The sequence below is a fragment of the Molossus molossus genome, unplaced genomic scaffold (genome assembly GCF_014108415.1).
Source record: "Molossus molossus isolate mMolMol1 unplaced genomic scaffold, mMolMol1.p scaffold_m16_p_4, whole genome shotgun sequence".
Taxonomy (NCBI): domain Eukaryota; kingdom Metazoa; phylum Chordata; class Mammalia; order Chiroptera; family Molossidae; genus Molossus; species Molossus molossus.
The window spans coordinates 16,795,220-16,939,398 of NW_023425377.1; the positions used below are offsets into that span (position 1 = coordinate 16,795,220).

Below are 144,179 nucleotides of genomic sequence, written 5' to 3' on the forward strand. Positions count from 1 at the left end.
GCCCTTCTGGCTTTAAGGGTCTCAGACTACAGCGCTTCCTTCTGACCACTGCCTGATTGCAGAGAGGTTCCCCCAGGGCACCGTACTTAGTGCTACATCTTCTGTGTTCCCTTCCCAAAGCCAGCTGCGCCAGGCTGCGCTCAGGATTTGTGACAGCAGAGGGGGCTGCTGAGCCAAACCAGACTTTCCCAAATAAGGAAGAGAAGGGTGCCTGCCTGCGGAGCCGCAGCCTGGGTTCCTCATTCCGTGCCGAGTTCCGCTAGGGCTCTTAGGTCGCAGTGATACACAGCACTCTAAGGGTCTGTAGCACAAAATACAATCGATGAGGAACATGTGCTCTGGTCCCAGCTCTGCCTGTAACAACTTGTCACCCCAGGAAAGTCCCTTCATCGAAATGTAAAAAAGTCCTAGCTCAGGGGTCCTCAAACCTGGATCTCTCAGGCTGCTTGGAAAACACACAACCCGGGCCCATCCCAAACCTACTGAATCAGAATCTCCAGGGATGGAACCTGGAAATCTATCATTTAACAATTTGGGGTCCAGGGCTTTCTAAATGCACAGACATGTTTGGGAACCACTGAACTAGATAGAGTGGAAGGTCCTTCTCTTTCATTGTAAGATTGAAAACTCAAAATGTGTCAGCCTCTCTCCCACTCACGTTAAATCCCACTCTTTTATTTCTGGTTTGATCGTTTGCCTAGAGAACTGTCTTAAGGACCACTTGAAGGCAGCACTGGAGAGTAAAAATAGCACACGAGCCACAAATGTGAGACACACAAGAGTTTTACATGTTCTAGTAGCCACTTAAAAAAAGTTAAAAGAAGCAGGTGAATTGAATTTTAATAGCATATGTAATGTAACCCAATATATGCAAAATATTATCATTTCAACTTGCAATCAATATTAAAAAGATTGAGATCTTTTACTTTTCTTTTCTTTTGCGAGGTCATCCTGAGAGCCACGTTTCACATGCTTTCTGACCACATGTGGCCAGTAGTTACCCACAGTCGACAGAGGTGTGAAGCCACATCAATGAGCAATCGTGCAGTGATCAGCGGTGTCCACACTGAGCAGGGAGTGGGAGGGCAGGCACATATGTTACACGGCTGGCATCAGTGGGTAGTCGATGGCAAATGACCTCATTTGTAGTTCTTTGGAGATCAAACAAAAGAACAGAAAACAGAGGTGGAGGAAACAGGAAACCCACTCTACTTAGTGGTTAGAAGTCCTGCAACCACGTGGAGCAAAAGTTAAAATAAGTAAAAAATAAACAAGATGAGGCCACAAGTGGGTAGAATAGGCCAAGACCCAACACTTGAGAATATTCTTGTATTCATTCTATAAAAATAATCTTCTTGACTCGGGGCCAGTATAATAGGCCTATCAAAGGACTTCACTTTTTCAAAGGCCTATTGATTAGTCTATAAAGCTCATTCACAGTGTGGCTGACTCTCCACTATGAGACAGGCAGCTGATACACAGCGGAGAAGTGGGGAAGGTGGAGGGGTTGAGAAGTACGGATTGGTAGTTAACAACAGTCACGAGGACTTAGAGTGCAGCACAAGAAATGCAGTCAATAATCTGTAATAATCACCCATGGTGCCAGGTGGGTACTGGAAATACCGCGGAAACACCTTGTAAAGTATGATTGTCTCGCCCACTATGCTGTACACCTGAAACTAACACAAAATAATATTAAGTGTAAACTATAATTTTAAATTTAAATTTAAATTAAAAAAACTAAAAGCAGCCAGGCCGGTGTGGCTCATTTGGTTGGGTGTCCCATGCACCAAGAGGTCGCTCGCTGGATTCCCAGTCAGGGCACATTGATCTTTCTAACTCTCCCTCTCCCTTCCACTCTCTCTAAAAGCAATAAAAATATTTTTTTTTAATTAGCCCAGCCCGTGTGGCTCAGTGGTTGAGCATCAACCCATGCACCAAGAGGTTGCCGGTTCGATTCCCGGTCAGGGCACATGCCCAGGTTGTGGGCCAAATCCCCAGTGGGGGGCATGCAGGAGGCAACCATTTTAAAATAAAAATAAAATAAAGAAAAGTAGGGGAGGGGTACCTGGGCCATTAAAAGAATAAAGTAAGCAGTAACAACAAGAGATCATATTTAAATTTTTATTTTATTATTGTTGAAAATATTACAGATGTCCCCCCTTTTCCCCCATTGACTCCCTTCCTCCCCGCTCCCACCCTCCTCCTGCTTTTAACATTTGATTTTAAAAAGCACTTTATTTTCAGGTATTACTTATGACATGTGGGTCAGGAAGGTGGGATGTGTGTCCCTGTTTCAGACTGGGGAACTGAGGTTCAGAGACGGAGGTGTCTACGTCTCAGAGCCAGGGAGAGGACAGCAGAGTTTCTCCGTGCAGCACTCTGGTCCACGCGGGAATTCAACCTTGGCCTCATTATCAGCGAGCTCTCCCAGCTACTTACCTGATGCAGCTATAAATATCGTTAATTCACTTTTCAAAGGCCTTTCCTCTTCTAATAGATTAAGTTGCAGTTAGCTCCCTCCTCACCCCCCCTTCTGGGTCTGCATCTGCACCTCCGGGCTGTCTCTAATCATGTGTCTCCCTGGAAGGTGTAAATGCCTTTGCCTGGGGCAAGGATGCCTTCTGCAGGGCTCCGTGGCCGCCAGCCGCTAACAGGAGCAGCCCTCCCCTCTGCCTCTGAGCCCAGACAACAACCTGCAGAGTCACCCGGGGAGCACAGAAGGGTTTCCAGCAGGAAGGTGACGTGAGGACCAAACCTAGAAACCACAGGACTTCTTATTAAAGCCACGTGAACAAACACAGCTATTTAGCTGGTGTTGTTGTGGTAGGACAGGCCTGAACGGGCCGGGCTGCTCATCCAGCCTGTGGCCTTGGCAAAGTCTGCGGCAGTCTAGCCCAGCTCAGAAGCCTTAGTTGGTAGAGCCGAACATTTGTCCGTATGTCTTCTGTGACTTAAGTTCTTCCAAATGGTGGTTCTCAAATTTTAATACACTTAGGAATTATCTAAGTATTTGTTAAACATGCAAATGCATCTGTCCCATCACTGGGGAGGCTGACTCAGTGTTGGGGGAGGGCCCTGGAAACAGGTTTTACAAGCACTCAGATGCTTTACCCGCATTTGGAGATTCTCTTCTGTGGCTCCTGTGGCCAGGGCGGGAGCAGGACTGGAACTCGAGTGTGTTCCTGGCCACTGCTCTCCATCAGGCGTGTCCAATAAACCTTCGTTTTGTCATCTGTGAAATATAGGGGATTACCCTATCTGTGTGCCTTCTTCATTTCTGCTTTTGTATAATGTGTCTATAAATAATATTAAATGAAAGAACAATAAAAGAAAAGAGAGTTATGTGATGAGATGGAGTAGTACGTAAGGCAGGTGAACAGTTGAAGTGGAAAGAAGGAGAACTGGAAAGAAAAAGGAAAAAAGGAAATAATAACAACAATAACAATAATGGTCAATATTGGCTGTTCTTGTCATTCAGCTCTTAGCTTATATCACTTGCTCAGGGAGGCCTTTCCTATGCAACCTACCTAAAGTAGCCATCCCATTACTCTCCCTCGGGTCATCATTTAATTTCTGTGAAGTATCTGTCACTCTCAAATGGTTGTATTACCTGTCCCTAGCCCAGGTTGACTACGAGGTCTGTGAAAGTCCAAACCCTATCTGTTTCATTCACTGTTCTATGTGTAAATATTATAACCACACCTGGCCCATAATAAACACTCATTAAATATTAATTTAATGGCCCTGGCCGGTTTGGCTCAGCGGTTGGAGCGTCGGCCTGTGGACCAGAGACCTGGGTTTGGTTCTGCTAGGGGCACGTACCAAAAAAATATATATATATGTAATATATATATATTAATTTAATGAATGAATGAGGCCTGGGCTAAGTATTCAACTGCTGTTTACAGATTACACCACTGAACCCTCATTTTATCATCTGTACTTTATCATCTGCATTTTACAGGTTCCCATAATCTAAGTGTGAGATGATACAAGTTTGTAATCTGTACACTGTAAGTCACAAGTGATTTCCAAACTCTCAAATCCAAAACATTTTTCTCAATGAAACTTTTCCTCATTCGTTGCAGCCTTGCTTCAACGTTTATGTGTCTCCTAGAAAATTTCCTTTGGATTCCACTTATTGCAGCATTATTTACAATAGCCAAGATATGGAAGCAACCGAAATGTCCACTGATAGACAAATGGAAACAGTACATATGTACAATGGAATATTACCTGGCCATAAAAAAGAATGAAATCTTACTGTTAGCTCTTAACTTCCATATGACTGCCCCAAGCCTCTTAAGTCTTTTACTTTCATGTTGATGCCCCAAGCCTCTGATCCTTTAACCTTGCCCTGAGCCTCTCATTCCAGGAAACCAAAACCCATCACTTCAGAATGAGGGAACCACCCTAACCCACCCAAAACGCAACCGGTCGCTGGACAAGAAAAACAAGTTTCAGGAGACCCCAGCCTGGACCAATCAAGGACGACCACGACTCCTCAGCTGAACCATCCACCCACCCCAGCCCTAAGTTTAAAAATCCTTAGTCTGGAGGAGCCGGTTGCTATGTTCTCCTTAGAGGCAGCCCAGCAGGTCTTTCCCTCAATAAACCTGCAGTCTTCTGGTTATTCAGCACCGCCTCGCTCTCACACTCACCATTTGCAACAATATGGATGGACATAAAGGATATTATGCTAAGTGAAATAAGTCAGACGGAAAAAAGAAAAATAACACAAGATTTAACTTATATGTGAAATCTAAAAAACAAAATAAACTCATAGATACAGAGAACAAACTGATGGTTGCTAGATGGGAAGGAGGTTGTGAGGCTGTGTGAAAAAGATGAAGGGATAGAAAAGTACAGATTGCCAGTTATAAAAATAGTCACTCGAATATAAAGTACAGCACAGGGAATATAGTCAATATATTGTAATGACTATGTATAGTGCCAACTGGGTACTAGATTTATGAGGGGGGGATCACTTCATAAATTATATGAATGTCTAATCACTATGTTGTAAATTAATATAATATTAAATATCAACTGTAATTGGACATTTTAAAAACTATTTACATTATATTTTACTAAAAGAGACAGATAACATACACATTTCCTTTACCCAAGGATATTTCCAGAATTGTGATATTTATTACTTTTGAAGTATTTTTATTTTTTCTCAAATATACATTTATATTTGCTCATTTAAACAAAGTTATATAATAAAGAAGTTTAAAAGGCAAAACCCACCCTGGCCAGTTTGGCTCAGCAATTAGAGCTTTGGCCCTTGGACCAAAGGGTTTCGGGTTCGCCTTGGCCGGTTTGGCTCAGCGGTTAGAGCGTCGGCCTGCGGTCCGGAGACACCCGGGTTCGGTTCCCGCTAAGGGCACGTACCTCAGTTGCAGTTTGTCCCCGACCCTGGTTGGGTCGTGTGGGTGGCAACCACTCGATGTGTCCCTTTCATGTCGATGTTTCTCTCTCTCTCTCTCCCCCTCCCACTCTATCTGAACAAAATATGGAAAAATGTCCTCAGGTGAGGATTAAAAAAAAAAAAAAGGGTTTCGGGTTCAATTCTGTCAAGGGCATATACCTGGGTTGCAGGTTTGATCTCTGGCCCCGGTTGGGATAATAAAGGAGGCAACCAATCCACGTGCCTCTCTCCCATCGATGTCTCTCTCTCTCCCCAACCCCTTCCTCCCTTCTACTCTATGTAAAAACCAATGGAAAAATATCCTTGGGTGAGGATTAACATACATACATACATACATAAATGGCAAAATTCTGCCCAGCTGGAGTGGCTCAGTTAGTTGAACACTGTCCCATGCACCAAAAGGTTGCCGGTGCCATTCTTCATCAGAGCACATACCTGGGTTACCTGGGTTGGGGGTTTGATCACAGGTTGGGGCACATACCTAAAGGCAACTGATTGATGTTTCTCTTTCACTCTCTCTCTCTCCCCCCTTCCTCTCTCTAAGCATGTCCTGTGGTGAGGAATTAAAAAATAATTTTTTTAAAATTATTTATTTATTTTCTTTATTGATTTTTAGAGAGAGAGAGAGGAAGGGAGAGGGAGAGAGAGATGGAAACATCGATGAGAGAGAACATTGATTGGATGCCTCCAGCGTGCCCCCCACTGAGGATCAGGCCTACAACCTGGGCATGTGCCCTGACCGGAAATCGAACAGGTGACCTCTTGGTGCATGGGTCGATGCTCAGCCACTGAGCCACACCAACCAGGCTAATTTTTTTCTTTTTATTGATTTTTGAGAGAGAGGAAGGGCGAGAGAGGGAGAGAGAGAGAAACATCGATGAGCGAGAACATCAATTAGCAGCCTTCTGCATGCCCCCCCCTCCCCCACTGGGGATCTGGCCCACAACCTGGACATGTGCCCTGACCGGGAATCTATCTAAAGATAAATGCGAAAACAAACAAACAAAGCATATTGTTTTGGAGATCACCCTGGAAATGCATGACACCACTGTGCTCCACCACTTAGAAAAGTGACTGACGTACGACTTAGGTCCATCTCGCAGCCGGTCCAGTAGTTCCGTGATTCCACCCCACATTAGATGCAGGAGTTCTGCCTTGTGACCCAAACCAATCAATTTGGCTGAATCTGCAGTAAATGTCCTTGAGTGCAAATATATACATATATTTGCACCAGTATTTTTTTAAAATAAATTCTTAGAAGTGAAATTGTTAGGTCAAAGGATATATGCATTTCAAGTGTTTATAGAAGAATCCAAACTGCTCTCTAAGAGTTGTGCCAACTGACACTTTTTTCTGTCTCGCTTCCTTATCAACACTGAATAATATTTACCAATATGATAAAGGGATATAGTACCCTGCTTCATTTTGCATATCTTTGATTATTAAAAGGATTGAATTTTTCACATTTTTTATACGTCTAATGGGGTTACATGTCTTCTCTGAGTTTCCTGTTTACATAGTCTTTGTCCTTTTACTGTAGAGTTGGTTGTCTTTTTCCTGTTAATTGTAGGAGCTCTTTATCTTTTAGGTGTACTTTAAGTAAATATTTGCAAATATTTTCACTCAGCCTATAGTTTGCCTTTTAATTAGGTTTGTAGTGCTTGGCTTCTGCTTTATTTTATCTTGGTGAAGGCCATAGCAACTTATTTTATAAGAGAATATTTCAATGTGTGCTGGTGGACACAGCAAGAGTGACTCTCAGTGTAAGCATTTCCCACTTCTGTGTCGACCCTATTGACGGCAGGTCAGACGCAAAGTTATTCTAAATGAAGCAAAGAATTATAGCTGTTCTTCTGCTGTGAACAACCCCACTCTCTCTCTCTTTTTAGAAAACACACAGAATCCTAATTCTACATACACAAACTCTCTTTGAACATTTAACCAATATTCCCATTGTCTCAGACTCCGATTGGAATTTCTTAGCGCCTGTTCAAACAAGGGATTCTAAAAACGGGGCACACGTGCTATCATCACACCACCACCCCCGTGTGCCCGTGGTAGACGACTTGAGCACTTTTCCTCCAGAGCCCAGATGTGGTCTAAAAAGCTTTCTCAAGTCCAGCAGGTGTGGCTCAGTGGTTGAGTGTTGACCAAGGGATCACTGGTTTGATTCCTGGTCAGGGCACATGCCCAGGTTGTGGCCCAATCCCCAGTGGGGGGCATTCAGGAGGCGGCCAATCGATGTTCTCTCTCATTGATGTTTATATCTCTCTCTCCCTCTCCCTTCCTCTCACTCTAACATCAATAAAGAAAAACAAAATTAAAAATAAATAAATAAAGGACCACCATATTACTACTGTCTGCTTTGGGCACCACCAAACCATTGATCCTCAGGATGCAATCACATGTCTCCAACTAGCTTCCTTTACCCCACGCAGAACTACCATCCTTCATCTCACCTCCTCTACAAAGGCTCCCTTGACTCCTACCTGCTCACAGTTACCTTTCTCCTCTTGCTCATTATCATCTGCATCTTGATTAGGCCCTGGGAATGTACCAGCTGTGATCAGCAAGTACCTCTCTGTGGAAGGACAGCCTGCTTCTTCGCCACCAAGCACAGATTGTGCCTTTTCCTTATCCGTGTGCCATCCAGCACCTGGTTGATACATCATTGCTCACAAAATATCCCTAGATTAAATGGCAAAATGAAAACTCACGGTACCTTCTGGGCTTGACGTTCAAAGGGTCCGTGGAGTTGTTGGAAGCACACGGAGTTTCTTTTCCTCAAAGGCCTGAGTGGGTGCTTTACTGTCCAAGGAAGGGCTCTGCTTGGAGAGGCTTTTGCATGACCTGCACTGCTTTTGTTATTGGACTGAATCCCATTTTATCATAGTAGCAATTTGTTTCTATTTGCCCTCATGCCTAAGGCTAGGGACAATCCATGCTGATGCCCACAATGTAATTTATTTTCTCTTCTATCATGAAGGCTGGAATTAGGGAAAGAGATGGGGGAAAAAAGAAAAGAGGGAGGAGTAAGAGAAGGCGGTCGAGGTGGGTGATAATGTGAGTTCTCTGATAAAAGCAAATCTTTATCTAAAAGAGGGATTCTTAACTAGGGGGGATTCCGTAGTTAAGGTAGGTTGCCACATTAAATATAGTATACCCGGTTAAATTTACACATTCTAAAATGTATTCATTATTTCTCTGAAATTCTAACTTAAATAGGCATCCTGTATTTTTATCTACTAAATACGGCAATCCTATCCCAGGGTGCATGTGGCAATGTCTGGAGGCATTTTTAAAAATATGTTTTTATTGATTTTGAGAGAGTGAGGGAGAGGGGAGAAAGAGAGAGAGAGAGAGAGAGAGAGAGAGAGACATTAATGTGAGAGAGAAACATTGATTGACTGTGTCCCGTACCCATACCAACCTGACCTGGAGTCTAATGAGCAAAAATCTATTCAAACTGGGCAGCACCGAACAGAAAGTGTTTAGGAGAACTCCTCCCACCAGAGCTGGGACAAGACTTGTATCGGGAAGACACAGAACAATGCAAGGAAGTTCCTTGATTGGCTATAGCATAAGCAGTTGTCTTATCTGGAAAAGCCTAATTAGTTGTTTGTGATCAGTTATTCTTCGGGTTTTTTTGTTTGTTTGTTTGTTTTAATATGTTTTTTATTGATTTTTTTTTTTTTATAGAGAAAAGAAGGGAGAGAGAGAAACATCGATGAGAGGAACATCAACTGGCTGCCTCCTGCACAGCCCCCACTGAGGATCGAGCCTACAACCTGGCACGTGCCCTGACCAGGAATGGAACCGGTGACTCCTCCGTGCTTGGAGTGACACTCAAGCAACTGAGCCACACTGACCAGGGCGGTGGCCCTTTGGTTTGGATTTCTTAACCTTGAGGCATTTACAGGCTTAGGTTTGGTTTACTTATACCGGTTGCTAAGACACTAGAACCACCTTAGTCCACTGACCTCCTTCTTGAATTAATTTAATAGGGTGCTACTGGCATCTGGTAGGCAGAGGTCAGGGATGCTGCTAAACACTCTTCAATGCTCAGGATCATCCTCCCGCAGCAAAGAATGATCTGGCCCAAACGTTGACAACGCCACCGCTGAGAAGCCCTGAGGTGGAAGAAGAATTTCTCTCCCTGAAAGTACCTAGTATGGCTAAAATCACACAGTAGGAAGATAGTACACGTGTCTATGTGTAAGCATGTATATTTCCCCCAGAAAACTTGTTTACAAAGTTCCTTTCTTTTAAATCTACAAGTTATAATGGTCTACAGTTCCATAAGGGTAATTTCTCCCTGGGGAGATAGGACAAAATTCAAATCGCATTTTGGGGGGAAATACTCAGAAGTATTAAGTGATTTTCTGCAGTCTCACAGAGCCCTACGGAAAATAGAATTAAAACGCTCAACTGCTGAACACTGCTCATTCCAATAAAGCCAGCCTGTCTGCACCGCCCAGCTCAGCTCCCACCGTGCTCAGAGGGGGCGATTGCAGTGGGTTTTAGTTTTCCGAGATCAAAAGTTTTTGCAACTGATTAGCACCCAGAAAGCAACAGCCTCCTTTAACCTTGAGATGCAAATAGCCAAAGACTGTCAAGAGATCTGAAGGACTGAAGGATTTGATGGAAGATCAAATTCCTGACATTTCCAGGGCAATTAGCTTCCCATTCAAAGTCACTGGAAGGTCCTGCCTGCTCGCCACAGCAGAAAGGCTGAACCGGACCGTGAGCTTTATAAACCGCGACTAATTGACGGGCACCCACCCGGCTGAGTTCATGATAGTTATCCCCATTTCACAGAACACAGGTGGTGGGTAGAAACCTTTTTACTCCACCACCACGAGGCACAAGCTTCTTTAATATTTCCCACTTTGGATCACCACATGTAAACTCCGGCGCGGCGCCGAAGGTTGGGATTGCTCTGCTGATTATTCATCCTCGCAGGAAGGAAAGATCTGGAATTAAGTCAAATCTCTATGCAAGCGCCTCTTAAAATTCCCCTTGGAGGTGAGTGCTGGCCTCAGATGGACTTAAAATAGTTCAATACTTTTATCTGATAGCTAAGGAAAGCAGGGAGGAAGTTGCTGTCAATTACAGCAAGGACTTTGGAACATGAGCTAAATTGATTTTGAAAGATCTGATTGTGGAACCGCTTCCCTCCCGGCTGTGGCCAGGACGGGAGCCAAGGCTGACTTCTCCGGAAGTGCTGTGCAGGTCTCGATCCAACCGTGGCCGTGGCCAGTGGCGATTCTGAGGCAGCCTGGTGTCACAATGGATTTTCTGCTCACAGATGTGCAGTTATGTCTGCGTGTCTTCTGTCACAGCCTCGACTCTGAAGGGCGGCAGGCACACAGCTTCCCTCAGGGCCCTGTGAGGCGGGGGAGGGCTGGGAGATGCTGCCTGCCGGGTGCGGTGTGTGACAAGCCCAGACCCTCTCGGGCTTTCACCTGCATGTTTTCCTTCCTCTGGACTGATGAGGGCTTTATGTCATGCAAGCTGGCAGCCTGCTTTCTCAAATCAGCAAAGGACACTGGTCGAAGAGACTTGCCCAGAGAGAGTGTGGCCAGCCAGCCAAAGATGCTGGTGGAAGGAACCCTTGCTGGCGGGATGGACTCCCAACTGAGCAGCTCAGGGTGGCTTCCGTGCCCTTTTGGCTTTCCACTGGCCTTTCATGAAAAAGGCAGGGTTAACATCAGGAGGTCCAGGTCCTACAAAGGTTTCTGCCCTGCCCTTTATCTCTCTGGGGTGCTTGTAACAATAAGTGTGATGGTTAAGAACAGGGCTCAAGCCTCTGCCATTTTATTAGGTTTGTAACCTTACACAAAGTCTTTCTTCCTTTTCTCTTCTCTTCTCTTCTCTTCTCTTCTCTTCTCTTCTCTTCTCTTCTCTTCTCTTCTCTTCTCTTCTCTTCTCTTCTCTTCTCTTCTCCTTCCTTCCTTCCTTCCTTCCTTCCTTCCTTCCTTCCTTCCTTCCTTCCTTCCTTCCTCCCTCCCTCCCTCCCTCCCTCCCTCTCTCCCTCCCTCCTCCCTTCCTTCTTTCCTTTAAACGTTTTTTCTTTCTTGATTTTAGAGAGAGAGGAAGGGAGAGGGAGAGAGAGAAACATCGATGCGAGAGAACATCGACTGGCTGCCTCCTGCATGCCCCCTCTGGAGATTGGGCCCACAACCTGGGCATGTGCCCTGACCAGGAATTGAACCGGCAACCTCTTGGTGCATGGGTCCATGCTCAACCACTGAGCCACACTGGCCGGGCACACAAGTTATTTCTTAACTGCAGTTTCCTCATCTATAAATGTGAGATAATGATACCGAGACCGAAAACCACTGGCACAAGGTGGGGGCTCAATAATTATGACCGTGTATGATGGTGGTGCTGGTCATGTGGGCTTCCCCTGTCAATCAACGTCATGAGCAAATTCAAGCTTTCAGGTTCACTCTGTAGCGCCCACAAAAATAAAGAAAGAAAAAATAAACATCATGAAAAAAACACAGACTCCAAGTTGCCTCCTTCTCTTGTTTGCCCTCTGTTGCATTCTGAAACCTCCCTCGATCTCCACCCAGGGCCCTCCTCCTGCCCTGTATTTGCCAGAAATCTACACTACCCCACTGACCTTCACTCGGGCAGCTCTCCCACGTGTACCTGGCACACATTAAAACCCTGTTGCCCACTGCATCGAAATGCCCACTATCTCTGTTGCTTCATCACAGCACACACCCTGGACCAGCCCTGGGCCCTGGCAGGTCACACAGCTACCTTCAAAGGGTGATCTGAGGGCTGCCCGGAAACCAGGCTTGTCCGAGAACCTCCCCACACCAGTCTGCCATGGAGCCTTCCCTTTATCCTTACGGCCTACAGTGTTCAGTGTGAAACCCAGTTTCGACAACATCGTCCCCACATGGGCTACTACACAGATGCTCATTTATTATATGAGAGGTGAAGGAACACCTCTTCCCTTACCAGGTGCCCAATGAGTCATTAGTTCACAAAACTGATCAGATTTGTGTGTTGAAAAGAGAGCCAGCCGAGAGAGCGGGGCCGTAGGATGGGGAGGTTTTGAGGGGTCCTGGGAGAAAGCAGTGTTCTGCAGGAAAAGCAGGCAGCTCTGTGTAACACAATTATTGGCGGAAGAATGAGGGCTTGATGTCTGGAACTTAGAAGGGAAGATGCCCAAGACGGTCGGGCCGAGATCTATAGGAAAGGTCAGCTTCTCCCACTTCCCTTCTGGCAGCCCAAGTCCTGCCTCCCGGAACCAGAAGGCGACAGCTGTCTGGCTGGACGTGCATATTCATGCACCTGTACTGCTGCAGACAGAAAGGCATGAATACTTTAAATCTAAGTTTTCTCTTGCTGGAACGAGCTTGGAAACTCTTGCAATCAAATGATGGAAGGCAGGAAGTTTGAGGGGAGAAATCATCACCTTCTTAGGCTTATAGCACAATAAACCTTCGTTTGCAGGGTCTATTAGGTAACCGATATCAAAAGGGGGGCAAGGGGGCTGCTCCATGTGGGGCTTCTATTATGTCCCTGTGATGGGCCACTTTGTGTGGGGGAAGAACCGAAGGGTAGAAAGAGCAATAATACATGCAGACTGCCAACTGTATCTCAGTTTATACAGTCATCACTTTAGGTTACCTGAGAACTTGAAGTATCAGGTATAATTTTTGTTGACTTCTGTAGATGCCATTAACGTTTGGCAACTAACTCGCCCATGACTGCACACCTGAAAGTAAAAAGAAGGAGAAAGGATAGGCACATAAACTAGGATAACAACCCTCTCCCACCAAATGTCCATGATTTGAGAGAGAAAGTTTTATTTCTCATCCCATCACAGTCCAATGTAGGATGAAGTCACTCAGGTATCAAGGTCCTTCCAGTGGATTCTCTCTTTGGTCAAGATAGGAAAAGGAAGGAGGCAAAGAAGGCTCTCCTGGGCTTCAGCCCAGAGACGACTCCTCTCACCCCGAGCTACAGTACACGGTGGGAGCGAGTCACTGGCCCAGGCTTACTGCACGGAGCCAGAGAAGCGCAGTCCAGTGTGTGCTGAAGAGAAAATGGACTGGCACGCAGCCAGTTTCCACCGTAGCAAGTGACTTTAAGTTTAGCATTTAGCCAGTTTCACATTTAGTTTTCCCTTCATTCTTATGGAAAAATAATATAATAATAAGTAATAATACAAGAGTGAACTCTGTGTCCCACGTACTCTCAACTGCAAACCTACCTATGCCCAGCCTGTATGTAATGCAGATATGACTGGGTTGAGCAAGACTGAAATTCATATGTGTCAGCCTGGCCGGTGTGGTTCAGTGGTTGAGCGTCGACCCATGCACCAAGAGGTCACCGGTTCGGTTCCCGGTCAGGGCACATGCCCAGGTTGTAGGCCAAATCCCCAGTCAGGGGCATGCAGGAGGCAGCCAATCGATGTTCTCTATCATTGATATTTTTTTTCCTTTTTATTTTTTCTTTATTGATTTTAAAGAGAGGAAAGGAGAGGGAGAGAGAGATGGAAACATCCATGAGAGAGAACATCAATTGGCCGCCTCCTGCATGCCCCACAATGGGGATCGGGCCCACAACCTAGGTATGTGTCCTGACCAGGAACCAAACCTGTGACCTCTTGGTTCATGGGTCGATGCTCAACCACTGAGCCACACCGGCCAGATTCATCGATGTTTCTATCTCTCTCTCCCTCTCCCTTTCTCTCCCTAAAAAAATCAATTAAAAAAAATTCATACGCGCCAGAAACACCATCTTTCCCTAGCTGGCACTTCTTTGGCGGGTTTGCTGTCACTTGTTATTTCCCGACCATGGCAGATGTGGCTAATGAATCATGACATTCTTCCCCATAACTCCAGTCAGAGCCTCACAATCCTTCTCGGTCTAGACTGCAGGCAATCAGGACCAATGGATCAGAGTCAGCACAGAAAACAAAACCGATTTTCACCCATAATCCCCCCCACCCCTCACATTTCATAGACAAGGAAACAAAGTTAGGGAAACAGAATAACTTCATTCATTCATTGACAAAGTTATATTTTTTCCCTACTGTATACTAGATACTATGTTACACTCAGACAATGTTACTCCAAACAAGACACAGGCCTGCCTTCAGGAACTTAGGGGGAGAGGGGAGTCAGATGAGAAGGCAGGTGACTATGATACAGTGTGACAAGTGCTATGAAAGACGCAGGCACAGGATGCTGCAGAAGAACATGGCATAGACAGCTAACCTAGTCTTGACGAGGGTTAGGCAAATCTTGCTGGAGGAAGAACCATCTATGCCAGTCATGAAACAAGAACAGACTTTAGTCCAGCAAAGAAGGAAGCTGGAAGATAAGAACATTTCAGGCAGAAGACCCAGCCTGTGCAAAGACCAAAAGGTAAAAATGAGGATGACGTACAGAAAACTGCAAGAAATTTAGCCTGGCTGGAGCCTACAGTGCAGAGAGACGGAATTGAGGGTGTATCAATTAGCGATTGCTATGTAACAAACTACTCCAAAACTCAGTGTGGTATTAAGGTTTTACTATTGCTCATGAGTCTGTGGGTCAGCTGGGCAGTTGTGGTCTCTGCTGGGCAGGGCGCTCTCTCTCTTGCATGTCTGGGCGGTAGCTAGCTGCAGACTGGTTCAGGACAGCCCCGGCTGTGGCGGCTGGGCTGTCCTCCAAACAGTCTCTCGTCCTCCAGCAGGCTAGCTGGCCTTACCCATGGCGGTGGCAGGTTCCAACAGACAGAGGAGAAGCACCCCGGGCCTCAGCACTGATACAGGGCCACTTCCAGTGCCTTCGGTAAGCCAAAGCCAGTGACAAGGACAGCCCAGAGTCAAGAAGTGAGGAAATGTACTCCACCTCTGGATGGGAGAAGCTACACAATCCTTTTTTTTTTTTTTAAATCTTTATTGTTGGATGTAAAATGTATTACAGATGTTCCACATTTTTCCCCCATTGACCCCCTCCTCCCCACTCCCGCCCCCCTCCCGCCTTTTCCCACACTATTGTCTGTGTCCATTGGTTATGCACATAAGTTCTTTGGTTTATTTCCTCCCACCCCCCCAACCCCTTTCCCTTTGAGGTTTGCCAGTCTAGCAATGAATTTGTACTTCTTAATCCCTTCACCTTTTGCGAAGCACGTGGATACAGGGAAGAAGAATTTAGACTCTTTTTTTTATCCTCACCTGAGGACACTTTTTCGTTTTTTGTTCAGATAGAGTGGGAGGGAGAGAGAGGAAGAGAGAGAGAGAGAGAAACATCGATGTAAGAGGGACACATCGAGTGGCTGCCACCCGCACGACCCAACCAGGGCCAGAGACAAACTGCAACCGAGGCACGTGCCCTTAGCGGGAACCAAACCCGGGTCTCTCCGGACCGCAGACCAACGCTCCAACCGCTGAGTCAAACCGGCCAGGGCGACTTTTTTTAAAAAATCAACTTGCCACTGAGGGAGAGCAGTGGCAAGAAGTAAACCTGCAAAGATAAATAGGTCCCAAACATAGTCTCGTTTTCCAAACCAGGGCCCGGAGAGGCCACGGAGAGCCACGGAAGAGCGACATGGTCAGACATGAACTCTAGGAAGGTGTGCCTTCAACCCAAAACGTTTGACAAGGCTGAGATGAGGGCAGGAGAGATGGACTGCACAAGAGATAACTACTACCTACTGGGGTGAAAAAGAGGGAAGCATCTCACATCTAGGTTACATCGCTGGTGAGCATCGGCGCTAAGATTAAAGCCAGGTCTTCCACATCCCAATCTGAGGTTATTCCCACTCTTCCCCCAGGTACAGTATTTCCAGATTAGGGATTTTCCACCCCTCCCCTGCCAAGTTTCAGTGTTTCCTTGGCTGCTTTCTGAGTCCATCACCATTAAACGGGGGCACCAAGGCCATTCTAAGAAGTCAACCTCATTGAGGTAGGAAGCCTTGCTTCTCACAGCTGTCAGCAACAGAAAGCCCTTAGAGATAAGGAAGTAACAATGGACCCCTAAAGACTAGTACATCTACCTGGCGAGGCTTGGAGAATCATTAACGACGGTGAGATACAGAAATCAAGGCTGCTGCTTATCAGCTGCAAATCAGCACCTGCTGTTAGGAGCATCCACCCTTTTGACTTTCGAGGTAGGACTCATATTTGAAACCAGTTTGTTGTCTCTGCCCACAGCACCTTAATCCTGTTAGGACTCATACAGCAATATAATTCCTAACGGCCATTTCGCAAACTTTCCACCACAGGAGAACAAAGACCAGGAGGAACTGGCTGGACAAGAAATGCTGGACACCAGGAATCAAACCGTATAAGGAACTAAAACTGCCAAAGCAGCACCCAACAGCACATCCACATTCCTGCAGACCCAACCCCCTGCCCAAACCCACTGACAAAAGCTGCCCGCCAGTGGGTGCATTTAAGGATGAAACTCCAGCCCCCAGGGGCTGCCATCATCGACCCAATACTCCATGGCTCGGTGCTGTGTAGCCCTTCCCTTTCGATATTCCCCCACCCCCTTCTCTTTAAATAAATCCAATTTTTCTTAACATTTTTTTAAAAATACGTTTTTATTGATTTTTTTACGGAGAGAGGAAGAGAGAGAGAGAGAAACATTGATGGGTTGCCTCCTGCATGCCCCTGACTAGGGGGCGAGCCCTCAACCTGTGCATGTGCCCTGCCTGGAAATCGAACTGGGACCTCTCATTCCATGGATCGGACAGTGCTCAGTCCACTGCACCACACTGGCCTGGCAATCCAATGTTTCTTTATTCACCGTCTGAGATTGCTACTTGGCATGCCCAGCTCAGCACAACACTGCCCCGGAGCCTCGCAAACCCTTTGGCAGGCCTCTGGCACACGGCAGTCTGCAGGCCTCGGCTCTATTCAAATGTCCTGGCGCATGACTTCTCCAGAGCTCCTCACAAGTGAATCACACATATGCCTATATTTTGTCTGATCACGGCAAACACACCCTCCAGGTCTGGTTACATCTACCCAGTGGATTTTGCGGGTCACTCACAGTGATGAATGGAAACTACTTCTGTTTGTTTACGGTGGATACTGTCTCCCAAACTTTGTACACTGCGCTCTTCTACCAAGGGGTTCAAAACACTTGGTGGATGTTGCTCCATTTAATATTACACCTTCGGAGCTAGGTGCAAGTCACCTTCATTACTCCTTTTTTTCCTTCGGGCCCAGGGTGGTAGCTGATCTGTGGTTTTGGCCTCCATAATTCCATAGCCTTTTACAGCAATTCCCACCAAGAGGTGGAGTCGGCTTCCTCACCTCTTGAGTTTGGTTTAGCCTTATCACTTGCTTGAACGAACAGATTAAATGATCCTAGGCAACTCAATAGGCCTTGCAGCTTCTGGTGTGGCTCTCCTGGACCTGCTGCCATGGTAACTGATGACTGACAGCCTGCCACACTAGCCTGCTGGAGGATTAAACAAGAAGACGTGCACTGAGTCTCCGGCACATAGTAGGTGTTACGGTAGATGTTAGTTTCCTGCCTCACTTCCTAGGGTAATCAGTTTCTATCTGGGTAAGGCTTGAATTAAATTAGTAATTTTTGCACATTTCTTGTTAAGAATAGCAGACTAGATTTTCCCTCTTCCTCGGTCAGAAATGTACTAGAAGCCTGGTGAGGTGGCGGCCAGTTGAAGTGTCTCGAATGTAATTATCATCTGGAGGACAGCCGCAGGGCTCCTCAAAAACCCTGTGCCCCTCACCGAGAAAGGGTTCACTTTGTAATACATTCTCAGGCAATGAGCACACAGAGTACTTTGAGTTCTGAATACTAAGTATAGTTCAAAAATCCAAGTCATTGGAGAGCGGAAAGGAAAAATCACAGGTTTCACAACAAAGTCCCTCTTCAGGTCCTCGGAACCACTCTAAAAGACTAATTTCTCTGTCTACCTCTCGAAGCTGAGTTTGTTGCCCCATGGCTGCTAACCACATAGGTCCTCTTGGGTGGCCAAGGCCTCAGAAGCAGAGAGATTGGGCTGCTGTAGCAGGAAAAACCAGTTCAACTGGGGGAAAGGCAGCGCAGCAGGTGGCAACTTGCTCCTTCCTTGGAGTCCTTTGAGGTTTTCAAGGAGAAAGAGGTGTGGCCAGTGAATGAGGGTGTAGAAAGGGTGGTGTGACCTTCTCTTGCCAAGACTTGGTGTGTGACTGCAGCAGCAATAGCAGCAGCAGAGATGACAGCAGTCCAAAATCTAGTTGGCCATTAATAGAAAAAGACAGAGTGCCTGCTAAAACATCCTCACCACCCTCAGGAAATACACTAAACCAGCGTCACCCTCTTTCCAAAGCACCCACCCACCCAAGACTGATGCCTGCTCTTCTATTCCTGGGAACTATGCCAGCATTTTGGGTTCTGTGGGTACTAGAGGCTGAGAGTAGAGGAGGAAGGGAGACGTCAATGCCCCTGAAATCAGATGTTTTAGCTGGGGCAGTAGGGTGGGGAAGGTTATTCCTGAGCCAGATGAGTTGACGCTTGCCAATACTTGCAATGAATTGAAGCCTGTTTGAAAGTTATTTTAATGAGTAGAAATTGTGACTCAATACTCCAGATTTGAGCAGGGTCACATGTTTTTATATTTCTAAACCATGCAATGAGGTCAGTGAGAAGACCAACATCTGTCACTCATATGGCATCCTCTCTCTGTCTTGCTTTGCAGAAGGTTGTCATTCCGGTGGTGGAGCAGGGGAAAGAACCCAAAACTCAAGGTTGCATGTCCTTCTTTGGCTATGAATAGAAATTTTACCTACGCCCTCTTTGGCTCTGAGTCTACCACCTGAATGCAACAAAGCATAAGCTAGATAATTATTAATGACAGCCTGCTTGATTCTAAACTGTGGTCATTTTCTCTGCCCTCCCACTTTTGGTAAATAAAAATGAACTTTCATGGGTAGGCATAAAAATGCAACGTCGCTTATACAACTTGTTCGTGCTTTCTTTGTCCAAGAGAGTGTGGTTCCCTAAGACAGTAAATTCCCAGGGAATCATCACCAAATGCTTATTTTTCAATGTAATTACCATGTGATGCACACGAGGCAGTTATTTATGATGAGCTCTTCTAACAGTAATTATTGTCATCATCATTATCTTATATCACCGTTTATTGAGAGCTTATTTTGTAATAAGCATAAGTCAAGAGCTGTACATGCATGACCTCACTTTATCCTCAGAACAATGCACAGAAGTAGCATCATTATCCCCATTTTCTGTGAAGATTAAAGCTCAGAAACATTAAAATGTCCATCACCAGCTAATATGTATAAGAACTAGAGTCAAGAACACATTATCTGGACTTGAAAGCCCAAACTTTGAACCCTTATATGTAATCTTTCTACCACTTACAGGAAATGTCCAAGTCTGGCTTACTAAGGCCTCCATGATCTAGCCCTTACCAATCCCTCCAGACTTATGTACTGCTGTACATTACATTTCAGGTCCATCAAAGAACTTAAATTCCCTGAACACACCTTGCTGTTTTACACCTCAGAGCCTTAGTTCATAGGGGTCCCTCTGCTAGGATGACCTGCTCCCCACTCCATTTGTTCATCCATCTCATACAAATCAGCTGAGATGTGAGCTTTCTAAGGAACCTTTCCCAGTCCTCTCCCTGGGCTGCGTTTGTGTCCTTACTCTGTTGTCCACTAGCACCTAGGTACTGTCCAGCATTGTGCTTACCATATTGTATTGTAGTACTGTATTTCCTGTTTATTTAGCTTCCTACTAGGCTTCGGGCCCCTTCAAAAACAGGAGCTGTTTTAGGAAGGAAGGAAGGAAGGAAGGAAGGAAGGAAGGAAGGAAGGAAGGAAGGAAGGAAGGAAGGAAGGAAGGAAGGAGCCTGGCTGGCCTGCGATGCTATAGGCATTACTCAAGCTCCGGAAATGTCCGCCTCTCTGTCCGCCCAGATTTTCACCTCCCTTGTGAATATCAGGGAAAGCGTTGAGGTGGAGGTGGGCATTCATGACATGTTCCCTCCAGAATCAGACTCTTCACACGGCCCCTGCAAGCTGCTGTTTGCTGACCACTCCCCTCTCTGCAAGGGTCCAAAGAATTCTGGGTAGAGGGGTGCAAAAGGGCCTTTTGGTCTGGCCTCTCATTCATGAAAAGACTAAAGTTTGTCTTTAAAGTGATTTGCAAATGAATTTATATAGAAAGATAGGAAGACTGCCCAGTCAGTATTGCTCAGTGGATTGAGCATCGTCCCATGGACTGAGAGGTCCTGGTTCTATTCCCAGTCAGGGCACCTGCCCCGGTTGTGGGTTCGATTCCCAGTGGGGGGCATGCAGGAGGCGGCCAATTGATGTCTCTCTCTCACATCGATGTTTCTATCTCTCCCCCTTCCTCTGTCTTTCAAAAGTCAATGAAAACATATTCTAAAAAAGGAAAAAGAAAGATAGGAAGTCAGACTGACAGGACTGGAAGACAGTGGGGTCTGCCTTGCAGCTCAGGCCTGTGTCCTGTCCCTGAGCTAGTGTCTGTCGTGCGCACTTTGTGGACTGTGGAATTATGCTGTGAAGAGCATACTCTTATTGCTTGTGTTTCTGTGTGGTTACAAAGCATCAGTTTGCTATATGCAAATGTTTAAAGCATATTACAACAAATGTTTAAAGCATATACTTTGTGATCATATTTTGTAATTTCCTTTTTTTTTTTTATATGCTGGTAGCCTTAAAAAATGGAAGTGGCCCCGGCCTCTCTCACTGTCTGAAAGACCTTGGGAAGAGGAAGAGGAGGAGGTGTGGTAACAAAGTCACAGCAACAGACAGCATACACTGAGCACTTTTTTTTATGCTAGACACTGCCAAGTGTCCTAATTTAATTCACATTAATTAGCACATTAATTAACATGTACTAATTCATTTAATTCTCACCTGTGTTGGAAAGTGAGGTAGAGCTGATAAGTAACTGTGTGTCAAATTTTACTGAAGGGTTGGAAGAAACAGAAGGGAATCAGAGTATGAGGGAAATAGTAGAAAACTATTTGAAATCTTTGTGGTTAAAGGGAAAAGCACCTAAGAGGTTAAACCCTCCTAAAGTGGGCTTCCTTGCTTCCTAACCTGGTTTCTGGACCCTCGTATTGTCATGGGAGAGTACCACCTTCCTCTCTACCACGCTCTGGAAAATTCCACCCTTCCAAGGGCTGCTCTTGTGCCAGGCAACCTTCTCCCTGAACCAGGGGACGTGTTCACTACAGGTGAAAAATCTCACGGTCCGAGGTACTTAGTCTAGAACAACACTCAGAAACTCTGGAGAGGGTGGGTAGTAGGGGAAGGGGCTGTTGGCATTCCAGGTGTCTGGTCCTCTTCTGTGTCTCTCTGACGCGGTTGGTGAAAGGTAAGATCTTTATTCCATCTCGGCCTGTCAGTGACTGTTGGATCTACTTGTATCGTCCAAAGATTAATGTTGTCAGAGGAAGTGAAGTCTAGACCAACTCATAGGAATGTAGAGAATCATCCCTTAATGCTTCGTGATTTGCAAATGTATCTTTCTCAACAATGAATTTAGTGCTTTGGATTACTATGGTTTGTTTATTTGGCCCACTGTCTCCCTCCCCTCAAATTGGTTCCTTTTGGCAGACCACCGTCCTCCCAGTAACTGCCTACCGTGAGCAGGAGGTGGGTAAGGGTCTGAAGGCTTAGATCTTCCAGCTTTCAACAATGTAAAGAAGGTTGTCGGAGACTATTTTTGAAAACACACTTCCTCTACATTCTAAGTGAGCAGTAAAGGACTGTGGTTGATATTCTTTGGTCACATCTTACCACAGCACCAAACGTACTTATTGAGAGTTTCCAGAGGGACTGGTTGTCGTTAAACACTGTATAACTACTTTCCTTGAGCCAAGTAAGATGGCCTAGCCCTTACCCAGCTAAGTGATGGGAAATCTTATGTTAATGTTTTATTATGGTAAACATTACTTGGGGCTGGCCTCAAGCAGAGGGATAGACGGGTACTATAAACAATTCAAAGGCAGTTTTCAGAATGAAAGTTCTAGGAATTGCTAGTAATGCCCAGAATAACAAGTTAAGTTTTCCAAAGTACTTTTATACATATCACATTGTTTCAATCTCACTATAACACAGAAAGGTCATTAGACTTGGCATTGTTACCTGCATTCAATAGGCCAGGAAACTGAGACTTGGAGAGTTTAAGTGATCGGTCAAGGTCACCAGGCTAGCTAATTAATCACAGAGTAAAGCATGCTTTTTGACATCCTACTCCAACTCCTGCCAAAGCACTGAAGTTTGACTTCTTTATATCTGTAAAGTATTTCACAATTATTTCCCCTAATGTGCAGTTCTATAGTTTAATCACTGTGGTGGTTAATTTTATGTGTCAACATGACTGGGCTAACTGATGCCCAGATAGCTGGTAAAACTCTGTTTTGGGGTGTGTCTGTGAGGGTGCTTTCTGAAGAAACTATAATTTGCAGTCAAATGCTCTACCACTGAGCTATACCCCCAGAAATTATAATTTGAATTGGTGAACTGGATAAAGCAGATGGCTCTCCCCAATATAAGTGGGCATCATCCAATCAGTTGAGGGCCTGAATCGAACAGAAGAATAGAAAAGGTGAATTCACTCTCTCTCCCTGTGAGCTGGGACATCCATCTTCTGCTCTACGACATCAGCAGTCTTGATTCTCCAGCCTTTGGATTTGGACTGGGACTTCTGCCATGTCCTCTGCCACCTCCTTCGGTGGTTTCAGTGCTGTATTAAGGATACAAATTTGAAGTCCTGGAATGACCTCTGAAACAAAAGTGCTTAAATGGGAGGAGACCAAGGTTCTTCATGTACAGCAGGTGCCCGCAATAGTTCTAATCATCATTATTGACATTAGAAATAACTTCTGAGAGCTATCATCAACTGATTTTCAACAAGGTACCAAAGCAGTTCACTGGAGGAAAGAATAGTCTTTTCAACAAATGGTGCTGGGACAACTGAATATCCACATGGAAAGAATAGAGCTGGGCCTCTACCTAACACCACATACAAAACTTAACTCCCAGTGGACCAAAGACCTGAATGTAAGAGTTGAAATTACAAAACTACCAGAAGAAAATATAGAGATAAATCTTTGTGATTTTAGGTTAGGCAATAGTTTCTTAGATAAAACCCCAAAAGCACAAGTAACCAAAGAAAAAAAAGATACACTTCATCTAAAAAAAATTTTTAATTGTGCTTCAAAGGATATCACATCAAGAAAGTGAAAAGACAACACATAGAATGAGAGAAAATACTTGCAAATCATATATCTGATAGAAGACTTTTATCTAGAATATACAAAGAACTCTTACAACTCAACAATAAAGAGATAAATAATTCAATTAAAATATGGGCAAAGGACTTGAACAGACAAACAATTCTCCAAAAACAAAGTACACAAAGGCCAAACACTTTAAGCACATAAAAAGAGCTCACCATTAACCACCAGAGAAATACAAATCAAAACCACAATGAGGTGCCACTTCATACCGACACAGCTGGCTCTGATCAAGTGCTAACAAGGATGTGGAGAAATTGGAACCTTCGTACACTGCTGGTAGAAATGTGGAATGGCGCAGCCACCTTGGAACACAGTCTGGCAGTTCCTCTGAAAGTTAACCACAGAATTACCATATGACCCAGTAATTCCATTCCTGGACATACACTCAAGAGAATTGAAAATGTTTGTCCACACAAAAGTTAGTACACAAGTGTTCATGGCAGCATTATTCTAAGTTGCCGAAAAGTAGAAGGAATGTACATCATTGAAATGTACATCAACTGATGCATGGAGAAACAAAATATGGTAAATCCATACAATGGAATAATAGCCATAAAAGAGAAATGAATTACTGATATGTGCTACAAATAGATGAACCTTGAAACATCATGCTAACTATAAGAAGCCAGACACAAAAGGCCCCATATTGTAGGATTTCATTTATATGAAATGTCCGCAATAAGCAAATCCATAGAGACAGAAAGTACATTAGATGTTGCCAGAGGATGGGAGGAGAGGGGAAAGGAAAGTAACTGCTAATGAATTTGGGTTTGGGGGGAGATGATAATATCCTGGAATTAGTGGGATGGTTGTATACCCTGTGAATATACTAAACATCACTGAATTCACACTTTAAAAGAGAAAATATTACGGTGTGTGTATTAAATCTCTTAAGAATAAATAAATAACCCCCAGCGTCTCACAGGTGCTACGTTAAGGAAAACAAATGACTCGCTTAATTCAGTGCCCTAGGCCCACCCTCGGGAGCCAAGTTAGAGAAGAACAGTGCTCAGAGCACCAGGGAGCTCCGCTTGGTTGTTATGACTCTGAAGAACCCTAGTAGTGCCCCATGAAGTCTCCACAGAAGATGCACTCATGCTTTATACCACGACCAGCCCAAAGTGAAACTGCCCTCGGGACCAGCTGGTCTTGTTCTCGCTACCCTCCACCTTGCCGTCTTTCAGGTGCTTCCTCTGTGGTATCAGAAAGAACGAAAGTCAAGCTTACAACTGGTTCTCAGGGAATTAAACTCAGTTCAATTCAACACGTTTTAATGAGCACTTGGGATAGGCCAGGCACTTGCCAGACCCGGGAACCAGCTGTGATTAGGACGGACGCTCCCCTGCCTGGATGAAACGTATCATCTGACATGACCAATACAAACTATGCTGGTTCTTCTTCAATGGCCAATCCACCCGAAGTCAGACTTTTCTGACGGCTTTGCATTCTGGAGAGGTGGGGTTAACCTCCGTGAATTGTGTCACCCAGGCACTCTTGTAACGGCAGGAAATTAGGCAGCAGGAAAAGAGAAATCAGGGTATTTCTTCTGCTGTTCTCTCCCTGCCTCAGCACCACAGTTCTGGAAGTGGATTTCAATTACTACACCTCCTGTCGGACAGACCTTCCTCCATTGCACCAGATCTTGTTGGAAATTCTATTTCCTCCCACTGTCTTTTGATACTGAGGCATGCGGGGTAGATTATCTGCCCGGACTGCTACAAATGATTCATCTCAACTCTATTTGCACATGCTGCTCCTCCCCGTGAAAGGTAGTATCTATTTCAATTCCCCCGGAAGCTGGACTTGCCTTGGTCCTTGCTTTTACCAGCAGACTATGGCGATTGTGATGTGCTACCAGTTCTGTGACAAGTCCTTAAGAGATCCAGCAGCTTCTGCGTTGACTTTCTTGGGGTCTAGACACCTATAAAGTGCTCAAGTTAAATTATTAAATAATGACAGACCACCTGGAGAGAAAGAGAAAGAAGTCTACCCTGCCCCTCACCCTATCAGCCACCCCAGCAGGGCACCAGATGTGTGAGTGACCCCATTCTGGGTCCTCATCCAGCTCCCGCTGAGCTGCCGCAGCCCACTCCTCCAAGGAGAGTGGAAATGAGCCGTTTCCACCCAGCCCTGATCAAACTGAAGAACTGTGCGCAAATAAATGGGAGCTGTTTTTCTAAGTCACTAAGTTTTGGGGCCGTTTGTTACACAGCCACAGACCACGGAAACTGATATTCCTCATCACCACTGGTCCCAGTTGCCTCGACGGCCTTATTAACCCTTACCTTCATTTAAACCCTTTTGAGTGCTGTCTTCTGAGTTCTGCTCAAAATAGCAAGTAAATAAATAAGCCACGCACAGATTCTTGTCGGTACCATGATGAAAACGAGCAGGCTGCTATAATAGGGAATGACAGAATAAGGAATTCTTCCAATCGAGGCTGAATATTTGAAGTCAAAGGAAAACAATGAGAATCGCTCCCTCCCTGCCGTGCCTGCTTTGCATCTCCTGATATAGTACTTGAAAGTGCAATTCTGAGCGGGGCGACCGTGCTGGCCAACCGTGCTGGCCAAGAAGAAACAGGACTGAAAGATAGGACAGATGTTAGAAGAGACTTTGGTGGAAGGTATGAAAGCACAGGCTTACCTTAGAAGTACTTGGAGATTAAGGAATCACATTTTTTTTTTCCAATCCAGTCAGCAAAAATTCAAAAGAGCACCAGCTTCCAGTGCTGGTGAGGATGTGACAAAACGGGCTTTTCGGTGAGCTGCTTGGTGAGAGTGAGAACTGCTATAATCTCGTTGGTATGCAATCCGCCAATGTCCAGTTACATAAAAAACACGTATCCTTCCCTGTTTTCACTTTCGAGAATCTAAACACCATATGTCAAGATAGATGCATGGAGATCAATTTTATTGCAACACGCTTTGCAGGAGTGAAAGCAAAAAGTAGAAACCACCTGACTACGCATCAATGGAAAAGTGATTCCATAAATGATGGTGCATGTTAAGGAATGACACCAATATTAAAAAGAATGGATTAGATCTGTATTTACTGAACTGGAGGGCTATCCATGATATATTATTACAGAGATGTTTTAAAAAGCAACCATCATGTACAGCATGATCCTAAAGCAAAACCTACAAAAGTGCACGTGTTTTTTTATATTTGTGTGAGCATGGAGAGAGTGTGGAAAAGTACATATGAAGCTTTTAACGGGATTACCATAGTGGGGTGGAAATAAATTAAGAAGGATTCACTTTTTAAAATGTATTGTTTGGATTGTTTACTTGTTAAAATGAATGTATAGTACTTTAATTTTTAATTCTCTGGTTCCCACCCCTCCTTCCACCTCAGGCAACAACGGTTCTAATTTATTTCACCTTAATTAATTTTTCCTGTTGTAGAATGATATATAAATGGGGTCATAACTTTTTGTGTCTGGCTTCTTTTGTTCACTATTATGTCTATGGGAGTCACTCAGGTTGTTGCTTACATTGCTACTTCATTCCTTTTTATTTCTGAGACGTATTTCATTCAAATGATGTGCCACAATTTGCTTGATCACACCCTGTTGATGGACATTTGGGTTATTTCTAGATTTGGACTATTATTGTCAGTACAGGTGCTGTGAACATTCTTACACAAGGATTTTGACACCGATTTCCAAATGCATTTAGATATGTGAGGATATATGTGTATATTTTACTTTTGTAATAAAACACTAACAAACACATTCCAAAAATTACTTTTGAAGAAAGAGAATGAATCTATTTCAGAAGATAGTAATATTTGCTTTCTTTTTCTGCAGTCCTTCCTCTCTCGGTAGGTATTTGGGTCTGTCAGATCTTGGGTTTCCCAGGCCAAGGCCGCGGCCCACTCCTTTTCAGGGTGAGTCATCGAAGATGGGGAAATTCTAACGTTACACCTTCCCAAGAGGAACTAGATTTAGATAACACCCACCAGAAACTGTAGACTCGAGTGATAATTTAAGAGAACTGCTAACACACAGGAAAACCTTCCACAGACAGAAACTACTTGCAAACAAAACTCATGACGCTCCTTTTCTATAATAACAAGCTGTCACCAGAGTAGATATTTAGCATTAAGAAGAAAAGAGTAGGTTCTAAAAGTAGTCAAATCAACAAGTCAAGAAAGAGAGTAGCAAAAGTAACCTCACCACAATGGAAGGTTTATAAATAAACTGTGAAGCAAACTTTGGTAAATTCTAAATATAAACTGAAAGTCCAAGATGCTATGAAAATCCAATCAATAACATAAAGCCCTATTCTTAGCAAAGACCAGCTGGAGTATACATATATTTTTATTTTATTTATTTATTTACTTATTTATCTTAATCCTCAACCGAGGATATGTTTTTATTGATTTTAGAGAGAAAGGAAGGGAGAGGGAGAGAGAGAGAAACATCAATCGGTTGCCTCTTATATGTGCCCTGACCAGGAATCAAACCCATGGCCCTTCAGTGCACAGGACAATGCTTCAACCAACTGAGCCACACTGGCCAGGGTGGAAATATACATATATTTTTAATTGTTAAAAAAAATATATTGCCAGGCTGTCAATAAGAGATGTCAGGACTACCTTCTGGGCTCATGGCCCACCGCCACCCTTTTCTCTCAGAGCCGGCCTTGCGTCCTAACCCACAGGACAACAGGGTTAGTATTACTTCTAGCACACAACTCGTTGGGCCAGGGATGGAGCCTGATAGGTCAAGTCTGGGTTCTCAGTGCTGTGGGAAGCCATGAAGTGCTTTGTACAACCAGTAATATGGTCCCATTTATGATTCACAAGGATCTGGGAGGAAGCAATTAGGAAGCATCTGCAGTACTTCAGATGAGAGATGATTATGGTTGACGATGAAGGAGAGAACTCAGTCCCCTCAACATCTACAAGCCGCACAGGTTTCTGAAGATTGGGGGGGGGGGGGGCAGGTCATGAAAGCAAAGAGAGCAGGGAGTTTTGAGAAGGAAGGAGTAATCAACTGTGCTCAAGAAGTAGTGAAGAGGGGCCTATTGGTGAAGAAGATCGTCTTCCGCAAGGACAGCAGAGAAACGGGGCTCAGCTGGAAGAACATGAGGGACAAGGAAGTGACCACAGCATGCTTGTGGCTTCTTCTTGCACTTTCGGTAAAAACCTAAAGGCCAGTCCTTAACTTGACATCCAGTCGCCCAGGTTGTGGGGCTCCTGGTCTCAGTCAGGGTCCCAGCAGCAAACACTGGCACACTCAGAGTTCAGAGCGTGACAAAGGGACAAAATACAGCAGGGCAGGCAGGGTGAGGAAACTAACCACGTTTGGGGAAGTGTCAGTTTCCCCAGGGGTTAGCATCAGGGTGAGGAGAGCTGGAGTAATGGAAGGCAGACCCCTTGATACCAGCAGTGGCCACAGAGGGATTCGGCTGCTGGCAGAACCATGTTCTTTTTTTTTTTTTTTTTTAATCCTCACCCGAGGATATTTTTTCCATTTTTTTGTACAGATAGAGTGGGAGGGAGGGAGAGGAAGGGGGAGAGAGAGAGAGAAACATCGACGTGAAGGGACACATCGAGTGGCTGCCACCGGCACGACCAACCAAGGCCGGGGACAAACTGCAACCAAAGTACGTGCCCTTAGCGGGAACCGAACCCGGGTCTCTCCGGACCGCAGGCTGATGCTCTAACCGCTGAGCCAAACTGGCCAGGGCCAGAACCATGTTCTTAAAGCAGGGAGGCAGGGGAAAGAAATATCAGATTTGTCTCTCCTCCACCTTCTGACCCCACCTCACAACATTGACTGAACCCAACAGGAAGCCAGAAGCCATGAGAATGCTGGTAATGGAGTCCATAGAGGGGGTGGGAGTGCAGGGAGAACAGAGCAAGGCTCACCTCCCCCCTCCCTCCAGCCTCACTGGGCCTCCTTTCATATCCTGGAACATGCTGAGCTATATCCTATCTCAGGCCTTGGGACAGACTGTCCTCTCTATCTGGAATGCGCTTTCTCTACCTCATTAACTCAAAATGCCTTTACCTTAAATGTCACTTTCCCAGAGAGGCCTGTCCTGGCCCTTGCTCCGACCTAACTGGAATGAAACACCTCTGTTCTATTCTCTCATAGCACCCTGTTCTTTCCTTCCACTGCATTCACTGTATTTGCAGGGATGGAGTTATCAGGGTGTTACTCGTTGAAAATCCATCTCCTCCCTCAGGCTGTAAACTTCATGAGAACAGGAATGGTGTCTGTTTTTCACAGTATACTTTTTGGCAATAGGGCAAGTGCCCAAATATATATTTATTGAAAGATTTTCTTTTTTTATCCTCACCCGAGGACATTTTTCCGCTTTTTGTTCAGATAGAGTGGGAGGGTCTCTCTGGACCGCAGGCCGACGCTCTAACTGCTGAGCCAAACCAGCCAGGGCTATTTATTGAAAGATTTGATGGAGCTGATCTAACACCCTCTCCCACGTTGCCCACGATCTCTGGATATGATAGTTGATCTTATTTAATCAGTCCTTGCTACATGTCAAGCACTCTGCTAGACATTTAATGCACATCATCTCATTTACTCCTCACGACAACCCTGAGCCAGGGACTCTCATTACCCTCCTTTTCTCAAAAAGGGTGCAAAGGCCTGGGAGATCAAGGCCCCACAGCTGTATGGTGTGAACCAGGTCCTGATGATAAGACAGCCAATGCTCTGACCTCTCCCCCATGCTATACTGCCTCCTTAAATATCTTGCTGTGGATTTTGTTTGCCTATTTATATGTCTATCTTCCATAGCAGACTGTAAGCTTCTTGGGTAACAATGGGTTTTAGTCACTTACTTAACTCCACTGCACATTGCAAAGGCCAGCAAACATTGAATGTTGACTCCTTCCCACCAGGAAATCATTCCTTGTGCTGACTGATCTCCCACATCTTTAGCCACATTCATAGTGTTTATTAAAGAGCAGAGGTCTGGCCATGGCCGGTTTGGCTCAGCGGTTGGAACGTCGGCCTGAGGACCAGAGAGTCCCAGGTTCGGTTCCCGCTAGGGGCACGTACAAAAAAAAATATATATATATATATATAAAAAATAAAAAATAAAGAGCAGAGGTCTGTCCATCAGAATCTTCTGATGCTCACTGCACTGAACTTTCCCTCTAGAGCACAATTCTTTCAGTGAACTGACAGAATTCAAAGACCAGCAGAGCCATTTGAAGTCTGGACACCTGGGGGCTTTCCCAGGGCACTTGACCTTATCTAGAAAGACTGCCCCAGACACCAGGGCACTTGACCTTATCTAGAAAGACTGCCCCAGACACCAGGCAGCTCATCCTTTCTGACATCCACCCATCCACTCCTGACTCTGAGTTGACAATACAGGACCAATTCCCGCAGTAGCACACTGCCTAGTTGCTTCATTGATGGCACCTTGGCTTTGTGTGAACCGAGTTTTCAGAGGCCTAGACACTAGGAGCAGCGCATCCACCCTGGACTCGCCTGTGGCCGGGAGACAGGAGAGAGCATCCAGGATGCAGGGAAATGATTCCAAGAGCACTCTGCCTCCATCTCACCTCCTGCCAGCACCTGCACATTCTTGCAGGACTGCAAATGTGTTAGCCCTTTAGAGCACCTACCAGGCTTTCGGAATAGGTCCACCTGGGCCCCGCTGCCAGCCCCGACAGCAGAACGAAGTGCAGCAGAGCAGTCAGCGAGGGCAGGCCCTGCTGCCGGCCTGCCTGCTGCGCACGCTGCAACGCCGTTCAGTGCCTTTCTTCTTGGTTGCTGCCTTTTCTCTTCTGTTATCCCCATGGTAATCTTCTCTTTTGCTCTCTCCAACCCAACTTTTGTGGAATTTGGACCTTAAAAATAAAAAGTATAGTGTTAGAGCGAAAAGGACCTTGTGTCATCTAATCCAGAGCACCCCAAACCCTGGCAAAATCACTTAAGAAGTTTTTTAAAAAATACAGATTCCTGCCCAGGCCAATTTGGCTCAGCGGTTAGAGCATCAGCCTGAGGGCCAAGGGTCATGGGTTTGATTCCCGGTCAAGGCCACGTACCTGGGATGCAGGTTCAACCCCTCTCACCCCCTCTGGGTTGGAGTCATGCGGGAGGCAACCTATCGATGTGTCTCTCTTACATTAATGTTTCTCTCTCTCCCTTGCTCCCTTCTACTCTATCTAAAAAAAAAAAAAAAAAAAAATCAATGGAAAAATATCCTCAGGTGAGGATTAACAAGAAAAAAACACACACCAAATTCCTAGCCCTGACCTGGGACCTACAGTAGCAACAACTGTTGCCTTTTCTGCCAGGGTGTGGCTTTCTTCAGAGAACCAGTCTTTCCCCACTCCGTGGGGTTCTCCTAAAGCTACCAAATCTGTAATGCATCCCTCCCTAGAGGTGCCTGGCTGGTAGGTAGGCACGTGACGGAAACTAGGCCAATCAGAGTCTTTCCCTGTGATAATCAACTCAGTGGATGAAAGACAAAGTACCTCTTCCCACATGGTTGCCTAAATGGAAAACCGGTAACTATTTCCCACAAGGTGGTGTCCTTATCACCTGCCAACTGAGAGAAACCAATCTGCAATAAGGAAAAATGAGAACTAGAGAGTTCAGACATTTGCTGACTTCCCAAGGCAAATTCTTTGTCGGAACTCTCTCCATTCCCCTTTACCAATAAACTCCTTTGCTCTGCTTAAAACTAGTTTTCATTTCAGTCACTTGTGACCAAAAGTGTAGGAGATAATACACCTATTGAATCAAGAATTCAGGGGTTAGGACATGACCATCTGAAATTGTATATTTTTATTTTTTATCTTCTCTCGAGGACAGTTTTCCATTTTTTGTTCAGACAGAGTGGGAGGGAGAGAGAGGAAGAGAGAGAGAGGAGAGAGAGAGAGAGAGAGAGAGAGAGACATCGACGTGAAAGGGACACAGCGAGTGGCTCCTGCACGATCCAACCAGGGCCGGGGACAAACTGCAACTGAGGTACATGCCCTTAGCGGGAACTGAACCCGGGTCTCTCTGGACCGCAGGCCGACGCTCCTTCCGCTGAGGCAAACCGGCCAGGGCCAATCTGAAAGTTTTAAGGGTGCCCAGGAACTTCTGTTGTATGGCGGGGTCTAGGATACTCTGAAAGACCAAACCTCTCAGTTTATAAGGAAAAAAGCTAAAATCCACATAAGATAAGAGGTTTGATATTAATAATGAGGTAGAACTTAGTGAGCATTTACTACATGCAAACCCAGGATCTGGCTGCAGAGTCTAGTTCACAACCACTATGCTTTCTAGTTTAATGATCTTACCCAAAATGACAAGAGACTGAATAGCAGATGCAGAATTTGGGCTTTGGTAGGTCCGAGTCCAGAAACTGCACTCACTAACCATTACCGTATACTTCCTCTCTGGGATTAATTGTCTGGCAGGTCATGGTAGTCCACATAAATCGTTCCCCTAGAGTTATGAAATAAATAATCTGCAGGTATCTTGTGGCAACCCTCTTATTATGATCAAAAATTGTGTCCTGACTTTTAGAGAATATAAATAATAATATAAATGGAGCCACTTTAAAATGGAGCCGGAGCTGCCATGCCAGAGGAACTGCCTTGGACCTCTCATACCTCAAACCTTGGAACATTAAAAACGGGGCAAAAAATCTCCTTTGGACTGGGCCTAAGTAAACTTGTTTCCCAAAGAACCATTTGCAAATTTAACAAGAAAGCAGTTATTGCGATTACTGGACTAAAAATTAAAAACATTGTTTAGAATTAATATCACTATGTTATCTTATGTGCACCAACAGAAATGCCTTCCTTCTATTGATGTAATTGTTCCCGTTTCCCTTCTTGTAAGTAACCATTGCCTTTGTCTACTGATCAGAACATTGTTTGGACGCCTGCCTGAATAAATGATTCCCAGTTAGCTATTCTCTGATCCCAAATAAACACTTGTTTGCCTTTCACTTTGAGAGGTCTTTTTATTTTTAGGTTAGCAAGAGGAGCAGTCAGGTGTGATAAAAAAAAAAAACAACAAAAAAAAAACCAAGACTCATTGAGCCAAATACTGAAACCAAGTTCCGACCGCTTGCTTGTTGTGTCAATTTGGGCGCTGCAGAAAGCAGAAGCCAAGATGGAAGTAGAAGTAGAAGAGATTTGTTGAGGGAAACACGGATGAAGCATAAGGGAAAAGGGAACAAGAGTAGGTGGGAATGAGCCTCAGACCAGAAGGAAGTTCTAACACCTGTCAGAGGAGAAAAGGAAGGCAAGAAGACGGTGGGAAAGGGGATCCTCCAATTGCAGGGAAGCTCTGAGGAAATCTGGCCATGTTGATAGAAAGTCCAGGACAATGCTTGCTTAAGAGGAGTCCGGCCTTCGGCAGAAATGGTCCAGCTCCAACACACCTTGCTTAGTCATTGCCTGGGAAAGCGTGGCCTTGGTACAGGTGCTGTGGTTGATTCTCAAGGAGTGGCAGCTGGGAGCTGTTGGCCATCCACACTCCTCACACTGGTTCTCTTGAACAGCAGCCTGGGCGGTGCCTTCCGAGGGCTGCCACACCTGTGTGCTGTGAGTTAAACTCCCCCAAAGAAAACACCAAGGAGCCAACCACATGAGGTCAGCAGTCAATGTCTATAACTGACCCTCATATATAAATAACACAGCCGAATACATTTGTTTTCAAATCTTGCACTGGTTTGGCCTTACTAAAAGTGTCAGTTCATTGAGTGAAAACTGTTTTCCTGAAGATGAATGGATGGGAGTTGGAGGGGTAGGGGGCGTTTTCTTATTTATTTTTCTACCACTGACACATTTAAATTGCCACAAAGAAGTTACTATGGAAACTGCTCCCAAACTTGCAAGATAAAGGTAAAAATGGAACACTTTGTTGACATACAAATGATTAGTTTTGTGACCACTTTTTTATTTTTTATTTTAAACAAACTCTCTTTGCCTGGTTCTTCGAGTCCATTAGGGGTTCTCTTGAATCAAAGCAGACAGCACCCTGGCCGGTTTAGCTCAGCAGTTAGAGCCTCGGTCTGAGGACTGAAGGGTCTGGGTTTGATTCCCAGTCAAAGGCACATACCTGGGTTGCAGGTTTGATCCCTGACCCTGGGGCCATGAGGGAGGCAACCAATCGATGTGTCTCTCTCACATCAATGTCTCTCTCTCTCTCTCTGTCCCCCTCCTTCCTTCCCTCCTTTCCACTCTATCTAAAAATCAATGGAAAAATATCCTTACGTAGGATTAACCAAAAAAAAAAAAAAGTGGATAAGCAAGTTTTTTGGTGTTACATGCTAGATGGCCCTGCACAACTGCGAAAAAAACCACAAGTGACAACCCTGGAGTAAGTCTAGATACTTCCAAACTTGGTGTTGGAACAAGCAAAGTAGACAACGACATTGTGCTCTATAGGTAAATCTGGTGAAGCTGACCTCAAAGTGCTATTAAGGTGAAAACTGGCTCAGAGCTGGGAATGTGGTTATTTTTCATGCCCTGCCAATTCTGTTGGTGTACCCTGGACCCACTTGTTTGAAGGTTAACTTGCTGAACTCTTATTTATGCAAAGTAGTTTCTCTTGTCTCCTCCTGCCACATTCTATTCTTTGCATCTTGGGCTGGACAGTCCTTTCAACAGGAAACACAAACTTCTCATTTGAAAGTCCAGTTTTTCTACCTCTCTCTGCTCATCTTTACCTGCCCCTCCAACCCAGGTCTCCAGCTCACTTCACGTCTGCCCAAGCACTCTTTTTTTTATTTTTTTATTTTATTTTTTATCCTCACTCGAGGATATTTTTCCATTTTTTGTACAGATAGAATGGGAGGGAGAGAGAGGAAGGGAGAGAGAGTGAGAAACATCGACGTGAAGGGACACATTGAGTGGCTGCCACCCGCACTGCAACCGAAGTACATGCCCTTAGCGGGAACCGAACCCGGGTCTCTCTAGACCGCAGGCTGACGCTCTAACCGCTGAGCCAAACTGGCCAGGGCTGCCCAAGCACTCTTGACAAAGCTTTGAGATAGCTTTGTCCTGATTTCTACTTTTTGTGCTTTTCTGCCTGGCAATTCTTTCAACTTGCTTCTCTCAGGCCTTAATCCCAAAGCCTTACTGAAACCCTTTTCTAAGCTGCTTCCAGTAATTAAGTGGAGGCAACAAGAAGAGGTGACTTGACCTGAGGAACTAGGGTCAGAGGTTCTGGGTTCTTGATTTGGGATCCTTGTTACCTAGCTTTGTGACTAGCAGCACTTCACTTCTCCTTTGTGAATCAGTCTTTGTTCCCCTCACCAGGAATTCTTTTACCGCAGATCTGTCTTTTATGGGCAGCTCCTTTTCATCACTCAAGTTTCAGCTTAAATATAATGTCTTCAAAGAGGCCCCAAATATTCCTAAATGTTATTTTCCTCTAACATTCTCTGTAACATTATCATGTCTTCTTCAAGCATTCTCTATCTGCAACTGTCTTAATGTTTCCTTGATTATTTTGTTTCCTCCAAAGACCTTTAGGACCCAAGAGAAGTAACTGGTGCTTGTCTGTCTTGTCCCCAGTTGTATGCTCTATTCCTGGCACATAGAAGATGCTCAGTAAATATGTGTAGAATGAAAAGAACTGTAAAATTTAAGCAGTTGGACCAAATGAACTTTAAGGTTGTTTACAGCTTTAAGATGAACACTGTCAAAAATATATTAGTGAAAAATGGACAACCACTGTGATAAAACACTGAATGCAGTGTGTGTGTATACTTGTGCTTTAAGAATGTAAACCTGCCAAGTTCTGGGGCTGTCATAGTGCTTGCTGTCTTTCTACCATTTGCCATGGAGTGTAAACTGAGTTTCTGAGCTTTATTATAAAGTATCTAACAAGGATATCCTGTATCTGTCTAAATATGAAACCACCGTATCATAGAATTCGGGTGGAATCGTTTAGAATACAACCTCTTCAATTTACAGGGATGGAAACTAAGGCCCAGAGAAGGAAGCACATTTGGACACTTGGAACCGCACACAGTGCTGCTTTGTCAGCGCGGAATACATACGCCACTCACACTTCCGTTCAATCATGATTAATAGCACAACAATACTACACGATTGAACCAGCGGTTCTCAGCTTGAGCGTGGAGGATGTGTTAATGCACAGATTGCTGCGCCCCACCCACAGAGTTTCTGGTTCTGTAGGTGGGAGGGGTGGGGGGGCCCCCCCGAAGCACCCGGGCAGTGTAAGAGAGACCACACCGACCTTAACTCGCCAACTCTTAAAGGGCTCCGCGTGGCGCGCAGAGAACTACGCGTCCCGGCGTGCCCCGCGCGCAGCGGGCGGAACCTCGGGCGCTTCCGCTCCACGCAGCGCCTCTGCCCCCACGTCTCGACGTGTCACCGGCAGCGCCGCGGCTGTGCCTGGAGAAGGAGCCGACTGGGGGAGTTCGAGGCGGCGGCAGTGGCGGCGACCCGGCCTGGATCTGCCCCGGCGCGGAGGTGTTCCGGGATCCGTGGGGAGCAGGAGAGGGAGGCGGCGGCCCGGGCCGCGCGGGCACGATGTTGAACATGTGGAAGGTGCGGGAGCTGGTGGACAAAGCGTGAGTATCCGGGGGCAGTTGTGGCTCAGGCCCACGCGGGGGAGCCGAGAGGGGTAAGGGGAGCTGGCCCTGCGCACCGGGCGGCCCGCGTCACGCCCCCCGGCCCGGCCAGCCCCATCATGGCGGCGGCCGGCTCTTCCCCGGCCCCGATCCTCGTCCCGATCGGCGCGGCTGGGAAGGGACTCTTCCTAGTTTCAGAACATCCTCTTAGCCCCCTTCGCTGCTATCCGGGCCTTTCTCACTCAGCGCCTACCCTCACCCCCGCAGACACGAACCCTTCGGTCCGGGAAGGGGGCGGGGTTGTCCAGAGCTGGGTCGCTGCCCTGGCGGAGGACCGACTGTCTTGGCCCCAGGCTGTGTGCTTTGCCTCCTGGGCTGCGGCGAGGGCCTGGGGTGGGGACGCTGTGCACTGGCCCAGTGCCCCTCGGGGTGTGGTGCAGAGCCCTCAAACCTGGTCGGGATAGATCCTTCATCTCGCTGGGTCTCGTAATTTCTAATGAGACTGAATGTTGGAGTGGGTGGTAGGTGTAACAAGTGGCCACTGTGGTCAGGCTGAAGTTAATCAAGAGGAGACTCATCTTTGCTTTTCTATCAGTAGTGAAAGTAGATCACCACAACTTCTTGTCATTCTTTTCCTGTTGCCTTTAACACTACACTTCATTTTTGGATGGCCACTTATTTCATTCGGTTTAATTAACAAGTCGTTAAGAAATTTCCCCTAAAGAAGAAAACAACCCAGGTTTATATCCTGTTGATCTACTTTAACTTCCCTGACAGGTAAAGTGACTAATACGTAGCTGATTTCCTTTAAGACTTAAGTGATAACTTTAGTATCTTACTACACTAAGACAACTTGAACATCTAAAACGATTATATCAGATATAGCAGTGATTAAGTAAGGTCTTTTAGACAGGAAATAAAGTTTAAGAATTTAACCAGTCTCTTCCTTTTGGGTTTTAGTGAGTATGCAATAAGTATGGTGACAGAAACAGTTCTTTTGTGCCACCCATCCCACATGAAATTAGGAAGTGTAGGTGACAGATTGTTAGGCTTTCTTGACTCCAGGAAAAATCATTCACATTGGCTTGGATAATGCATCAGATAGAACTTAGACTTTGGCCATATTTTCAAATTTTCTATGTTATCAAGAAGGCAGTAGACCTCCTAAGGAACACAGAGCTGGTTCAAACACTGTAACTGTGACAAGTTAATTCACCTCAAGTGCCCCAGGGTTCTCAGGTGCAGTATGAAAATAATGATAGATGCTTACCTTAGAATGCTAGAATTAAGGGTTAAAAGCCTAGATAACACAGTATGTTTAGATCAGTATACTTTTTTTTTTTTTTTTATCCTCACCCGAGGATATTTTTCCATTTTTTGTACAGATAGAGTGGGAGGGAGAGAGAGGAAGGGAGAGAGAGTGAGAAACATCGATGTGAAGGGACACATCGGGTGGCTGCCACCCGCACGACCAACCAGGGCCGGGGACAAACTGCAACCGAGGTATGTGCCCTTAGCGGGAACCGAACCCGGGTCTCTCCGGACCGCAGGCCGACGCTCTGACCACTGAGCCGAACTGGCCAGGGCTAGATCAGTATACTTTTAATAACTATGGCAACTATTCTGCATTGAGAGATAAACATCATTAAAAGAGAATCCCCATGTTTGAAAAGTGATTTGCTTTAATAATTTTCCTTTATCAACTATTTATTTGACCATTAAACCCTGAGACACTTATTTGGGAGTTATTTTTCTACTTATACACTCTGCTTTTGCTTTCTAAAGATGAAATACTTCTTTTCCAGATCCAATGGTTGTTTTTTTATATGTAGTATAAAGACTAGGGTACTAGCTTAAACGATTTTTAAAAGTTCAAAAGTTTCTAAGCAGGATGACAGCAAAAGAAAACCACTAAGAAACACCATGTTATCTGAGAGGACTAAATTTATGATACTCAAAAAATTTGAAGAGGCCATACATTTTTCAAGAGACAGCAATTAAGGCAATATTTCTGCTGCTGGTGTTCTTCCATTGCTTGTCTTTATCACCCATGTTACTAATCTCCTAGTGCTTTAGGTTAAATATGCCACATAAGTAGTTACCAAATCATCTCATAGAAGAGCTGTTGTTGAAAAATAACTTCTACCTTTGTACTACCCAATTTAGAATGGAGACTTGAACCAAGTTATTCAAGAATTTGTAAGAATTTTGCCACCAAGGACTTTTGAAAGCTTTCCTGGGTGTCTGACATGATATTAAGATTAGAACATGAGGTTATTTTACTGATGAATACTCAGGATTTAATTTTCATCTTTCACTGGCAGGAGAGAAGAAATTCTTCCCCAGAAATGTAAACATCTTGCAGAACCAGTACCTGTGGCACTGTGTCCAGATAGACTATTCACCTTAAAATGCTGTTAATGGTGGTGAAGTGGATCCATAGAATGGCTGCTCTTAGCAAGGGGATAAGGTGATCAGGAAACTTGCAGTGAAATCACAATGAAGTGATTAAGAACTGCTCTGAGAACTTAGAGTAATAGAATGAGGGCGTATATGATAGAAGGGGCAATGGTTTGGGGTTTTTGGTACTCGGTTCAGATTCTGACATTGCCTTTTAGACCAGCTATATGTATGATTCGAGGCAGGATCACATGAATCTCCAGACCTTGGTTTGCTTATCTGTAAAATGAGGGATTTGGCTAGAGGAGGACTTTTTCCAACTTCACTGGCTGTTTGGAGACATGAATTTCCACCAGGGGAAAAAATTAGAACTAGTATTTCATAATAGCAGATAAGTTTTTGAAAGTCATTATCCTCCAGAGACAGTTTTGGCTAAAAAGGGACATTTTTAAAAAAGAGTAGTAATCAATAAAGGTTCTATTTAAATGCTTTATGCAGTAAATAAGTAGAACCCATGACTCAGAAAAAGTAGGTCTTTTATTTAGTGTTTATCCCTACCCAATGAGGTTTACTTCAGAAAGAAAAATGTGCTCTGAAAATGTGTTCCCTGGAGCTACTGTTTGATCCAGTATGGTGGCAGTTCTTAAGTCTAATGATATATTTCAAATATTGGCTTTTGAGACCTTTAAGACTTACAGATGGTGGGGAGATATTTTCCACAATTGTGGCACCTCCTGGTGGTATTGAACAGCTCTGTTTTGCAGAACAGTGTGGAACTGAGGAAAAGCAGATAAAGCCCTAGGCCAGCCAGAGCTTAAGTACCGTTTCCTCCCCCTTGTACTCAAGCTGCACAAAGGCAGCTGTGGCAGGAAAGGATAAGTGGCACCACTCCCACCAACCAGGACCCGCTTGACCACTGCTGTCCTGTGGCCTGCCTCCTGCTATTTGAGGCTGTAATCAGATTGGATACTTTTATATTTGTCACATCATACATGATATAAATTGAAAGTTGCTACAGTTCTGTTATATTTTTTCCTCCAAATTTTGGAAACAGGATGATGTAGTGTAAGTGGTAGATCAAAACTGTTGCTTATTGTTCAAGCCTGCCTAATCCTCTTTCATCTCAGGGAATAATATTAATGGTAAATCTACTTCATCAATGGCTCTTATTTTTTTTATTTATTAATTTGTTTTTGTTACAGATGTTTCTCCTTTTCCCCCCAATGGCTCTTATTTTTTATGATGGAGATTCAAACAGTGCTGGCCAAGATCCTAAGGCAACTGCTACACATAATCCATTTTAAGTTATTCTCTTAAGCATAGTTTGCATTTTCCCCCAGTAAGTTGGTTTTTGTTGGTGTTATATGCATGTTTTCAGTTCCTAAATGTTACATAATGTAATAGAGCTGTAGAAACTACTGTTCTCGTCAGGCTGACCCCTGAGGGAGAACCTTTTGCTTCTCTAGAAAATAGTTCATTCCTGTAATTTTATAGAAATTATTTCAACAGATAGTACATTTACTATTTATTGGATTAGTCCTCTATTTGTGAACTTGCAAAGTAAAATATCTGCCTTAAAGAAACTTTCCCACTACAAATATGCCACACCTTGAACTTATCATTGGTTTTGTTTTTCTTTCAGTTTTTTTCTCTCATTTTTCCTATCTTACCAGTAAATCTCTGTTCAGTTTGCCTCTTGGAACTTGAAAGGAAAGCTGCTTGTCAGCTTTCTGTCTTCCCATACCAACTTTTTTTGGAACTAGTGTAAAAATTGTTACTGCTCAAACAATATCCTTCCTCTCTTCTAGTAATTGGACAAAAGTAGATAAGAATTTAATTCCAAAGAAAGATGAGGTTAGCCCGGCCGGTGTGGCTCAGTGTTTGAGCGTCCACCCATGCACCAAGAGGTCTCTGGTTCGATTCCCAGTCAGGGCACATGCCCAGGTTGTGGGCCTGATCCCCAGTGGGGGGCATGCAGGAGGCAGCCAATTGATGTTCTCTCTCATCGATATTTCTATCTCTCTCTCCCTATCCCTTCCTCTCTCTCTAAAATCAATGAAGAAGAAAAAAGTTAAAAAAAAAAAAAAGAAAGATGAGTTTAATTTATCCTCTGCCGGCCTTTCTTAGGGGAGATTTTCTGTAGTTTAAAAAAGCACTTAACTGCCTTGTGTTTTCCTGAACTCTTCAGTGTTACTTTACAAGTGGTTTTTTTCCTTTATTGATTATAGAGAGAGAGAGGAAGTGAGAGGGAGAGAGAGATAGAAACATCGATTGGCCACCTCCTGCATGGTCCCCACTGAGGATCGGGCCCACAACCTGGGCATGTGTCCTGCCCAGGAATCGAACCAGCGACCTCTTGGTGCATGGGTCAACACTCAGCTGCTGAGCCACACTGGCCAGACTACAAGTAGTTTTTCATGTTTACTGATAACATCCACTGAAAGTACTTGGCCTTCTTAAGTACTTCTTACTAGCGTGCCTAGTTTTACAGTATAGCTCTACAGTTGAAACTTTTTTTAATGTGTTATTTTCTTACTTATTTCTTACTTATTTCTAACATTTAATATAACTTTAAGAAGAATATAGGCAGCTTAAATAAATATTTTAATCTTGAAGAAATCTTATTGTTTTATCTTTTCATATATATGAAATGCTTTATGCAGTAAATACATATATATATATATATATTATATGAATTTCTGTATTGATTTTGGAGAGAGAGGAAGGGAGAGGGAGAGAGAGATAAAAACATCCATGAGAGAGAACATTGATTGGCTGCCTCCTGCATACCCCCACTGGGGTTCCGCCCCTAATCCAGGCATGTACCCTGACCAAGAATTGAACCAGTGACCTCTTGGTACATGGGTCAACATTCAGCCACTGAGCCACATCAGCTGGGCTGTTTTATTTTATTTATTTTTATTTTTATTTTTATTTTTTAATCCTCACCCGAGGACATTGTGCCATTTTTTTTTTTTTTTTTTTTTTGTACAGATAGAGTGGGAGGGAGAGAGAGGAAGAGACAGAGAGAGAGAAACATCGATGTGAAAGGGACACATCGAGTGGCTGCCACCACATGACCAACCAGGGCCGGGGACAAACTGCAACTGAAGTACGTGCCCCTAGCGGGAACTGAACCCGGGTCTCCGGACCGCAGGCTGACGCTCTAACCTCTGAGCCAAACCGGCCAGGGCTCAGCTGGGCTGTTTTATCTTTTATATTTAGATTTAGACTTCAATGTAGTTGAAATGTATATGCTTGTTAGCTTTTATTATGTAAAATTTTTAAAATATCAGAAAATGGAAGGACTATCTGTGTAGACATGAATAGCTCCAACAGTTTGGCCCATCTTGCTTCATTTGTACTACCTAACACCCCTTCTTCATATTATTGTGAAGCAAGTCTCAGATACCATTTCATCTATAAATATATCAATATCTAAAAGGTAAGGAGTCATTATTTTAAAAATCATAACCACAATACCATTATAAAATCTTAAAAAATGATTACTTAATATCAAATGTCCAGTCAGTAGTCATTTCTCAATTGCCTCATAATTCCTTTTTGATGTTTCTGGATAGTGGATATATCTCTTGGTTCTTTTGATCTGTAGGTTCAACCTATACTTTTCTTCCCTCTTGCAATTTATTTATTGAAGAAGTGCAATTTGCATTTCTCTCAGTCTGGATTTTGCTAATTGGACCCCGCCATGGGTTTATTTAAATATTTTTCTAACCTCACTATTTCCTGTAAATTGATAATTGTGTCTAGTCATTTTGATCAATTTTCTTAAGCTCTGATGTTTGGAGAGCAAAACTACCTCATAGATTCAAAGTACATTTTTAGTACTTGTAATGGGTCTTATGTATAAAGTTAACTCTTTTCAGTCTCAGCTGACATTATTTAACATTCTGGGACAACATATTTAACTGTTTATTCTTTTATGTTTTTTTTTAAGATGTGACTTTTCTTGTTTAGCCTAATTATTGTGTTTGTCCATCTATGTATTTTTATAGTAATTTTTATAGTAATACATAGTCGTCTACTATACATAGGCATCTCCCGGTGGTATTTAATAGATCTGGGAAGTGGTTTGTGATTCAGAGATCAGAACTGGATTGAAGTCATAGGTCCACTACTAAGAAACAGTGATCTTGGGCATTAGGACAGCATCTCTAAATTTTTTTCTTTCCTTTAATCCTCACCTGAGTATACTTTTTCTATTTATCATCAGATAGAGTGGGAGAGAGGGTTAGAGAGAGAGATACATCGATGTGAGAGGGATGCATCGACTGGTTGCCTCCCACATGACCCAACCAGGGCCGGGGCGAACCACATCCGAGGTATATGCCCTTGACCGGAATCGAACCCACGACTCTTTGGTCCATGGGCTGATGCTCTAACTGCTGAGCCAAATCGACCAGGGCTCTAAATATCTGTATAAAATGGAAATGTTTATTTTACAGAGTTCTTGTGAGGATTAAATTGCATGTGAAACACTTGGCATAGTACTAGACATATGTAATAACTGTGTCTTAATCCATGTATCATTATTTTCAGTGGATACGCTCTCCTGAAACTCTTCACTTGAGTAGACATCTTAACCTACATATAGGAAAACTCATAGAAATATCTCTGTTGTGTGTGCCGTGGTTGTATTTACCAAATTGTAAATGCTTTTACTTTAACACTATAAAGCATATTACAGAAATAACTCTTATGTTTTCTTTGTTTGTGTGTTTTTATTTTTTATCCTCACCCGAAGACATTTTTTTGTTAAGATAGAGTGGGAGGGAGAGAGAGGAAGAGAGAGAGAGAAACATCGATGTGAAAGGGACACATCAAGTGGCTGCCACCTGCATGACCCAACTAGGGCTGGGGACAAACCAACTAAGGTACGTGCCCTTAGCGGAAACCGAACCCGGGTCTCTCTGGACCGCAGGCCGACACTCTAATCCGCTGAGCCAAACCGGCCAGGGCCCAGAAATAACTCTTTTGAAAGACACATTGAGGAATAGTCTTTGGAAAGACACATTGCTCCATCTGCTCATATTTGTTTAGTTAGTTTGTGTTTTCTCAAGATTTTAAAGATACTGCTAATGTAAACATTTTAAAATGTAAAAAGCTTTATTTTTTGAAGGGAAATGGAAGTTGACATTTTATCCTTAAAGAAACTGAACAATATCAAGAAACAGAACCCTCTAAAATATGATACCAACTTCATGATCTCTGACAATAGATGAGCAGTATATATAAGGAAAGCACATTGCAGAAAGGGCTTTCCAATTATTCAGACCAATCTTTCCAACTGGCAAGAAATTCTTTTGGTTTATCAGAGCCCTTTAGCCTGAAAACTAAATATGGGTAAAAGAACATAGCATATTCCTATGTTGGAACCAATTTATAGCTATTTATGAGTTGTGGATAGATTTAGCCAATGAATTATTAAATATGAGTGATTTTGTTTCTGTACAGCAATATAGGCATGTTTTATACTTAAGAAAAGTCTAGTTACTTTAGAATGTCTCCTTTTGGCATATTAATTTTGTTTAGTTTCTAAATTCTTAGGAGAGTCTTCAATTCTAATATACTTGTTATAATTTCCATACAAACTCACCATTATGTTGTAAATGTGTACACATGCTTTTGAAACGTTTCACTCAAAAATTCTCATCCAGCCCTGGCCGGTTTGGCTCAGTGGTTAGAGCGTCGGCCTGCGGTCCTGAGAGACCCAGGTTCGGTTCCCGCTAAGGGCGCGTACCTCGGCTGCAGTTTGTCCCCGGCCCTGGTCGGTTGTGCGGGTGGCAGCCACTCGATGTGTTCCTTTCACATCGATGTTTATCTCTCTCTCTCTGTTCCTCTCTCTCCCTCCCATTCTACCTGAACAAAAAATGGAAAAAAGTCCTCAGGTGAGGATTAAAAAAAAAAAAAAAATTCTCATCCAAATAGCCTTATATCTTTATAGTAGAAAAATGACATGCATTGAAAATTCAGTTTATTTTCTTTGCCATTTGTTTTCATGCATTTTTAAGCAAATCATTCAAGAACAATGCAAATAAACATGCTGAACTTTTTTCTGTTTTTCTCATATTCATTCTTCAGTTGTCATTTTTTAAAGTGACTTAAAGTTGCCCGGCCAGTGTGGCTCAGTAGTTAAACATCGACCCATGCACCAAGAGGTCAGGGCACATGCCCGGTTTGATTTGTGGGCCAGATCCCCAGTGGGGGTCATGCAGGAGGCAGCCAGTTGATGTTCCCTCTCATCGATGTTTCTATCTTTCTCTCCCTCTCCCTTCCTCTCTCTCTCTAAAATCAATCAAGAAAAAATAAAGTGACGTAAAGTTATATTATTAAAACTGTGTTTTTATTTGCAGTTTAATCACCATGGTTAAATCATGTCCTTAATTTGATGTGTTTGACTTACAATTATAAGTTTGGTACTGAATGGGCTTTTGAGGTATGACTCATTTTTCATGAAGCTGAATAAAAATTTTGACCCTATATTCTGCTCTCCACACAGTAACAAGAGTGATTTAAAAATATTGTCAGATCTGCTCAGAAGAGACTCCCAGTCTCTTCTCATCTCTGTTTATCAGCCTTTCCATGATCTGGCTCTCTGCTGCTCACTCTGACCTCATCTACCACCATTCCCTCCTTCCAGTATTCCGTTCCTATGTAAAATCGCATGTGTTCACACTCTTTGCCCTGCTTTATTTATTTACATATAGTCATCTGCCTCTGGGACCTAAGCTTGTAAAGGGCAAGACTTTGTTTTGTTACTGCTATATTACTAACTCCTACAATAGCGTATGACATATATAGTAAGGGCTCAATAAATATTTTTTAATGAGTATGTTAAATTTGGTAAGTTGATTTATATTACCAAGAAAATCTTTTAAGTCCAGATATTTCTAATAAAAGCTAATAGTTATTGAGCATTTGCCACATGCCAAGAACAGTGTTGACAACATTATTATCTTCAGTTTATTAATGAGGAATTTGACCACAGAGAAGTCTAAGAACTTGCCCAGAGTAACTCATCTAGAGAATAGAATCTAGATTTAAATATAGATGATCCACATTCAAAATATACATATAGTCATGATTTTGGTAACTTTTATTTTATTTTTTAAAGATTTCTTGGGGGGGGGTATGTGCCCCTAGCAGGAACCAACCCTGGGACTCTGGTCTGCAGGCTGACACTCCAACTGCTGAGCCAAACCTGCAGGGCTGATTTTGGCTTTTAAAGGACTTTTTTTTTTTTTAAATCCTCACCCGAGGATATCTTTTCCATTTATCTTCAGATAGAGTGAGAGGGAGAGAGAGGAGAAACATCGATGTGAGAGAGACTCATCTACTGGTTGCCTCACATATGACCCCAACCAGGGCCCGGGACCAAACTGCAACTGAAGTGCATGTCCTTGACCGGAATCGAACCCATGCCTCTTTGGTCCACAGGCTGACACTCTAACCACTGAGCCAAACTGGACAAAGCTAAAGGACATTATTTAAACAAAACAAAAATATGTTGTATTTCACTATAGTAAAGGTGATTTTTTTAGTGTATACCTTATATAAGTTAAAAATAACTTGAGCCCTGGCTGGTTTGGCTTAGTAGTCAGAGTGTCGGCCAGTGGACCCAAGGGTCTCAGGTTTGATTTCTGGTCAAGGGCACGTACCTGGGTTGCAGGTTTGGTCCCCAGCCTTGGTGACTCTCTCACATTGATATCTCTCTCTGTCCCTCTCTCCCTCCCTCCCTCCCTCCCTCGTTCCTTTCCACTCTATCTAAAAAAATCAATGGAAAAATATCCTTGGGTGAGGATTAACAACAAAAATAAATGTGGAAAGTATCTCAATAAATGTTTAAAAAATTATTTGGAAAAAAATTATGATAACTTAAGTTTCTGAACCAAATTCAGTGAGAATATTTATTCTTTTTTTCCCCTGTTCTGTATCCTGCAGTACTCCGAATAATGTTTGTAAGTTGAAAGCCCTCAACAAAAAGGAAGCAAACATGTTTCTGTAGGTGAAAGAAAATCTTAGCTATTGTAACAAAGGTATTCACTGTAATTAATCCTTAAAAAATGTCGTGACATTCATGAGCTGTATAATTGCTTTAGAATTAGTAGTCCTCTGTAACCAGCTTTCGTAACATTAGTAAGTTTCATATAATCCTGTGATCATTATATGGTGGTCAGTTTACTGTGCCTGTAATGCTACGTCTTAGTAATCTGTGATTTATATACAACTTTTCCCAGTTTTACGTACATTCAAATTGGATGATTTAGGAATAATTTTCCTTTATGACCTATCTGAGTAGTATAGTTTTGGCATAGATTGTAAATATGTAAATGCTGTACAGTAGCTGAAAAGATATTACTGACATCCTTACTAATCTTGGCCATACCTTATAAGGGCCCTTCAGTGAGTGCTTATTAAATACTTACCATGAGCGCTGTAAGATGAGAGACAGATCTATGCTATGGTTCCAATGGCAGCTTGTGATGCTGTCAAGCACATGAAAAGCACTTGAACAAGAGAGAGTGCTATGAGATGGTACGGTATCTGAATTCAGGATAAGGGGTGTAAATACTATAAAATTTAGAGAATGGAAAGAATTAAGACTGAGCAAAAGCTTCATGAAGGAGATAGATCCTGGAATTTAAAAAATGCATACTTGCTGAAAGGAATGTGAGGCCAAGTAAAGTATCAAACATGGAGTGAAAAATTTGAAACAAGTCAAATGATATAGGCTCACAGACCTGTTCCCAAATGGTTCCCAGCAGCACGATAACATCAGTGAGTGCTACCTTAGAAACTGTTCTCTTGCAAAAGGAAGTACCCCTTCTATACCAATCAGATAGTTCAAATTAAATAATTTGAAGTATAGATGTTTGTTGGATTTTTTTAATGTTTGTTTTAGAGCTTGAGAAGAAATACGTTATAAAGGTTTGAAAATTTTAGGAGTTTCTGGAAACAGTTTTTTTTGGTTAATCCTCATCCGAGGTGGAAACAATTTTTTTTGGTTAATCCTCATCCGAGGATATTTTCCATTGATTTTTTTTTTTTTTTTTAGATACAGTGAAGAGAGGGAGGGAGGGAGAGAGACAGATGGACAGACACATTGATTGGTTGCCTCCCGCTCTACCCCAATCAGGGATGGGGATCACACCTGCAACCCAGGTACATGCCCTTGACTGGAATTGAACCTGTGACCCGAGATCCTTGGGCCGACACTCTAACCCCTGACCCAGACTGGTCAGGGCTGAAAACTTTTTTTTTCATGTCAGGAAAGTTGAGTCTAGTTTGGGGGATTTGTAAATACATCTGTGTAAATCTAAATTTAATCAATCACAGGTGAAAAATGAAAAAACCCAACTATTACTGTTTTGATTTAAACAAAATGTCCAGTAATTGAACTTACATAGAGGTCGTTTTACAAACTTATTACTATTAAAGTGCAGGATCTCTCATTTTTACCATTCTGTTGATAAGATTTTTAGTTACACTCTTTCAGTTAAGTGATATTTGGCTATGCATCTGAATTTAATCAGAATTGAGAAAGATCTTTAAGTGATGTAATCAAACTATACAATACCAAGTATTTGTATCTGTATCTACAAAGATCTAGTTTTAATATATTGTCACAGTGCAGAATATGTCATCAGTTATCATTCTCTTAAAAGGATTTTATGCTTTTTTTTGTTTTTTTTTAGGTTAACCAATTTTAGTACTTTCTTTTAGATATTTTTCCTTGGAGTCATTTAATAAAACTACTTTAATAGGGTAATTTAAATAGAGTATCACATATTTAAAAAGATAATTTGTCATGAGTATGCCCAAGCTGAGTAAATTTCTTTGGGTTTCAGTTTTATTTTTCAGTGAAGGAGGGGGGGGGGAATTGGAGGGGAGACGGAAGTAAAGAGACGTGCTCCACTTCTGCTGCACAAAATAGGGATAAGGTCTACTCACCAAGACTGTTAAGAGAATTAATGAGTTAATGTATTGTGAAAATGTTTACCACTGTGTTCTCAACAAATTCTTGTTCTTTGCTTTTGTTTTGGTTATTTCGTTTTGTCATTGTGAGATAGCTTTAAAAAGCTGTAACCCAAAATTAAAAGATATAGATGAACAAAGACTATTTTTATTCCTTAGATTTGTTCTAATTTTAGTGGCTATTTTATCATACTTGTAAAAACTAGAATTGAGATCTATAATGCAGACAAAACTCTTATGCTGTACTCACTTTTTAATACCTTGGATATTTGATCTGCTGTCCCCTGGATATCTGATCTGCTTGTGGAGCCAGTTTAACATAGGATACCTCTTGACAAGAAAAACATCACACTGTCCTTTCTTTAAGAAAAAAAGAAAAAAGAAAAATGGATTTACTTTAAAAAAAAAACAAAAAAAAACCCTGTGCTAGTGGCCCTATGCAGTTAACTGTCAGCAATAGGAAAGATTATTTCAGAATTAAATTTACACATAAAACAATGTGAGTCTGAAGCTGCTTTAAGTACAGAGTACAAGTGTTTTGGGTTGTTGAATAGGAATAATATTACCATTTAAAAACAAAGATAGACCTTGGGAGCTTAGGCTTTTAAAATTTGTTAGAAATTATGTTTGAGGAACTTGCACTTGAATTGATCATGTGCATCATAGGACATACAGTTTAATTTGTTATGACTGAAAGTTGCAAAACAACTTTTAAATAAATATTTTACTCTAAACATTTGGCTAAAAATTTTTCTAACAAGTGGAAATTAGTGTCCTAGTTATGTAGAATAATAAATGTGCTGTTACTATTGTATCTAAATATGACATTTTGCTAGCTCTTACTAAGTTGTCATTAAATATGGTGATAGGTTACTGTGCTACATGAAAACTTTGTAACTAGAACAGTCCTGAGAGCTTCATTGAGGATGTTTTTGGTCTGTTAGTTGAGTAAAATATTTAACCTTTGTGATTTTTTTACTCATAAATACTTAGGACTACTTGACATGTTAACATTGTTTGAGGTTTGTGGTTGTTGGTATCCCAGGACAATAAGATTTGCATAATGTATCCAGTAGTACCCCCCTTATCTGTGGGGTATATGTTCCAAGACCCTGGGTGGATGCCTGAAACCATGGAGTACCCAACCGTTACATACTATGTACAAAATGCAGTACAAGTACCTTTGTACACTACTCGCCTTTCTTTTTCTTGTGATGACACAAGGCCTACGTGATGAGATGAGTGATGTAGACATTGTGACGTAGCATTAGGCTACTATAAGGGTTAGTTGAACACAAGCACTGATAACTGAGATGGCTACTAAGTGATTAATGGGTAGGAAGGGTATACAGTGTGGAGACACTGGACAAAGGGATGATTCATTTCCCAGGCTGGATAGAGCTGGACAGTGCAAGATTTCATCACATTACTCAGAACAATGTGCAATTTAAAACTTAAGAAATGTTTATTTCTGGAGTTTCCCATTTAATATTTTCGGACCATGGTTGACCACAGGTAACTGAAAACACAGAAAGCAAAGCTGTGGATAAGGGGGACTACTTTATTACTAATTGTTCTTTAACTATACCTTAAATGTAAAATGAAATGAAATTATTAAAATCAGGTAAGCCTAAATTTCATAACTGTTTTAACTGTGGTAAATTTCCTTTACATTAAAACTTATGCATTCTGTATTTCAAAGCATAAAGTTCACTCTGTATCTAAACTCTTCAATGCTTGAATGGAGGAGTGATTGCACTTGAGAAAGTCAGTTGTTGCCTAATTTGACACTAAAATAAATGTTCTCCAAATTGTAGAAGCAAGAAAATGACAGTTCAAAATGAAATAGAAATAAACCAACCAGTTATTTTCATGAAGTTTGACTTTGTTCCAAGTTATATGTATTTCTTTCTTTCTTTTTTAAACCCCGACCCGAGGATATTTTTCCATTTATCTTCAGATAGAGTGGGAGGGAGGGGGGGGGGGCGAGAAACACATCAGTGTGAGAGAGAGACACATCAGTTGGTTGCCTCCCACACCACCCCAACCAGGGCCAAGGACCGAACTGCAACCGAGGTATGTCACCTTGACTGGAATCGAACTCAAGACCCTTTGGTTCGTTGGCCAATGCTCTAACTGCTGAGCCAAATCATCCAGGGCTCTATGTATTTTCTTTCTTTCTTTATTGATTTTAGAGACAGGAAGGGAGAGGGAGAGAGAGCTAGAAACATCAATGAGAGAGAACATCGATTGGCTGCCTCCTGCATGCCCCCCACTAGGGATCAGGCCCACAACCTGGGCATGTGCCCTGACTGGGAATCGAACCAGGAACCTCTTGGTGCATGGGTCGATACTGAACCACAGAGCCCCACCAGCCAGACTATATGTATTTCTTAAACAGATTGTTTTTAAAACATTGTGGTAAGAGTCACATAGCATAAAATTAATCATTTTAAAATGTTGAATTCAGTGGCATTGACACAATGAGATTTTAAAATAACTTTTATTTGAAATTAAAGTTGTAAAAATAGTAAAGAGAACACCTGTATACCCTTTATCTAGTATTACCAATTTTTAAGATTTTGCCATATTCGTCATTCTCTTTTTCTCCCCCACTCTTTATCTTTGTCTATCTGCGTGTGCACACATACACACGCACACACACACTTACTTTTCTGATCCATTTGAAAGTTGGTTACATACCTACCCTCTTTGCCTCAAAACTTGTGTGTGCACTTACTAAGAACAAGGATTAGTCCCTTACCTTAGCCACAGTATAGTTATCAGATTCAGAAAATTGAACACTAAAACAATGATTTTGTCTCTGTAGTCCATGTTCTGATTTGTCACTTGTTCTACTCTACTACAGGATTTTGTCCAGGGTCATGTATTATATTTAATTGTCATGATTATTTAGTTTCTTTTAATGAAGAGTTCCTTAACCTTTTAAAAAAATCTTTCAAAGCATTGGTATTTTTTAAGATTACAGGCCAGTTATTTTATAGAATATTCCTCAATTTAGGTTTAACTGAATTTCCTCAGCTTATGTATTCCGACCTGGAACATTACATTAACTAATAGTGTGTCCTTTTCAGTAGGAAAACAATGTTCATATGTCCCTTCTTAGTAACATTAATTTTGACCACTCATTCAAGGTTCCTCCACTGTTTACTTACTGTTTCTCTCATTGCAGCTGATAAACAATCTGTGGGGAGATACTCTGAGACCTCTCCTAATCAAAATCCCCCCCTAGATTTAATATCTACTGATGTCTGTTGTTTGAGCTAATCTTTACTGTAATGGTTACAGATGGTGATTCCCCATGTCTAAACAAAGTTTACCCAACAGGTACTTTCTCTGTAATGCACATTATAGCCCTCTTATGCTTAGGAACACTAGACAGCACTTCACACTATGGGACCATATTAAACAGTGAAATCACACACACACACACACACACACAAGTACAATGCAGACATGGCACTAAACAGACCCGGAAGGGACACTTGTTTACAATATGAGAACTGAAAGAAGGCAGAGCATCACTTTTGTGATCCCACCTCAGCGGGGAATGTGCATGCGGAACGACTCAAAGTTTCCACTGCTCCACACAGTTCACAGGGACCCTGAAAGCACTATGAATATTAATTTGGGGTTACAAATTAACTTCAGTGCAGCAGTTCTCAACCTGTGGGTCGCACCCCCTTTGAGGGTCAAACGACCCTTTCACAGGGGTTGCCTAAGACATAACAGTAGCAAAATTACAGTTATGAAGTAGCAACGAAAATAATTTTATGGTTGGGGGTCACCACAACATGAGGAACTGTATAAAAGGGCCGCAGCATTAGGAAGGTTGAGAACCACTGCTTTAGTGAGCAAGCAAACTTGCAAATACGGATGGAGTGTAATCATTTTTTAAACCCAATGGAAAAGGTACAAAAAGTAAAACAGAAGAGACTTAAGATAGAAAACTAAGGTTAACAGTTAAGATCAAAGAGGTTTTTAAAAAAATATGATAAAAATAAACGAGATGTAAAGGAAAATAAAAAACACAAAACCAGCCAACAGATAAGAGTTTAAAGACATAAAAAAAGATTAAAGGAAAAGCTATTAGGTAAAAGAAAAAGAGAAAAAGAAAGAAAGAACATACAGAATATTAAAAACAAAAATGGTGAGATGAAAGTTATAATCTGACTTTTTTCAAAGTTTGCAAAGGGGGGGGGCAGTTTTTTAAAATAAGTATATGTACTAAAGTGGGTTTCTTGGGACAGTTACAAAAAGCTCCAGGGAAAAGGTGTGTTGTCCCCAAAGTTTTAGAAATGTTCTGCTTTGTCTCCTGTTGGAGATTCACAATGCACGTCAGAATAGTCTTCTCTGGGAAGTGTTGCAGAAATAAAGTTGCCTTTATTTTTCTGTAACATTTCCCAAATCTCACCATGAAATACTTTTTTTCTATGACATTTATTAATATCTCCCAGTGTATTTTTCACTGTTTCAGAAGAAAAGAATGAAAATCATAAAAGTTATAGAGATACATGATAGAAAAAAAAATCAGTTGGAAATAAAGAACAGTTTTGGCTTGGGGCTGGCATTCCTAGGGAATAGTCTTCTGTTGAGGCAGCACTGTTCTGCTGCTAGTCAAGGGGCAGAGAGCAACTTGACACTACCTTCTGGCTCTCCATCCAGACTTGTCTTTTCAGAAAGCTTTTATCTGTGCAGGCAGGGCACTGATACAACACACAGGCTGCTGAGCCAGGCAGTAGAAGCTGATCCTCAGCAGAATTAAATCAGCCCAGCCATGGGATTCTTCCCTAGCAAGTCAAGAAAAGTTTTATATACAAGTGCTGTTTTTCTTTTCTTTGAAGAAAAAAAAAAAAAGATCAATTTTTTTCATTGTATAAATAAAATTTTAAATAGATGTACCCCCCCACACTGTTTTATTGTTTATATTCCTTTTAGACTTCTTTCATACGCACATGTTTTTATATAGTTGATAGTGGTTAGTGGTCATGCAATTTTGCGTTCTGAGAGCTCTTTTTCTACGACCATGAAAGGAAAAGAATCTCTAGTGGTGACCGCCTCTACCTGTTCTCTTGCAGCTATGTTCCAAGCACCATTCCTGCCACATAGTGGGAGCAGCTTCATCCTGCTTCCCTGAACCACTCAACACATCTTCTCTTTTGCCAGCCATAAAACACTCTGTCCCCTCCCCCAAGCAGAGAGTGCCTCTCTGCTTAACATCATGGGACAGCTTCTTTGTGAGCTTGTCATCTGCTGCCCAGGTCAGGAGAGCAGCAGGACCTGTGCTAGAGGGGAGTGGAAGGACTTCCATATATACCAGCCAGACCCTCGGACATCTGACATTTCTTGGTATAATGATTTGTGTTCTTGCAGATGAAACAGTACAGAAATTGGGTATTGTGGCCCTTCTAAAATCTTTTGTTCAGCCAGATACCTCATGGAGAGAGTTATATAGACCTTACTTGGGGCATTTTGAAAGTTCAGAATTCTCCTTTGGATATTCCTAGATTGTAAATATAAAATTCATGCTAGATAATTTCCCTTCTTACAGTAGCTGTAGTCTTTGGTTTTGGCATAATTTGCTTTGGTATGTGTGACCCCCAGGAGTGTTGCTATCAATAACAAAAAAGTTAGAGAGGCTATTTTATCAGATGATACCAGATTACCACTAAAACAGAAATTGCTACTTAGCGTAAAATAAAATCGTAGCTCACAGTCTGTGGTGTGCTAAGATTAAGTAGCGTGAACTTCAGAATACAAACTTTATTAAGCTTAAAATTGTGGTTCTGTGCTGGGGCTTGTATTAATAGGTGCTTGTCTTGTCTTTTAGTGATACTCATTTCCAGCTGTTTCTTAGTACTAAAGTCATTTCTGCCTTGCTGTATAGTTTTGTCTTCAAAATCTTCATTTTGGTTTCTACACTGTGAATCAGATAGGCTGCTAGTTACTTAACTGTAAAGTTCTGTAACATGAATGAGCTGTGGATGAGTAGTAGTATGTCAGTCTGTTCTAAGGGGCCATATAAAGAATATCTTCAAACTAAATAAATACTGCCAGAAAAATAACCATATGTGCTAAATGCTTTACACATATTTCATTTAATCTCTGTAATAATACATAGGAACTCCCTTTCAGAAGAAACTGAGACACAAAGTGGTTGATTTGTCCAGGGATCAGAGACAAGATTCATGCCCTATTAATTTTTAATAAATTATTGATCAATAATATGTATATTAATTTGCTTTTATATGAATTAGCCATAAAAGCTGAAGCAGATTGTGAAAATATATAAATGTGCACCATTTTTCTCTGGTGCAGCCTTGGGTTTTAGAACAGTGCCTGGATTCAAAGCCCGTTTCAATTTCTGAAAATGGGCCGCCATCAAATGGGTTATTTTACTTGGTGTTGCTAACCACTGAAGTTGTAAGGAAAGGGAAATAGTTGTATAGTTTCTTCCTCCCACAGGTCATAATTTAGTTGTGGACATCAGGATGTTTTTCTTGGCTTATCTCATTCATATAGTTTTCCTTGCACATCTGTTACATAAATTATAAAATGAATATTTCCTTGAAAAGTTCCCAGTTTAAGTCACACTTAATAGTGATGAAGAGGTCAGTACCTTTTGGAAAAAAGAATTAAATGACAGGCTTTGAGGGGCCGGAATCCAGCTATCATCCTGGTTTAAGTATTTTTTGTTTTGTTTTAGATCAGTTCTTAATATTTTTGAGGCATTGGAATAATCATATGTGGTTTCTAGTGTTTCCCAAAAGACTTTATGTTGGACTATAAACATTTAATGACCTGTTATATAAAGTGAAGTATTTTAGTCACTGCTTCTCTAAGTTTTTATCTTTTCAGTGATCAATTTACATGTATGTTCTAGTCTGGTACATAGTTTGCCGTTTGAAACTAAATCTGGGGTGTTGACTTCTTTCATGATTATTCATTTTATGTAATCCTTCCTGACCTTGAATTCTACATAAACCATAAAATAATGATTTTCTGTGTTTTCTTGGGAATTAAATTAATAAGATTTATTCCGGTAGTTACATTTTAGTACATATACTTTATACTTTAACAAACATATCGGTTTTTGTGAAATCAGAAATTTTTTATGTGTCTGGTTAGTTTGGGCCCATGCAAAAAGACATTGAATTAGTATTGGAAATTGTCCTGGAATGTTAGGCGGACTCCTATAAGCAGGGGACTAAGTATTTATTTCTTTTTTTTTTTTTTAATTTTTAATTTTATTTATTTATTTTTTTATCCTCACCCGAGGATATTTTTCCATTTTTGTACAGATAGAGTGGGAGGGAGAGAGAGGAAGGGAGAGAGAGAGAGAAACATCGACATGAAGGGACACATCGAGTGGCTGCCACCTGCACGACCAACCAGGGCTGGGGACAAACTGCAACCGAAGTACGTGCCCTTAGCAGGAACCGAACCCGGGTCTCTCCGGACCGCAGGCCGACGCTCTAACCGCTGAGCCATGGCCAGGGCAGTATTTATTTCTTTAACGCACAATTTGAAATTTTGGGGATTTGGAATGTTGGTTTTTAAGGTTGAAATATTTAGAGTAAAGATAACATTTGGAATACTGATAATCTATAATGGGTATTTTTAGAGATTAGAAGAGAAAGTATGCTATAAATTGTTTAATTTTTTATGTTACGTTTCCTATGAAACCGTTCTTCGTTCTAAAACACAAAGATTCTTCTATTTTTTTTTAATCCTCACCTGAGGACATTTTTGCATTTATTTTCAGATAAAGCGGGAGGGAGAGAGGGAGGTACAGAGAGAGAAACATTGATGTGAGAGAGACACACCGAGTGGTTGCCACCCATACTACTGGGGTGGACAAACCGCAACCGAGGTACGTGCCCTTAGCGGGAACCAAACCTGGGACTCTGGTCCGCGGGCCGACCCTCTAACCCCTGAGCCACACCGGCCAGGGCCTTCATAGATTTTTCTGTTCAAAGTTTTGACTTTTAAAAACAGATCTAGAAGATTTATTAAGGAAAGTAATATATAATTTTGTTACAATCCAAATCTGACTGGCACGTGTGAAGACAGGTTGCCAGTCAGTGGCGTCTACCACACAGCTTCTGTTGTGCTCAATCTCTGGGGCCATGGGGAGAATTGAACTTCCTTGTGAAAAACAACTCAGAGAAAGCCAACCTCCAGTATTGGTAGTGAACCTAGCAGAGCCTACGAAAGTGATGATTCACAGAAAATGGAAGCTTTGCTATACTTAGGAGTACCAGGTTTCGTGGTACGTTGGGTTAATGACACAATCAAATCTATATGAAGTCAGTAAAAAAATTTATGAAAAGTGTCCTGCCATGCAAAAGTTCTTAGCTGAAAAATAAAACTTGGTAATCTAAATGTTGGTTACCTTGTGCTGAGTAAGTCTAGTATGCACAGGATACTTTAACTCTTGGTTGAATCTGGGAAATTGGAGTCTGTACAGACATTTTCATTTTCATAATTTTGAAGGTACACAAAGGTATTTAGCTAGTCTTTCAAGAATGTTAGGGGCTTATATTTATAGTTTTTTCTACCTGCAAAGTAGTGTTTGGTGGTTAATTTGCTCCCTGTCCCCCCCCCCAAAAAAAAACCCCTGAAAAATAAGTACTTTTGTAGAAAACAATTTTATAGAATGCATCTTTCCACTTTATATGTAAGTAACACAAGTGCAGTCTAAAATTTTGAGTTACGATTACAGGAATATTGAGCCATATCAGTCAACAGTGTTCAGTCATAGGAAGACATCAGGAATGATTAAAATTCTGTAGCACTTCTCCACACCCATGATAATACTGGTCTGAACCACCACTGAAGTTGAAGACCATCATTGGTCTGAATGGATCAGAGAATTTGGTAGTAGAACTAATGTGAGAATGGCTTTTGGCTTAGAAGAGTGTACAGTCTTTCATTTTCTTACAGTTTAAAACAATTGGGTATTTAAAAAATAGTTACACATCAGCTAGGAGTAGTTTTCTATTGTCTTACATCATGTCGAGAGGAACAGTTGAAGTGGTGTTTTGAACATTAATATATTTTCTGTGGTTTCAATGTCAATAGACAGCTTGAGTTTGGATTTAGGCAGTTTTTCTGTCTGTACCATGTTTTTTAAATGTTTTAGGTATCCAATTGTAGTGTCTAACTTGATCTTTGAGTATCTAGACTTAGTCTTGATCTTTAAAAAAGGGCTATGGGACTCCCCTGCTCCCTCAACAAAACCTGACAATAGACTGCTGTACAGTATTTATTTGCTATTTTGTTTTGTTTGATTGGTAGCTAAAGGATGAGGTATGATATTTTAGTGCAAGTTCTTGGTAGTTATTTTAAAAAGCAGAAGTTTCATGTTTCAGCATTTAGCATTTTAATGTTTCCTTTTGAAAAGGAAAGAGGAAAACAGAAGGTGCATAATCCTTTGTGTAAATAGGGGCATAATCCTCTGGTTAAATAAATAATATGCACATGAGTATCCCACATGTAGGAGAGATGATTTTTAAGTAATTAGGTTACTCTTTTCTGAAATCATGTTACTGCAGAAGAATGGATAAGACAGCCCCAGGCTTTAGATATCTTTAATTTCAGTTTTTCCCTATCCAAACTGTTATTTTATTTACCCTGCTTTTAAGAGGGAGGAGTTACATTGGTTTCCTCCTTTTCAATTGGATAGTTTGTGTTTAATATTTACGAAAATATAATTTCCATGACTGAAGGTGTATTTAATTTTTTAAGGTCTTTTTAAACATTAAGGCAGCATTTAGTTCTTTTAGTAGCACAGTTTGTGATGTCATCTTATATATTAATAGGCTTTTTCATTTAGGTCATCTGATATTACTAATTCTCTGATTGTAGGGCATAGTGGCATAATAGAAAAGGGCTTTGGAATTAGAAAACCTAACAAAGTTTGAACATCTATTGCCATTTATCAATTATGTGATCCTGAATGAGTTTACTTTACTAAAGAATTGGTATTAAATATATTTCCCTCTCTCCTCACTCTTTTAGCAGAGGGGCTGAGGAAGCACTGCAGTTTATTCCTTGTCTGAGCACAGTAGCTATTTTATAACTAAGCTACTATATAATCAAATATGATAATAACATTTGCTTTTAGTAGCATTGATTTTTCAACTGAACCACTGCTGTGTTAAGGCATTTTCCATTACTTTGTGTTTCATTTTCAGATCAAGAAAATACTTTTTTCTTCTTTTTATGGGTAGCAAATACCAGCAAAGAGGATGAATCAGTTTTTCCACCTTCCTCACACCATTTCTATACAGCCTCAGATTTTCTGCTAACAACAAAAATTATGTTTGTTGAATTTTGAAATACTGGGGTTCTCAGTTGATCATAAATTTGATACTGTTCACAGGACTATAATAACATATAACTTGGTTTTAAAATATGAGTATTATTGAATCTATAAAATGTTCAGCTTGCAAATAAGGGTAACATGGTGAAGACCATTTCCTGGTGAAAAATGTCACATGATCCATTATCAAACTTTTAGAGCAGGTATTCCTAAAACTATTTCCCTAATGTTTTGGCTAGAAAGATTTTTTTTAAAATAGATTTTCCTGGCTGGAGTGACTTGTTACCTCAGAAAACTTTCTTCATTGTTCATTTTATGGATGTTTTATTTTTTAAAAGGTATTTTAAAGATTGATACTTTACAGGAAGCATAATAATTTTACCTAAATTGTAAAAGTGTCATCTGAAATTTTATGACATTGAGATTAAAAGTTAACTTTTAAATATAGGTTTTATTGTCAGGAATCATTCTTCCCTAATGTATAGTTTTTAAAAATCATTTTAATTTCAATATTAGGTACTTAAATTATTCCCTGTAGTTTTACACACATAGTACTTGGTTGGTATACATATTTTAATATATATACATATATTTTAGTTACTAGTTTGCTGCACTTATTAGCCTGACATAACAAAACAGTGGAAGTGTAAATAATACTCACGTGGTCTATCGTGATGCTTATTTCCCTTTACGTAAAGTGTAGCCAATGATGATAGTACTTGATTTACTTTTTAATGACATTTAATCATTTTCTGTTGATTGCAATATAATGTTCATGGGGAAAATTCAGCAGAGTTATAAGAAAAACATGCTATTATTTAAAACCATTACTTTGAACTGTCTGTCTTTTGCTGCCTGTTTTCTGTTTCTCTGACCCTCTGTGTCTGTAAGTGTGGATGTAAGTGTGCATGCGTACGGTAAGTTTAAAGATGTAAAAGAAGTACTGCTAAATACTTCCCTGACCTTAGAGTTAATGAAGTATTTAGACATTTAAAACAAAAAGAAGAAACCATATTAAAAATACAGACCCATTTGACTCCATCTTTTAAAAAAGGCAAGCTGGTAAAAATACGTTTTACTACATCATTCTATTTCCATTTCTTTATTCCTTTGTTAGCAGTTAGTACTGGATTACACTTATACTTTACCTTTCTTCTTGGTGTATAGTTTTGTTTTAGTAAAACATATTCTTGAACTTCTGACAGGAATATAGATGTGACTATACAAGTTTTTTTCTTGTCAATCATTTTACTGATTATTCTTAATGCATATTAAAAGCATTGACCATCTGAAGTAAAAGCCCATTTTAGCTTTTACTTTCAACCAATTTTTGCCTCTAAAACCTGGACTCAAACTGCTGTCGAGTAAAATAACTTGATGTTTTATCAGTAGTGAATGGTGAAATAAGCAGAATATGGGGAATAAAGAGGAGGGCCAAAGTGAACATTAATAATTTACAAATTGAATAATCAGGTCTCAACTAATTGAGTATTGTCTGTTCACACAGCCATGGAAGCATGTGTTTAGAGCTTGAGGATGGTAAGTTTTAGCAGTTGACATTGAAGATCCAGTGAGTGAATGGTGCTGGATTATCCAGAATTAAGTACACTCACTGTCCCAGGGACTCTTAGTTTTGTCCTACCTATGTACTAGGCTGTTGTGAGGAGCAAATGGGAAACTGTAAGAATGTAAGAACTGTGGAAGCAATTAACAGTTTTACAAATGTAAGCAATAATGATTTAAATTGTGGATTTTATCCTTGTAAAAAGCAATTGTTCAATGTTGCCTTAAGGTAAAATCTTCAGAACATGATCAGCTTCTTAATATTCTTTACTGGTAATTTCCTATAATTTTGTTTGCGGAATAGATCCTAGACCTTTGTCTGAATTTTGTGTTTTAAAAAACTGATGAGAGAGCCCCCTCTAGTGTCTGAAATATCCATTTTAAATGATTTGTGTCAGTCATGGGAAGTTTAGGAATTAAATTAGCTGCTTTTTCCTTTGACATCTGGGCATAATTTTTTTTTTTTACTTTTATTTTTTGGAGGAAGGAAAGGTTTTTCCCCTTTTTTAAAAAGTCACAAGAATTATGGGTAGGGTGTGGATTGAGGGCAATAGAAAACATGGGAAAGGAAAGATCAAAATGCCACTTCTACCTTTTTAGAAATATAGTTATTTTTTAATGACCTGGAATAAGGCCAAACAATACAGTGTTGTTTTGTTTTAGTTTACATTTGTGTCTGAATTTAGTGCAGCTTAAAAATACTTTGTTTTGGAATTCTTTATACGATCAGATCTCATCTTTAGAGAGTTCTTTTCAGTTTCTGAAACCAACAGTTTTACTGGAAAATGACTTTAAAATAGAGCCTGATTGTCTTTGTGGAAGTGTTCTGACTTTGTTATTTCTTGTTATTATCATTGCCATATCTTTCTGTGGATATACTTTATAACAATATTGGGAGTCTTTTCTAATGGCAAGTAGTCATTTTACATAGTTCCCATTGTTTTTCAACCAAGGAAATAAGGAGACTTAAAAATTATTGGCTCTCTGCCACCTCTCCCTCTAAACACACAGTATTCAAACACACAGGCCTTCAGCTAAGAATTTTGTGAAGGGTTACGGAAACAGGACCTTTCTCATTTGACCCATGGGCTTTTGTAGCTTAAACAAGGAAAGTAGTGTTCTGAAAGCAACAGCATTTATGAAGGCTCTAGTGAAAATATTTCACGCGTATGGACCAAGAGATTAACTTCTTTCATCTGTTCTCCAACAAATTAAACAATGGAAACAGATTTCAAGTGCATTCTTGGTAATGAAATGCTTGGATGAATTATAATCCTAATTGCTATTGTTCATTCCCACAGCTGCATTTTGACACTTAACTGCCTAAGCCACACATTCTTCAGCCACTAGGACAGAAAAAAGCATTCTGAAATCCATCGTTTTGTGGCATCTTAAATTGCAAATGTCATTGGCTTCTTTGATTTTATTATGATTCCCTTGTTAACAAAATTAGGAAAAAATGTGATTATTCCTTTATCTTTATACATAACATTATTGTCAATAGAATCATTAGTGGATTTTAATGAAAATTTACTCACTAATAGTCTTAACTTTTAAAGGAGGCAGTGGAGATTACATAATTATTTTAATCCCAAGAAAACAATTTATATTTATTTTATCAAACTACTTGATATTTTAAGAGACAGCTTTCTCCAAGATTTAAAAGAAAATACTAGTGTTTTGCTTTTCTTCCTTTGTTGAACAGTATTCTAAATGTAAATCTAGAAGTCACATTTATTATAGCAAGTCATAATTATGTGCATAATGATTCCTTTAAAATTTGACCCAAAACTGTTTATAGCTGGTCTGTTCCTTTAAGGTAAAGAAACTGAAGTGTTTGCCATAAATCTGAAGTTTATATTTTTTTATGTGTGAGAAGGAGATTTGAGTGCCAATTTTAACCAATCCTTATTTTAAAAGCAAAATTTTTTGATGAATGAAAAACTATACAGCAAAAGTTGGGTATATTTAAGTAATAGTTACCAAGTTCTGATTTTTCACTATTCCTAAAACTTAATTTTAAGTGGGAGATTTGAATTACCATATTCACTGGCATCTGTTGTATATATTTAGTAACAATTGAAGCTTTAGATGTTCAATTAATGCTAGTATAGTATGTCACATTTTCAAAGTATTTCTTTATTCCTCAGAATGTTTTTGAATTCTTAAATACATATAAGCCTATGAAATAACTTCAAAAAAATTTTAAAAATTTTGCCATCTCATCTTTTAAATTTAAGATACTCTTTTTAAAGCTAATCCTTTTTTATAAAAATATTTAATATTTTGGCCCTGGCCGGTTTGGCTCAGCAGTTAGAGTGTTGGCCTGTAGTCTGGAGAGACCCGGGTCCGGTTCCCACTAACGGCACATACCTCGGTTGCAGTTTGTCCCCAGCCCTGGTTGGGTCTTGGGGGTAGCAACCACTCGATGTGTCCCTTTTACATCGATGTTTCTCTCTCTCTCTCTCCCCCTCCCTCCCTCCCTCCCTCCCTCTCACTCTATCTGAACAAAATATTGAAAAATGTCCTTGGGTGAGGATAAAAAAAAAAATTTAATATTTTGCCCTGACCGTTTGGCTCAGCGATTAGAGCATTGGCCCGCCGACCAAAGAGTCACAAGTTCGATCCGGGTCAAGGGCATGTACCTCAATTGTAGTTTGGTCCCTGGCCCTGGTCGGGGTCATGCAGGAGACAACCAATCGATATGTCTCTCTCACATCAATGTTTCTCTCTCTCTCCCCCTCCTTCTCCCTTCCTTCCTCTCACTCTATCTGAAGATAGAAGGAAAAATATCCTTGGGTGAGGATTAAAAATTTTTTTAAAAAATATTTTAAAATTCTAATAGGTGATTATTATCTCTAAGAATAAATAAATAAATAAATAAATAAATAAATGCTAACATATTGAGCACTTCCTATATGTGGTAATAATTGAGTGCCATATACTTTGAATTCATATTCTTATTTATTCTCATTTTGCCTTTGAGGACGCTGAGATTAAAAGAATTAAGTGGTTTTGTCAAAGGTTACAAAGTAAGTGATTGGAGTCAGATCTTTTGACTCCTAGAAGCCATGTTCTTGAAGCATTGCTGAAGTCTTAAGTGAAAGTTAAATATATTATCATACAATCTCCTGATGGAATAGCATGTAGCCATTAAAAGTGAGGGTTACAGTAACTATATAGTGAGGTTACACACGTATATGATATAAGGGAAAAAGACTAAGGGATTCCAGTTAAATGTTCATAGTGGTTCTAAACATTTTAAGAGTGTTATCGTTTATTTGTCATTGCTTTTTAAAAAATATAAATAAGCCCTGGCCAGTTTGGCTCAGCGGTTAGAGTGTCGGCCTGCGGTCTGGAGAGACCCGGGTTCGGTTCCCGCTAAGGGCACGTACTTCGGTTGCAGTTTGTCCCCGGCCCTGGTTGGTTGTGCGGGTGGCAGCCACTCGATGTGTCCCTTCACGTCGATGTTTCTCTCTCTCTCTCCCTTCCTCTCTCTCCCTCCCACTCTTATCTGTACAAAAAATGGAAAAATATCCTCGGGTGAGGATAAAAAAAATAAAATAAAAAAAATAAATAATAGTCAGCTGTTACATAATTTTGCCAATTAGTTTACAGAATTTCTGTAAGCAGAAAATTTAAGATTGCATGTAAACAGGTCTGGTCAGGAAACTGACAATTTTAGCTTATAATAAACTCTAGCGTGTTCAATTTTCTTTTTAATTTGACCCCAAACCACTTTTTACTGGACTTGTACCAGCTCTAATATAATTTATTATCAGTATTCTTGAACAGTAATGAAATAGTAAAATCTTCTTAAAGATAACTTAAATGTGTTATGTAGTGTCCTCAGGGTAGCTTGTGCACAGAAGATATTTTCTTTTCTGCCCTGTAGAGGTATCTCATTAGGACACCCAGTAGTGTCATTATTAAGTTTTCATGTGTTTTTCAGTTTTGATGCTAATCTTTGTGCGTATGTGCGTGCATTTTTTTCCTTTGCAGCACCAACGTGGTTATGAATTATTCAGAGATCGAGTCTAAGGTTCGAGAAGCAACGAATGATGATCCTTGGGGACCTTCTGGGCAACTCATGGGAGAGATTGCCAAGTAAGTGATAATTTGACTCAGCAGTGCAGAAAGAATCCAAGTATCTTTACACAGAAATGTGAAATTTGCTTTCAGTTTTAAATCGTTTAGCTGCCAGATAGAAATTTTGCATAATCATTCAAATATTAATGGAGGAAGTTTTATGCAAGGTCCATTCCCCTTAAAAATTAGCTAAAAAAAATGTGAAACAAAATTTTTTTTCAAAGAAGTTTAGGGGCTTACTGTAGCTTACCATATAAAATTTTGACAGATATGTATAAAATAACTTGAAATAAATTTTTAAAAATTTAAAGACTTGTAAAGTATAATATTAATTAGTGGGGCTTACAGAAGTGCTAGATATTATACAAAATATAGGAAAAGCATTTTTAAGAAAGCATATCATTAGATTTTTTTTTAATTAAGCTCATTAATTTTTTAAAGCTCTTTAGGAAAACAGTAACTTAGAACAAACCCGCCATCTACTGTCAAAATTAACATATTGCAAGGGACATTCTTCTCTTTTCAGGGCTACGTTTATGTATGAACAGTTTCCAGAACTTATGAATATGCTATGGTCACGAATGTTAAAAGACAACAAAAAAAATTGGAGAAGAGTTTATAAGGTATGGGTATTAAATCTGTTTTTATTATTTAAAATGTTAAAAGAAATGCTTGAAATTTTAAGGTATATATAAGTGATTATAAAGGACATTAAATCTTAGAATATCCTAAAACAGGTTTAAAAAGAGTAGATTTGCTGTTTGTGTTCTGTTTTCTAGTCACCATAAGCAATGGTGTTTCTGAAAACATTTACTGTTTTACTATTCTTATAGTTGAATATTTTTATTTTATTGGTTAAAAAATTTCCAACTAAAACATTTATGCATATCAAAAGTAATAAATCTATAGTTCTGTGCATATTTAGTGTATGAGCAATTAAGATGAAAACTATAGTCTAACATGGCTTATTATCTCTACATAAAAATTTGCCTAATTTATAACAGTATTATAGTATTATGCACCAAAGTGTTAGTTTAAAATAAAATTAGAATCTGTTCTGATCTCCTAATATAATGTAAAATTTTAAAACAAGATAGTCATCTCTTCTTCCATTCCCACTATATTTTTTTGCTACTCAGAATAAGTTTTTCCTATGCTTTTCAAAATAATGTATAATATTTATATTTGAAACTTTGAAAACAACATTTCTGGCTTTCAGAATTGAAAATTAACGCTTTATATAGTTACTTTTTTTTTAATGTTGTTTGTTTCTGAAAACATTTACTGTCATTTCCTCACAATAGTTGTGATGAAATAGTTGACATTTCTATAAATTAAATTTTTAAAAATTAGAGTTGAAAAAATAATCCTTGGGTAAACTACTTTTCAAAAGTAGTTTAAAAGACTAGTTCCTGATAGGTGAGGGTTTTTACCACTTAGTTATGCCAATTTAACTAAATTTTTATAGATCTGATCATCTTTATTTGAGGTTTGTTCTAAGCAAAGTTAGGTTCAAAATGCATATACTTCACTGGTTTTCAGTGTAATCAAAATTGTGCAGCATTCAACTCTATCTAATACCAGAACATTTTCATCACCTGGTAAAGAAACCTCAACGACATTTTTTTTTCCTCTTTATTTGTTGGCAGCAAGTGTTTGAAAGAAAAACCACATCATTAATCCCCCAAATTAAATTTTACCTGTGGAAAATGCTGTGGGATCTTATTACCAAATAATTATTCTCTTTAAATTTATACTCTCAACGATTCACAGTTCTGTAATGTCTAGATGAAAAGCAAAAACTGAGCTAGCTTTCTAAAAGCATAGTGTTCATTTATATCATAATATTCAAATACTTATTAACATCAGAATTATATTTTTAATCTTCTGATACAGTATTCATTGGACAGTTTATTTACTGTGCTTGGTATAAGGGGAACTTCAAATTGATAACGTCTAAGTTTTAGATTGTATGTAGTTTAATATATAGTAAAGGGTTTCCTCCCTCCTCCCTCACATGAAGATTATTTATTTGCTAATGTTGGAATTATTTTTTTAAACCACTTACCAAAGCTCTATCAGTATTTATTTTGTTAAATCGTTTGGTGCTTTGTATTTTTACAGTCATTGCTGCTCCTAGCTTACCTCATAAGGAATGGATCAGAGCGTGTTGTTACAAGTGCCAGAGAACACATTTATGATTTGCGATCTCTGGAAAATTACCACTTTGTAGGTGAGCAATAGAAAAATCTTATAAGCAAATTAAAACAGTAGTTGGAGTTGTCAGTCACCTGAACCAGCTTAGAAGCTTCTTCGCTCTAATTAGAATGTGACTGTTGCTGGTTGTGTGACGAGTGCAGAATCCAAGACGTGGGGCCCTAGAGTATTAATTAGTGAAGACAAGAACTTGCAGAAAAGACTGGCTAATAACAACAGAACCAACACAACATGAGTGTTCGGGTTTATATTAAAATATGCACTGGAGACTGGTCCCCTGTGGTGTCCATAAAGGAATAACTTTAATCATATGGGAAGAAAAGGTTAGAGCTCCAAAACACACACATCTGTTTGAAGCTAGGGTTTTTTTCCCTCCCACCAAATAATATTTACTGTGCAAAAGCAGCAAAGGCCAGAGTGTGTTTTGAATGTGAAAGAAGATACAGAATGAACCACATTTCATTTTGTAGTGTGCCACAGTTTAAAGCATTTTTAAAATTCAGTTTTTCAGCTATACTAAATTCTGGTAATTAGTGTTTTCAAACTTGTATTGGGAAAACCAAGACATTTGGATGATTTTCAGTCATTAAATGTGAGTTTTAATGACTGAAGTGAGTTTTGCTTTTTGTTTTGTTAAAATACCATTGAAAAAGAAAATAACATTTATGGGTATAAGTCCATTTCATATGGTCATCATTAGTAATCCTTCATTTTTTCTTTATTGATTTTAGAGAGAGAGGAAGGAGAGGGGGAGAGAGAGATAGAAACATCGATGAGAGAGAACATTGATCAGCCACCTCCTGCATGCCCCCCACTGGGGATTTGGTCCATAACCTGGGCATGTCCCCTGACCAGAATTCAAACCGGCAACCTCTTAGTGCATGGTCAACACTCAGCTACTGAGTCCCACTGGCTGGGGTGAAATTGGTTTCTTATGTTGAAATTTTCATGCCTGTTTTTTGTATTAAAGGGTTTGATATAGATTTACCAAGTTCTTAAGGTTTTATTTTTCCCTTACCATCCTCACAGATGAGCATGGCAAGGATCAAGGTATAAATATTCGCCAGAAGGTAAAAGAATTGGTCGAGTTTGCCCAGGATGACGACAGGCTTCGTGAAGAGCGAAAGAAAGCAAAGAAGAACAAAGACAAATATGTTGGGGTTTCCTCAGACAGTGTTGGAGGATTCAGATACAGTGAGTATCAAAAACAGATTGGCACCTAACCATCAGTTTATTTCTTGGGTGTATTTTAAGACCCACTGAAATACAAAAGACCAAAGTGCTATTTTATTTTCAAGAATACATAGAGTACTAAAATATATGCAATAGTAATTTTGGCTTCTATTACATGTATATTAGTAATCCTTTTCTTTAGTTTTTACTTTAGTGGGTTAAGAATATGATTTTAACCATTAATTATTAATTAAATGATTGCAAACTTTGACTTGATATGATGTACAGAGAATAAAACATATATACCCTTCCCTCCTGGGGTTGCCATTCTTTTGTTTGTTTGTTTGTTTTTTGTTTGTTTGTTTTTTATCCTCACCCGAGGACATTTTTCCATTTTTTGCTCAGATAGAGTGGGAGGGAGAGAGAGGAAGAGAGAGAGAGAGAAAGAGAAACATCGACGTGAAAGGTACACATCGAGTGGCTGCCACCCACACGACCCAACTAGGGCCAGGGACAAACTGCAACTGAGGTGTACGCGCCCTTAGCGGAAACTGAACCCGGGTCTATCTGGACCGTAGACCGACGCTCCAACTGCTCAGCCAAACCGGCCAGGGCAGGGTTGCCATTCTTAAAAAAAAAAAAAAAAAATAGATTTCTGTAACTCACCATTTAGAGCATAAAGATATGAAGTTTGGTCAAGAGATTGATCTTAATTAGAAACCAATTTAGCTGTTTAAGGCCAAAAATAGTCACTAAGCTTCCCAAAGTTCAGCCTCAGTCTTTTCCCTTCATTAAGCGGTGCATTAGTTTGACATAGAAAAAAGGTGACTGACAACACCATCGGTTTTTCATCTAGGCCTATCGCTTTATTGTTCCTAACACATTTCATAGCAGCTAGAACATTCATCTCACGTTTTTAATTAATTAATTAATTTTTTATCCTTGCCCGAGAATGTTTATTGACTTTAGAGAGGGAGGATGGAGAGAGCGAGAAATGTCGATGTGAGATAGAAACATCAATCTGTTGCCTCCTGTACATGCCTCAACCAGAGTTCAAACTGAAACATAGGTATGTGCCCTGACTGGGAATCGAACCCGAAACCTTTTGGTGTACAGGATGACGCTCCAACCAACTTAACCACCTGGCCAAGGCTCCCATGTTTATTTTTAATGCAAATATATAGTTTACATAAAATAGATCACTCGGTGCTTGAAACAGTTACAGAAAATAGCTCTCTTTCATAGCACATCTCTTTGGACTCATGTCTTCTGGAGCTCTGACCTTCCCCTTGTCATTTTGTGTATACACAGCAGGCCAGTGCTATGTATAAGTAGCAGCTGCATCTTGGGGCTCTCCGACTCCCCCAACCAATAATGAGTTTGTTTATATTTGTATTATGCTGAGAACTCATAATTCATCATTGGAACTATGTTTTCACTTTGCTTCTCTGCTTTCGTGCCCACAAAGAAAAAATATTGCACTTAATTAGCTGTTACAGGATGTTTCTACAGCAGAAAAATTTCGTTCTTTTATGTCTCAGCATCACATAAAAGTGAATTCTTGAATTGGGCAAAAATAATCATCTTAAATCAATAATATAAATATATTTTGGAGTTTTTATTTGTTTAGGGGGATAAGAAGTTTTTGGATAATTTGCCCAAATAGTTGTTCTTTAACTTTTTCAAAGTAGCTTTAGCAATTTAATGTGTTTTTTGAGTAAATACTATTTGCAACTCCTTTCCTCATTCTACTTACTTATAATCCTCTTTACCAGCACAATATATAATGACAGAAATTTAGCAAATTGAATAAGTTTTCAGAATCAGTCATAGTGAACTCAATATAGTATCTGCAGTAGAGATACAGTTGAACAGGATGTCCTGTGTATTTTCATGGCATTCTCTTTCTTTTTGCATTTATCTTCAGACAGAGTGGGAGGGAGAGAGGGGAGGAAGAGAGAGAGAGAGAGACATCGATGTGAGAGAGACACATCGAGTGGCTGCCACCCACACAATCCCAACCGGGGCCGGGGACAAACTGCAACCAAGGTATGTTAGTGGGAACCAAATCCAGGACTCTCTGATCCGTGGGCCAACGCTCTTAACTGCTAAGCCAAACTGGCCAGGGCTGCATGACATTCTTTCATGAATTATTTTTAGTGTTACATACATGATTCAGAAACTTAACTAGTTATCAACTTTAACTATTTATATGTTTTTTCATTTTGACATTAGATAATGTCCTGCCATGGTCCGGTATCTTTGACCCACTTTTAGTATGATATCTACCACACTAATCAGTTTAGTTTTCATCTACTTTCATTTTTCTGGTAAAGTTTTTATTCAAAGTCTAGTTTATCACATTGTCATTGAAATGTACATTGTTAGAAAACCACCATCTTAATAAAACCATTCTGGTTTAAATTTTATCTAATAAACTTAATTTTTTCACATTCTGTTCAAGTTGTTGGTCACTTTCAGATTTAGTAGACATATTTTTTAATTTTCAAGCTCTTCCCTGGCTCGTGTAGCTCAGTTGGTTTATTGTCTTTCCATGCACCAAGAGGTCACCAGTTCAATTCCCAGTCAGGGCACATGCCTGGGTTTCGGGCTCGATCCCCAGTAGGGGGCATGCAGGAGGCAGCCAATCGGTATTTCTCTCTCCCTCTTCCTTCCTCTCTTTAAAATCAATAAAAACTTTTTTAAATCCTCAAGCTCTTACAGAAAATTTTGACTGCAGTTTTAGCAGGCAATTCAGTAAAATGGTTTTATTCAATCTCCAAAGGAATTGTATGCCATCAGAATTTGTTAACCAAAGTTCAAAGTAAAAGCTCTCTTAGCCACCTTTGGATTATTTTGTTACTTCTCATTGCCTTTTCCTTTTCTCTCCAATCTGCCTTAGTTTTCCATGTTTTCTTCTCTTTGACCTCATGTGATTTCTACTCTTGTCTCTTAAGTTGAGTTTGGGCATGGATATGGAAATGGAAACATTTCCTTTAATGCCTGTAATTCTTTCCTTTCCTTTGGACCCCCAAGGTCAAGAACTAGAACAAATCTTGACATTTTGGTTTTTTTGTTCATTGCCATGATCTATTCCCTTCACTCTCTAATTCACACTGAAGTTCCTAGGTTTTGTCAGTTCCAGCATATGGTTATTCTGAACTGCTTGAGCATACTTCATGATTCTACTGTATAGCTTTTGGTAATTAGAATATTCTTTTCTTTTTACTGTAATTAAAACATGTTTTCTCATGTTGTGAAATTTGATGATAAGGAATGGTCTTCAGAGCACATTGGGACATGTAGCATTCAGAATGCTGTTTCCCATAGTTTGTGTTCTAAGAGACTTTGCTGTCCAATACTTTACTAATAATTGAAAAATCATTAGGAGACAGGAATGAACTATAATAAAGTGACTTTTGTAAAATTTCCATTTCTCCTTTGCTTATATAGTCTGTGGTAGTTCTTGTGTTTTCCTCTGCTCCTTTCAACAGCCTTTAAGAACTTCCTGATAATGCTTTGCTATGCATCAAGGTTGTATAAGTTTTTATAAATAAAAGCTTTTGAATCTGCATTCTTGCCACTTAATGACTGGCACTACATGCTCTGCCTTGCTGTAATTGTGTTGAGTCAGCATTGTGGGAGCTTTCTGTTTTCTTTTGAAAACTATTTTATTATGAGGAAAGGCTTCAGAAATAAGAACTGTGGACACCTTTTGAATTTAATGTCCTTAGAGTTGCTTCTCTTTTTAATGCTCTATATAGGTGAAAGATATGATCCTGAGCCCAAATCAAAATGGGATGAGGAGTGGGATAAAAACAAAAGTGCTTTTCCATTCAGTGATAAATTAGGTGAACTTAGTGATAAAATTGGAAGCACAATTGATGACACCATCAGCAAGTTCCGGAGGAAAGACAGAGAGGACTCTCCGGAAAGATGCAGGTATTTAACACTCTGTATTCTGGGTCTCTTGAAGAGGGTACTAAAGGTATGCAGCTGGTTTTGGTTTTATTTTGTTTTGGGTGTTATCATTATTTGATTTTTTTCCCTAGTAGATTTTATTTTTTAGGTTTCCGGAAAAATTGTGCATAAAGTACAGAGTTGCCATGTTAACACACAATATTTCTCCTGTTATTAACATCTTGCATTAATATGGTTCAGTTATTAACAGTTGATAACCAATATTGATATATTGTTACTAAGTAAGTCTGTTGTTTGCATTAGGGTTCACTGTGTTGTATAGTTGATAAATGCATAACATCCACCATTATAGAACCATATAGAATAGTTACACTGCCCTAAAAATGCCCTGTGCAAAAATGTAGAATGATTTATGTAGTTACATTCATCTTTGCCCATGGGTCATGCTAATCTTCTCTGTATTGTTCCAGTATTAGTAGGTTTGTTGCTGATGATTGTGCATCTGTTTTAAGATGCTAGGTTAAACATTATTTGAAATTAGTACTGACACACTTTCCATGTTGTCTATGTCCATTTATTTCTAAAGTTATCACATTTCCTATATGTTTTTATTCAGGCTATTTATTGGAAGTATTTTTGCCCAATAAGAACTCCCAAAGCTTATTTTTCATTTAGGCATCAAATTATCCAGAGAACTAAGTTATTGCTGATGGATAACAAAGTTTATTATATTAAATTTAAACAAAAGTTAAAGGGTTTGAGATTTAACCCCGCCTGTGACATTTCACTATGATTCTGTACCATTGTGCACCAGGGGAAAAAAATCCAAATGCATTTTTGGACTAAATGTTTTTTAGTATAAACCTGAATTTCATAAACTACATTTTCTAATAGTAGGGCATTTTTATTGAGCTTTATATAGAACGATACTTGAAATGGCATTCATTTTTGTTCTACCTACCAATATAGCTATAACCTAGTTTTTCTGCCAGTTAAAAGGGCAGTGTATGTAGCACTTCATTTGCAGAGCAAGTTTTACAAGATTTTTGTCATCTGTGCCTCACAGTATCTCATTAGATCGGACAGAGAAAGGATTTTACCCTTACTGTTTAGAAGTAAAACCCGAGGCCCTTTTAGGCTGTGGGTTGTTGTAACTGAGTACTACCTCTCTTTTTTTCCTTTAAAAAATATTACTAGTTCAGAGTTAGGGGTCCTCGAAAAAAATAAAGTAAAAATAAAATGTTGAGACTATTCAGATTTTAAAATATTGGTTATTGATTTAGTGTCTTTTCAGTGTGTTTCCATATATATTAAATCCCTAGAATTCCTGTCTCTTTCAAGACTATTTCTACAGTACGATCTTTGAAGAGCTAGAATTTATTTTCAGTACTTTGAATACATATATCTACTTTATAACTACATTTCTAGCTCTTTTGTACTGAAATAGTATGCATAATAGTATACTAAACTTTGGGAAATGGTGCCTACCTCAAATATTCTTTGCAGTTTTTCCCTCATTAATGTTCTTGTGGCCTGTGTTACATTTTTGTTTTTGGTTTATAAAACATAGTGGCCATATGTTCTGTAGCTATTTCCTGAAGAACTGTGGGAATCCGGTAGATAGGCTGCTTAGACATCTAACTGTGTACATTCTTGTTGTTACTTTCCTTTGCCCTCCACCCTCAGCTTTTCTTTCTGTGCTTTTGGCTTCCTATTCTTTTTTTTTCTTTTTCTACCTTGATTTTTTTTTTTTTTTCTTTCCTGTGTTGGCTCTAAGACAGTATTTCCTAGAGTTCCTAAATCTTTTATATAGAATATTCATTTTTAAGAGTGAAAATATAGTGTGTGTTATTTATTGTAGTAAGTAAAGGGTGCCCTGGGGACTTGACATCTTGCAGTATTTGTGAAAGGAGGAGTAGATTTTTAGACAAAGTTTCATGTGACCCTTTCTGGCATATTAACAGAATTTCAGACTTCTTAGTTCATTATTAGATTTAGGAATTACTGAACATAGATCATATATGAGGCTTTCATTTCATTGTGTGCTAGTCAGGTTTATATTATCAACTTGTAAAGAAATTACCTTGTATTGAAATAAAATTGGACACCAGAAAGGTAAGAAATTTCTGCTTTATTTATAGGACTGGGAATCTTTAGGTCATTTGTGCTGAGAAATTACATAGTAAGTGACAAGGATTTTTAAACATTTAATCAGAATTTGTAGATTCCCTAAAATACAGATAAAAAATACATTTAATCCCCTGCTGTGTGTGGGAAGCCATTCTTCCTGATCTTTGATTTATACCGATTTGGAATGAAACAATTCCAATTGTATTTATATATTTAAGTAGAAACTGCTATAGATTAGTCTGAGTTAAATTGTATCAGTAATAATAGTCAGTTTTAAAGAGAATTTTATTTCAGAATATTTATAAGTTAATATTTATAAACCACCTACTCTAACACTTAATAATGTAGGTAATGGAACATATTTCAAGTAATTTCTCTCTGTGTCCTACGTGCACCAAAAAAACAAACAAAAAAACCAATGCCTTATTACTAGAGAACAGACTAATGCTGGCATTTTTAAATTCATGGTATATGAAAACCCAGTTTTTTACTTGTGATGTATTTTTTCTTTTGCACTGTTAAAAAAAAGTTTTAATATGCCTGAAAAATTATTTCAAAACATTTTAAATATTTTAAAGTTTTCTATAATGTTAAAGTTTGATTTGCTGAGACCACAGAAAAAAGAACACAGTTGTTGTAAACTGTATTACCTTTTAATTTTCTGCATTTACAGATTAGTGTTTAATCATTTAAATTCAAATAAGTTAATATTTTAAAGGTATCCATTGGAATTGAAATATTTTATTATGTATTGCATTAGTATGAGTCAATGACAGAATTATGTTATTTGAATGAACTATAATCTCACACAATCCATTTCAAGAGAACGGTCATCAACTGCAGATGCTGGAGTTCCTGGGGTTTCCTCCTTTGATTCTGATATGATAATAAGTCTGTTATTTTATTTTTTAATTAAGCTTTAAATCTATAATAAATAAGGACTTGAATTATTTCAGACATATTTTGTACACATTTATGTAAATACTTTTCTGTAGCAGTGTTTTAGGACTTAACTAGGGAATTTTTCAGGTTCCTACTTTACCACCTCACACATGTCATTATTCAGATAGCTTAGATAACATTGTGTTGATCCCTGTCAAATAGTCTAAGTGTGGAATTTTAGAGTTACTGTATTTGAAATTCTCTAGCTCAAATCACTGAGGACTCCATCTTAAAATAATCCCTCGTCTTACTATTTTCCTTTATTTTTAATATCTTTTAGCGACAGTGACGAGGAAAAGAAAGCGAGAAGAGGTAGATCTCCCAAAGGTGAATTCAAAGACGAAGAGGAGACTGTGACGACAAAGCATATCCATATCACACAAGCCACAGAGACCACTACAACCAGGCACAAGCGCACAGCAAACCCTTCCAAAACCATTGATCTTGGAGCAGCAGCACATTACACAGGGGACAAAGCAAGTCCAGATCAGAATGCTTCAACTCATATGCCTCAGTCTTCAGTTAAGGTGGGAATGGCACAAATTTACACATTATACACAGTTTTATTCTTATACATTACTTTTAGAATTATTGCATTAGTAGGCTTGGGTATTTCCAGGTAATCATATTAATTATAGATCATTTGGCATATATTACTCAGAGTCATTGATAATAAGACATCTCGGTGGGGGTAGGTGGGGAGGGAATCTATCCAATTTCTGAATGATTGTCTTTACTTTCTATGAAAGTAGAAATGGCACTCTTAGTTCGTTTGGGAAAGGTTGTGAGTCAGAATATAGTACATCTGTTTCCTTCTAGACACACTTCTGGTTACCAAGTACAAGCAGGGTTGCCTAAGGAAAACATGAGAGTATTTGGAAGTTGTAAGAAATGACAAAAGAGGATCAAGTAGATACATAGAGGAAATGGTCACATTTAATACAGAGATGGGCCCTGGCCAGTTTGGCTCAGCAGTTAGAGCATCGGCCTGCGGAACAGAGAGACCCGGGTTCCATTTCTGCTAAGTGCAGGTACCTCGGTGGCGGTTTGTCCCCAGCCTCGGTTGGGTTCATGTGATTGGCAACCAGTCAATGTGTCTCTCTCACATCGATGTTTCTCTCTCTCTCTTCCTCCCGCTCTATCTGAAGATAAAATGCAAAAATATCTTTGGGTGAGGATTTAAAAAAAAAAAAAAAAAAATACAGCCCTGGCCGGTTTGGCTCAGCGGTTAGAGCGTTGGCCTGCGGTCCCGAGAGACCTGGATTCGGTTCCCGCTAAGGGCACGTACCTCGGTTGCAGTTTGTCCCCGGCCCTGGTTGGTCGTGCGGGTGGCAGCCACTCGATGTGTCCCTTTCACATCGATGTTTCTCTCTCTCTCTCTCTCTCTCTCTCTCCCTCCCTCCCTCCCTCCCTCCCGCTCTACCTGAACAAAAAATGTCCTCAGGTGAGGATAAAAAAAAAAAAAAAAAAAAAATACAGAGATGGTGCCATTAAAGGGAGGCTTATTTGCTTGGTGGTCACTACTGATCTGTAGTAGCACTGACTATTGTACCTTCCTCATTTGTTTTTCATTTACCACAGAAATGGAAGCCTATCTACTAGATACCTGGCCACAAGTTAGACTTGTGGACAGAAATCTGCCAAAGAGGAAGATTTATCCAAAAAGCTAAATTGTTGTTTTGTCATTTCCCCCCCACTAGTGTTTACTCCTATTATATCTTTGCATCAAAAGTAGCTAAAAGCTAGGGAAAATATGTTTCTAATGTATCCTGCAAATAGGTGACTCAAAAAATAAAGCTAGTCTTATGTATTGTCAAGAACAAGTACTATGTCACTTTTGCCAAATATCATCTGGTGTATAATTTCACCCATATTTGCCCTTTCTAAGTTTTGATAAAAACCTCAAAATTATAATTCAACTTTAGTTGTAGTTAAAGAGGGGGAATAGCTGTTCTCTTTCTAGTCTCAGATTCCCCGTTATGGAAATAGTTACCTTGCTGGTGATGGCTGTACAGGATCTGGTGAATAATCATAATTAATACCCAAATACATGGTGGCTGTTACGTGGAGAATTCATTTAAGGTTGCATGAAGAGAATTTTCCCAACTGTATACGTTTTTAACAGTAAATTGAGACATATTTTATAGAATTTTAGATTACAATTTGTAGTACAGCCTGAATATGTCACTCTGCCATAAATATTTTACATTTTTAGTGTAAGCTTTTTATTTGTTTTTACTGCAAAAAAAAAAAAAAAAAAAAAATGTTTTGAAGGTCAGAGTTCTTGAAAAGTTTCTCAGCTACTGCAGATCTCTTTTAATCTCAAGGTCTTTTTAAACCACAGTGTTTTCCCTGTTGCCTAGCAGTTCTGTTCTCTTTAGTGAGTATGTATTGACCATACAGCATATGCTTCATAGTGCCTGGCACTATGGGAAAGAGAAAAATCATATTACAACTCCAGCCCCAAAATTTACTTGGGGAACTAAATATGAAATAATTAGATGTCAAGGTATATCAAACAACATAAAATTATACTGAGTTAGATGGTATACAAACAGTAAGTGTTGCTCAAGTTCACAGAATCAGAATTTTAGAGCTGAATAGTACCTTGGCCTCTAATCCAGTGGATCTCAGACCTTCTTAAGCATTGGAATTATCAAGGAAGCTTTGTTAGACTGTGCAGGCCAAGATTCCACCCTGGGCAGTTACGACTCACTATGTTGTGATGAGGCTACGCATATGTATTTTTTATGCTTCTCATGATTCTGATACATAACATTAAGATTTGAGTGGACTGTATGTGTTCCAGCATGAAATGCAGTAAGAAAAAATTAGTTAGGGAAAAGAGGAGAGTGGATGTAACAGACTTTTACAATGCTGTTACAAAAGGATTTCAGAGTCACTTCTGTTGTTGTTGTTTTTAATATTTTTTTGTTGATATTTTAGAGGAAGGGAGAGAGAGATAGGAACATTGAGGAGAGAGACACATAGATCAGCTGCCTCCTGCACGCCCTCCACTTGGTATCGAGCCTGCAACCCGGGCATATGCCCTGCCCGGGAATCAAACCGGGACCTCTCAGTCCATGGGATGATGTTCAATCCCATGTGCCATACTGACTAAATCTACCCCTATTAAGATAATTACAGGTATTTTTGTCTGAGTTGAAATTAGAGTAGAGCAGATTTTTTAAAATTAGAAGAAATTTGTTTTCTAAGTGTATTAGTTCTTTGTGTGTTTTCAGACTTCAGTGCCTAGCAGCAAGTCATCTGGTGACCTTGTTGATCTGTTTGATGGCCCCAGCCAATCCACAGGTAAGCTTCCATGTTGGCTTTTTCTTTTTTAGTAACCTTGTTTTAAAAGCAATTTTTTTAAAAACATCAAATAAAAGGTGGAATGAAAAATAAAAATTTTTGCCGTGGATTTATTTTTAATATGAAATTAGTGAGTCTTGAGCATTGGGGGGTTGGGAGGGGGAATCCAGTTGCCTAAAATAAGGAAGGATGGTGCTTAAATATTTGACCGGTAATTCAGTACTCTCTCTCCCCTTAATTTCTTTAGCATGAGTATTTAGGGTCCTTTGCTTTCTCTATAAGCAAAACCATTGCTCTAATTGTGTTACTGTCTTGCTGAATCTTAATTCTGGCTCTCAGCATCAGCCATGCCTAGAGTTCATTCATTTATTCAGCAGGCATTTGTTGAACCAGACACAGGTCTGGGTGCTGGAGGTATAATGCTTAGTAAAACAGTTCTTGCCCTCATAGGAAGGTCAAGTGGTGGAAGTACAGTAATGTTAATCGGGAGTCACAAGTAGTTACTTAGTTACAAACATGCAGAGTGCTTTTGAGGAAAGGAACATCCTGTGACAGTGTGTGACTGCCTACCTGACATATGTTAAGAGGGCTGCAGCAAAAGAATAGTTTGCTTACCAAGATTTTCTCAAGATAGGATTAATGATTTCTTCAATTTGATTATCACTATGTGCTAGATTTTGAATAATTTCAAATAAATATCAAGAAAATTGATATTTTAGGTTGTACTTGTGATTATGGAGTTCCAATAAACTCCTGTGCTACAAGTCAAAACAGCTCAAGAAATAAAATTTCTCTTTAAAGACAGGCTTTCCCAACCTGTCTAAAGTTCATTTCATATTAAATTGCAGATGGCAGAATTGGTATATAAGTAATACACAAAGTAAAGCCTCCTGTTAGTTTCTTCTCCTTGCCTACTATCATAAAATTCTTCCACTGGGAGTGAACTTCATAGGGTATCTGGTTCAACCTAGTTTCTGAAAATTTTTTCATTCCCATCCCCTTTTTTTTATGTAACTGTAACATGTTCCTAAAATTACTCTTTAAAATCTGTTGAACTGTCATGCCCAAGGTTATAAACAACTACATTAGTTTTTGAACAATTTATGTGCTTTTTGTATGTTCAAGAGTTTAACTGTGGTACTGGCAGTTAGCATGTAGTCATATCATAAAGACATAGTGTCATAGACGATCAACTGTTTTGGACTTCCTGGCATGAAATATTAAAAAGCCCCTTTCGTGCATCTGTGAAAAGTTTTAATGGAGCAATCAGAGAGGAAATAACTAGGAAGGTCAGATGAGGAGATGTAACTTTTTTCCTCTGTGATATCAAGATTGCTTTGAACAGAGAGAATTATTAAATACCAACATGCTTCATTTGCTAGGCAAGAAACCTTTGAGTGGTTTTTCTTCTCTAGTACAAACAGCAGATTGATTAATTAAATAGAAAAAGCAGTTAATATTAATATAGTAATTGAGACAACTGAAACTGGGAAGGTTTCTTGCCTTAATGTTTATCTTAATATTCTCTAAAAAAATAACAACGCGGGTGCAGAATTATTTTTTAAAGTCATCTATTCAAAACAGTATGTTTAACCAGTTTGTGCAGACTCCCCCAATCAGAATATAAATTCTGTTACCAAAACCTATTTAAATATTTTAGTTGTATTTTTGAAATTGAATTCAGCAGTGAAAAAGAAAATTGGACATTAAACCTTTAGCCACCTACCCATGAGAAAGTCTAAGAATCTACCATGTTAGCATTGCTATCTGATGTACCATTGGGTGTCACTTACCAGATGTGCCTGTACTTATAATAGTACCATCATGCATGTAATATGGACACAAACTATAAACTCAAGTAGATACGGCATCTGAACCACTCACCAGATAAGTATCTCCTCTGAGAAAATGTTTACATTTTTCTTTTTTTTTATCCTCACACAAGTATATTCTTCTATTTATCTTCAGATAGAGTGGGAGGGAGAGAAAGGGAAAGAGAGAAAGCCATGTGAGAGAGACACATCGACTGGTTGCCTCCCACACGACCTGGACCAGGGCTGGGACAAACCACAACCAAGGTACGTGTTCTTGGCCAAAATCAAACCCACAGCTCATCAGTCCAAGGGCCGACGCTCTATCACTGAGCTAAACCAGCCAGGACTCTTTTTTTCTTCCCTTTATGGATTTTTAGAGTGACAGGAAAGGAGAGAAAGAGAGAGAGAGAAACACTGATGAGAGAGAACATCGATTGGCTGCCTCCCGAATGGCCTCCACTGGGGATTTGGCCCACAACCTGGGCATGTGCCCTGACTGGGAATCGAACCAGCGACCTGTTGGTGCCTGGGTCGATGCCCAACCACTGAGCCATACCGGCCGGGCAAGGACTCTTTTTTTTTTTTTTTTTTCTTATCCTCACCCGAGGACATTTTTTGCATTTATCTTCAGGTGGAGCGGGAGGGAGAGAGAGAGAGAGAAACATCGATGTGAGAGAGACACATTGACTGGTTGCCACCCACACAACCCCATCCGGGGCCAGGGACAAACTGCAACCAAGGCACATGCCCCTAACAGGAACCAAACCCGGGAGTTTCGGGTCTGCGGGCCGACACTCTTAACTGCTGAGCCAAATGTGCCAGGGCAAAACTCTTTTTTCAATATATATGTTACTACATCATTTTTGTTAGCAACTTCAAAAATATATGTGTGGTAAAATCATTGTAGGTTTAAAGATATATATGTGAAACCCAACTATCAAGATTTACTTGAGACTATCTTGATGTTCCACTGTGGTGATGTTCTTTTAAAATCTACTCAAATGATGTTTTGATGCTTTTACATATAGGAAATTTCTAAGTAAACATTTAAAGATTAATAACAATTTAAAGTTTTTAGAATAGAAACCAATTAGAAATAGAATGCCCAAAACCATTCAATTTCATTAAGTATATCTCACTTTAAAAGTCCATGTTGTTTCCTTTGTCTCTTTGGAATTAAGGAATTTAAGTCATGGTTAACATACTATTAAATAAGTTATTTCTATAGTAAATTATGTTGAAAAGAAAATACACCATAGTCAGTACAAATAGAAAGACATTACATGACTTGGTTTGATTTCCTTTTTTTTTAAGCTAAAAAAATTTAACAATTAAGGTATATCAAATCCAAATTTTTCATTACGTTTATATCTGAACCTATTGCCTTATAACCACTAATCACTAAAGTTTGTTGAGGATATTTACATGACTATGAACCATTTTGTTACATCTTAATACATCAACTTATATATTAGAATTTCCTGGGAGTTGTCTCTAGTTTAAGCCAAGTTTACAAAAATAAATATTTTTAATATATTTTCTTTTCACTATAAGAGTAATGCTCAGTCTAGAAATTTGATGGAAAACAAGTGATTCGCCGTAACTTACACGCATAAGTTAACTATTAATGTTGGTGGATACCCTTTTTTAAAAATACATTGTATATTCAGTCAATATATTTTAGTATTTATTGTGTGGCAAATGTTTTTCAGGATTCTGTATAAGGATTTTCTTTTTTTGGTAAACTGTTTTTCAACCAAGATTTCATGAATATTTCCTTAAAGATTAATCATAACTTGTCTGTTCATGTCCTTTGCCCATTTTTTAAACTGAGGTGTTTATCCTTATTGATTTTTTTAAAGAACTTCTTATATATATTATTTGTCATATATCTACATTTTGTCATTTAAGAAATTTTTGTGTTAGAATTCTGTATGCAAAAGTTTGTTTTTATAATGTAATCTAGATTGATTTTTTTGTTGAAGGAAATTTCTATTTGTAGTTCAGCTATATTTTTCCCGTTCACAGTATTGCTTTGGAAAATACTTGTTCCCAGCTGGTGATTGTAAATAATCTCCTTGCTGCCCTGAAAAGGCAGATGGAAATGGTTCATTTATAATGACAGCTCTCAAGTGGGAGTCTTGAAGGGTAGCTCTTGCTGTGAAATTTAGCAGTCTTCCACATGCAGCGATTTTTGGTAGACTCTTTTATTTAAATTCCCTCAGATAGAAGTTATTTGGGGAAGTGCTTACGTATAAAACTTTTCTGTTGAATTTAAGGCATTGTTATGAATAACATCATGCATATAGGTGTGAATAGTCCCTCCCAGGAGAAAGAAAGACTTCCTAAATGAAACAGATTTTTAAATTTTCAGGTAGTTTTCAGAGTTTAAAATTACATAGTGTAAAACACAAATGAAAGCATAATCTATGGCACTTTAGAAGATGAGAGAAAAGTTAAATACTTTTCAAGGAAGAGTGGCTTTTTTCTTTAATTTTTTTTTTCTTAATTTTTAGAGAGAAAGGAAGGGAGAGGGAGAGAGGGATAGAAACATCAATGAGAGAGAATATCGATTGGCTGCCTCCTGCATGCCCTCCACTGGAGATCTGGCCCATAACCTGGGCATGTGCCCTGACCAGGAATCGAACCTGCGCCATCTGGTGCATAGGTCGACTCTCAACCACTAAGCCACACTGGCTGGAGGCTCTTGTTTGTAAAATACTTAGATGTGTGTTTCCTTTTTTTAAAAAAAAAAATTGATTTTAGAGAGAGAGGGGAAGGAAGAAGGGAGGGAGAGAGAGAAAAACAGGGAGTTGTATCACCATTCATTCATTGGTTGATTTTTGTATGTGCCCTGATTGGGAATCGAACCCATAACCTTGGTGTATTGGAACAGCACTCTAACCAACCTGAGCTACCTGGCTAGGCTGCGTTTCCATCCTTTATTCCCATTGTTCTTAAATTAGTCGTGTTGAAATCAAACTCCCTTATAATATGGATGAAGAGGAATAATATTTGCTATGGGTGAGTTATGAACATAGTATAATTTCAGTTTAGGTGTTAGAAAGTAAACCAGTAGAATAACCAAGGTAGGTAGTTATCTGAGGTATTTCATTCAGGATATGACAAAAAATAAAATATTTTACCCAGTGTGAAATTGTAATCTACAGTATTCAGTGCTTTTATCTGTAACATGAATTTCTATAGGTGAGTTATGAACATAGTATAATCCCCAGTTTTCAAATCCCTTCATATTATAGTAAATGATTAACTATCATTTTGTTACCTACCAGTGTACTTTAATCAATATTTTTAACATGAAGGAACATTACAGAAGACAACTTATGAATATTAAGCAACTGTTTGCAGCATGCATTTTCCTTCTGTTTTTTATTAATATATGTGCTTGTTTAAGTAGTTTAAAAATATAGGGCATTGATCTTTTGTGCCCCTTGTCACATTTTATTATTATGTATGTGCTTATAAAGAAGAGAAATACAAATCACTGTGATATTATCCTTTGGATCAAGCAAAGTTGATGTATAAACTGTAGTGTTGATAGGAGTGGAGAACCTTAGCCTTGGTGGGATGGGAGTTAGTTCATGCTGAGTCAGGATATATGTGAATATATGCATCTGTTATGAGGTGAAAGAATGAAGAATTAGTTATGCCTGCTGATAGTTGACTACAGTAAATGTGCATTAAAAAGAAATACTAAATACACATGTATCAGAAACTTATTTGTTTCTTTTATTACTGCTGGCCATTTGTTAAGAAGGGAGATAGTTCTAGTTTAATTAACCCAGTTGAGTATAGCAGATGGGGCAGAATGTCTTGCAGCGATAAGACAATTCAGAAATGGCACCAGATGTTGGAAGCTGTCCCTGGTGGTGTTTGAGTGCAGCCCAGATGTTCCAGTCCCACCTGGATAATTTCTAAGCACTGCAGGCTAAGCAGCTGTGATGTAACCTATATAATGTTCGCATAACACTAAAAGCACTGTAATTGAACTGCCGCCCTAACTTCTAAGGCTGTGACTCTTAAGAGGTGAAATATTTAAGGACAAACAAAAATAAGGACAACTATTTAAGGTTTTAGATCCTTTGGCCATTGCTATTTTATTGGTAATTGGAGAAAAATGGAATATTAAAATTTAATGTAGTGTTACTGTTCAAATTGTAGATAAAAGTAAATATTCTTACCCTTGTAGTGTTTACAAATAAGAACTTGTATGAGAATGTGATGTTATGTGCACAAAGATTGATTTACAGCCTTATGATTTGGCTCTCACGCTTTAAAAACACCAGTTTAGAAGTAGCAAAAAGCTGTTATTTTTTTCATGTAATAAAAATGCAAATATTTGCTTGGTCATGGAGTAAACAAAGTTTTTTCCCTAGCTTTTTTTTTTTTTAATTTCAAACCTACATAAAATTTGCACCATTTTCCTTCTCTCTCTCTAGTTCTTTTTGTTGTTGTTTTATTGTGTACTATTTGTTCACTGTGTACCCTTTGAGAGAAAATTGCAAATATCATGACATTTTGCCCCTAAAATACTTCAGCACATATCTTCTTACAACAAGGGAATTCTCCTTTATAATCACAATATAATTATCATACTTTGGAAATTTAACATTAATAAGACAGTATTACTGTCTAATAATGTACAGACCATATTCAAATTCCCCTGGTGTTTCAATTATGTCATTTCAGGATGGCACTCTTTAAAAAATTCAAAGTCCAATCAAGAATCATGCATTTCATTTACTTGTCATATTTCTTTAGGCTCCTTTAATTTAGAGCAGTCCCAGTCTGTTTTTTTGTCTTTTATGATGTTGACATTTTCTCAAGTCTTAAAGGTTGTTTTGCAGAATGTCCTCAATTTGTATTTGTCTGATTCATTCCTCATCATTAGATTTTTTTCGGCAGGAATTTCTATATGGCTGATGACTGCCTCTTCAGTTCCTTACATTAACGGGCCCGTGAAGACTATTTTGTCCAATTATTAAGTTTGATCACTTGTTTAATTTGTTATCCATTCAGTTTCTCCACTGTAAAAGTAGCTTTACCTCTTTGTATTTACTAAATAACCTGGGGGTGATGGTTCAAGATTATGTAACTATCTTATTTCCCAGCAGCATTTCACCCAGGTTTTAGTATCCATTGAAGATTCGTGTAAAGAGCATAACTGGCTGGATAAACTGTGTGCCCACATTACATTCATGAAATATAAGTGAGGGATAATTTTAACCACAGTTGTGTGTCAGTTATCCTTCTAGACACAGAACTGAGGAATGGAATAGTCTGTGGTTGCTTAAAGGGAACATGGTGGCATGAAAACCGAGATCAACAAACTAGCTTTTATGATGGGTCTGGGCCCTCTAATAGTGGGAATTTTTTAAGTGTGGTGCTAAAATGGCTTCCTGAAATTACTATAATTGTTCTGTGGTTCTAACAGTTTAACTTTCCCTCATACTTAATTTCTAGGAGGATCAGCTGATTTATTTGGCGGATTTGCTGATTTTGGCTCAGCTGCTGCATCAGGCAATTTCCCTTCCCAAGGTATGACCCGATTTGATTGGCCAGAAATCTAGGAATGGGGAAAGATTATCAAAACAAAACAACTCCCTCCCTCTCCACAGCAGTTTCTTTTTGGCATTTTTCCCCCATGTAGCACTTACAATTCCAAATGAATTTATTCAAAGGTATTAATATACCTTTGGGCCAGTGTCTTAATTGTGTTAAATGAATTAACTTGCTTACAGACTACTCAGACTAAATAAAATTGTTCTTATTCATAAGTAACTCCTATTTAACTATTTATTTATTTATTTACTTATTTTTGGTAGGGAGTGTGAATAGCATAAATAATCTCATTTTAGCAGCAAGGGTATTGTGATTTATGTTTAGCTTATGATTTTCATGAATGAAATTCAGGGACCTTGGGTTGGGCAGACTATCTTACTAAAATTCACTTCTTTGTAATTTAGATATCTTAAGAGCATGTCTATGAAAAATAACTTCATTTTGACAGATATTTAAATAGTGAGCAATTGAACATCAAGCAAAACTTCCTCACTCCATGTTAGATTAGAAGTAAAAATAAATGTCCTAGACTTACTGTGGTGATCATTTCAATATATACAAATGTCAAATCATTATGTTGTATACTTAAAACAAATATAACGTTATATGTCGATTATACCTCAATTTTTAAAAAGGCCAAAAAAAAACCCCACAAAAAACTAGCATCCAAACAGAATATAGGTTTAAAATCAAGATTTAAGGTAAATGAATGGCTTGTCTTTTTTCTCTTTTTTTAAAAAAATAAATGTTTATCTTACTCCTCTGCCATATCCTGTGGTAACTGTTTAACTTCAGGAAAGCATGAGTCACAATGTTAGAAAGTTAGAGGCTCCAAGGTTTTCCCAAAGCGAAACAGCTACCACAGTAAGTAAGATAAAAAGCAGAGGTAGTAAGATAAAAATATTAATTTATAAAAAGGAAAAAATGGCAAGCCATTTGCCTTAATCCTTGATGTTTAAGCCTATATTCTGCTTGGATGTTGGCTTTTTTTTTTTAAACCTCTTTAAAAATTGACATAAAAAATTAGCTATAAAAATCTTAAACATGAGGTAAGGCAGGGAGGAAAGATGTCAGAAACTGAATTAGTCTTATTACTCATTTCAAGTAGAGTTATCTATTGTAATATTAAGTGGGTTAAAATTTGTCTTTAGTGATGTCTGGTTTAGGTTTGTAAGAATTTAGGAAGAAAGAGGAATAGGTTTTAATGTGGTTTGGTTTTATTTTGATAGCCTACTTGTGTAAATTTCAAGTATTTCCCAGAAACCAGAATTGTGGAGTAATTTAACAGCTTCTTTTAGAAGTGTGGTTATGCCTTCTAAGGGTTCATATCTTACTTTAGGCAAATCGAAGTAAAAGATAAACATTGCCCTAATTTTACAGACTGCCTGTGTAATTCTCAAAGTTCTTCTGTATATAAAGTTGCCTACTATGCCAATAATTCAAATATGTTAATGTTGCTACATGATACATCTATCTCTTCATCTGTATGAATGTGATTAATATAACTTGATCACCATTACATTACGCAAGGGGCTGAAATGGCTGCAACAATGATTAATCATTTCTGAACAATATATGCCCCCTTAGAAATATCTTCCTCACATGATTAATCATCTCAGATAAAGTTTTCATGTGGGGCAACACATTTTGCTCTAGTTTCCATTCTATTTCTGTTTTATATATCAAGCAAATAGAAAATAAGCATTAAGTGTACCCTTATCCAACAGTCTTCCTTCAATTAGTTTAAGTTGTTTAATATATAGAACTAATTATAAACTCTTAATTGAGTCTGTTTTGTAAAGATCAAAGACATGTTTGTTTTATTTTTTTTAAATATTTTTCTTTATTTTTTTATCCTCACCTGAGGACATTTTTCAATATTTTGTTCAGATAGAGTGGGAGGGAAAGAGAGAGAGAGAGAGAGAGAGAGAGAGAGAAACATCGATGTGAAAGGGACACATCAAGTGGTTGCCACCCACAGGACCCAAGCAGGGCCCGGGACAAACTGCAACCGAGGTACATGCCCCTAGCTGGAACCTGGACCGCAGGCCGACGCTCCAACCGCTGAGCCAAACCGGCCAGGGCAAAGACATGTTTTAGTAAAATCTGGAGGTAACAAAGATTAGCCCAGTTCTTGTATTAAATTGTTGGTACAGCTTAGGGTTTCTGAATGAATTATTTTCTCTTTTGAGGGTGCTTACATTTTAATAAGAAACTAACGAACATATTTTAAAGACTTAATGTTGTTCTCTTGATATCTAGCATAATGAGACACAGTATTGCAGTGGTTGGTTACCTTTTCACCTACACAGACTGTATTTCCAAGTTGAAAGTGAACATGGAGTACAAAGAGATGATGTTAATTAACTTGGAAATACATACTATTTCCTTTCAGATGACTGTTGATATGTAGCTCTTTCTTCACTTTTGTTTTTTTCAGCTTCCATTAATTCATATTTATCTATTTATCCTTACCTAAGGACAATTTTTGTACTTATCTTCAGATAGAGCTGGAAGGAGGGAGGGAGGAAGAGAGAGAGAGAGAGAAACATCAATGTGAGAGAGACACATCAAGTGGTTGCCACCCACATGACCCCGATCAGGGCCAGGACAAACTGCAACTGAGGTACGTGCCCTTAGCGGGAACCGAACCCGGGACTCTGGTCTGTGGGCTGATGCTCTAACCGCTGAGCCAAACCAGCCAGGGCTATTTATCCCTTTCTTAAAGAAAGGTTTATTTGCTTAGAATTGTGTATAACCTGGTTAAAAACTTTTTAAATTGCTGCTTGCCTTTATATTTATTGTGCTCAAAGTAGTTAATATTATGTATGAAAAGTTAATAAAGCTTGACTTACACTTGTACATCGCATACCTGAAGGAAAGAGTGTGATGTTTTGGCTCTCCCCTGTTAAGATACAAAATCCATACTCTTAAACACCAGTCTTTTAATTAACCTATTATCAATTTTTATATTATTGAATGTATTAAATATTAAACTTTTTGTAATTGTACTTTGAAGTGTAGTGATAGTTCTTTTTTAAAATATCAGCATGAGTTCCCCCCCTTAAGACTATACCTCACGTTTTATTTAAATAGATTGAACAGTCCTATTTGAAGCAAGCAGTGTACTGAGATTATTATATATATATTATCATGGCTCTCTACAGCTCCTGTATTATCAATGGAGCATGACCAAATAGGTGAGAACTTCTTACAGAAATTTACTAACCCTACTCTTAATTTTATTGGTCTTTTTTTCCTCCATGTTTTTTTTTTATAAATTTAATCTCATGAATTTGGGTTTTATTTATATGAGGTGGTATAAATTGTAGTTTCATTTCTTTTGAACCTTTCCAAATAATGAATGAAATGAGTTGAAATACTGATTCTACTGAGTATCTCCTTGCATGAGGATTCTGGATCTCCCAGCAAAATGTTTAACCAGTTTAGAGTTTTCTTCTTGCTTTTTGGGGTCTCAGGCTAGTTCAAATTTGTCTAGCTGGAGTCATATTTGATATGCAAACTTAGGTTGAAGGGAAGTTCTGATTATACTTTCTAGTGTCATCTCAGACCTGCTAAGAGATGGATTTTACTTTGTGGGAGTTTATTTTTTCTGTGTCTCCTTGTTAACACTCGTGGAATATTCATGAGAAAGAATAATATCCAGATGGAGATAGTACCTGCAGATGTTAATCTGGATGGACACAGATCAGCTCTAATTTGTTTCAGTTCGTAGATTGTTATTTGTACTGTGCACTTCAGAAAATTTCTTACCCTATTGTTCTTTCTCTCTCAGTAACTGCAGTTAGTGGGAATGGAGAGTTTGGTGACTGGAGTGCCTTCAACCAAGCCCCACCAGGCCCCGTTGCTTCCAGTGGGGAGCTCTTTGGCAGTGCCTCACAGCCGGCTGTAGAACTTGTCAGTGGCTCGCAACCAGCTTTAGGCCCATCTCCAGCTGCCTCAAATTCTTCAGACCTGTTTGATCTTATGGGCTCGTCCCAGGCAACCATGACATCTTCCCAGAGTATGAATTTCTCTATGATGAGCGCTAATACTGTAGGGCTGGGTTTGCCCATGTCAAGATCACAGGTGAGTTGTCTGCCGTCCTTGGAAATTGTGATTCATAATCTTTGAGATGCTGTAACTAATCTAATGGTAGATTAGCATAAAACAAAAACAAGCAAGCAATGTATAGATAGTTTTTGCACATTGCATTTATCTTATACTCGTCCTCCAGAAGAGTCATCTTGTAGTCCCTGCAAAGCTGAGCATGGTGCCTTGCACAGCTATGGCACTTGCTGAAAATTTATTAATACCAAATTTTCAAAAATGCTATTTAATAGGTTTTTTGTTTTGTTTTGTTTTAATTTATATTTTCCTCACCCAAGGATATTTTTTTTATTTATCATCAGATAGAGTGGGAAGGAGGGAGAGAGAGATAGAGAGAAACATTGATGTGGTAGAGCCACATCGACTGGTCACCTCCCACACGACCCAACCAGGGCTGGGGACAAACTGCAACCGAGGTATGTACCCTTGACTGGGAACCGAACCCACAATTTATTGACCCACAGTCCAATGCTCTACAAATCGGCCATGGCTATTTTGTTTTATTTTTTGTTAATCCTCACCCAAGGATATTTTTCTATTGATTTTGTTGTTGTTGTTGTTAGATAGAGTGCAAGGGAGGGAGGGGGAGAGAGATAAACATTGATATCATCAATGTGAGAGAGACACATCAATTGGTTGCCTTCCTCATGACCCCAACCAGGGCCAGGGATCAAGCCTGCAACTCAAGTACGTACCCTTGACCAGGAATCAAACCCGGGACCCTTCAGTCCACAGGCTGACGCTCTAACTGCTGAGCCAAACCAGCCAGGGCAGTATTTAATAGTTTTTAAAAATTGTTTTTAAGAAGGAGGAATAGATACTAGCATACCTCATAGATATTGCAGGTTCAGTTCCAGACCACCACAATAAAATGAGTATCACAGTAAAGCAAGTCATATGAATTTTTGGTTTTCCAATGCACTTAACAGTTATGTTTGTGCAAAAAAAAAAAAAAAAAAAATACAATGGTTATGTTTGAGCTATATTGTAGTCTATTAAGTGTGCAATAGCATAATGTATAAAAAAAATTGTATATACCTTCATCTAAAAAGACTTTATTGCTAAAAAATGCTAACCATCACCTGAGCCTTCATTCAGTGAGTCGTCATCTTTTTTCCTGGCAGAGGGTCTTGCCTCAGTGTTGATGAAAATGCAGTATCTGCAAAATGCAATAAAAAGAGGTATGCCTGTATTGGCTTCACCCATGGCCAGTATTCACTCAGTAAAATCTTGGTCATGTTCTTCAATGTGTCACTTATTGGTTGCAAACAATTATTGCAAATAAAGAAAGTCATTCTTAGGGAATGATCAGTGTTGTTGTGTTCTGGGCCTGCTCTATGTTATATAGTGCTTATAGGCTCTTCTTTCAGTTCTCATTATCATAAAGGAAAATTAAAAGTGGGAGCTTTTAAATTCACTTTTTTTTTCCTTTATAGATTTTTAGAGAGAGAGGAAGTGAAAGGGAGAGAGAGGTAGAAACATCAATGAGAGAGAACATCGACTGGCTGCCTCCCACATGCCCCCCAATGGGGGTCGGGCCCACAACCTGGGCATGTGTACTGGCCGGGAATTGAACCGGCGACCTCTTGATGCATGGGTCAGTGCTCAACCACTGAGCCACACCAGCCGGACTAAATTCACTTTTTTATAGTTAAATCTAAATTACCTAACACTAGCTTAGAATTTGAACAACTGTAGGATTGGAATGTATATATCTGAGTTGTACCAGGAACTTACTATTTTTGCTTGAACTTATTCAGAATATTTTGTATGATGCTAATTACTCATTTTAATGTGTAGATTCTCCTCTCTCTGGGTGTTAGGATGAAGGAAGAGGAGAAAGAAGCAGAAGTTGACTGCTGTTTATAACAAATTAAATCAAACATTAAGCAAATGGACATGAAAGCCACACCAATATCATTAGATTGAACTATGCACCACTGAACAAGCCCAAGCCAGTTTATTTTTTAGTTTCTTTTATATGATCTAAGCATGAAGCCAGTTTTCTTACATGCAACCTTAGTTGCAACTGTGTTGTGATTCTTCGCATTGGTACATTTTAATTATTCTTCCTATTGCTATTGCTTTTCTTTTTTCTGTTCTTTTCACAGTTACTCTTAGTAACTACTAGGCACCTTTGCTTCTTTCTCCAAAATTTCTCTTTTCTCCTGAATTGGTCCACATATATAAGCTCCACTAGTGTTGCTCACTTTAGTCAGTAGACATATGTATGTAGTAGGGAAATATCATCAGTCAGGATAGGATTTATGAAATATAATTTGCTGTTTTGATTGTTTTGCTTTTTATAACATGAAAAATCATGTCCTGAATTCCATTTTTAAGAATAAGTATTCTGCTTGTATATTTCCTTAAAGCTATACTAACCTGAAGTTGGTAGTGGCCCTGGAATGATGGCTTCTAGATTTTGGGTAATGGGAAGGTAATTATTAGTGTGAATATGTTGCTTGTCTCCACCCCAAACATGTTTAGGACTTCTAACTTTTGGGGAAGTTAGTGATTCAGGATATTGAAGACCTCAGCATAGAACATTTGTGGTTCTTTTTTGTTTCAAGAATTTACTGCAGAGTTTAATATAATATTTGGAGTTACTGTGATCAAACTGCCATCTGATCATCTTTATAGGGTGGATGCTTAGTTTTTAGAGCGTTTTTCTATTTTCCAGCCTTTGCAAAATGTTAGCACAGTGCTGCAGAAGCCTAATCCTCTCTATAATCAGAATACAGATATGGTCCAGAAGTCAGTCAGCAAAACCCTGCCCTCTACTTGGTCTGATCCCAGTGTAAACATCAGCCTAGACAACTTACTACCTGGTATGCAGCCTTCCAAACCCCAGCAGCCATCGCTCAATACAATGATTCAACAACAGAGTAAGTTGCCGAGAGACTTCCCATTTCTTTGTGTACGTGTAATCTTTTGCCCTGATGCCAGGATTGCTTCAAGCCATGAATGAAAATGCGTAACAAAATTGTACTGAAGGTAACTTTGTTCACTTAAGATTTTTTCAAATAATACTTGTTATCCCTCCTGGCACCTTGAATTAATTACTTTGTCTTCTACTTTTGGCATGGTAACATTTATTGTATTGCGGTGTTTGGGGGGCTTTATCCCTAAAATAAAAATATTTGTTGTAGAAAAATATTTTAATATAGGCAAATATGACAAAGATACAAAAATCATCTGTACTCTAAAATATATATATATATATATATATTTTTTTTTTCTTTTTAAATCCTCACCTGAGGATATTTTCTCAAAAATCTTCAGAAACAATGGGAGGTATGTAGAGAGAGAGGAACATCAATGTGAAGACGACATATCGACTGGTTGCCTCCCGCTAACCCCGCCCAGTGCTGGGGATGAACCGCAACTGAGGTACGTGCCCTTGGCTGGAATCTAACCTGCAACTCTTTGGTCCGTGGGCTGACACTCTACCATTGAGCCAAACCAGCCAGGGCTTCTGACTATTTTGTTCCTTGCATTTCTCATTCAGCATTATCATTTTTCCTGTGTTGAATATTCTTAAGAAAAAATTATTTTTAGATCTTTATAGTTATCCATCATATCATTGTACATTTCCTCTGTTGTTGGTTCCATTTCAGTCATTTCCAGCTTTTTCCTATTAAAAGAACTCCATGGTGCCCTGGCCGGTTTGGCTTAGCGGTTGGAGTGTCAGCCTGTGGACCAGCGGAGGGTTCCGGGTTCGGTTTCCACTAGGGGCACATACCAAAAAAATAAAAAAGTGCCTCATGTTTTGCCCATCTCAGTCTTACTGTTTCCACATCTTTGGGAAACCAGAACAGCCACTGAATGCTTCTCAAGAATAATCAATGCATGTTAATTGACTTTTCTTGCAAAATCACTAAAAGAATTTTATTGGGGCTCACAGGTAATGATGGTCAAGAAGACTATTATTTTTCTGTGCTATGAATCTAAGAATTCATTGTGGTAATGTCCCTTTGTTTCTTTTCTTCTGATAGATATGCAACAGCCCATGAATGTGATGACCCAAAGTTTTGGAGCTGTGAACCTCAGTTCCCCATCAAACATGCTTCCTGTCCGGCCCCAAACTAACCCTCTAATGGGAGGACCCATGCCTATGAGCATGCCCAATGTGATGACTGGCACCATGGGAATGGCACCTCTTGGAAATACTCCCATGATGAGCCAGAGCATGATGAGCATGAACATGAACTTAGGGATGTCAACTGCTGGGATGGGCCTGACGGGCACAGTGGGAATGGGCATGCCCAACTTGGCCATGACTTCTGGAACTGTGCAACCCAAGCAAGATGCCTTTGCAAATTTTGCCAACTTTAGCAAATAAGAGATTGTAAAGGAGCAGATTGAATGAAGGATTTTTAGTGGTGCGGATAGGTGATGTTGGGATGGAAAATGCTAATCAATTCCCCTCATCAGTTAATTAAAATAAACCTATGTAAAGAACCAAAAAGGCTGTTTTATAATAGTGAAATATCTAGTATTTCAGATGGCCAGGCAAGGGCACTTCAGATGAGGCAATCAAAATCATTTTTCCCAGTGAGAACTGATCAATGGGGTAATGAGACCATTGAAAGAAAGCCTTTATAAATTGAAGAGCCCATTTTAACATAATTTGTGGGAGGACTGCTATAGGGCTGAATAAATATGTTTGAATCTCTAATTTTATACTTTTCTTTTCCTGAGGAACTTGATTTTTCTGTCCCTGAATCACCTTATCATAATTGGATCTGTTCCTTTTATTACCACTCTTGAGTGCATATATGAAATCATTAAAGTTGGATGATCAGTTTTTTATAAAAAAAAATATATTTTTATCCAAAAAAAGGCATACATATGTGATTATGGCTAAATCAAAGGTAACTGGAATGTATATACTTTTGCTAATGTTCCAGCAACACTGCTGTTACACTATCCAAATTTTTATTGTAACAAAACCTCTTTAAGTAATTGGTGATAGCTATGGGACTTTCCCCATATCTTCTGCTATAATTATCCTGTGCAGAACTAGAAAAAATGTTTTTTTCAGGACTGCTCTATGGTTTCCTTTAAAAGAAAGAAAAGAACTCCAGTATTTTTGCTTGTTTTTAGCAGTCATGATTTACAACTTGCAGTGATGGACTTGGCAAGGCCTCCTTCCAGTGTTTGTCCCTGTAGCTATCATTTAAGTTAGCAACAGTCAAAAGAGAAAAATATTTATTTTTATTATTTTGGTCTCTTCAAAAAATTGAAAAGATAAAAAATCCATTAAGACCTTAAGTTAAATATAAATGCTAGAACTCAACAATGCTGGCTTTTAGATTTTATACAGTATTTGGTTTGTTTTGGTTTTGATTGTATATAATATGGCATTAGCAATATGGTTCCAATAGAGAGAAGTTAAATATATATTATTAAAGGAGACCTGTAGCAGTCAAAGATTTTATTGATTTAATGACAAATAAAGGAAATTAATTAAAGTGTTTTTGTTTTCCTGCTGTAATTCTGCATTAAGCTCACATGAGAAATCATGGTTCTAGAGTTTGGAATGCAAAATTGTTTCACCCCTCAAGCTGGGAATATTTTAAAAATATATACTATAATATAGGTATCAAATTATTACCTCCCACTTTGTGTTGAGATTTTTTTTTATTAAATTGATAAAACTTTGTTTCCATTGTATTCATAATGTTCTGTTATCTATAACATTAAAATGTTCATTAAAATCAATGTTGAACTGCTTTTTCTTTCATTCTGTTAGGCATTGGAGACTGTTTGGGGGAAAATAATTATAATTTGGGCAAAGTAATTTTTATAAATAATTTAAAATTATTTAATGACTTCTCTATTTTTCTTATCAGACTCTACTGTTAGGAATTAAAAATGAAGCAGCAAAGATACTCTGACCCGCTCCATTCTTGCTAATGTTCCATCTACAACATTTCTAATTAGGCAGAAATTCATGTACTTCTGCTAAGTGGTAATGAAAAGTGATTCATTTGCTGAATAAGAGATGAGAGAGAGTGTAATTAGCTGACTGCAGTTTTTAATCTTTCAACAATTCAATGTGTTTAAATTAGTTTCAAAGAATAGGAGCTTTCAAGTGTTGTTACTTCAGAGCAGTCAAGCCAGGCTCTAGTAGCAGTGTGGAGAATATCTTCACTGATATTTAAAACCCATCATTTTAAATGAATTTTTCTATTGAGAGTAATAGCATCATCTTTATATGATTCTTGGAGGAAATAAATATTTTGTTTCTAAACTTGTGTTTAAATTTTTTTTCTAATAAAATTAAGATTTATCTGTAAAGCATTTTCTGTGCTATGCCTTCTTCCTATGTTGTGTCTGTGGACAGAAGGAAGCTCCCATCTGAGTTATTGCACCTTAACATACAGTTTGCTATTTTACCAGTATGTTTTGTTTCAGAGCCCATGAAGAGAAAAACGTAAGACTTGCCTCATTGGGGGGTCCATCCAATTGAATGATTTGTCTCTGAAGGGGTTACTGATACTTCACAGGAAGGTTCTAATACCCCCAGATCATTTGGAGTTGGCAAGAAAATACTTTTAAAAAATAATCTATTGGGCTCCCTTTTGCACATATTATACCCTGTTTCCTTTTCAGCAGCTTCTTTCTCTGTTTTTTCTATTTTTCATTCTGCCTAATATTTGGGGGGTGGGGTGGAGGGTGAAAGTTACTGTTCTAGCAATTTACATAGGAGTCCCCACTGCCACTCCAGATTTATTTTTACTTCTCTGATACAATCTTCAGGAACCATAAATGTATACAATGTTCTTGTGAGGTATTTTGAATGTTTCCTTTATTTAACCAACTGCCTGAATAATACCCATAATGCTATTGGTTTTGCAGTAGTCACTAATACATTGAGACATACCATTACTTACATTTGGAGGGAAGGCTTACTACTTACTTCTCAAATATTTATGAAACAGATTAGTAAAATAAAGCTAACTGTCCTGAGCACACCTTATAATAAATAGGCTTTTGAAATAAGCTGGCTTTGTGTTTCAGCTCTCAAGGAAGACAGCATTACATTGTGGAAAGAGCTTGAACTAATCCCATTTCAAGTACTCACTGGGTGACACCTGATCAATTTACCTGACTCCTTTGGACCCCAATACATATTTTGTCTATGAAAGTATTGGATAATTAAATAAAATGAGTGAAATCTCCAGCACTGACATATATATGCTTTAAATGTTTCCCTGCCTCCGATTTTTTTTGTGTAGAGGCGCTTCCATATCACAAACCTGCCATGTACCAGTCACTGTACTAAAAACTTCATGTGCGTATCATTTAATCTACACAGCAAACCCCAAATTTCATATTCCTGTTTTATTTCTAAAGCAGTGTGTAGTGAAGAAAGCCTGAGAGACTGTTCTACTAAGTCAATTTCTAATTGAGGATTTTTCTATATGCCTGAATTGAATTCCACTTTCTTTTTTTTTAATAGAAAAGGAAATTGTAACTGAGCTGTTTTGTGAATGTACTGACTCACTTCTACTTACCACATTAGTGCAGATGTGAGGGGGAGAACTATGAAAGTGAACTCCTGGTGTGAGATTTGGCACACAAACAACCCTCCGAATAGTCTCAGCTTTTGGAAACAGTAGAGAGTTAAGTTTTCTATTGACTTCTTGCAGTTTTGTTAATAAGATCTTACTATTGCCCTGGCCGGTTTGGCTCAGCGGCTGAGTGTCGGCCTATGGACCAGAGACTCCGGGGTTCGGTTCCCGCTGGGGCACGTACCACACACACACACAAATAATAAGATCTTAACTATTCTTCTAATACCCAGATAAGCAATCAGATATAAAAGACTGAAAGAGAAAAGTCTATCCATGAAAGGATTTTTGGTTTACCTTTAACTTGTTATGACCTTAATTCTGTGTCTTCCTTCTTTAATACTGGCAGCCTTGCTAATGCAGTGTTCCTTTCAGACATCAGTAGCTCCTGCACCCTTTACCCTGTGCTGCTTGTGTTGTGTGTGTGTGTGGGGGGGGGGAGCAGAATGAAGCCAACTCAGATGCTTAGCATCCCAGGGATGGGGGGTAGGGGTGGGGTGAAATTCCTGATGGGCAAACAGAGGTTTGATTTGTGACTCTTGAAAAACAATTGTCATTACTTTAAATGAGTCCTGGACTATGAAACCCTACCTTTGCCTATTTGATTTTTCCCCTTTTTTTTAATCCTCACCCGAGGATATTTTTCCATTTATATCAGATAGAGTGGGAGGGAGGGAGAGAGAGAGAAACTTCGACATGAGAGACACACTGAATGGTTGCCTTCTGCATGACCCCGACCAGGGACGAACCACAACCGAGGAGGAACATGCCCTTAACTGGAATCGAACCCGCAACTCTGGTCTGTGGGCCAATGCTCCAACCACTGACACAAACTGGCCAGGGCTATTTGATTCATTCTAAACCATACATCTTGCAGCTGTGTGTTCTTTAAAGGCTCCAAGCACGCTGTAATGAGATAAGAGGGCTCAGAGTTGGTGTATGGAGCAGTTTGGTCTCAGAACCCACTTTACACCCTTAAAAATTATTAACAGCTTTTGTTCATATGGGTTATATGTATTGATATGGGTCATATCTGTTATTCAAAATAAAAATTTTGAAACTTACAGTAACCCATTACCTGTCAGATTACAATTTTATGAAAAACTATTTTCTAGAATAAAGATCCGTGAAAGAGTGGCATTGTTTTTACATTTTTTGAAGTATCTTCATTACCTGACATAATACAGTATAGTTGGATTCTCTTATCTGTTTCTGCACTTAATCTACTGTGTTATGTTTTGTGGAAGTAGATGGGAACAGTCCAGCCTCAGGGATATGTGGCTGGAACCTTGCAGGCGCCCTGAACGGGTCTCAAGTTCCTCAGTAGTCCTCTGGCCCCACTTGGGAAATTGCGGCTATTGCACATTAACAGATAAGATTATTTCCTAGTAACTATGTATTCATTTGCTTGATTTATTCTGTTTATAAAGTAATCTACTTAATATACAAAGAATTTAGTTTTCTCTTTCACTTCAGTCACAAGCAAAAGGCCTGTCACATGAAATTGTCTCTGTATACTGAACATTAAAAATTGGCGACAGCATAGCCTTTGCTCAGTTTTTGAGATTATTTCTTCTGATACATAGTGCATATTTAAAAACTAGTAAATACGTAAATTTCTTACCCGCTTTGTGTTTTTCAGAAAAGCTTAGACTGGGAGACTGGGTATTGAATGATTGGTGAACCTCCTTTCCTGTCCTTTGAGAAGAGGGAGTAAAATGGGTCAAACCTGAAGGCCTCTCGGGCAACTTTGTATTCTGTGTTCTCTGGCAAGCATTTCACAGAGGATATGGGTATAGAAAGAGTACACCACATTCATAATGTTCTTTATAAATCCTAGATAAATTTAATCCCCAAGACTGGAAGAATCCGGCCAGGTTTTCACCTTTCGTGCAACGGCAGCAGCAGCTCAGCTGGGCACCGTACCTACGTGAGCTCCGTCATTCTCACAGCCTGTGAACAATGGCCTCCCTCTGACAGACACAGAACAGGCATGTCACAAATGAAATAACCAAATGTGGCTTGAGAAGATTGTTGTGCAGGGTCCCCAAACTGGAGACTTTGTTGACTTCCAGAAACTGACCACAGATGCCACTGAGAATGTTTGGCAGAGTTTTACTGTAGAAAGAGGAAGGAAATCCTAGGCAGATTCCCTCTCATCCCAGAAGAGCTTTGTTTTGAAAACTAGCACGTATCATAGGGACAGAATCAACTTTTGTTAATGAATGAAACAGTGAAAATGTGATCTTTTGTGTCTGGTAATTTATATACTAGTTTTATTAAACTGTATTTTCTAAAATGCAGCTAACATATTAGGTTGTGGACTGGGTTCCAGTATTTCCTTTGATTTTTTTCATGATATTTTCACTTATCAATCATCAAAAATTAAATCAAGGAAAACAATACTAAAACAGTCATGAAAAAATGTAGAAAATCCAAACCCTCCCAGCTAGGAAATGAGACTGCCATACGGCAATGGACCACTAACCAGAGGATCGATACCCAACATTCTTCCATGTGTTCACCTATACTGACCGTGTGCCCACAGCCTGCACTACTTCGAGTTACGTTCCACAGCGACTGAAGCAGAAACCCCTAAGATCACCATGGAAGTGTGCAGGCGTGTACGTGCTCTGAAGGAGATGAGGTGCTGTTACACAGGAACAGGAGGGGCCTAACCCAGACAAGGTCACTCAAGAAGGCCTCCCTGCGAAGAGAGCTTTTATGCAGAGATCTGAAGAATGATGATGAAGAGCCAGCCATGTGAAATACACATGTGAAGACCAAATGGAGAAAGAACCTTATGAAGTTTAGTGGGTGTGGCTAGAGCTTGATGTGAAAGTGTAATACCGAGGAGATAGGCCAGATGATGATGACATAATTGGTGTCTAGGGGGCTGAGATCAGTACCTACTTCGCTCTTCTCAAAAAGGTCCTCAGAGGGGACTATGGCCACCAGAGACAGTGTACTCTGAAGGCCCGTTCGCTTCCATTGCCATGGTGTCACAGCACTCCCTCTGAAAAGTTGACTTTTAAAACTTGAATGAAAAATTGCATGATAATAGTTATTTAACTGTCAATTATTAATACTGAAATATATTAATAGTTCATTTATACATAAAAGATATACATTTTTATGTCTAAGGGGCCATTTATAAACACTAATTGAGTATCTCAAACAGTGATAACATGCATTTGCATACTGTAGTTTACAGAGTGAATTCACAGTCATTTCCTCCCAATCTTCACAACAGCCCTAAGCTAAGAAGGTAGAAAAATTACTTTCCCTTAGTCATAGATGAGCAAACAGGCTCCTGAAGATCAAAATAATTAGTGAAGCAGAGGCTCTTAGGACAGACCTTTGGAATCCAAATCAGTTTCATTCCACTATCCCTTATTACTTCTCTAGTAATACTTCAGTCCTTTTCAAAGACTGTACATGCCATTCAGTTAAATTGTCAGCTTCTTCTTCCTTACCCCTGATCTCTGACCATGTTGTCCCAGATGCCATGTATCGTTCCACATATAGTACACAGCTAGTAAATGGTTGTTAAATATACTTTTTAAGTAAGCACTGAATGTTTATGAACTCTATTTGCATTTTCATTTTTTTTATCCTCACCCGAGGACATTTTTGCACTTATCTTCAGATAGAGCAGGAGGGAGAGAGGGAGAAAGAGAGAGAGAGAAACATCGACGTGAGAGAGACACATTGACTGGTTGCCACCCATGGGGTGGGGACAAACTGCAACCGAGGTACGTGCCCTTAGCAGAAACCAAACCCAGGACTCACTGGTCCATGGGCCGATGCTCTAACCGCTGAGCAAAACCAGCCAGGGCTCTATTTGCATTTTCTTCTTTTCTTTTTTTTATCCTCATCCGAGGACATTTTAACTTTTTTTTTGCTCAGATAGAGTGGAAGGGAGAGAAAGAGAGAAACATCAACGTGAAAGGGACACGTCGAGTGGTTGCCACCCGCATGACCCAACCAGGGCCAGGGACAAACTGCAACCGAGGTACGTGCCCTTAGCGGGAACCGAACCCGGGTCTCTCGGGATCACAGGCGAACACTCTAACTGCTGAGCCAAACTGGACAGGGCTCTATTTGCATTTTCTAAATGTCACCCACAGGAGAAGAGCCACAATGCAAATAAAAATGGATCTCTTCTGAAGAGTAAACTTTTTGTTTGCTTTGTAGAAATGCTAATATAATTTAGAATAAGATATTAACCAAATCTCAAAAGCAAAAAATTTCACCAGATTTGGAATAGTATAACACAAAGGCTCCTCCAAGGATCAGATACATGTTAAGAGTAAGCTGTGGTAAAGGTGGATGGCCTTGGACTGCTTGCTTAAGGAATCCATTTAAAAAGTGCACTGCAATGCTTTCTAAAGACTGTGTGCTCCTGGTAACTTTTTATTTGATTCTGTGATTCTTGCATTTCGGAAACAGATTTGCAATGTCCAGCCACCAAACAAAAGTAGAAATGGAATTTCTAGATTTAAGTTGTTCTCAAGCAAATATTTGAAATGAAATCTTTAAAATGGGGTTTTAAAGAGCATTTAGAAATATCTGGCAATCTGAAAACCCTAGTTTGATGGCCAATAGTTAAACTGTCTTATTTTTGAAAGGGAAAAATACTAACTTCAGTGAAAAATATAAGATAAAGTTTAAGGCATAAAGTTACAAAAAGAACCATTTTTCAAGTCATCTTTTATTAAAAAGTGATAAGATTAAAGAAATACTAAAGTATTTTTACTTTTAATTAATTTACTAGGTTTGTGAGTGTTACCCTTTGGACTTAATTCCTATAAAGAACCAAGGAAAGGATATTGTAGTTGAAAAGTTTTCAGTTAAGAACTTTTCACATACTTTTAATTCTTCCAACATGAATGTTCCCATACATAACACTATCTGTTTCTCTATATAAACATATATATAATAAAGGTTGGGTTTTAAATACTGTCTCTTTACCAAAAATTTTAGATGTCCCAAGAGTTCTGAGATTTAAATGATAAAAAGGGTGCCATAAGGTACCGCTTTAGTAATTAACTGGTTCTTTAATAAGGCCTCAATTACTTTGTTTCATGATAAGGAAAAAAAAAAATGTTCCAAGACAGAGTTACATTCGACATCTGGGAACCTCCTAACAGCTGGCTACCTAATGAATATGCATCTGCTTAAGAGGCTATAGACCATTAATAAACCAATAGATGTAAAGCAGAAACAATCTCTGTCAGCTTCAAATGAGATTGGATGCAATGTGCTGTGAAGTGTCACTGTCACATTGAATAGAGTTGGGGAGGTTAACAATCAACTGTTATCTACTTGTGTCTTTGTAGCTCTACACTTCTGCTAACACTCTTTCCAAATGGGTGGTTGGTCACATTTCTGATGTACAACTTCTTTTTCTTGATCGCCTGATTTGAGGCTTACAGCGTCTGTGTTTCAAAATGTCTTCCATTTTGTTCCACTAAACCATATGTTTGCCAAGACTCTTTAAAACAAAGGAGTCATCTCCAGATGGGAAAGGCAGACAATAGCAGAATCAAATTGGTATAAGATAGACTTCCAGTGGATGGGGAAATATTTAGAATGAAACTTCTGTGTGTCTGCGGGAACTTGGGAACTGCCGGGTCCTTCCTGGGAACCCCTCCTGCCCTATGCAGGCAGTGATTCAGGCACTGACAACTGGTCCAAATGAGACCCTCAAGTAAGTTAGACACAGGGCCCTTGATCAGATTCCATTTTCTCCCCTTGGCCTTTTCAAGGAGAAAGTCTAATATAACCTTAGGCTTTATTCTTGGGTTGTATTCCCATGCGCACCATGGGAATACATTTTATTAAAAATGGGAATTAAGTCCCACCTACTTCCCACAAGAAGAAAGTGATTTTTCTTTTAAACAAATGTGGTGTTCTATCACAAGCTGAGAATTATGATTGTTTTTGAAAGGACCCTTAGCATTAAATACATATGTAAAACCTTGTAATCTCAGTTGTGTGACTCCTTTATTAAATAAAACATCACCTCGAATTCCTACACAGAGATTATTACCTTATTTGTGGGGTTTTTTTTTGTTTGTTTTTTTTAATCTTTACCCGAGGACATTTTTCCATTTTTCACTCAGATAGAGCGGGAAGGAGAGAGAGGAAGAGAGAGAAACATCGATGTGAAAGGGACACATTGAGTGGCCGCCACCCACACGACCCAACCAGGGCCGGGGACAAACTGCAGCCACGGTACATGCCCTTAGCGGGAACCGAACCCGGGTCTCTGTGGACTGCAGGCCGACGCTCTAACCGCTGAGCCAAACCGGCCAGGGCTATTTGTGGGGTTTTAAAGGGAATGTAAGATTCATTTCCCCCAAAATCTATATAAAAATTAACACCACAACTACTACTTCACCTAACATTAAAAATGGAAAACCAAAAACTTCAAATGATGGATTGGCTCAGTGACAGAGGAAGTGGTTTTGTAGGAAAGGACATGCTGTATTGGCATGTAAATATGACAGTATTGTACACCACAATCCAGTAGGAAACCATATAGTTGAAGATGCAATAACATACTCTCGCCTTGACTGTGTGGGGAAACGTTTGAGGAATCCCAGTGCTACACTCAGGTGGGCACTATCAGGCAGATGCAATCATAACTGCTTCATTTTCAGTACAAATATGATGAAAAAATAAATCTTTTTTTAGAAAAAAATTCCAATTGTGATGCCTCTTATATATATACCTACATATCTCAGATGCTAGCAAATAAATGGCTTAACCTCAAGTGATGTAAATAATATTTATTCGCCCCTCATAACTTCCTTTTGTCACTCAGTTCTTTTTCCCTTTTCCTCACCACTTCCCATAGCTATTTGGGGAAGATGACAGGTTCAGATGGTTTGAGTTGGGAATGCAATCTGAGATTATGCTGTTTTTTTCTGTCAAGGTTGTTACATGTTATATTTTTATTATTATATGGGCAAGTACAGGTGGGACCCAGGCCCCACAATGGGGATTTTCCCAAGGAGGTACATCCTCAGAATTCAGCAATCAGTGCTGAGGTTCATAAAATTTCAATAATGTTAAGTCATTATTTAAATTCCTGTTAGTTGTAGCTTCACAATTCCATATTTTATATTTGAAAAGGATTTTTAATTCATTGTTAAAAGGTAAAAAAAAACAACACTTCACAACTTTTGTGTTTTTCTTTTTTTATCCTCACCCGAGGACATTTTTCCATTTTTTGTTCGGGTAGAGTGGGAGGGAGAGAGAGGAAGAGAGAGAAAGAAACATCGACATGAAAGGGACACATCGAGTGGCTGCCACCCGCACAACCCAACCAGGGCCGGGGACAAACTGCAACCGAGATACGCGCCCTTAGCGGGAACCGAACCCGGGTCTCTCTGGTCCGCAGGCTGACGCTCTAACTGCTGAGCCAAACCGGCCAGGGCAACTTCACAGCTTTTGAAAAGATGACTGCACCAGTTTATATTCACACCAACAGTGCACAAGGTTCCCTTTTCTCCACCAATACCATCCTCACCAACACTTGTTATCTCATAGCTCACTGTGGTTTTTTTAAAATTTAATACACACTTAATTTAAAATTTTTCTTTCTATTTACAGTAAGTGAGGTTGGCATTCTAGTTATGGCAGTGATATAAAGAATCTCTTTAAATATATTAATTTACTTCTAAAATGACAGCACCACGGTACTCGGACAGGGCAGAAACTGTGGTGGTAACATGACAAAGGCAGTACTGGAGGCATCTCTGTGAAAGCTGGGACCAGTGACCCCAAGACCAGCTGCAGGGAAGGTCAAAGGCCAGAATGTTCTGTTTAATGCATTTTCCATCCAGATTCTTATACAAGGAATGCCCAAAATGCTGTTAAGGTGCCCCCAGCAGTAAATCTGTTCCCCATCAACACAGAGAAGGTTTCTGCGAGAAACCACGTTTACCTCAGGGTACTGTGATTGTTCAGAGCAGTGATCCTCAATGGCTGGGTCACACAGGCCCTGGAAGAATGCCAGAGGATCCACCAAGGCATGACAAGGATGAAATATCTATTGTATTTATCTAAAACATAGAAAAATAAATTTTACTAATGATCAATATACAGAACAATGGAATAGGTATTTCATAAATATACACATTTGTGGTAGAACACTTAACACCACTTTCTGGATAGGATGCTCAATGAAAAAGGTTTGATGACTACTAGGTGTGAGAAAGGAGAGATTAGGTCCCGGGACATGCACTACCGGTGTGCCTGCCAACCATTTGCTCTGGGCACACTGCTCTCTCCCACCCTCTCTACCCTGGAGAGAGGGCAGCGGGCCCTGAAGAATCCACCCCTGAGGAAAAGACGTGTGCCCCAGGGGTCACCCTCACGTGTGAAGGTTCCTAGGCTGTTTTACAGTCCTTTGCAGACCACAAAACCCAAACATCTTGCTCCAGTTCCAAATTTTAAAAAGGGAAGAAGACCCAGCCCACAAATGGACTGTGCTCCCAAATCTGTTAGCATTATTAATTTTTCTAGAAAAATGGTTTACAATAACTCAGTGCAGCAGAAACAGACATGTGCGATGACAATTTACAGATTAAAATGCTGGGACAATGCTAGTGATTAAATGAAACAAAAATTGAACAAGAATCATTTATTTTGTTAGAAAAATTTATTTAGACAGAGAAAGCCACAAGAATGAGGAATACTTTTGTGAAGACTGAGAAAACTTCCTAGTCTGCTTCGACGACCTGAGAGACGCACAGAACTAGCTTTTTATTTTTTTTATCCTCACCCGAGGAAATTTTTCCATTTTTTGTTTATTCAGATAGAGTGGGAGGGTGGGAGGGAGAGAGAGAGAGAGAAACATCGATGTGAAAGGGACACATCGAGTGGCTGCCACCCACACAACCCAACCAGGGCCAGGGACAAACTGCAACCGAGGTACATGCCCCTAGCGGGAACCGAACCCGGGTCTCTCTAGACCGCAGGCCGACGCTCTAACCGCTGAGCCAAACCGGCCAGGGCGGAACTAGCTTTTTCTTGTCCAAGTTCAGTGCAAAACTCACTTCTCACCCTTAACTCTCGAGTGCCACTTGTGCACCCCTTCCCTTACATTCCTGATCGGGATCCCTCTGGGTTGGTGAAGAGAGAAAGGACAAATATGCACTTGACTGTGATGGAACTTCACCCACCAAAGTAGTTATCCATCAATATAGAGCTCTGCTTATATATATTTAACTTTTTCTTGCCTCATTTGAAAATATTGTTCTTAACATACCTCTCGGAGATAATTCAGCTTGGGCTGGGAGTTGGATATATATTGCAGACACACGAATGTAAAACAAAAAGTCCCAGCAGTCCACCAGATAAGGGGCCCAGGAAGGGAGAGGTACACTTTGCTGGACCGCTATTTCACAATTGGCAGAGATAATGGGAGCCCTTTCTGATGTTTTCCATTAAGCAGAATGGTATTTTTTTTCCTCACATATTTGAGTAGTACCCACATCAGATTTCTTGTTGGGGCTAGGTTGCTCTTCCCAAAGCACTCAGAATCCATGGGAATTCATAAATATTTTAAAGTTTCGTCAACACATCATGCAGGTGCTAAAGCAAACTGGAAATACATAAAACATAGCTGTAACCACTTGCAGAACATGGCAGTGACAGGAAGAAGTAGGGATGAGAAACAGCTCTCTCTGCAGTTTTGAACCACCCACACACACACGAATGACCAAATTGCACACAAGTTTGTATTGGAGTCTAACTGCAAAAAAGTGGCTCCACTTGCAAAAGAATAACAATGATGGCAACATAATGATGCCACCTCCACTTTCCTTCAGCCTCTCCCTTACCTGCCACTCTCACCCCCATCCTGGCCTCCCTGTCTCTCTCCCTAGTTGCCTTCCCTATCCACCTCCACAAACTTCAAAGGGTCACAAAGCAGAAAACAACTGGTGACACTGGGTGAAGAACAAACTCTACATTGGTCAAGACCCTCCTGTCCATTTGCAAATGTCATTACTTGCCTCTGAGAAGCCTTCTCTATGACGTAATCACCGAGAGCTGCCCCAGTCATCATCCATCAGTCTTCCATTCTCCTGTTTGCATTTTTTCGTGGCACTCTGCATCGCCTAAAGCTGTTGCTTAGATTTTGTATCCATGCAATGTATGATTTTTGTCCCCCTCCCCCAGTAAAATGTAAACCCCGTGAGAGCAAGAAACTTGTCTGTCTAGTTCACCTCAAGCATCTCCAGTACCGAGAATAGTGCCTGGTCTCCGAGGTATTCAGTAAATAAATGTCAACTAAAAAAATACCCTGAACTATTCGAGAAGATAACTCTGGCAGTCAACAGTGCCTAGTGGTAGTAAACACTCAATAAATGGTGGCTATTATGTTTTTATTATATTATTTTTGGCCAGAAAAATTACTGGCCTCTAGGATTTGATGGTGCTCTTTCCCAGCCCAGCAAAATGATTGGGTTCCTCTTGCCTCGCCCTGATCCTAGAAATAAAATTCTATTCCAAGCCTAAGAACTGTACCCTACCCATCCCAGTACCCAAATCTCTGTGCATTAGCAACGCTGGCTTAATGCTATGATCCACAGTCTCCTTTGAGGATATTGGGTGAAAAATCCCCACAGGCTTGGCCTTAGCTTTCCTAGTTCACTTTGAAGACCTTAATGAGGTGCTGGGAAATCAATAAATATGGTTGCTGCTGACCCTGCATGTGTCTCCTGATTCTCCTCTGGGAGGCTCGGCTCACTGCAACGCACTGGTAAGTCGTGAAGTGCCCAACTCGGTCTGCAAATTAAGGCTCTTGTAAGTAATCAAGGAATGCCGAGTTGAGTGTGCCGTGGATTTTCCATCCCGAGTGTCATTAGATGAAACGAAAGTACATATTACAGGTTTGCATAATGAACAAACCTCAAGTTAGGTTTGTGTGATAGGGTTATCAGTCATCACACAAATTAATTATTTAGGAAAGCACTTTTTACAGTGGGCTTTCATTTAAGTTTTGCCCCTTGATGTATGTGTATAAAAATGACAAATCCATCGGACACTGCTATTGTATTTGTGCATCTATCACTATTGGGCCTTTTTTTCATAATTGGTTTATTAATTATAGCATCTTAATGATCTGTTTAAAATAAATAAACCATTTGCACCATTTCAAAGGTATTTTGTGAGGCTCAGCTGATATTAAAATAGCACCAGCCTTATGTGCTTTTTCAGCAAGTGACCTAATTAGTTAATAAAGTAATTGAATATTAAAAAGGATGTTGCAAGTGATTAAAATTTAAGAGCCTTCAGAATGTTATTAAAGCTATAAATCATACATCACTGTTTTAATTTGCATAGCTACAGAATTACTAATGGTCTCATGTGCACACGGGGCTTGGCAATTAGTTCTTTAACAAAATGTTGGTGATGTTGAGGTACCAAATTCTTTCAAGCTTTTTTGTTAGCTACATAAAAACCTGCTTTTGCCAGATTAAATATCTAACTGTTGAAATTCAGCTTACTTCCCTCGACAGGTATAGACATTCAGCCACTGAACAAAATTTATGAACACCTACTGTGTTAAGTGTTGAGTATAATGCTGAACAAAAGAGACATGATACTAATGGGTTTACATTCTGTAGTTGGGTAGAGATACTAGTCATGTACTTCTCTAAATTCATGTACAATTGCAAAGTTTGATAAGAAATTATGAAGCAAAAGTATAGGATCTTTAAGAGGATTTTCCTCATGGAATCTGACTTCACCTGCCAGATTAGGGACCAAACACTTCATTCCAGGTGAAGGGACACAATAGACTGAATCCTTTTCCTGTCTTTCTTTTTTTATTTTGTTAATCCTCACCCAAAGATGTTTTTCCATAGACTTTTTTAGATAGAGTAGAAGGGAGGGAGAGAGGGAGAGAGAAACATCAATATGAGAGAGACACATCAATTGGTTGCTTCCCACATGACCCCGACAGGGGCCAGGGATCAAACCTACAACCCAGGTATGTATCCTTGACCAGGAATCGAACCCGTGACCCTTTGGTCCTTGGGCCGACACTAACCACTAAGACAAACCAGCCAGAGCTAGACTGAACTCTTGTTCAAGAGAGAAATGCTTGATGAATCTGTCAATGGTGTGTAGGAAGGACTGGTTGAAATTGTTGGTTTACCCAATAGCCATCACTCTTCCCTGGCTAGTGGAATCCCAATTCTGTTTGGGTATAGGACTAGTACCACGGTTGAACTGCTGAACAACTCTGGAATCTTTGAATGTCTAATGTATGAAAGAATAAATTTAAGTTGGATATTCTGTTACTTGCCACCTAAAGTGTCTTCACTGAACCAGATGAGTTTAAAATAAAGGTGTTGGAACCTGAAATACAAATTAAGAGGCTTAAATAACTGCCAGACGAGCAGTGATAAAATGCTAAATTGTGGTGAGTGGAATAGGAGGAATGGAAAGTAAGGTCAAGAACAGAACTGAGGCATTATAGACAGAGTCAACAGAATTTGTGAACTCGTTGGTTATCAAGGCCAGGTAATAGCAGCTGCCATTCTCTGAGTAGGCCCTATCCTCCAGGCACTGTTCTGAGCATTTTACACACAGTCCCTCATGTAATCATTCCAGCAGCTCTATGGAGTACTATTAATTGTCACCACGACTGAATCCTGTTTCAAGCATGCCTTGCTTTTCCTAAGTCAAAGTCAACAGTCTCTGCCACCACCAGTGGGCAAAAGCAGAAGAATTCCCTCAGATTCCTTCAGGAAGCTGCTGGCTAGACTGCTGCTTCTAACATTTTTCACTTTGTAACACATATAAAACATAATAATAGTTTAAGGTCCACACGGGGGTAAACTGGAGGGGAAATGGGGCATCTAAAGGGAACTTAGAAAAAGCCTTCATTACTCTTTCTTTATATTATATAATTATAAGAAATAAAGTTCAGAATGTAGGGAAGATATTACATACTAAATTTGTATAAAAATTCTAAAAAATAATCTCTTTAATTTTTAATGAGAAATTTGCATTTGCTTTTTATGAATGCAGCTTTTAAATTTCAGATTTTATGCTTGAAATAGCAATTCCTGATGAAGATTTTTAAACCAAATCAAGACTTTCTAATGATGGTCTCTTCAAATTCTTGATAGTCATCATTAACTATAAACTTTGTTCACACAAGTAAGTGATATGAGAAAAAAAATCACATTTTTGAAACCATTCCAAATTTTACAACATTTTGGGTCAATTTTATAGAATCTAACAGTTCTTCCTTTTCTTTCATTGATAATTGCACTGTTGACATTTTTTGAGATTGTGTGAATGGATTTCAAATCTTTGGTGTCTGGCTGGTGTGGCTCAGTGGTTGAGTGTCGACCCAGGCACCAAGAAGTCCCCAGTTCAATTCCCAGTCAGGACACATGCCCAGGTTGTGGGTCTGATCCCTAGTGGGGGGCATGCAGGAGGGGACCAATCGATGTTCTCTCTCATTGATGTTTCCATCTCTCCCTCTCACTTCCTCTCTCTCTAAAATCAATAAAGGAAAAAACAAAAACAAAAAACCCCCACAAATCTTTGGAAACTTTCTCTTTGGAAAGTAAAGGTAATGCTTTAATCCGTAGACCACTCATGAATAGTTAGAGCACCTGCTAAGCAGAGCCAGCTTGGACACCACTGAAAGGGCATGTCAGTCACAAACAGAAGGAAGAATCCCATATGCTGTGAAGACAGACTTGGCGCTGTGCCTGCCAAGAAGTCCCCTGCCCCTCTCCCTGCCCCTGTTGACCTTCTGACCGACTCCACTTTGGCCTGGTGCTGTTTCTTGCAGGGCTGGCTTCATGGATGCTTAGAAGGACCTATGCCTGGCTTAATGCTTTGCTGTCATCTTGAAATGATTTTAGAACAAGTGACCCTGCATTTTCATTTTTCACTGGGCCCCACAAATTATGTAGGTGGTACCTGACATCTGGGGCACCTGGAACACGAACACCTTTGGTAGCTACCCTGTGCCCTTGCCCATGACGGGCCCAGGCATATGTTACCACTGGCTCTGAGATGTGAAGCAACTACTTAGCCACTGTATTCAGCTCTTCAACTTGGAGCAAACAGCTGGGATGTCATCAGGCTTGTCAGGTTTGATATTCGCATGACCATGGGCCACACCTTCCTAACTTGTTCCATTCAGCCACCCCTGAGGACCCTGAAGAAGCCACTGATACTTGTGGTTAGAGGTGGCTGGCCCAGTTCCAGTTACCCCAAGAACTGAGGCATCAGTTATATAATTCAAGATGCCATGGCTTGCCATTTGGAAGTCCTGTGCAGGATGAGTTCCCAGGTATGTTACATTCTAGTAAGACTTCTGTGACTGAAGGTAAGTCTAGTAGGTCACCAGTAATAGCTTTCAAAATGAAGAGCCAGTATTAACTTTTGAATACCCACTCAGTACAAGAGAGCCTAGATTTAAGGTATGATCATTGAGGGTTGTATCTGGGGAGGACTGACATGAGAGGCAGAGTAGGAAGGAAACATTCAGAATCCTGGGCTCTTTCTCTGGTACATGAGGGTTCAAACCAGTTTTTCCCAACCATTTTGGAATTGAAATCTCTATATCATTCTTGGTTTGATGTCATAACATTGACCTCTCTATTAAAATGACATATATTAAAATATAAAGGTAGGTAAATGTGTCTCTCTCTCTCACTACACACACACACACATACACACAAAGTAAACACAGTTCTGAGCATCAGGAGAGATGACTCCCAGCATAGAGTAAGGCAGCTTTTGCCAAAATACTTTTCGTGGAGCAACAGATGTGCTCAGATGAAGTCTGGGGACAGGGGAGGAGGGGGTGAGAGGCCTTGCTGAGGCATAACTGGAGTTGGCAAGGGTAGGGAAGAGGCCCTAATGCAAGCCTCAGATTCCTCACACAGAATGCCAAATGAACTAATCACTTTCTGCCCTCAGGGGCAACGATCACAAGTATGCATCAGTCTCACAACAAGGCCATAGGAGCAGAATCCTAATAGATCATTCTTAAGTAAATATGATCTTTATACTATTTTATATAAATACGTACACCACAGTCCCCAATTACACAATCTTACTGTTCCAGCAAGTATTGTACAATGAAAAAAATGTAGATGTTAACAACATGAAATCCTTTCCCTGCTCTTTACCGTGTGTGGGTGTATGTGTGTGTATGCGTGTAAGTGTGTGTGTGTGTGTGAGAGAGAGAGAGAGAGAGAGAGAGAGAGAGGGAGGGAGAGAAGTCACTCAAAGTAGTTTCTGTGGTTAAAGTACTCATCGGGTCCACGTGCAATGGAAGAAAGCTATAATTGCACTTCTGCCTCTTAATATTTTGATTTTCTGGTCTAAGCAAGTCTTTTGGCACTTATAAAATGGTCTGGCCCTCTTGCTACCAATTAATGACTTTCTAAGGATGATGAGAAAGCCATAAACGTGGGATAACCCAAGCAGCACTGAAATAACAGGTGACTGAAGCAAGAATCCACAAGGTAAGGGGAACACAAAAAGAAAAGTGAAAACTCATCACCTTCTCACACTTCTACAGTCCAGATGACTTTGTTTCCACATTGCTAAAATGTCATGCTCTGCTCTATGGTATATTAGAACCCAGATCTCTAAATGCTTCTGGTGGGGCTCATCTCCTGACCTGGGGGCAGGGAGGGAGGATCCTTTGGACCTCACATTCACAAAGACCTCACATCGACCTCCAAATGAGGCTAAACACCCACTCATAGGTACATAGAGGATTGAAAGCTGTCCATCATTCAACCTGAATTTGTAAAATATTCACTTCTTTGACATTCTGTCATTTTTTAATGTATTAGGAACCTCAAAAATGGAAGTAGTTGAGCTCTCTCTCCACCCTGAAGAGGTGTGTGTGTGTGTGTGTTTCTCCTTTTTTTTTTTATCCTCACCCGAGGACATTTTTCCATTTTTTTGTTCAGATAGAGCGGGAGGGAGAGAGAGGAAGAGAGAGAGAGAGAAACATCAATGTGAAGGGACACATCGAGTGGCTGCCACCCGCACGACCAACCAGGGCCGGGGACAAACTGCAACCGAGGTACGTGCCCTGAGCGGGAACCGATCCCGGGCCTCTCTGTACCACAGGCCGACGCTCCAACCACTGAGCCAAACCGGCCAGGGCGTGTTTCTCCTTTTTTATGTGTATTTGTCCTCCAGTGCACATTTTCATAACTGGACTGGATGTAACATGCTCAATTAATTAGGGAATACATTTTTATTACTAACACCACCATTGGTTATAACTTGATTTCCATAAGGAACTAGCCAACCTGGGAGAGTAGCATAAACTGGCTTATAACTGGAGGGGAATGAGGATGCTGTGGAGATAACACGTCCGCTTTGCATGGTTGTGCTTTGTTTATCACAAATGGGTGATAATAAGGATGTGTAAGAAGCACAGTATTAATGATAATAACAGCGAAGAGTGGGAACGAAAGCCACAACTTTTGACTTAAAGCTAGATGTAAATTAATCCCTAGATTTGCTCAGAGTTTAGGTTTTACAGCTACATATTTATGGCTATTAGGAAGATGCCTGTGTTAAAACTCCTGCAGGAATAATTTCATCGCTTCAAGTGTGAAACTCCCCAGTCACTGATCCCAACTCTTCCCTCTAAAGCAATTGCTTTATAATATTGTTCTTGCTGATGTGATCATTTTATTGCAGAACACACACAGCTTATATACCTGCAACATTTATCAACACACAATACACTGATCACTTGTGGCTCAGGAGGTGTCTGCAGATATGAAGATAAACATTTTAATTTCAATAGTTGTCTATATTTTAATGTGTACTTTAAATTTAGGGTAAACTTCCCGATTTTCCATTGATGGTAGTGATGCACCATCACTTTTAAGTATAAGCTAAAATGTGAGTCGATTTATAGAAAAACACGAAATAAATAAAAATGCAGTGGTCTACTTAGGATAAGGCAAAAATCATAAAGGTGCTCCCAAAATGACCCAGGTTATGGAAATAACAGGCTATGTAATAATAAGAAAGAAAATGTAGGCTTTGGGTTGGGTTTCCCATAGTGATGATGGCTACAGTGAGCCATCCTGGTGTGCGGTGCCACACACATGTAAGGCTGCTATCCGAGGCCCCAGGAGCATGCTTTTCCATGTGACACTAATTGGCCCACACCGGAGTGAAACAATGACCCTTCCCTCATTAGCCACATGCTCAGACCAGCTGAGCTAGCTCGCTCTGGGTCACTGGGGTCCCATGTAGGAAATTACCATTCTAGTGCCCTATGGTCCTTTCCTAACCTCAACTAATGAATGTCCCGTGAAGCCTAATGTCATTCCTGGGGGAGCACACAGCTCTCCCAGCAGTGGGGAAGTTGATGATAATCTGAAGTTTGAACCCAGGGAGAGCAAACTGAGGAAGTGGGGAGAACTCAGGCAGGCTGGAAACAATTTTTCACATACCTGTGTGCAAGACTAAAGGATGACAACATGCTGCTGTGTCCATTTGTTTGCCTGGCCTGGTCTCAGGACATGAAATGCAAGCACAGAGAAGTGAAGAGAGATGCCAAGCATCACACAGCAAGCTCATCAAGGCAGGAATGACATTAAGTCTTTGCTCTCTGGACAAAACACAACCTATCACCAACCCCATGAGGCAAGTGTTATTATCCCATTTTTAGAGATCCAGAAACTGAGACTCTGAAATAACTAGTGAAAGAGTCTAGGATAGTGGGCTGCTCTCCCCAGGATTGCCATATTCTAGAAATTAACACATCAAGGGGATGGAAAATTTTACAAGATGGACAGACAACTTGCCAAACCTTCCTGCTTGTGCCCCCTTTTAAGTTTCAGGAGAAAGACTCTGGGGTTCCTTATTTTTCTGTAGCTTTATCATATCTATAATTTAGCCTTGAGAAGAGATTTTTAAATGAGATAAATGTGCAGTCAAGACTGAGAGAAAGCATTCTTCCCAAGTGCTGGAGAATAGTGAAAGAAAGGGATGGCAGACTGTCTAAATGCATACTGAAGAGCTGGGAAAGACCACGAGTCACTCCATCCTTTTTTTTTTTTAATCCTTATCCGAGGATATTTTCCCATTGATTTTCAGATAGAGTGAAAGGGAAGAAGAGAGGGAGAGAGAAACATCTATGTGAGAGAGACACATTGACTGGTCGCCTCCCACACAACCCCAACCCGGGCCGGGGATTGAATCGTAATCAAGGTACATGCCCTTTACTGGAATCGAACCCACGACTCTTTGGTCCCTGGGCCAATGCTCTAACCGCAGAGCCAAACCTGCCAGGGCAAAAATGATAGTATTTCTCATTACACGTTCTGTCTTCTTCTCGGTCATACAGTGTGATTGAGTGAAGTGTAGTAAAAGTACCAAGGTCCAAAAAATGCACGAGACAAAGCTCTTTATTGTAATCTTATTTTTAGTTATTCATTTGAAGACAGTATCTATTTATTATTTCACATATTGAATTCCTCTTCACCAAAGGCTGCTGCTGGGAAAATATTTCTTGAGGTAGAGAGGGGAAGGCCTTTTGAAGGCCTGGACATGAAGTACTGAGACTTCCCAGCACCGTCCGCCCACTCCTTCTGCCCTGGTGCCCAGCTTAAAACTATAGACTTTTCTGTGTCTGCTATAGATTTTCCTCTGACTCGGGAGCATATCTGTGATTGAAATCCCAAGAGCTGCCACCTTGCTCACAAATGGGCTCTCAGGCATCAACTTGGGGTGGAACTGAATTGTTTCCAAAACGGAAACAGCCACTGAGAAATAGGGACATCAAGACAGTTTTCCGGGGTGATCATTGGCCAGCAAGAAGAGCTGGGTCTGGTGTTGACAGTATTCCAAGATGAAATGAGGAACCCCATGATGTGAGAATAGCGACAGACTCCCTAAAACAGTGGACACAGGGCAATCTCTCTCTTAAACACTGTTCCCCGAGCACATTCATGGACTGATTGCCATCAGTCAGGCTTCCTAAGCTTCAAATTCAGTAAATTCAATATTGGTAAGAAACGTCTATGTTGTTACTTGAATTGATTATAGCTTGGTTCTCCTTGATTATCTCAGTCCAGATTTGTGAGCATTTAACAATTAATTGTAGCAGTGACTGGAGATATGGAGACAGGTCCTTCTGGGACCTCTATTTAAGCCATTCTCTTTAACCCACTGCCACCTAGTGGTAACGTAGCGGACTGAAAAAAGGTTCACTTTTATCCAAGGAGAGAATACAGTCAAGCAAGAAACTTTTTCTTTCCTTGACACTCCTATCCAGAAAGCACAGGGAGTGATGAATATATTACATTCCACTGGACTCCATTCTCCTGCCAATATTTAACTGTCACTGTATATTTTAGATGTCAAGCTAGCTGATTCTTCTGCCTTTATTTTGATTAAATGAGGACATTTCCCATTTAATCAGAAATCTTTGAGACACAAAACAAATAAGCAAAGGCCAGAACTGGAACATTTGGATCTTGCCTCCCTTTCTTGCACTTCTTCGGTGGTTAGAAACGTCCCATATGTCAGCTGAGCCCAACTTAATGACATGCTTTGAAAGTGGGGAACTGGGCCTTGACAGTTAACTTGAGGTTTCCTTCTCTAAGAATCAATGATTTTTGTTTGTCTATCTTCCCAAGGTGACTCAGTTCTGGAAGCACACCGAGGAGATCAAGTAATCAATGTAGCAAATCTTTGCGCAGTTCAACTTTCTATATATGCACAGAGAAAAGCTGGTGGCAAATTCAGACATTTCTGGAATCAGTGAGGATCGATTAGTCAGATGTGGTAAAGCAGTCAGAGGGGAGCAGTCAATGGTGACCTCAACAGATCATGAAGACAATGGATTAATGCCAGTGAGCTTGTTAGGTGGAATGAAATCACAGGGCAATTACCATTGCTTGGGGTTTAGAGGTAATTCACAGTGTGGGCCAAGTTTCTTTTCTAAGCATGAACGTCAAATAAACTTGGAAGAATAAAGCTACCTCAAGGATAGAAATGTAGATGTATGTGCTTTTGGTGAAAAAAAAAAGGTGCAAGGCTACAACAACATTGCTAGAAATGTTTTAACTTTCTAGGTCTGTATCTTCATTTGATAATAGATTTCCCTGCCTCCTCTCCCCTCCCCCAAAATCAGCAGAGACAAAGCAGCCAGTACATTAATACAATCATATTTATTATAGTTTCCAGACTCCCATATGACACATATCTAAAGAACATTGCAAACTGATGTTACTAGCAGCAATCCTCCCTAAACAGGAAGGAGTTAAGTGAACTTAACAATTAGGAGTAATTTCAAGACAAGATTACAAGTCATGTTTTTTCTTTTAGCAGCTAATATATGAATAGAAGAACTATATATTCAGAGTCATCCAGGGTTAGCCTTGTCTAAAAAAAAAAATTAATAAGTCACAGTGCAGAGGGATATCCTCAGGGTAGCCCAAAAGGGTAATGTCTTTAGATGCCAATATGAAATAAGTAAATCACTTTTCAAGACATCACTTACTACCTGCTATACTGTCAGGACAACAGAAAAAGAACTGGACAGCTGCCCTAGAACCTAACTCACACATAATTCAACCAGATGATCATTGTTTAAATAATATCCCTTAAAATTTTTTAGACATTTTTCCCCCACAGCTCTAAAAACATAACATCAGATATAACATCAGACATTTGCTCAAAGAACTAAAAATCAAAAGCAATTGCAATGTATTGGGAATAGCTTTTACAGCTTTCCTGAGGGATAGTTCCCATCTTTTCAGAGAATGTTTTTAAAGAAGCACTAACTCTGGTTGCTTATCAAACTACTTTTTATTCTAAATAAATAAAAGACCAACTGAAGGTCTCAGGTGTACATATCCCCCGCCCCCCCCTTCTCCAAACCAACCAAAGCCATTTCTTGACAGACAGCTTTCTTTTTTATTAGAGGAGTGCAAGAGAACTTACAGGAACCCCAAAGGCTTATCTTAAATCCATCACTCAATTTGCCAGAAAGCAATGACAGACCACCCACCTTTGCAACACAGGCCCAGATAAGCTATTCTTGCTCTATAATCACTAAGAAAAGCCTCTGGGAGTTACTGCCCAGAGAAACACAGGCTGATGAACAGAAGTTACTGAAAAGGGGCGACTGCATACTGTATCTGGCACAGGAAAAGAAAAACTAAAACAGTTGTGAAACCTTTATATGTATATCATGATACACTTACATAAACCTTGACCTGCCCACAGCAATAATTTCATCCATATAAAAATACACAAAAGAATTAGAAAACTTTAGGACAGCACCAGTGACAGCTAGCTGTCTTAGATTAATTTAAAATTTTTCCTAAAGGTAAAATTTAGACAAAAGGTAAAACTTAGACAAAATGTAATTTATAGAACCTATTCTATTTCATGACTTTATCCATGTCAGCTGCTACAGGAATAGAGCAAACAGGAATACAGGTATCTACTCTTACTTTCTGTAAGGCTTCTGAGGACTAAGGGGAGCTCATAGCTCATGACCTGACAATCTCTACAGCTGCTTCTGGACTATTTCACCATGAAAATAGATAAAGCCGCTCTTGATCCACTAACAATTCATAGCAAGGATTCCTATGCTAATGGTTTCTAAGCTTTCTGACTTGACATGCACCATGCACAGAGAGCAGGTACTAATTAGACACTGCTAACTCTGGCTAACCAATGGCCCACCTATCATAAGATGGTCTCTGAAAAGAAGCATAAGTGCTTCCCAGATACTGAATTGAACAACTTAAAGTGCACGTTCTCCTTGTGGTAGAGCAGTAGAATCACTTTTATGTACAAAGAATGGTCCACGAAGTCATTCTGGGTGAGAAACCATATCTTCCATTTCTCAATCCCTTGTTCTTATATAACAAAGCTGGAAACTTCTGAGAGGACCTCAACAAATACCCGAGTATATACCCTGTGAAATGACTTGAAAAACACATTCCCTTGTTTAGAGATTACTTTGAAGAACCAAAGTTCGATGTTCAAAAATAAGTATTATTCCTACCAAGTTTCCCAAATCTAAATCTCTGGAGAATACTAGAAACCAGTTTTGCTGCATCGTAGCGGCTCAGAGCCCCCCTTCAAGTGAGCTGCTAGGGGCGTCCAGGACTCTGCCATTCTAGCTGTTACTGCCCCCTTTTCGCTCCTCCTGAGGAAGACTTCAGTTGCTTCTACAGCAACTTACAATAATGTCCTAGATGATCACATTTTTTGAGCAGCATATACATTGTTAGGGCCTATTTTTTCTTCCTTATAAAAAATTCTCTAATAACAAAGAAAAAGGCAATGGTTTTTTAAAAACTGACTTCTCTAAAAAAGTATTATGCTTTGTACAAAATAGCACAATACTAGATAGTTCATTCATTCCAGGATCACTGTCCAAACCAAACAAATAAATGGACACATAAGATGATCACACAGTTTAAAAATAATTTGCAGAGCCAGAATTATGAAGTTGGGCAGAAAAGCAGTAAATCAATCCTTATATGGATATATGAAAATTATATACAAACATGAAAACCAGCATTGTTTTAAATAAATCAGGTCAGATTTACTCAGGCACTAGACTGAAATACAAATTGATTATATTCCTTTTGATTCCAAATTTCCACTTTACGGAGAAAATCTAGCATCCATTACAGTTTCTAGCTGAGCAACAAGAGGGCAGACAGATGGGATAGCCAAACAGGGGAGACTGGTAAAGAAGCAGAGGCAGGGGTACTTGGTGATTAAACAAGACAACTATTAATTGGGGGAACTGAGAGTTTAGACACACTATTTAGAAAAGATTAGATTGGCAGATTCCAAAGATGATTGCTCAAGTTTGTGACCTGGAACCTCTTTAAATGTTTAGTATATTTGTTCTGGCTCTAAAAAAGCATGTTTAAAATGAAAAACAATAAACAAGCACAAAAACAATTTCTACAAATCCCATTTTAGGGATGTGTCACTTTTAGATGCTCGATCTCCCTTTGGTATCATATAAGCCACTGAGAAGTTCAGGGGAATTCTTTCTGATAATGATCAGAAAAGGGTGGGGACTAGGATGCAGGGGAGCAGCGAAGAAATGTTACTCTCCTCTTACTGAAGATATTCTTCTGAAACTTCCACTGTCCCTTAGGAGAAAGGAATGGAATATGGAAAATGGTTCCTGAAGATATCACTGCCTTCTGATTACAGCAAGATCATAATTATGACACATACAGAGATTACCTGCCTTGCTCATAAGAATTATAACCAAACTATGAAATAGAGTAAGTAAAAATTACTCATGGCACTTAAACATGTTTAGAGATTTTAAAATGTCTTCTTAAAATTCTTTGTCTCAGTTCTCCTGTGAGGTAGGTGTCTAATGGAGAAAACTGAGGCACAGAGGGGTTAAGTCTGCTCTCCTTTCATTATATGATGAGCCACTGACCCAGCTAGCAGAAAGGAAAGTGGATGGCACCCAACTAGTGGATGGCACTCTAGCTCCATCCACTTTATTCACCCTGCTTCTCAGAGGCTTATCTAAGTCACACAACAAATACACCAGGGGAAGTTTTTCTTTTCAAGCATTTTAACTGGTTAGCTATTTTTATTCATACTTTGAACATGAGTTATCTAAATAAAACCAAATATAAACTAATAAAAAAAATCAGTATTGCCTAACAGTCTGTATCAAGATATAGCCTATTCTGCACTGGTGACTGAAAAAGCATATAGTATGATTCAAGTAGTAGTGGAGAGTGCTGTGGTATTGCTGTTATTGAAGCCAGGCTGTGAGTCAAGTGTTCTTTACAGACACCACCAACTGTAGTTTGTGAGAATCTCTTTGGCCTGACACAAGGGAATAAAACTACCACTGCTATTTCATGAAAACCACTCTGAAAGATATTCTACACAGGGCCAGCCCTGCCTGGAAAGGGGATTCTCAGCTGCATGATGCAGGTATATTACTGAGTTCATGCAGCACTCTTTGAAGCCAGATATGAAGGTCACAGTCTCTTGCCATAAAGCTCACAGGATAGGTCACAGAGGGGGCAATAATCAGGGTACATGCACTAGCACCATGCCACAGATGTTAGAGAGGAAGACAAGAAGCCACCACACGAGCATCTTATATTCCCATCTGGTATGCCATTCACAGAAGTTACCTCTGATAAGGGAAGACTGATGAGGTCCCATAATCCTTCCCACAAGGAGAAGGATAAAAACAGGGCATTCATTGCTGGCTGCTTTGAGCATACCAACTATTCAAATTTTACCCTTACAAAAATTGATCATTTTCTTAGACCTTATAGATATCCAAAAATAACAGATTACACTTCTTGATTAAGAGAGAATGGCGTAGAGCAAAACTCAACAGTCAGTTACAAGATATAGGTGCAAGGCTCCAAGGCAATTTATATTGCTACTCTTGGAATCAAATTCACGAGTACTCAGGGCACTAGCTTTTAAAATGAGATCATTCTTTTTGAGATGAGTTTCTCTCCCCCATGCTAGAGTCCACGGAGTGAATTTAATTCATACATGACCCCTGACTCAAATGGAAGATCTTACATTTGGTCTGAGGGTCTGAAGTACAGCATACCAGATCAGATGTGTGTACTCATGTGCAGCTTTTGCCTTGACATTAATGGAAACACCCACCCACCCAAGGCCTGTTTCCCCTTGAGGGAGCTCATCTCCCAGAGAGCCCAAGCCTGCCGCTCTCCTCAACACATGCAGTACCAGAGGGAATCTTTCCAACCCAGGGTTTTACTGGCATACTAGGATACAGCATACAGTGATTCATGCATTTTATTTCTAAAAACCAAAGCTCAAGTGAGGCTGAGCTGGTCACTGTGCAAGATGAACCAGCAGGACATTCTCGCCCCGAATGAAAATCTGATTTATGTGTCTAGTGAATACCTGCTGATAATCTACTTTAGGCTTTCTCTTTTTCTTACGGGACTGGCCCCTAGAAAGGGTAGTAGCTCTGGAAAAGGTACCTCCTGCACTAGACACTTCTGTCCGCATAGTCCTCCCTGACAGCTCTGACCTGGACTCCTCCCTTGTAGAGGCCTGTAGGGAAGAAGGGACGGAGCGGGAATGTTTGCGTGAACCCCGGTCAGTGTCTCCTCTTCCCCACACTGAAGCTACCTTCCAAGTGGATGTCTGGGAGTATCTGGACAGAGTGGAGTCTTCAACTGCAGACTTAGAATCTGCCTCCTTCTTGGAGGAATCTTGAAGTTTTAGTCGATCAAATAGCTATAAGGAAAGTAATGATAAATATTAGCCTTTAACATCCCCCTTTCAACATACAGGGAAAAAAGACCAAATTCTTCAATTATGCTCTGCGGACAACTTGCTTCACAATTTTTAAAAAGTTAGTAATGAGCCCTGGCCAGTTTTGCTCAGTGGTTAGAGTGTCGGCCTGCAGTCCAGAGAGACCCGGGTTCGGTTCCCGCTAAGGGTGCGTGCCTTGGTTGCAGTTTGACCTTGGCCCTGGATGATCGTGCTGGTGGCAGCCACTCAATGTGTCCCTTTCACGTCGATGTTTCCCTCTCTCTCTCTCTTCCTCTCTCTCCCTCCCATTCTACCTGAACAAAAAATGAAAAAACGTCCTCGGGTGAGGATAAAAAAAAGTTAGTAATGAATTTTCTTTTTCTACCCATAACTCAGATAAATCAGTTAAGTGTGTCAAGATACAAGGAACCTGCTTGCTTCTCCTGGGTAAAACAGAAAGACTTTTAAGCTTTATAAGAGGTAACTTGTTGCTCAAATGATATGCAGGCCCGAAGCAGGAACTCATTTGAGATTTGCTAGATGCATGAGAAGAGAGACTAATGAAGACCTTGGTCCAGGCACTTGGCTGCTAGCACTAGGGCTTTCCCACAGGACACCCTGATCACTGGGCTCAGTATCCTAATTCCTAAGCCTGAAAGCATCCTGGGTACCAAGGAAGTCAGGAGAAATCGCCTACCCTTGTGAGAGTCAATGAAGAATCCCGCTCATACGCTTTGCCTAGAACAGGCTTTCGGTAGGTCTCATCCACATCAGTAAGTGCCTAGAGAAACAGCCCAAAGGGGATAAAATGAAGTGGAGTTAAAAATTTTATTTTTATAGCTTTCAGAAAAAAATGATAAAAGGCAGAATAATATCGAATTGTAGCAGAATTAAACCTAACAGGTGACTCAGCTATTATTGGGCAGAAAAAAGATAATACCTGGCACCCTTTGAGGATTTCCAAGTGGCTATGACAATATAAAACGAGTTTCTGTGGTAAGGGGCCTATACAACTGCACAGAGGTTCTTAAATTTCACTGTGCATAAATATCTAGGAAGCTTATTAAAATATGAATCCAAGGGTACTACCTCCTAGAGATTCGGATTCAGTAGGTCTGGGACGAAGCCCAGGGACTTTCTGTTTTAACCAGAAACCCCAGATGATTCTGATGCAGGAATGCCTTAGACCACACTTTGAGAAACACTACTCTACTGCTTCTTTTCCCTTTCCAGTTTCTATGTTTTGTGACAGTAATTAACAGAGATTGACCAGAGTTACACACTGAATTACTGGTGAATTCTCATCATGGAGAGATCAACTTCACAGGACAGCTGTTAGGATCAAACGAGATCATGTATGAGAAATTACTCTGAAAAGTGTAAATGACCATACAAGTATAAGCTGACAGTTTATTATTACCAGCACTGTCATTACGTATGCTACCTTAAATCCTTTTCCTACAAAGACAAAATTATAATAATGAAAGATTTTTTCTAACGTTTTAGAGACGGGGAAACTGAGCCTCAGAGAAATGACCTTGCCTAGACTCACACAGTCACCAAGTGGTAAAGTTGGGTTCAAATCCAGGCTTTCTGATTCCATAATGGATGAAAACATGATTTGAGATGTCAGAAAGACCTGTAATAAAGTCTTGGTGCTTCCACTTACTAGAATGTGATCTGGATCAATCTTCCAAAATCTGTATCCTCAATTCCTTCATTTGTGAAATGGAAGAGTAATAGACCTACAACTCATTCACTGAGATAATATATATCAGTCCTTAGTATAGTACCTGGCACATACCAAGTGCTCAGTAAATATTAGCAACTATTATTATCCAGGGGAATACATGAATGGAGATAAAGCGCAGAGAAAAGAAAAGTTGGAGATGAATGACTACATAGAAAACAAACACTAGAGAGCCCTGGTGGCCCCTACTTAACTGCCCCACATTATAGTGCTATAATACATCTCTTCTTTTCTTTAAATATCTGGTAAACAGTAAGGGTCTAGGAAGCTCAGGGTGTGTGGTACACTCCTTCATAAGGAAACACTGTGCAAACTAGCTTGCGTATTAAATATGTCTGCTCCCCCTCTATCCTTATCTGTCTCTCCAAAAACAGTAGTGTGAAAGTTCCTTTCTGAAACATCTGTACTTAGCCAAAGTAGAACGCCGATAAATATTTTTAATAGGAAATCAATATAAAATTACTAAACAGATGAAATAAGTAATTATTCGTTAAGGCTGAGTTTCTCAACCTTGGAATTAAAAACTGCACTGGATAATTTTTTGTCGTTGGGGGGGGGGGGCTCTCCGTGCATTGTAAGACATGCAGCAGAATCTTTGGCCCTTACCCATTAGATGCCAGTAGCACCCTATTCCATAGTAGTTGTTTTTTTTTTAATGTCCCCAGACATTGCCAAATGTCCCACGGAGGGAGAGAAGGGCAAAATCACCCTGGCTGAAAGTCACTGCCTTAAGGAAAAGGAAGCAACAAAAGAAACTTTTTTGATGTTTCTTAAGAGAGTGTAAAGATTCTAGTTCTTTTGGGAAGTTATTCTGTAGGTTTTGCTGAGTAAGGTTACCCAGGACCTTTAGACTTATAAATGATTTAACCCCCAAGAGGTTCTCCAACCCCTTGAGGAAGGCTTAATTACCATATTCCAGAACTTGTCAAATGCAACCAGGAAGCCTGTACAGACGCCGCGAAGTCCCTTGAAAGTGCGGATGTGAACATTCACCTTCACTCCCTCCCGGATACAACGATGGAGTTCACCCAGAGGGCTGCCTTCGTGCACTGAAATGAGAGAACAGTCACACAGCCGAACATCTACTCTCATTCCCAGAATTAACAACCAACACAACCCATCCATCTCTAGCAATACAAGGCAACACGGTGGAGTGGCAACTGTGGAAACAGGAAGGTCCAATGGGCAATACGGCTGTTAACAGGCAACACAGTGAAAAGAGACAAGATTCTATCATAACATGGATAAGCCATATGAATGGCTATCATACAAAAGTTTCACTTCTGTATATACCACAGTCTATGTCATTGATTCTAAGATAATCATCATTTAAAACCTTTTTTGGGCAAAAAAGAAATACCACATTATAGGCGCAGAGCAGCTAGAGTCTTCTCAATTCTGTGTCTTTATTAAGACAACCTTTTCCAGGATAATTCTCATGAACCACATATCCAGCTTGAGCCTTCCAAAGAACCAAAAATCTTGTTCATATGTTTAAAGAAAATAAAATGTATAACACATCTGCCCTTAAACACATGTAATCCTATAAGAGAGAATGGCCTTTAGACCCCCCAGTCTCAGCTACTCCACACACAAGATCTCTGGAACCACTAGTGCTTCAATGTACATCACCTTCACACTACACTCAGAGACCAGCTTTATTCCAAGCTTTGCTGGGGTAAAAGCACCTGCTGAGCATCTAGCTCCTATGAGAGTGTTGATGAGCATCATATAAAAAGAGCAGTATGACAATTCATAAGAAGAATGTTGGGATTATCATTTCAGTTTTTACTACGATAGATTCTTTTTTTTCAGAGCTTAGGCACAGGGATGAATTTTATTTGTATTACTTCATGTCAACTCACCCTTCACAATATGCTGGCTATACTATATATAACCTCCCAAAAGAAAATCACACACATATACACATTCTCTGTCACACTCAGGCATATACAATCTGTCTTTCCTTCACTCCCAAGTTTGCAAAACAAAATTCTTTGGAGATTAATGCAATTCTGTGGAGATTAATGTTTTCTTTCTAGTGGCATAAAACAGAACAACAGTCCTGCATTTCAGTTTGGATAACTAAGTTGGTTACTCTTGGCCTCCTTATTCTTCCTTCATGACTGGGCTTATAAATGATGACAGTGATAAATTAATAAAAGAAAATACTCTTGGAAGAAAGTGACTTAACAGATGAAAAACAGGGGCTTATGTCAGAATGAAGATTCAGCAAGAAGGCACAGGTGGAGCAGAGTGGCAGAAACAGCCTTGGAAAGGAACATGAGAACCTTGGTCTGACCTTCATTATCTACCCTTCCTCTAGCAATATTCTAAAATGTGTACATGTATCTGAATATGTGTTACAGACTGTGTTAAATCCAGCACTGTAAACATCATTTAGGTTATCATCACTGGTTGTGTGACCTTGGTGAATAACCTTCTCTCTACAAGTACGAGTTTCCTCATTCATAAAAGTTAGATGACTAGTTAGCATCTAGATTCAGGAATAAAACTCTATAATTCAGTATCTTAGAAACGGATCACAATGCCTGAATTACTCTCTTTGCCTATGTACATACTCTGTCCCCACCTCATCCCCATACACATATCTGTTTCCACAAAGAATGGAAAGATTCTTTTTCTAACTTGGGAAGAAACAGGGTGCCATTTCTTCCCCTACACTCTCAAATCAAAGAGAAAGGACAAGCATGTATCTTAACAACAGTCTTTTATTCTAATTAATCAAATGGCATACTTGGGTCTTTTGATTCTCACATCTGTGTCCTTCCCCTTTTTTTCCCCCCAAAATTTAATAAAATTTAATTACCCCTTTCTGTGATCAAAGGTACAAACACCACCTATTAGAGAAAACTGCCAAGGCAAAAATGATCTCCGCATTCTGAATCAGAACACACATTCTGAATCTCTTTCCAGCAGTCTCTGTGACAAGTTCCAAACAGATATGTGCTAAGCTTATAAAACTTATTATGACCGGGGGGGGGGGGGGGGGCAAGATGTGGTGGCTCATCTTTGCAGAAAGTTTTTCTTCCAAATCCCCTTTTCCATTGCCACTGTGCTTGGGCCACACACCTTTCCAAATCCAGGTCCTTTTTAACTCCACTTCTACTTCTCCCTGCTCATGGCAATCTCAAATTTTCTCCTTCTACAACCAACCATATCATCATCATCACTGTCACCTTCATTATCAACAATTATTGAGCTCTCAGTATGGTCACGCCCTGTGGTAAGTTTAACTTGATGTACATTATTTTACTTAATCTTCACAACTAACACATAGGTACTTTTATTTCCCCTCATTCTATAGATGAGGAAACCAAAGCTCAGAAAAGTTTAAATAATTTGCTCAAAGTTACTTACCCAGTCAACAGCTGAGCCAAACAGTCAATGCAGGCAGCTTACATGCATCCTGACCTAGAGCGTTTAATTATGACAGCCTAACAGTGACATTTAACATTCATCAAGAATTTTTCTATATGCTATGGAAGACTACTGTTGTAAATGCTTTAAATGTGTTAACTAATTTAAACCTCCTAACCACAGGTAGATTCTATCATTGTCCTCATTTCACAGATGAGGAAATTGAGGCCTTAAAGAGTTTACGCAACTTGCCTAAACTGAAACAGCCAGAAAGTGGAGGAGCCAATATTCAAACATGGGCAGTCAAACCTCTGTGTTCTACCCTACCCCTAAATACATTTTATTACTAGAAACTTAGCTCCTAGAAACATTTGCCCTAAAAGTGCTTTTACTTAAGAATATACCATGGTTCCCGCTCTCTATCATCACAAAGTCAAACAGAAACTCTTTCGTTTGGCTCTTTAATGCATTCTGGCCACAAATTCTTCTGGACGCAAATTCCGTTCTCACTGCTTTGGACACAAACCCTCTGCCTCACACATGCAGCACCCTCTACACACCAAAAACAAGCAAGCGTTACAACGTCCTCTCCTCTTCCCTCTTCCGAGACTAGTATGATGGGTAAGCACACAGGTCCTGGAGTTGGTTGGATGAGCCCAGATTCTCAGTTGCAAACTAACCAGCTATGTGACCCTGAGCAATAACAGGTAATAACTGAGCTTCAGTTTCTTCATCTACAAAGATGTATCTAAGGATAAAAATGAGATATAATGCATCTAAAGGACTTAGCAAAGTGTATAGCATATATGTGCTCAATAACAGTACCTATGATTAGCAACAATAAAATTAACACCTGACTTACCAAAGGGCATGAGGAAACTTTTTGGGTGATGGAATTGTTCTGTATCTTGATTGTGGTGGTGATTTCAAAACTCACTGTAAAAATGTGTATTCTGATATATGTAAATTATACCTTAATAGTCTGATTTTCAAATAATTACTGTTATCCACAATCATGCTCTTCCTTAATTTCAAGACCCAAAGCTTACCTCTTATACGAACTCTTTCTTGAATAAATCTAATCCTCACCTAGGCTGGGGTTTTTGTTAGTTTTGTTTTGCTTTGTTTTCTGAAGGTCAGCAACTAACTGTTTGTGATATCTACTCATCTCTATCATGTACACCACACTGTTTCCAGTGGCATAACTAACATTTTCAGTGTCCAGGGCACCTTCTCTGAGACCTTGATTCCAGGCATATATTTCATTGTGGGACGTCAACAGAGTTGGTCTTCACATTCTATTATAGAACAATACAGCAAGGTGCTCCATAAGTAAAGGTAAAGCTACCCTCCAGAGAAATATTTCCTTTCCTTTTCTTGGCAATCTTGGTAGCAAAGCAATAACTGGCAAAATGAAAAAAAAAAAGTTACGTTCTCAGATTTGGGAGTGCATTTCAAAAATCTGATGTGGCAAAAGTAGAGGCAAAATCAGTTCCACCAACTGCTCTTAGTTTAGGAACATGATAGTCCATCTTTGTGTTACTGCTGGACAAGCAAGCTGGGGTGAACTCTAAGCTTGGGCAGGGATGTTCTGGCATGGTGTCATCTGACAAAGGCACGCCTAACAGCACACAGCTTCTCAGGATGTTTCTCTCTTAACAAATACATTTCTAGGAATAAAACAAATATACCCTTGCTTAGCACAATCCTCCATTCCAAAGGCAGTGATTTAACAATGTCACAATTTAGCTATCAGGATACACATGCTCTGAATGGCTAAGTAGGTCATTGCGTTGGCCAGGCAGGTGTCAGACCTTCTTCCCAGATGACAAAAGATATAACCCTGGGCTGTTTTTATTCCGTTTTTACAAGACCTCACTTGCACATCAGCAACCTCTACTGTTTACAGCTTTTACTCTACGGATCTATTAGGAGGCTCTGAGAAATTCCTCCGAGCCATTTACACCTTCAGAACTTAAAATAACCTGTGCATACGGTAATAGGAGCCTGACAGACACAGTCCTGCAGCCAGCCTGGCAGCGTGGCTGTAAAAGTGTCCGCGTCTTAGTGGCATTTTGTGCCTGCTGCATTCTAGCACCTGTGATTTTGCCATGTAAACCTGTGTGTATCAAGACCCTGTACCCTTCCCCTGCTTAGAGAGCACCCGAGAATGAGCCGTTACTGAAGATGCTATCTGAACAAACCTCCCCACACTCCATCCCATAATCCCCAAATCCCACGGACCAAACACCCATTCCCCGAATACTGGCTGTGCACCACCTCCTCCGTCCATGGTCCCCAAGACCTCTTACCACCTCTGCAAACCCCCCCATGATGTCCAGGCGCCTCCACCTCTCCAGACCCCCCACTCCTGCGGGGCCGCTCTGCAGGCTCCTCCTCACCCTCCCTGCAGCCACTTCCATGCGCCCAGCACCTTCGCAGACCCTCGGGGGCTCCTCCTGACCCTACGCCGCCCCGCCCCGCCCCGCGGCTCCCGCAGACCCGGCACGGGGCCGCCCGGCCGCCCCGGCTGCCCGCGGCCGCAGACCTCCGCCCGGCCGCCCGGACTCACAGGGCATCCGCGTGAGCACGTTGCGCGGCGCCTTCCTGCCCCGGCCCGGGGCCCGGCGGCCCTCCCTGTCGGCCTCGTCCCCTTCCTTCTTGACCACCATGAGGCGGCGGAGGCGCTCGATGCGCGCGGGGTCCGGGGCGGGGGCGTCCGCGCGGCGGCGGGTCCTGCCCGAGGGCCCAGCGGCGGCGGGGGCCCCGGAGGCCGGGTCCGCGCCCCGCGCCCGCCCGCGCCCGCCGCCCCGGCACCCGGTCCTCAGGAAGGTCTCGTACGCGGCCACGTTGTTGAAGCAGGGCGCGTTGGGGTACGGGATGGGCGGCAGGCGGGGCGCGTACAGCGCCAGCAGCGGGTCGAAGCTGTCCGAGTTGACATCCAGGCGCGGGCTGGGCGGGCGCGCGGGGCTCCCGGCGCCGGGCGACCTCGCCCCCCACTCCCGCTCCCGCTCCTCCATGTTTGAAAGGCCCGCAAGCTGAGGCCGATGGGAAGAAGGAGCGGAGCCGCCAGAGGGCGGTACTGCGCAGCCGCGGAGCGGGGTCGCACTGCGCGGGCGCGGCCACCGGAGGGCAGCACCTGTCTGTACTCAGCTCCGCCAGGGGCGTGGCGCGTGGCTCGCCAGCTCCACTCCCCAGCACGGCCTCAGGGCGCGGGTGACCCGTTCATCTGCTTTCATGCAGTGTTTCCCCATCTATATCATTATGACTTAGGGTGTTTGTTAATACTCCGGATTCCCCGGGGTCGAGCCCGGACCAGCACGTGAACAGACCACCCCAAGCGTTCGTCGGGTCTGCAGTGAGCTGGCGGGAAGAGTGCATGGAACATCCCGGTTTACTCTCACGGAGCACCCCTGGAGATTAGCCTACCTGGACTCAAATTACTGAGCTTTTCTGGGTCTCCACATTCTCATCTGAAATATGACAGAAATAGTATCTACGTTCTAGAATTGCATTAAGAATGAAGATATAGCGCGTAGAGTGCACAATTAATGCCCTGTTAGCTAATATTGGCTAAGTGCACAAATAACTTAGTGGGTGGATCCCAGTCCTCCATTTCCTACATCCTATTCAAAAAGTAATTTTCACTAACACCAGAAACCTTAGTACTAAAGGAAATTCATTATATCACTGATTTTGTTAAGCAATGCTAAGCAACTGGAGGAAATGATCCAGCTCTTGTAAAACAGGATGATAGAGGATTCACTAGACTGGTTATACTTTATAGCCTCTGCTTAGCGAAACATTTTTTTAAATATTAAAATAGTCTCCACCAAAGGCCCAGGTATTAATTATTCCCTCATCCAGTAGAGGTAAGATATTCTGGTCACCTACAAGTCACAAAAATAGAACTGCCACCACCCTGAGACTATCAACTAGTATTAATTCTATACCAGCTGCTTCTGTGTATATCTTAGTTTCTTTACATTCAGAAAAGAAACCCAAAAGAATACTATTCTCTGTCTTAGAAAACAAGATGAAAGTGAATATACAACTGCAATATACACAGGAATGAATACATACAACAAAAACCATCAAGCATGGAGCTTCCAAGTAATAGCACTACAGCTTTAGTTCTGGCATGAGTATTAAGCCTAGTATATTCGTTTCTTCAAAACCCTGTACCAAATAAAACTCAAAGCTGCAAACTGCTCACAATTCAAGGAACAAATGCTTGTCCCTGTATCTTATGACAAAATCAAGTGATGGCCTTTGTAGTATTACACAGCATCCACAAAAAGCACACTTCTTTGGATGGTTTTGTCTTGAAAACTTGTACTTCAGTGCCTATATATATTTCTTTTTATATCAAATGCTATAAGTTTCCTTACCACTTATATCTGCCAATCAAGAGCTACATTATCTTATTGCCTCATTTGGCCTATCATGGCCCAAAATGTGGTCTATCAATGACCATAGGCATCAGAAAGTTTTGAGGTTAGAAAACATTACTGAATCCCAAATCCTTATGGGGGAATATGGAATCAGCATTTTAAACAAGCATTCCAAGTAAATTTTTGTATCCCGAAGTCTAAACGGTTGCTGTGATGAAAAGTGTATGTATTCTGGCTATGCGGACACACAAACACATACAAAAATTGGATTCATACACTGCATTTATATGAGGAAAATAAATGAAAAATTAGGCCACGGGAATTGAAACCTTTATTTTTCTTCTCAAAGAGATTTTATCAATTACTAAGTATCTCCTATTTCTGCAGAGTGAGAACAGGAAGGGAAAACATGGAATCGACAGATGGGATATCAATTGGTGAGGGATGAGACCAGCCGTCACTCTTTCAAAAAGACATTTTCTTCTTGGCTGTAAATTCTGCAATGCAAGACCAAGCACTGGGACGTTGGCTGTCTCTTAATTCTTAATAAAGCCAAAGACATCTCTGCTCTAAAATATGAAATGAGGAAAGAGGCAATGTGAGTTCTCTCACCACCTGTCCCCACTACCTCCACCTTTTCAGAGGCCAAGAGTTTGGCAAATGAAATTACTGCTGCAGCTCTCTGGGTACCTCATCCAACCCATCTCTACTGGTCATCAGCAGGTGGAACTATTAGGACTCCTTTAACTATTAGCACACCTGTAACCCCAAGGGGAGTGTAGACCCACTGCTATTTCAAATGTCATTGTTCTGATTATACAGAAGCTACCTGAGAATCTTTTTCAGGAAGTCCAACAGGTGACAGGGTGACTTTAAGAATCTAAAGGTCATGGAGTAGCCCTGGCTGGTTTGGCTCAGTGGTTGGAGTGTCAGCCCTCAGACCAAGGAGTCTTGGGTTCGATTCCAGTCAAGGGCATATACCTCAGTTGTGGGGGGTCATATGTGAGGCAACCAGTCAATGTGTGTCTCTCTCCCTCCCTCCCACTCTGTCTGAAGATGGATGGAAAAATATCCTCGGGTGAAGAATAAAAAATAAATAAAAATAAAGGACATGCAGTGAAAGTTTCTCCCTTCTTGTTCACTCATTCTTACACATTTCCTTTCTCTCAAATATACACATAATTCTTCTTAGAAAGAGATCATTGGCATTGCAAACAATGCCCCTGGCAAGAGGACGATGATCATGCAAATTAAGTCTACAAAATCCTTCTGTGGGATGTTTAAGAAGGACATCCAAACTACTCATTTGTTCAGCCAAGGCTGCCAACTTTGAGACTGAGTTTTCCCTGGAATTCCTGAATTCAGAGACATCCTGCAGGCACCAGGCTATATTTATCTCCAAGTCTGCCAAAGATGAATGCAAGCACATAGGTGGGAAAGGTGAGATTTAAGGTCACTGGATTCTCTAGTTAAGAAGAGGTGCACAAGAGTAAACCTTGGGCTCATCTTCTATCGTAGGTGAAAAGAGCTTGGCAGGTTTTTGTAAGACTTATGCCACAATCTAAAAATGATTCATTCTGCAAGGCATAAAATAATTCTCACTTTATAAAAATAGTACCATAAATTTTAAAAAATGCACTTTTACCAAAGGAGCCATATTACAACACTGCAAAAAAAAAGTGTTCTACTTAAAGCAGAACAAGATACCTCACCCCATCCATACCTTCCTTCCCTGTTCCCCTCCCAACCAGAGTCATGTCCCTCCTGGGCCACTGTTCCGGGCGGCAGAGATGCTAGGGCCACCTAAGGCCAGAAGACTTGGGAGGCCTTCCATGGTTAAGCACAGCAGGACAGAAAGACGAAAGGTCAGCTGTCTTCATCTAGGATCTCCGGGTGTTCCTTCCAGAAAGCATCTCCGATGATGTCGCAGTGCAAGGGCACTGGCTTAGTCCTGGTTCGGGTCACTGCCATCTTTTTCCCTTCCATTTCTGCTGGCAGCTTAACTTCTTTTGTCATGACTTCATCCACCTACAGTAAGTTACAATACTGACACTGTTAACTCGAGAGAAACAGGGTTTAGAAGGGGGGAGATAAGGAGGTTTGTTTTTTACTCTATATACTTCTGACATATATATTTATCAGGAGATATACAGATACACACACATATATCTCAACATACATGCATTTTACAATTAAAAATACTTTTAAAAAGAGTTATGTTGCTATATTCTAAAAGAACATCTTAGGAATAAGGGAAATTTCTTGTTCCTTGTTAGCAATAACTATAGAATTAATGGTATTTTTGCTCTCCCACCTGCATTAAGTATCCAAGTCTGTGCCAAAGAACAAATGTGCTTTAAAAATACTAATAAAAGAGCTGAAGTTGCTACTGGAATGACTAGCTCCCAAGGTTCCCCTTAATACTTAAAAGTGCTCATTTCAGAAAAACTACTTTGGACGGAAGGAAAGAAACTTAGAGTATTATGCTCAGGAGCTGGTACAGAGAAAACACTGGTAGAATTAAGGATTTAGGTAAATGTACAGGCTCATTACAGAATATTAAGGTACGTACGAATGTCTGGGGAATCTCGTGAATATGCTGCAAGTGTCAGAACCCTCACACCATATTACAGTTGTCACAGGATGGATGAACCATTTAATGGTGTGATCCATTAACCCTTTAACAAGGTTTAATTTGATTTGAGAAGAGCTTATGACAGAAAAGTAAGTGTAATAGTTCTAAAATTCTGTGTTTCTACTTACAGGGGAGATTTAAGATCACAAGGTTCACTGACAGACTGATGCAATGAGCATGGACTGACCAAAAAAGAGAAAGCATTGAAATAGAAACCTAGCCCTGGCCGGTTTGGCTCAGCGGTTAGAGCGTCGGCCTGCGGTCCGGAGAGACCCGAGTTCGGTTCCCGCTAAGGGCACGTACTTCGGTTGCAGTTTGTCCCCGGCCCTGGTTGGTCGTGCGGGTGGCAGCCACTCGATGTGTCCCTTTCACATCGATGTTTCTCTCTCTCTCTCTCTCTCTTCCTCTCTCTCCCTCCCACTCTATCTGTACAAAAAACGGAAAAATGTCCTCGGGTGAGGATTAAAAAAAAAAAAAGAAATAGAAACCTATAGCATCTCATTTTGGAAAGGATGTATTCGTGTTAGCAACTGCAGTCATATGCATACAGGTAGCAGGCAAGACAAACTTGGGATGGGCATAGACTCTTCTTTCCTGACCTCCATTTTTCTTCACACAACAGCATTACCTTTTGCCATATCAATACTGTCCCTTTCCTGTACATCAGCGGCTCATTATTGTAGTTGATGTTGAATTCAGAAAACAAAATCTCATTCTTGTCTGCTGCAAGAGTTCCCTGAGAAAATAAAAACAGATATACAGAGCTTTGTATGTCTTCTCTCCCTTAACCCTACCATTCCACCCTCTTCCTAAACTTCCACAAACAAATCAAGAAGTAGAAGTGTTTTATCAAACATCTTTTGATACTAAAATATTTGCATAATTTTAAGAGCAGTTCAAATCTTTACATGTGCAAATTCATAAAATTCTCTTCTGCTAACCTCTATGCTATATACCTGAAACTAATACAGAATATTGAATGTAAAAAAAATTTATCTTCTGTAAAAAACAATGGCTTCACAAGTCACAAATGTGATGGGGTGACTGCCTATTCTGTACTAGATACTTTATATACATTTTCCTGTTTGACTCTGATAAACATCTCCATTTTGGAGATGAGAACTCTGAAGCTTAGAAAGTTTATATTCATTGCCTAAGACTATAGGCTGCTCTTAGCCTTCTAAGAACCAAAATCTAAACTTAGCTCTTCCAAACTGGATAGACCTATTCATATTCTTATTACTGCTATATGTAAATCTTCATCAACATTGTTAGTAACAACAACCATTTACTAAATAGTACTTACAATGTGTTTTGCACTATCCTATGTTTTACATGCATCATGCCATTTAATTCTCAATGCAAACCTATGAGGTAGGAACTATTACATTTCTACATTTTACCTATGAAAAACTAAGGCAGAGAGGATAAAAGTAAACAGAAGCATGATCTGAGCACCATTATTTGACTCCTGGAGCCTAGACTCTTTACAATACATAGGGGTCACACCTGAGAAACTACAGGTGCACAGCAGGAAATGGTAGTGAGGAAACAGGCCAGGTGGGACAGGAAAGAAGAGTACTGCCCTGTCTAAAGAGGGCAGCCAATACTCAGCTCCAGCCAAGCACTACCATGTGGGAATGCAGAGCCAATGTACTGATCCCATTTTCCAGCTGAGGACACGAAGCTCAGGGAGAAGTAGCAACTCATATAGCATCACAAAGCAAGCAAACAGCAGAGCTCCTACTAGTATGATTTTATATGCTTTCAAAACAAAGAGAGCTTGAAAAGAATGCAAAATGTCATGGGAGAGCCTACAGAAAACTGTCCCCCGTTAGGCATTAATGCAGGAAAATCTTTATACCTGTAATCTCCCTTGGGCTTGTACTGGTGTAAGTCCAGACTGCTGTACAAGTGCCCAGAAAACTGTATTATAAAGGTTATTGATATGACCTGTGAGGAGAACAAAGCAGCACTGTTTATACATACATAATCTTTATTTAATATTCATGCTTCAAAGAATATAAGAGCCCCACCTCTCTCCTCTTTAAAGTAAAGAGATCTCGGAGATATTTAGCGACCTGCCCAAAACCATGCACAGAGACATGGGGGGAACTGGGCAACCAAAACAAACTTATTTCGTAACAGTTTTTATCCTGTAATTTTAGGTATACTCATCTGTTAACTTGTGCACTGAGCTTAGGAATACTTTCAAAGAGTTATGATTTACATTATTCCTACCTCTCTTTTCCAGTTCTGGCAAAATCAAGATATACCAAATGAGAAAAAGTCTCACAAACATTTCATCATACTCGTGTAAGGCAGGAGTCACAATGCAAATCCCCCTTTGCCGGCCCCCAGGGAACAGGGAATGATACTGTGGCACACTGGCTCCTTTGTGTGTGTAAAGGCAGCAGTCACTGCGCAGGTTCTCCCTTATACTAAGTGGGAATACAGACCTAGTACTACCAGATCTTCTGATTTAAAAAAAAAAAAAAAGCTGGAAATAGGGAATATTTCCATGAAATCTCCCAATTTTTCACCTACTTTCAACTAACTTAAAATTTTTTGAAATATTTCATTTCAAACAAAATAAATGTGAGCCAAACCAATACCAGATCACCACCTCCAAAGTATGGAATTGGTGGTTTAATTACATCTATTTAATTCCTTTCACTTACAATCTGCTTGCCTCCAGCTGAGGTAGTCCTTCAAGGTCTGGTTGTTAGGATACACCACAACTCTTCCATCAAAGCCTGGGGGGTACAGAAGGGGCTGGTCCTCAAAGTAATCCCGCCAATAAAACACGTAGCTGGAGGCGAACTGGGAGGCCACGTGAGTCATGAACTTACTTGCAAGTGTAAGACACATTGGGTGGAGCAAGAAAAGAGAAAATACATAACATTAACTCGACACCATGATAGGACCTGTGGGTGCAAAAGAGAGATTACACAAACTGGCCAGCAAACCGAGATAAAATATGGTGGGCCTAGAATAACTATTTTAATATTTCAGTTACATATTTGAAATATAGCCTGCCTCTGTCTGGTCCTATACATAATTTACTAATGTTTTCCCTGTAGGATATAATGTGAATGTATGGTTCAAGAGGTATGCTTTTTTTAAGCCTTGAAACGAGGGGAACCATTTACTATATGATTTCTTTCCTACAAGAGTTTTAAAATACTCAAATATGGTATTTGTCTATTTTGTACCGAAAAACTGAAATTCTCCTTCATTAAAAGTTTAAGCAATACTGCAATGCCTGTATAAATTCCTGTCATTGGCTAAAGCCATCCTATGAATCATTAATATTACATACCATGGTCTATTTTTCTAGACTTAATGTTCAATGCCAAATTAGTCTAGAAGCTAAGGTGATGGGGAATGGAGCAGAAAAAGTCAGATAAAGATGGATACGAATGCTCTGATATCAGATGGAAGTACAACAGTCCAAACAGGAATATACAAACATTCGACAGTTACAAATACTGCAGAAATCATCTGCGGTTTGTGAGTCTGTATTTAAGAAAAGCAGAAACCAGCCTGGCTGGTGTGGCTCAGTGGATTGAGCGTCTTCCCATGCCAGAGAGGTCACTGGTTTGATTCCCAGACAGGGAACATGCCCGGGATTCAGGCTCGATCCCCAGTAGGGGGTGTGCAGGAGGCAGCTGATCAATGTTTCTCCCTCATGGAAGTGTCTCTCTCTCTCTCTCCCTCTCCCTTCCTCTCTCTGAAATAAAATAAAGCAGAAACCAGATGCTGATAGGAAATATTCTGAAGGAGCTGGGCTATGGAATTACCTGGCTCTTCTTTTAAACCAGTTGCTTTTCCGCTTGAACACAAAGCTGTACTCATCACTCTGTCCGTATGCAATCACAATGTCCTCTAGTTCTTCCATTACAGTCTGGGCACATTTGGTCATTAGGTAGAGAGCACGGCTGTCATTAGGTTTTGCAAAGTTGTGCTTCTCAGAAAACCTTCATAAGAGAAAGAGAAGAGGGAAAAGGGTATGAATGCAAGAGAGCTTGTCATTAACACCTACGGATCAAAGAAGTTGCTTAAAGAGGAAGGTACTGTAATAGTGCTGAGTCCAAACATTCCACTAGTCACAACCTAATCCATTCCCTTAAGAATTCAGGTTTTTCTTGTCTTGACCAACTGAGAAAAGGGGGCATAATTTCTAAGCCTAAATTCCCTTTTCTATAAAATAGTAATACAATATTTACTTGACAGAGTTTTCCTGAAGATTAGGGTCGCTAACAAATGTCATTATGCTTGGCTCCCTACAAGTGTTCAATGTTAGGTATATCAATCATTATTAAAATAGCACTTAAAAAAATTAAATTCCCATCTTCCTGTTACACTTTCTTCTGCTCTCTTTTTCCTCCTGAGCCCAGTCCACGTGACCTGTTACTGACAATGAAACAAGAACATACTGTACAGTGTTGCCTACAGCAAGGCCTAAATGGGCCTCTGAACAGTCAGCACGTTCACAAAATAGCTGGGCAACTCGCTGAAGAGCTGTAGTACTACGCCGGAGAGCGACTTTTCCCACAAGGTCCTTGTTAACAGCTCTCTGCTTGCAGATAACTCAGCCCGGCTTCTCACCGGGGTACCACTCGATCCATTTAACTACCCTGACCAGCTTGTGTCCAAGTATGTCGTAGCCTCGTAGCCTCGTAGCCTCCGCGTAGAACGATGCTCAATGCCGCGCACTCATTGGCTGCCGCGTTACCCCGGTGACAGTGAGCCGGGGCCTGCGATCGGAGGGGTTGGATTTCCCAGGAAGCGCCGCAGGACCGCGCGGCCCAGAGCTGACCTCACTCACCGGTGGAAATTCCTGCCGTCCAGCCGGACCACCACCCAGCAGTGGGCCAGGCAGGTGTCGTCAGTCTCGAAGTCCCGCACGTACTCAAACTTGCTCTTGGCCATGGTCGCCCCCGGTTTCAGGCACCGTTTCAGAGTGACGGAAGTAGGAGCCAAGCAATCGCGAATCTTCACTTTGCAAGCCGCCCACATTCCCGCCCTCACCCCGCCACGCGGAAGGTAACGGAGCGAGAGCCCCGCCCCGGAAGTCCCTGTGTCTTTCCGTGGACGCTCTAGCCTTAGGGGAGGGCCACATCTTTCTCGCCTCTCCTTGTAGTCCTCAGTCCACTTCCGGGCCGGGATGACCGGTTTCCAGTCTTCCTTCGCGTGGCACGGCTGCTGGCTTTCCTCCTGTGATTCAACAAGTCACGCTGACGAAGTTTTAAAAAATTCCCTTCTAAGTTTGACGTTTTGTGATTTCTTCTTTTAATATCATTTATTAATTGTTGTAGAAAATGTAAAATATACAGAAAAATATAATTAAGAAATTTAATGCTTCATATCTCCCCCTCTCCATGTCAAAGCATTGGAGCTTCCTTCCAGTCTCTTTTCTTTGTGTGTTTACACAGAGAACACACAGAATTGTAGTCATACACCTATACAATTTTTTATATTTTCCACTCACCTTGAGAATTTTCAAATGTCATTATTCAAAGAAAAACGGACTCTTATTCCAACATATGGACATAACTAAATTAACTTATTCAACTTTTTCATAATTAAATAATCAAAGACCCAATATTTTATTTCTTGTTGCTAATAGATAGATAATAGTAACAATAAAACCCTAGTATTTCTATGATGCTTTATGATTTATAAAGCTCTTTGGAATTCATTACTTACATTATTGTTTTTATCCTCAAGAAAATGATTTAAACAATATAAAAGGACATATGGTGAAAAATAAGTCTCTTGCTAACTCCTAACTCCCTACTTTATGCAGTTACTATGACTACTTTCTTGTATATCCATCCAGGGAGAGATACAGATACATAGATGATATAGATAAGTACATATTATATATGAGTATATCTAGCTAGCTAGCTATAATGTCAGAGCAACAGGGTGTTACTTCCCTCCCTCCCCATAAGTCCCTCTCTACCACCTGCCTCGAACACCCACCCTGACCCCAGGACAAGTAGTGGCAGGTGGGGGGAGCCTTCAAGGGCAGACAAGGAGGTAGGACTGTTTTCTCACTTGTCAGCTGGGAAGCTGCAGGGCTTTCCTGGTGCTGCCACTGTAGGAGGGCACCAAGAGAGTCATTGGAAGACCCTGATAAGTGTCATCTCTCTTGCTCCCTTCAAGTTTGGAGGTATATGTGAATAGAGACCACTGAATACATCACACTGGAGGGTTCTGGAGCAGTCTAGGCCAGTAGATAAGAAGAGGCAGCAATGTGATGTACTGAGGAAAGGGCAGGGATACTTCGCTGCAGTTTTCCCCAGCCTTTAGGCCTGGGAAAGATCATCACCATCAGCCTCATAAGAAGAAGCTCAGAGGTTACAGGGGAAGGCAGGAGCTGGGAGTTGCCTATGAAGTCAACCCTCCTAAAGAGGTTTTGAAGACAGAGCTGGAAGAGCCAAAGGGAGCTATGGCTACTCCTCTTCAAGGGATCCTAGGAGGATCTGGCTGATGCCAAGAATGGCCTCAGCACAACTATGCACCCTGCCAAAGCGTGAAGAGAGAAGACTTTCCACCACCAGGTTGAAGGCCAATTACATAAGGAGGCCTCTGCCTCCCCTACATTCCAGTCCACCCCTCAATGGGATGGGAATTAAGCCTTGAAAAGAGGAGGATGATCCAGAGGATCTCAGAACCAAACCATGCCTCCCACATCCATTCCGAGTTGTTGGCATGGGGGCAGAGTAAAAGAGCAAACCCAGGGCCTCCGGCTCCAAGTCCCTTTTATAATAAGCCTGGCCTGTGCTGGGGCCAGGGAGAGGGGAGGGAGTAACAATGCTTATCATAAAAAGACAAATACTGTATGATTCTGGATATGCAATGAAGTGCTTAGAGTAGTCAAATTCATAGAGAAAGAAAGTAGAATAATGGTTGCTAGGGGGTGAAGAGAATGGGGAAAGGTGAATTGTTTAATGGATGTGGAATTTCAATTTTGTAAAAGATTAAAAGAGTTCTAGAGATTAGTTACACAACAATATGAATGTACTTTACACTACCGAACGGTACACTTTAAATGGTTAAGATGGTAAATTGTATGTTATATGCATTTTACCACACTTAAAAATTTTTTTAAATCCTGAACACAACAGATATTTATGACCTAACTGAACAATGACCTCTATTTTTTTAAAATTTCGATTACTTAGTAGATCACTTACTCACTGAGGCTGACAGAAAGAAAAGTAATTACCTTTGCTATGGAAGTCATATTTCTGCTTGTCTTCGCTGATGCTGACTCATTTCATTTGTACTAAGAGCTGCATTATGTAAATGAAATTCATGGTGGAAGGAATAAGAAGAAGAAATCATTTGTCTCTAAAGTCTCCTTCCCCAACACTAAACCACTCTAATCAAATTTCTGGCTTGAAGTAAAGTACAGTATTAAATTCAGGAATGGACTGCCTAGTTCTGTCATGGTTTTGAAATAGTTTTGCCTGCCGAGCATCCCCTTTTCTCTCTTTTGGCAATGGCACCCCAACTGTCTTTTCCCCCCATCCCTCACATCATTTAGTTTATGTGGGATAATCTCCATCTCACCTTTGCTCCGATGTGAGCACATGACACTATAGTGTCTCAGTGTGAGTTACAAAAAGGATCCTCGCCCTGGCCGGTTTGGCTCAGCGGTCAGAACGTCAGCCTGTGGACCGGAGAGTTCCGGGTTCAGTTGCCACTAAAGGCACATGCCTCAGTTGCAGTTTGTCCCTGGCCCCAGTTGGGGTTGGGTGGGTGGGAACCAGTCAGTGTGTCTCCCTCACGTTGATGTTTCTCTCTCTGTCTTCCTCCCTCTCCCTCCTGCTCTATCTGAAGATAAATGCAAAAATACCCTCAGGTGAGGATTAAAAAAAAGGATCCTCTCTCCAGCATAGTCATGAACCAGTCAAAGGACTGGTAAGTGTGCCCTACACTGGATTTCAGCCACTGTTTGTCCTCTTTACATTGAATACTTGCACAAATATTTGTGGTGGCCTCCCAATAACCAAGAGTTGGCCAGTCTGGTTCAGAGATGTGCACCTGATCCAAGCCAGGTCAATGAGACAGTCTGGCACTCTGCTAGAATGACTAGGAAAAACAGTCTCTCTTCCTATTAGAAATGCTACATTGATGGATACATTGCCTCCAAGAGGGAAGAGCCTGCTCATCAATTCGACTTATGCAAAGGAAAAAAATCTGAGAGATGGAGAAAAATCTTTCTGATGACAATGAGCATCAGCCTGGAGCCAGCACTA

General features: G+C 40.2%; 3 protein-coding genes, 1 long non-coding RNA gene and 1 other non-coding gene across 7 annotated transcripts; 1 reads left to right on the forward strand and 4 right to left on the reverse strand.

Moving 5' to 3' along the window:
- Positions 1-25,421: 25,421 nt before the first annotated feature.
- Positions 25,422-26,578, reverse strand: LOC118616326. The gene is made up of 3 exons (XR_004956545.1): positions 26,357-26,578; positions 25,996-26,107; positions 25,422-25,631 (listed from the first exon to the last, which is right to left on the reverse strand). It is a non-coding gene; the product is annotated as an uncharacterized LOC118616326 (long non-coding RNA).
- Positions 26,579-37,039: 10,461 nt separating this feature from the next.
- CLINT1 (clathrin interactor 1) lies at positions 37,040-97,106 on the forward strand. 2 transcript variants are annotated; one of them, XM_036281729.1, is made up of 12 exons: positions 37,040-37,248; positions 65,558-65,662; positions 66,171-66,267; positions 67,769-67,877; positions 68,891-69,055; positions 72,799-72,976; positions 76,308-76,554; positions 79,270-79,339; positions 86,638-86,712; positions 90,533-90,825; positions 93,530-93,734; positions 94,845-97,106. In XM_036281729.1, the coding sequence occupies exons 1-12, from the start codon at positions 37,208-37,210 to the stop codon at positions 95,189-95,191; spliced, it is 1,932 nt and encodes a 643-aa protein (XP_036137622.1). In that variant the 5' UTR covers positions 37,040-37,207; the 3' UTR covers positions 95,192-97,106. The 2 variants fall into 2 exon arrangements, with proteins under 2 accessions (XP_036137622.1, XP_036137624.1); XM_036281731.1 differs by having other exon boundaries at positions 93,584-93,734; positions 94,845-95,301.
- On the reverse strand, positions 73,350-73,457 carry LOC118616627. The gene has a single exon (XR_004956621.1). It is a non-coding gene; the product is annotated as a U6 spliceosomal RNA (small nuclear RNA).
- A 23,829-nt stretch (positions 97,107-120,935) lies between the features above and the next one.
- On the reverse strand, positions 120,936-131,944 carry LSM11 (LSM11, U7 small nuclear RNA associated). The gene is made up of 4 exons (XM_036281732.1): positions 131,447-131,944; positions 126,403-126,542; positions 124,441-124,524; positions 120,936-123,725 (listed from the first exon to the last, which is right to left on the reverse strand). Exons 1-4 carry the CDS (start codon positions 131,892-131,894, stop codon positions 123,315-123,317), a joined length of 1,083 nt encoding a protein of 360 aa, XP_036137625.1. The 5' UTR covers positions 131,895-131,944; the 3' UTR covers positions 120,936-123,314.
- THG1L (tRNA-histidine guanylyltransferase 1 like) lies at positions 126,434-141,044 on the reverse strand. Of its 2 annotated transcripts, XM_036281734.1 has the most exons (7): positions 140,735-140,925; positions 139,707-139,883; positions 138,585-138,754; positions 137,768-137,856; positions 136,532-136,639; positions 134,992-135,296; positions 126,434-126,542 (listed from the first exon to the last, which is right to left on the reverse strand). In XM_036281734.1, the coding sequence occupies exons 1-6, from the start codon at positions 140,923-140,925 to the stop codon at positions 135,135-135,137; spliced, it is 897 nt and encodes a 298-aa protein (XP_036137627.1). In that variant the 3' UTR covers positions 126,434-126,542; positions 134,992-135,134. The 2 variants fall into 2 exon arrangements, with proteins under 2 accessions (XP_036137627.1, XP_036137626.1); XM_036281733.1 differs by lacking the exon at positions 126,434-126,542 and having other exon boundaries at positions 134,853-135,296; positions 140,735-141,044.
- Positions 141,045-144,179: the final 3,135 nt, after the last annotated feature.

Bases quoted from the DNA above. Each gene is read 5' to 3' on its own strand.
- CLINT1 (XM_036281729.1), top strand. From the start codon at position 37,208: ATGTTGAACATGTGGAAGGTGCGGGAGCTGGTGGACAAAGC. The intron at 79,340-86,637 runs GTAAGCTTCCAT...CTTAATTTCTAG, and splicing joins TGGCCCCAGCCAATCCACAG to GAGGATCAGCTGATTTATTT. The intron at 93,735-94,844 runs GTAAGTTGCCGA...TTCTTCTGATAG, and splicing joins TACAATGATTCAACAACAGA to ATATGCAACAGCCCATGAAT.
- LSM11 (XM_036281732.1), bottom strand. From the start codon at position 131,894: ATGGAGGAGCGGGAGCGGGAGTGGGGGGCGAGGTCGCCCGGCGCCGGG. The intron at 124,525-126,402 runs GTAATTAAGCCT...CTGTTTCTCTAG, and splicing joins TTGACAAGTTCTGGAATATG to GCACTTACTGATGTGGATGA. The intron at 123,726-124,440 runs GTAGGCGATTTC...CTTTCCTTATAG, and splicing joins CTTCATTGACTCTCACAAGG to CTATTTGATCGACTAAAACT.
- THG1L (XM_036281734.1), bottom strand. From the start codon at position 140,925: ATGTGGGCGGCTTGCAAAGTGAAGATTCGCGATTGCTTGGCTCCTACT. The intron at 139,884-140,734 runs GTGAGTGAGGTC...TCTCTTATGAAG, and splicing joins GACGGCAGGAATTTCCACCG to GTTTTCTGAGAAGCACAACT. The intron at 138,755-139,706 runs GTAATTCCATAG...TACACTTGCAAG, and splicing joins TGGTTTAAAAGAAGAGCCAG to TAAGTTCATGACTCACGTGG.